The sequence below is a fragment of the Lutjanus erythropterus genome, chromosome 2, assembly GCF_056507025.1.
Source record: "Lutjanus erythropterus isolate fLutEry1 chromosome 2, fLutEry1.hap2, whole genome shotgun sequence".
Lineage (NCBI taxonomy): Eukaryota > Metazoa > Chordata > Actinopteri > Lutjaniformes > Lutjanidae > Lutjanus > Lutjanus erythropterus.
In genome coordinates this window covers 20,953,445-21,067,605 of record NC_139318.1, presented here as the reverse complement: position 1 = coordinate 21,067,605, position 114,161 = coordinate 20,953,445, and the positions used below count along the sequence as shown (strand labels likewise).

Below are 114,161 nucleotides of genomic sequence, written 5' to 3'. Positions count from 1 at the left end.
TGTGAAGACAAAAAACATTCAATAAGTCCAAACTACGACGTTCTGCTTTGCTTAAGTTTAAACTTCCCCAGTTTTTTCTAACGCAAACTTTAACTTCTCAAACTTTAGATTTTTCTGCTCCATGATGGACATCCTGTGAAAGAAACGTTTTAAAGAGTAACTGATCATTTAGTTTGTAATAACAATAATATGAACAGCCACTGATTCATACCAAAACCTTTAGGAGTACCTGACAGGCTAAACGCAGGGCACACAACAACAAAGATCGTTACGCATTGACCAATCAGAGCCGTCTCGTATTATTGCACATGCGCATCGTGTTTTGAACTTAGAGTTGACATGGAATGATACGACTTTACCGGAATTTAGCTTGATAACGTGCTACTTAACCCACCTACCTTCAGATTTACATAGATGGCGTCAGTTTGAAAGTAGGTTTAATCGTCAAAACACAACCTGCAACTTTACCCTCCCGTAACCTGTATCAAGGTAAGGACGTTTTCATACTTTGATAAGGCTAACGTTAGCACATTCAATCAGACAGCTAATGGAAACTTGTTAGCTTCATCATACACAGTAACAGTCCACCGACAGTGTAGGTGTGAGCACACTGGGCTTTGTGTCATCGGGTTTGTTGAAGGGTTTTGAAGGTAACGGTTAAGGCTGCACATATCTACTGTATTAATTAGCGGGCAATCATGGTTTATTTCTTAGTATTAGTATTTCTGGTTCAAGTGCAGCAACATCACCATGTAGCTAACTTATCAGGACAAGAGGTCAAATGTTTTAAGTTCTGCTTTGCTCCTTAACGTTACTTCTGTTCACTCTTGGAGGTTTGATTGCTCTCAAACTGCTTTTTGACAATACGTCGGCGGTGTGTTGCACTTAAAGGCACAATCCAGTCTTCAACAGAATGTACTCTCTGTACTTTAGTAAGGAATCAACGTGTTGATTCACGTGTCAAAGCTCAATGATAGTCATCAGGTGAATCTGTCATTCAGCCAGGTGACTCTGGATTTGACCCATTAACAATTATAGTTATATCATCATCGTCATAACAGTTGTTCACATTCATCATGAAAAATTATGCTGTACAGTATTTTAGACATCACATGTTAATTAGATTATTAGGCCTTCAGGATATAGACGTTTTGAGACTGATACCGATATTATGGAGTAATTTAGTTCTGGTATAGGTATATCAACTGATATTTTTTACATAGAATATAGTATACAGATAGGATATAAAATATATACACATATGGACACTTAGGATATACACTTGTGACATATTACTGTTTAACAATAAACTTTACGGTCCAAAACTATAACAAGGCACTAAAACAGTAACTTTTCACCAGTATTTTTAATAATTATAAAGAACTATACATAAAAACAAACCAACAAATAGAGATAAATATATGAATATTTTAAACTTGAATTAAGAAAAATGATCACTGATACATAAAATGCTGCCTATAAAGGGAAAGATTAAAACCATCAGCATTATGTTCTGTAAAGTTGTAAGTTTTCATGTCAGTGCACATCATACAACATACATGCCAATATTAGTCGATCAACATTATCTGCTGATTGTTAGATAATTAGATATTCTGTGAAATTTTCTTTACAGTTTAGCAGCCAAGTGTGTGTGTGTGTGCTCTACATATGCATTTCTCTTTTATTTAGATAAGGTTTCAGCCTTCAGTTTCAAGATCAACATTGATCTTGAAGAAGGCCTGAGGGATAACATTGTCTAAATAAAAGAGAAATGTATATGGAGCTAGACTTCCTACTTTCAAGAGAGAGTTCCTGGCACAACCTCACCTAGTTGCTAAGTGCCTGGAAAAGGAAAGGCATCCATATTGTTCTAAATATTAATACTATTTCAAGTGTTGCTGTGGTTTTGTCCCATTATTAACAATTTAACAAAAGTGTATAACAAATAATCAAAATGTTATCGAAATCGCAACATGACCTACTGCAATTTTCAAATAACAGGAGGCACAGTGTTGCACTAGCAGTATGTGATGTGATGTTGCACAAGAAAACAAATATCATTTTTCACATGGATATCAGTTTTGGTTGCAAAATGTAACATAACTTAATTACATTTAATGTAGAATTGATCATTCTGTCCTCACTCAGAATACATGGGAGCACAATTGCATTCCTTAAGTGCTATGTTGTTTTCATGCATAACTGTGTATTACACATTTATTGATGGCTACCTCTAAAATGCCTTGAAACAGCCAGAGGCCTGCGTGTTAAGTTTCTCATGGCCCTCTCTTGTCACACTGTAAGTGAAGTCAGAAGTTAACAAAAGAATAGCTATGATTAATATGCCACTGTGAAATTCCTGCTCCATTAGGAGAGAAAAGTTCCATAAATGTTTGACAAACAGGATAGATGCAACCCTAAATACATAATGAATTTTATGGTACATAATTTATAAGCCTCCTTATGGCTTATATTATTTGTGGTTTGACCTTTGAAACTAATCACTTATGTCAAGCTGGGCAATACAGAACAAAAATAGACGTTAATGGTTCAATTGGTAATACTGTGTATGAGCTGTGGTCTTAATGGACCAGTTTTTGTGAGTGTCAAGTTCTTGAATATTTGATTTCCTTGTTACACAGAGCCACAGATGGCTCTTCTTCTAACCTTCATAGCAGCTCAATGTCCACTGTGTTTGACAGAGCTGTGCTGGATGCTGATATTGTGGTGCTGCTGAGTCTTAATTTGAAAATAGTAAGAATCATTTGCATTGCTAGTTTTTCAGATGTGGTGTTAGAAATTGTTGCTGCATTATCATTTATCTGGGAAGAGATTTTTGTTTTTCATGTGGGACTTTTGTTTTAGCATTTAGAATCAGTCTTCTCTGATGTTTACTTTGGCATTACCATGTTGAGGGTTTTTTTTTTGCACATGTTGTAAAAGCCTGCAAGGACCATAATTCGAGGGGTGTAGCATGAGAGATCCTTTGTCAGTTTGGGAGTTGTCGTAGATTGTAAAAGCTGTTGTGTGGAGATTAGGCCTCTGGTGTTCGTTGACTTTGAGGGAAGTCAGATGAATGGTTGACTAAATGATGTGGTTTCTTACCAGGCTTACTGCTGTTTGATTTAGACGTATAAGTTTGGCAAATCCAACCTTACAACATTTGGTAAAGTCAAAATGAATCATGTAGTTGATTGCACAAGTTGATATTTCCTGTATGACCAGCATGCCTTTATTAAATAATGTTAAGAAACAGAGCTGCAGCTAAGGATTATTTTCATTTTTGATTAATCTGTCCACAATTTTTTCGATTAATCATTTAATTGTTTGGTCTATAAAATGTCAGAAAATGGTGAAAAATGTTTATCACTGTTTCCCAAAGCCCAAGATAATGCCCCTTGTTTTGTCCATTACCCAAAGATACTCAGTTAACTGTTACAGAGGAAAGAAACCAGAAAATATTTATATTTGAGAAGCTGAAAGGAGAGAATTTTGACTTTTTTGTGTCCCAAAATGATTTATTCATTCAAAATAGTTGTCAATTAATTTAATAACTGACAACTAATCAACACAGCTTTATTTATAATATTATATGAATTACAATTGACCTAATTCTAAGCTACTGGGAAACTTTATCTGAGTCAAATTTGATTTTATCAGCACATACACGTGGTTGTCCATGGAATTTGACAAGATTGGTGCTGACACAGTAAGAGACAGTTACACAATCCAGGACTGGAATCCAGGTCACACTAGGAAAAAACATAGTAGTGTGTCAGATGTAGTCTAAATGAGCATGATTATACTCTAAATGTAAATAAAGCCAAAAAATTGTTCCTGTGTTGATATATTTGTACTTGTTGTTAATACTAGTGTGGTGGTTGGTGTATGTGAGGAGGTGTAATAGTGTAGTGTCACACGGTGTACAGTAGAGGAGCAACCTGCGAATGTCTTGAGATTAACAATATGACAAGGGTCTGTAACAGCAGTGTCTAGTACAGAGATTATAGTTTGATGAAAAGCAGAACAGGACCAACTTGACAGATTGCTGGTTGTCTGTTTCTGTATTTAAAAAAAAGAGAAATAATGCAGATATACAACTTCCTGTATGACAATAGCAGTCAACAGACAAACAGTAAATCTCTGTAGCACTGTATTGTTCTGGACGCAGATCTTCATCAGGCATATACACTGATTTTCAAAGAAAGATCACTTCCACCCTCATCCGCCGAAAGGATGTTATGATTCTTTTATGCCCGGTTAGTGAGATTATACAAGCGGGAAGTGAACCTGCAGGGAAAGATGAAATGCCTCTTGATGTTGAACCCTGCAACAAGGAAGGAGGCTGACTGAATAAACTCTTATTAATAGAATGGTATGTTCAACATGGATGAGGTGGTTAGTCAGTTCACAGTGGTGTGTGAGACCACAAGTTCGCATGGAGATTTATGAGAGTTGTATGGACTGGATTGAATTAAGTGAAAATTATTTGAGCAAAGCGATGCACCTGAAGGGCTGCAGGGCATCATGTGTCCCTGTAAATATGATGGTGTCAATGATATTATGGTATGAAAATGTGGGATAATAAGTATTGGTTTATGATTATAGCTGGTTTGTTGTTGATCATATTTTTATTAGCATACACAATAATGCATTAAGTGTCATCATAAATAATTTGAAACCTCAGTTTGCGCCCTAACAGATCGTGACTGCTGACTGTGGTCACATGAGAACACATGACAAAAAACTGAAGCGTCCTGTGGCCAAGTAACAAGTAACTGCCAGGCCGCTGGCTGGTGGCCAGATCTGGTCCCCAGGACAATTTCAGAGGGCTCCCCCACATACTTAAAATCGACTGTTAAATTAATGACTGTGTTCACATGCACACACATATCTTAGTAAGGATATGATGTTTACATGGAAATGAGAAACCTGGTTATTGATATCTGTGTATGATTCTAGTAGTAACCTATCCCTGCTTCTGATCATCTGTGTACAGTTGTGTCTTGATCTTTCACCATATCAAGCACCTTTTTCTATACTAACATGTAATGTTCAGAAACCAGGATAACATGCTACGTGCCATGCCACTGGTGATTATCAGAGTACTGCAAGTAGCATATCCTTGTTTCTCAAAACCAGGTATAAGGCTTTATATGTGCAAAACACAACTAGGATACTCCAAAAACCCGATCATAACCAGGATACATAGCCTGTATGTAAACTCATCTGTTTTATTTTGTTTTTCTCTGTTATTCCTACACATTTTTCTGGGCAATCAACAAGGCTGCAAAATTGGAGCAGCAGTTGTTAGCAACTTTCTGCTAACTGTGCATCTTGTTAACCTGTTAATTTTAGCTATAACAAATAACATTCTCTTACCTGAGACTGAAAGGTTGGTTTGTCTGTGGTCCTTCTTTTGGGTTTAGACACAGTTTCAAGAGATAACTGATCATTTTTTGGTGTCGTTAAATGCGATTGCCTCATCTCTTCTGCAGTATGAAAGCTGCCTTTTTCCAGGAATCTAAGTGGTAAGCGGAATTGCTCTGCTAACCATTGAGGAGAGGGAAAGGCCAGGTGCTCAGTTTCAGAGTTAGGATATATATTTAAATGCAAGTAAAAAGTTGAACAAAACTCCACCACACTCAAAGGCGGTTCACCTTGTTGCCATCTGGCAAGAGATGTAGAAATAACTGCTGGCATACCACCAGACTACAGAGCAGCCTCTTTCCCCAGACTGCGACACTTGTCACTTGACACTTTAAATTTGTTGGCTTCACTCCATCAAAATTCATAGTTTTCATGTTTTCTTCTGTGTTGTGTGTGGAGCATAAAGGGACGCCAAGCACAACTTGAGTTATCCAACCTTGTGTTGTAAAATGATCATTGAATGAACCCAAGACCTTTGAATGTATTGTTTAAAAAAAAAACACACACATGCTTTAACCACCTGTCATCTTCCAAACACGTAAACCTCATGTTATGTGGAAAGGTTGATTCATTTTGACATTTTTTTTTGGATTATTTATACAAGAAACAAGAGAACTCTCATTTTATTGGCAACTAATATTATTACTCAGTAGCTAATGTTGAAATGATTTGTTGCTACTGATCAAAGTACCAAGGACCTTTATCACTTCGATAATGATAATTACTCCCAGCACATGTTCAGCGGGAGGAAGTGGAAACCTTGACTACGGCTCAGTGTGCTGCCTCAGCTCTCCTTTTGCCTCATGATCCCATGGTCATGTGATTTCAGAGCTACACTCTGTGTCAGAACATGGTGTCCTAAAATACATTGGTTTGGCAGGACTGAAGTTTTTGTATTTCCTCTTTTGGATGGTACATTAAAGGGGCAGTTCACCCTAAAATCAGAAACCTGTTTTTCCTCTAGCCTGTAGTGCTATTTATCCATCTAGATTGTTTTTGGTATGAGTTGCAGAGTTTTGGAGATATCGGTCAAAGAGATGTCTGTTTCATAGAGGAACTACATTCTTTCTGCCACAGAAAGAAAGTAGTTCCTCATCAACCTGCTCACAACAAGGTCTGTGGATTATCTTGACAAACCAAGTCATGATTTCTGGAAAGAGACATTGTTGTTGAGTCGGGTTGCAGCTATTATTATTATTTTAATTATCAGTTCATGTTTTGATTAGTATCTCGATCCTTAGTTTGATCCTTAAAATGTCAGAAAATTACTCTTGTCCTAACCCTAACAAAACATCTTTGTTTTGAACAGATTCCCCACAAAAATCACACTATTATCAATACACTTTTCAGTGAAAATGAGATGAGAATAAAGATATACAAGTAATATATATCAATATTTATAATATTGCAGATCATATCACAATTGCAACATTAGTCAAAATAATCACAATTAGATATCTGTTTTAAATCATTAAGTTCTACCATCTAGTTGGATGAATAGCACTATAGACCATAGGAAAAATATGTATTTTTGAATCTGGGCTGAACTGTCCCTTTAAGAAATAGGCTGTTTTACAGTATGAAACTGAGAAATTAGAAAAAGGATGCGTGTAGTGGGAAGTGAGACTCTGGCTCCAGTGGTCAGCTTAAGGTTTTCTGTTGAAGGTTCTCAGTGTAGTGACCTTTCACATGCTGCTAATGTTGCTTAGTCATTTTTATGACTTGTGACTTTTAATGTTGATTTTTCTTAAATGGGAAACAAAATTTTGCACAGTCATGTCACATGTTCTTATTGTAACAAAGCATGAAGTTAGTGTCTTTGGCAGCCCAATAAAGGAACACAAAACTAATCTCTTTAGCCCAGTGCTTACTTTATAATGCATGATAATTACTGTTTCGTCCTCAACAGTTATGTCTCTCATGTTCTTTCAGATTATATAACTGTTGTTTTTCTTCCAGGGAGGCTGATATTCATCCCTCAAGTTCCCAGGGATCCCTCAGCTTGCCCTGATGAAAGCCGAGCAGGACGGAGACCTCCTCGAAGGTAACTGCTTAAGATAACAGAAAACCTGACTGTCACGTGACAGACGCACCCACCATGTTCTCCAACATTAAACACTCGGGGCATTAAGTGAAGGCTGCAATTCACCTTCTCTGTCAGTGTGCATGTTGATGGAGACGCTTAAAATAATATTTTAGTAAAGTATATTTTGACTTGCAGCACATAGCAACAGCAGATTAAACTTTTCCAGCTGATTACATATTTCCAAAAAGGAAGATGTATTTCCTTTATTCCTGATCCTGGATCTTTGCTCCAAGTAGGATAAATTTTTGAATCCAGTTAAATCAGGATTTAACATTTAATTTAAACTTCTCTTTAAACCACAGTTTCATTTTTACTCTAAACGTAGATTGCACTAATACTTTAAACTCCAATTTAAAATGTGATCCAGTATAAACTTTAAACTTACACTTGAGGAGGTAAAACTTTTAAAATTGCTGCCTTTTAGAGATGGATTAAGCAAAATAATCAAATTCCTTGAAGACAGCTAAGGGATAGACTCAACGCAATTGAGTTTCATCATGGTCTCTTTTTTTTTGCCATATTGCTCCATTAATTTGGCCATGTTTTTCCTCAAAGGAGGAGAAATAAGAGCTTCTCTGCTGAGCCTTCATGAGTAGGCTAACCATTGTTATAGTTAGCTAGCAAATAATGTAACATTTTGTTAACTTTTTAGCTAGCGAGCAGACAATGTAGCATTTTGTTGGAGAATACAGAGCAACGTACTTGGTTCCAACATCCCACAGTTTTTTTAATCTATTTATTTATTTTGATTTGGGTAAGCAAGCATGTCCATATTGCTCTAATTATAAGCTCTAATTATGTTTGGTTTAAATGACTAAACTTGGGTTTACTAAACAGAGACTGTGTTTAGTTGTTCAGCAGAGCTCTATCAATTCTAATCAATCAATCAATTTAAATCTGGATTTAGTCAGTTTAAACCTACTTTTGCTAAACTCTGATTAGAACTAATCTTAGAATAAATTAATCTTTGTTGGTGTGGTCCAGTCTTAGAATCTAAAAGTTGATCATTCTCATTGCTTCCTCTGTGGACTTTAATACAGCTTGTGTGATGTTGTATGACTATTTGAAGGGTAAAGGGCAGGTCACTTAGTACATTATTTGTGTTTACTGGCAACCCCGAGCACAAGTTTGGCCAGTGTGTGTGTGAGGTGTGTGTGTTTTTTACTTCTCTCTCTCTTCGCGGGTCATTTTTAGAGCTATGATGTCAGAATGTCGTTGTGACATCGAGTGACAAAAAAGGGATGGTAAAGGTTGAGTCATATAAAGCAGAGTCCTGGTTAGGGAACAGTGGACTTTAGGACCAGCAGTGAGTTGGAGATGAAGGGAGGAACTGAAAAGTCCAAACTCAGTGAGTAGTACATGTCATTTACTGGTATAGATGAATTCTTTGTCAGAAATGTTAAGTACAAGTGTTGGAACCATTTTAGTAGTTTTAGGTTTGTTTATATTGACCGGTCTTTGTATGCAATCCCTTTTCTTTCACTGTGTTTTCATTAAGGATCCTGATGAAGTCAAAAGGTTTAGGATTTGAATGACAATGCTCTAATTACAGGTTATTACCAGTTCAGTAAGTACTTGTCATTTTAAGTCTTAAACTTGATGACTTGACTGTATTTGTTGAAGTTGAGGTTGAGTTCCTTTTTTCTTACCAGCTGCGAGGTTTGTACAGTTTTTGCTTCTGGTCATTAAGCTTGCAGAAACGGCTAAATCTTTAAGTTTATGCAGTTTCTTTAATTAAGCTCCTGTAACCCAGACAAGTCTTAGACATTTTTCCAAATAAAGAATGTGTTTCGTGCTCTGCAGAAATTTGCAAACAAGCTGGAATGTCTGGTTTGCTTTATTATAGACCGGCAGAGAAGTAAAACCTCACTCGTCTCCGTTTAGAGGGTAACTTATACTATGTCCTGTTTAGCCTGACCCCACATGCACTTTGATTCTGAAGTAAATTTTGCAGTTGCTGTAAAATGATTTTAATGGGGCAAATGATACATTTATTTTGTGTCTGGCTTAGGGGTGTTGTAATGTACTAGTATTTTAAAAACGAAATATTGATATCATTTTGCTATTACACACATGACAATATTGTGTAAATAATCCAACACTTCTTAAACATATTGTTTGCGCTTCAGTAATTTCAGTTTCTTTCCATTCTCCCTTTGTCTTTAAATGAGTTGCATTGCTGACCGCACATTTTCATGATTACAGCACATCCCCAAATATCAGCAACTGAAGTAGTGAGTGCAAAGGTTATCAAAGCCAATCACACTTATCTTCAAAGCTCCAAAAATGAGGATGGATAAAAAGAAATCCTGTAATGGCACATGGGCTGCTGAGATGCTGTATGTTTGGTTGGCAGAAAGCATGGAAGTGTGTTAACAACTGATGGAAAGATGTCTCTGTGTTACAGCAACAGATATCTTCCTGTTTGTCTATGTTAGTCGTGCTCTTGGCTCATAACTAATTCACACCGTTTTTGTTCTCCATGGTTTTGTTAGAGGACTCCCCTCAGGAGAATGGAGTCCAGACAAACCAGTACAGCTCAATCTCTCCTCCTGCATCACCTGTGGCCCAGGATGAACCATTCTCCACATACTTTGAGGAGAGGGTGGCGATTCCAGAGACTGTCAACCAGGTACATTACCAGGGTCACGTAAAATAAACTGTACTGAATGTAGTAGCTGTCATTATCAATATGAAAGCTTGTGCTTTTTTTTTTTTAATAAAATGCCCTACCCTTGGACATATTTTAGAAAGCAAAACATTTTAATTGAAATAATTATCTGTTAATCAAACTACAACATCAGTAATAATTATAAAATTCTGCTGTCGTTCTATTCAGGCATTTAGTTTCCGTAAACTCTGGGCCTTCACGGGACCTGGGTTTTTGATGAGCATTGCTTACTTGGATCCAGGGAACATCGAGTCTGACCTGCAGTCTGGAGCTAAAGCTGGCTTTAAGGTGGTATATTAAAACACGTTAATCTAGCTAATCTGTTTTGCCATTTACTTTTTGGCAGTTTACTTTGCTGACTAATGGATGTGGGCTTTATGTCAAAACATGAACCATAATACAGTATCAGTATGACTGGCATGTGTTTTGGCTTTTTCTGTTTATTCACTCCATATTTGAGGAAGTGATTTTGCAGGATTGTTGTACCCAGATACAGATCTTCTCCTCCTTTTTTCCTAAACACATCATTATTTTATATTGAAGGAAAAAGACATCTACTACATCATGGGTCCAACGAGTTATGGTTATTTCAGTAATCATTACTTTCATCGTATTGTTAAAAAGATATTCTAGTTTGGATTGTTAATTTCATGTCCAAAATGAACATGAACACTGGTAGTTATTTGAATTTGGCAGAAAAACTCCTACAAACTAAGTACCAACATGTGCTGATTTTGACTTTTCTTCCCAGCTCCTGTGGGTGCTCCTTGGAGCCACCATCATCGGGCTGCTGTTGCAGAGGTTAGCTGCTCGCCTCGGGGTCGTCACTGGGATGCACCTGGCTGAAGTCTGCAACCGCCAATATCCTACAGTGAGCACCCCCCCCCTCCCCCCCGCCCCCCATTACTTATCTCAACTGCCATTTCTTACATAACTTATGCAAAACTACAGGTACTGTGTGGTTGAAGATAAGAGGCAATAAAGAGAGTGTCAATAAATGTATTTAATTCTGCTCTACTCTCTGATTATATCATTAATTCTTTTCTTTTTCAGGTTCCTCGGATCATCCTTTGGCTGATGGTGGAACTGGCGATCATTGGCTCAGATATGCAGGAAGTCATTGGCTGTGCCATAGCTCTCAACCTTCTCTCTGTGGGCAGGTACCGTCTTTACTGCTTTTCCCTCAGAAGTGATCCTAAACATTTTTACAAATATGTCTGTAATTGTGAGGAATTCTTTACAAAAAAAAAACAAAACAATTTCTTGCCGTTCTCCTCCAGGATTCCACTGTGGGCAGGAGTCCTCATCACCATCACAGACACATTTGTGTTCCTTTTTCTAGATAAATACGGTATGCATCCAAATACAATCAATTACTTATCAATCAGTATCATAAGAAGCAGTGTATCCCAGTGTTGATACAGTCTGTGTCTCCATGTAGGCCTGAGGAAACTTGAAGCGTTCTTTGGCTTTCTTATCACCGTAATGGCTCTTAGCTTTGGCTACGAGGTAAATTCAATTTGCGTACAATTTCAGTTTGATTCAGGTGTTTGTAGAGTTTCAGTTTTAGCCAGGAGCTTCACAGCATCATGTCATGTTGGACTCTGTCTGTAGTATGTGCTGGTCAAACCAAACCAAGGGGAGCTGCTGAAGGGGATGTTCCTACCTTACTGCGAGGGCTGTGGGCCTTTGCAGCTGGAGCAGGCGGTGGGAATCGTTGGTGCCGTCATCATGCCTCACAACATCTACCTTCACTCAGCGCTGGTCAAGGTTAGCAGCATATTTGATGTTGCATATGGACTAAAAAGTAAAGCCAATTTTTAGCAAGAGTAATGTGTATTTTTCTTGTTCAAAGTTCAAAGTCACAGTCATCTTTTTTATACGGTTTTGAAAAGTCACAGTTAATTGTTGCATATTTGTCAGTGTTTGGTTCACAGTACAAAATATACTGTAAATTCTGTAGTATAATATAGTATTAAGTTCATTTTAAAATATTCATACAGCAGATTTTGGCGTTTGGTGAGAGTTTACTGTTTATTTACTGCCTTTTTAGCCTGGCTTTTAATTGAACTTTATCTCTTTATTTATTTTGTGTTTATTATTATTATTGTGTATTTATCCATTCATTTACTTTTATTAATCTGTTTTCTACCTGGAATATTCTTCTATTTTCTTACTTATTTATTTGATCTTATTTTAACTTATTTATTGATTGATTTAAAATTGTTTTCTATTGAGTTTTTATCCTGCCTCTGGTGTTTCCTCACTTATGATAGCGTTTCCCCAGTGCCCGTCTTTTTTTTTTTTTTATGAGTGCTGTTCTTATTTTAGTCTTTACCATTACAAAGTATTTGTTTTATGTGTGTGTGTGTGTGTGTGTGTGTTTTATTGTTTTTAATTATGTGAAGCACTTTGTGTGGCACTCTGTTTGCATGAAAAGTGCTATATAAATAAAGTTTGATTGATTGATTATTTCCTCATGTTCAAGTCTCGGGAGGTTGATCGCAAAAATAAGAAGGAAGTGAAGGAAGCCAACAAGTACTTCTTCATTGAGTCCAGTGTCGCTCTCTTTGTCTCCTTCCTCATCAACGTCTTTGTCGTAGCAGTCTTTGCTGAGGCCTTCTACAACAAAACCAATATGGAAGTGGTGGGTATATACGTTCTTCTTTACAGATTGTTGCTGAAGAATGTGTTGTCCATTGTAAAACACAGAGGAATGATAATAACACAGAGTCTTTAGTTGTGGCTCATCATGTGTTTGCGTCTCTGCTGCAGAATGATTTCTGCAATAAAAGCGGCAGCCCTCACACTGACCTCTTCCCTCTCAACAACGGCACACTGGAGGTGGACATCTACAAAGGGGTATGTCTGGTCATGATTACGACAGTTAATTCTTCACTGTGAAATTGTCATTAAGGCATTAGAAAAGCATTTATAATGGCGAAGGAGAAGATTCAGTTGATCGGGCAGACAGACACTGTGTATTATTACCAGATAACTGCACTGGTCTGGTGTAGCACCTACACACCTGCATGAGTGTGTAGGTGTTTTAAAGCCCTCATTGCCCCAAAATATGAATAAACAAGCACTACAGTAGTAAATAATCATGTTTTGGATGAATGTTGGATAATTAATTTCTCTGTTGGTGTGTTTTTTTATTCAGGGAGTGGTCCTGGGCTGTTTCTTCGGCCCTGCAGCCCTCTACATCTGGGCAATAGGGATCCTGGCAGCTGGACAGAGCTCCACCATGACAGGCACTTACTCTGGCCAGTTTGTCATGGAGGTAAGAATACTGTTTGGTTATATATTTGGGAATGGGATTAAAAAAAAACAAGAGTGTATGCTCATGTCTCATGTTTGTTTAGGGTTTCTTGAACCTCCGGTGGTCCAGATTTGCACGGGTGCTGCTGACCCGCTCCATCGCCATCACACCTACTCTGCTGGTCGCCATTTTTCAGGATGTTCATCATCTGACGGGGATGAATGACTTCCTGAATGTGCTTCAAAGCATGCAGGTCAGAACGAGTCACTCAAGAAAGTCCTCAAAACTAATTCTGTCAAAAAACTTCCCCTCTATTACATAAGCTGCAGCCCGATCTTTAATACATACCTTTATTTTACTGTAATCTTGTAGACTATTCAACATGACTTCTCTTTCTGTTCCACAGCTGCCATTTGCTTTAATCCCAATTCTGACCTTCACCAGTCTGACGTCCATAATGAACGACTTTGCAAACGGATTGTGAGTGAAGTTTCTACATTTTTTTAAAATAATCGTAACTGACTTAGTAGTGCCTCTGGAAAACATACTGTATTTGTTAGTTGTGTTCTCTGAACAGTAAGTATTATACTGTTTATTGACAGAGTAATGGAGTGATGCAGGGATGACGTTTTTGTAGGCCAACCCAAAAGTTAGCATCACATTGGTTCCCTCCACAAAAGGCCAGTGGGATTTTTCCATTTTGGATTAATGCAGGAAATAAGCTCTGTGAAGAATAAAAGTTTGTGATACTGACACATTTTGTTCAGCAAGATTATGTTCACAAATTAACACCACTACTATGATTTTTGAAGCCAGAAGTACAAAGCTAACATTCGGTTATAAACAAACACCATCAGAGTGGTGACCTTTAATTTCCCCAGTAACCACTGTAGTCTCATTTAGCCATTTGCAACTACCATTTTAAGACACATACAAGGTTCAGAATTCACAAGTGGGGTATTTACTGACATATTTTATGTCCTAGAACAAAATCCGAAAATCTTTGTGTTAACTACAGACTTTATATCAGGCAAATAATGAAAAATCCATTAAAAAAAACAACTTACTTGACTTTGAGATGAGTGAACTAGAAGTGCTAATCTGCTAACTCATTGCCAGGATTTAGAAGTTGTTTATGCAGCACCTTATTACCTACATCAGTGAGACTTTCACCCTGGTCTGTTTTTGTCCTCACCAGTTCGTGTCAAACAAAAAGGGGAAAAAAAATGCTTTCATTAGCAGCGCAGTGATCAAACCCACAACCTCTGCTTCCACCACATCTCTGAACTCTAACAGATAAGACAGAAGCCAAGGAACAACTGATTAAATTTCCACCATCAGACAGTCTTTTGCTCTTTTTAGCTGAATATAAAACAGACAGAATCATGACTTTGTACTTTCAAGATATGTTTTGGGATTAATGTCATTGCAAATTATAAGTGAGGAAGTGAAGGCGATGATCTGTTTGTGTGTTGAGTTAGTTGATGAATTTGCTGAGGCCTGTGTTTAGTTATTCATTGATAATGTTACTTATCTGCTTAAGGTCATCTGAGCGACCCTGTTCCAGATGAGTTTATTTAAAACTATGCTTACTGAACATTCCTCCTTTTTTCCGACATACAGACAGATAATTTACTTCAACTAAGGCAGATTGTTTGTTTTTAGACAGGCTGAGATAGGGTTACGCAAACTAGGAATTTCACACAGTACTATAACTGACAGGCAAATGTATTTCCAAGCGACTGTTCATTTCAGAAAAAAACATTATTTCTCAATGGTCTAATAAACTGCTTGTTTATTCAGGGTGTGGAAGATATCTGGAGGAATCGTCATCCTGGTGGTTTGTGCAATCAACATGTACTTCGTGGTGGTTTATGTGACGTCACTGAACAGCGTGCTGCTCTACGTTCTCTCTGCCCTGCTGTCCGTAGCCTATCTGTGCTTTGTAGGCTACCTGGTAAGTTTGTTTACTGCAAAATTTTTACATGTACTTCTCAAACACTGTTTGACTTTAGTGAAATAACCTTTGTTAATACAGACCATGACTCTGTGACAAACTTGTTACTAAGTTTAAATTAAAAGTATGTGGTTATATTACACTACCTGCTGAGGTGCTGTCTACCTAGTTTGCTTTTTGCCTTATTTGCACCAAAATGACAAAAGAACTTGTAGGAATTAAACCCCTGTTTTAAATATCAGAGTTTTCTACTAACCTGCTGAAATTTTGTGCCTCTTTGTACCTGAATTTCTAATTATTATAACACATACAGCACGGTGTGCACACAAGTCTGAGCACATAAAAAGCAGTTGATGTAAATCAAAATCAAACTGATAAACTGGTTTCACAGCTCTTTTCAAGGTGTTTGAACTTAATGTTTAACAAAGATCCAGTCTAAAGGCATATACTGTATTCAAATGCAGCGGCCTAAATATTTTTTGGTTTGATTTCAAACTTGTTAGCCAAGTAGGGTTTCATAAACAAAGCGTTTGCCTCGGTAGTTCTGTACATAAGGATCACAATAAACATAGAAAGAGAGAATAGAAGACAGGTATTGAATCATAACAGGAATCATAAATATAACATTTACTATAAAAGGTGTGGAAAATATATCTGTTTTTAAAATGAAAAGAGCTCTGCAGCATTTAAAAACTTGGTTTGAATTATTTAAAGTGGTGCTGTATGAGGTACTTATCCACAGTCATTATTACCGACAGTAGATAGCAGTTTGGAGAAGCAGAGAGGATAGCATCAGCAGCAAAACATGTTTTAGCCATTTACAAAAGGTCCACCTAAAAATCAATATCAGTGTAAGTGTGTGCTATGTTTAGAATATTTTGACTGCTTTAACTTGCTGTCAGACAGCTGATGGGAAACCGCCATTATAAAAGCCAAATATCGCTCTCTCTCGCCCAACCCGACTCCTTTGGGAAATCAGTCATTTTAACTCAAAGAACACGGGAGTTTCTGGTCTATTGCTGCCTCAATCTTGTAGTTTGTTCATGTTATTGTGTGACTTCGGTGACAGTCACACAATAACACAAGCGAACAGATCAAGGCAACGGTAAACCAGTCACTCCTATATTCTGCGAGGTAAAATGACTCATTTCACCAATGGAGGCTGGTTGCACAAGAAAGAGTGATATTTCTCAGGTAAAACAGTGGTTTCCCATTGAAAAAGGCTGTCTGACAGCAAGGTAAAGTAGTGATTATAATCTTAATATAGTGTAGTATCTCACCATAGCTTCTGTGCTCCTCTGTGCTCTTCTCTGCTTCTCCAAACTGGGGGCATGTTGACCGCCATCTGCTGTAGGTCTTTTGTCTCACCATTGTTCAAGTACAGAAGGACATATTCCATGGATAAGTGTGCCCATGTGTGTCTTGACTTGTCTCTCTCCTCTGTCGTTTCCTGCAGGCATGGCACTGTTTGGTTGCCTTGGGAGTTTCCTGCCTGGACTTTGGCAGCAGGGTAAGCAATCGACCTGCTGTGTTCATAGAGGAGCCGTCTGAGTATGACTCCTAGAGCTGAACAGGACATTAACCACCAGCATTCCTCTTTCCTCTCGGAGACACTGAGCCCTGTGCACAGCCAGGACCTTTCTAGATTATGTAGCATCTTGAACGCACATCTTATGCTAATGTCTCATGTTTATGTTATGTTGGGCTGGGTCTCAGAATTTGGTGCTTTTTAGGTACTTGGATGAGCATAATTAATATGACACCAGCACAGTGCTGAATGCTTGAGGAGACTTCTGAGGAAATATATACATATATACATAGCTGACAAATTAATTGTTACAATTGTCCTCAAAGGATTCAGCTGTTTTCACCATTGCTTGTAGCTGACATACTGTGACATGAGTAGTTTATATAATATGTAACTCTATTGATAACTAACCCAAGTATCTGTATGTTGAGATAAGATTTGTCCTTTACATGTAATGTTATTGAGACTGTTGAGCTTGTATTTTTTGTTGGTTTATGTAAGCTACAGTAGTAGCCACAATGTTTGGGGCCACACTGCTGCAAATTCGGTTAAAGAAGCTTGACATTTTTCTTTTGATTAGGATTAAATAACCTCAAAATCACAGAATTCCCACAATTTAAACAATTATTTTCAATCTATCAGTATTTTTAATAATAATATTTTTTTAATATTTTTTTAATAATAAAACATCCAGCAAGTACAGCAACAGGGGTTGTTGTATTTCTTCCCAATGTACTGTTAAAGTTGTACTGGTTCAATTAAAATGATACAATTCCATGGTACAATTATTATTTTATTTTGTTATTTACAAAAGCTAAAACAGTATCAGCTTGGCTGGTGAAGCCCATTCATTCTCCTTATTTGTGTATACCCTTGCTTCCGTTATGCAAGAAATTCATTAATCTTTTATTTGGTCAATTCCCATGTTCTCTATGGCCTCTCTTAAAACTGGCTGGATCACACACTTACCTTGATAATATAAACTTCCCAGTGTCCCTGTGGAAGGAGGCACTGCTCATTCTGTCACTCAGACTACCTCAACAACCTCTACTATCTTGTCTCTGCAGCAGTTGGATTCATCTATTCATTCATTCATTTTTGCATCTAACAATTCAACAACAATTTATATTTTTAAGAGAATATAATTGTGATATATTGCACAAAAAACGTATCTTAACGCTACTATCTGTACCAAAAAATCACCAAATGATATCCAGCCCCAATTCTGTGTATTCAGGGTTTTGTCTTTGTGAGCTGATTTTTGTCGAACATGTCTACAAGCTACAGTGAGTATCTGTATCATGCATACATGATGTTGCAGATACTTCATTTGTCATCACTTCTCTTGTGTGGAGGCCCTGTCGTCTCTTTGGCTTTGTTCAGACTGCAGGTCAATGAGATTTATTTCTCTAATGAGATATGTAAGACTGTCAGTGCTGTTATTTACAAGTGATCAGATCAGACTTCACAAATCTATCTGCATGGGTTGCCATAGTAACAACTTAGGCATCAGTAATTGCATATGCTGGTGCCATAACTTTCCAATGCAGAAGCATGAGAAACTGGGAGAGCCTGTGCAGAAACCTCCTCCTAAAGTGCCAGCGGGCAATTTATTTCAGCGTCTGTGTACAAGTTTTCTCTGTGGTGTTGTCCATTGCTCTGCTATTAGCAGCATGGATTCTGCTCAGCTGCTCTGATTCACTCCCGTTACTCTGCATTTGACATCATTTTGTGTGTCACATTTTGAATGACACAAAAGACACTTTAAGATCAGATTTGAGCCGTCACAATGTCCAGACTGAGATGCATTTGTAGAAATTCAATTATAGTTGCATTGTAAACCACCTTCATATGCGGCTTGGTTCTAATTTGCAAAAATGGGATTTAATATAATTTTTTTGGAATCCACACTTAATAAAATCGATCTGGATATAATTTTGATATGCCAAAAACAGATTTGGGCCATCAGTCTGAACAAGGCCTTTGTTGTCCAGAGTGGACTTCTGCTCAACACAAAAAAAGTGAATGAAGGACGGTTTTCTCAATATGAGCTTGGTGTAAAGTCAGATTTGAATGAAAATGGTCTTGAATGGAGGATAATTATTGTCTGACAAAGTCTGTTAGAGAGCCTGTCTGGTCATTTATAAAAGTGGTGTCATGCTGCCTAAAGGAACGTCATGTTTTAATGTGATCAAAACCCGAAGGGTTTGTAAAATTAATTCTGGATTGCACTTTGACCTGAAAATATTAGTTCACAGTTGTCGTACAGCATCATTAATATCTTACTCATTATGTATGCGATGTAATGTGTGTGCAGCCTGAACCAAACTGCTCCTTCATTCAAGTGAAGCTTCATACAACTGCAGCTTCATCCTCAGAGCCTCTTTTAGTGCCTAAGTAAGAAGGTTACCAGTGACTAAGGTTAATGAACATGCTTAAGTATGAAAAGAAAGGTTTGTAGCACTGTGCAGGAGTTGTTTCATTCCTTCTGGACTGTGAGAGCTTAGGTTTTGTGGATAAAGGAATATTTTTTTGTTTGTTTGTTTGTTTTTTGGTTTAGTGATACCAGGATAAACATCTACTCCATGTTTTTATTCAGCATTGTTTGTTTGTGGCTTCAGGAGCTTAAGGAGATAAAGATGATAAAAAATGTATTGTAATGCAGATACGTAGTATTAGAGTTATTACAATACATATCAATTCTGTAAGAAAGCATTATGATTATGACTATACTGCTGTGCAGAGAAGGAAAGGAACCGCTCATGTAGCAGCTTAAAGATAATGGTATAGTTATAGCATATTGTAATTGTCAGGACAAAGCTGTGTTTAAAGGAGACCTCGAAACAAAAGTACAAAAAAGTCAAAACAAGTACAGAGGAAGTCAAGTATATTTATATATTCCAGAGCCACAGATTTGTCTGAGAGGGATTTGCAGTCTGTAATCTATGTTTAGACTCCTGAAAGCAGTCATTTCGTGAATTAAAGTCCAAGAATGCCACAGCTTAAAATAAAATTCAGACTAGTCAGATTCATTCAAATGTAGATCATGTTTATACCAATTTTTGTGCTCTACATCTGTTAATTAAGCTGGTGTGTCCAGCACTCTGCACTGAATTGTATAAGACCCCTGAATGAGAATGAAAATATTAGTTCTCTTTCAGATATATTTGTTTGTTCTCCCCTCTTAACAGTGTTAGTTTATTTTTATATGTAAGTCGGTTTCCAGAAATAAAACTACTATTAATGGTACTGTAGGTTTTTAACACGTCTGCTGGGCTGCAGTCCTGCTTGCAGGTAAAAATAAAGATTAAAGGGATAGTTTGCATTATTTGAAGTAAGGTTGAATGTGCTACTTATCCATAGTCAGTGTATTACCCACAGTAGATGGCAGACCAGTGTAGGAAGCTAAACAATGTCCTGCTGTGGACAGGATCTGCAGTAAAACATATTTTAGCCACCTAAAAAAAACACTATTAGTTTAACTGTATGTTATATTTAGAATATTTTCACAGCTTTACCTTGTTATCAGACAGCCTTTTCTCATGGGAAACTGCTGTTATACAAGCTGAATATTACTCCCTCCAAAACAACCAGACTCCCTTGGCAAAAAAAAGCAATTTTACATCACAGAACAGGGGAGTTGTTGGTCTACCACCGCCTCCATCTGTTAGTTGGTTTTATTATGTGACTTCAGTGAATCCAAAGAAACCCTTTAAAACACTGAAGTCACACAATAACACAAACAAACTGTAACAGCACCTTCCTATAAAAAACAGGCCGTCTGGCAGCAAAGCAAAGTGGTAAAAGTATTCTAAATATAATGTAGACTTTCACTGATACTGAGTTTGGGGTTTTGTTTTAGGTTAGTCTTTTTTAGGCAGGTTAAATATGCTTGGTTGCTGACCCTGTCCACAGCAGTCCGTTCTATAGCTCCAATGTTAATAGTCCTGCTGCTTCTCCAAACTGGGGGTGTGTCTACTGCCATTTACTGTAGGTAAGACACTGACTATGGATAAGTACCTCACACAACCCTTCTTCAGAAAATCTGAACAATCCCTTTAATACACAGCCTGTTTTGCTAAAAAAACAAATGTTTATAATAAACCAATGCAACAGGAAGTAAAACTTAAGGAACTTAGGAAAAATTAATTATTCACCTTAATGTAAACCAAGTGCCATCATTTCCTCCTTCACACTCTAACGTGGCTAATTACAGGATAACTGCAGCTGCAGTTTGACGTGAACAACAGCACAACATTTTTTCCTGTTAGTCCTGTAAAAGGCAGCATAGCTAACATGTCCAAATGAAGAAGATCAGTGAAGGCAAATCTGCAAGTTTAAAGTTAAGACTGTACTAAAGCAGCTAACTGAGCAATATCCAAGTCAGGTGTACGTATTAACCAGTAAGAGCATATAGTTCATTCAGTGATCACAGTAAAGATCTCAGGTTCTTTCAGAAGTTATTGTTCACTTTATCATGGAGGATCAGGTACAATTACAGGTTTCTGGTTCGTAGTTCTCAAAATCTTTCATAAAGTTTCTTAAGGTTTTCATACAGGTGATACAAATGTAACTTGACATTTTTCAGGCTACTGTGAGTTCATACAGTAATGTTATATTAATAACTCTCTGGCAAAAAAAAAAAAACATGGCTCATGCACATTTGAACTGTTACAGAGCACTGTGTACTCGTGTGTACACTGAAGTTCTCACTCATTTCTGCTCTTTGGGATTGAATGAATAAGTGTCTGTTGCCACTGGTTATAAAGCACACCATGTATACAAAATAAATGGGAAATAATGTATATATGGACATTTGTTGGTGTCTTCTGTCTGAAAGGATTTACATATTGTTCATGTGTTTATAGTTCGCCCCAAAATTAAAAATACATATTTTCTCCCAGGTCTGTAGTGGTATTTATCTATCTGGATATTTTTGGTGTGAGTTGCTGAGTTTTAGAGGTATCGGCCATCGAGATGTCTGCCTCTCTTGAACATAACAAGAAAAATTCAGCAAAAACGGCAACGTCTCTTTCCAGAAATCATGATCTGGTGCATCTAGTCATGGATGAGAGACTTGTGCTAGTGACACGCTCCCTCTGCATGGTGATACCATTTTCAGGTGTAGTTCACTAGAAAGAAAACAGTTCCTACATGAAACTGCTCACAACAAGGTCTGTGGATTATCTTGGGTAACTGGGTCATGATTTCTGTAAAGAGATGTTGCTGTTGAGTTTTTCAAATGCATTTTGTTTGGTGCTTTGAGCACCACAAGCTGAGTGTCATCTAGTCCCATTATATTCAAGAGAAGGCAGACATCTCAATGCCCGATATCTCCAAACCTCAGCATCTCACACCAAAATGATCTAGATAGATAAATGGCACAACAGGCAAGAGGGGAAAATGTTTGATTTTGGTGTGAGCAATCCCTTTAATTAAGTCTATTTTAAATAGAGACAAAATGGTCTGAATAATCAAACTTCATATTTGGAAAAACAACCAAAAAAAGAAGAAAGACTAAAGAATTATCTTAAGCTGGAGGTTTTCGTAAGATGTTATCTCAAGTCAAGATGCTATTGCAGAAGATAAGGTTCTAAACATGATAAATTTCCTTACTGAACACCTTGGTAATTGTTTTCACTGACTATACAGCATATCAGTATAAACTGTTAAATTGACCAGTGAGAATAATATATAATATACAAGTTGTGCTAGACTTTCACACTCTTTAAAATAGGAAACTGCACACACATCTTCTTAGATGAAAGGGTCAAAGGGCCACATTTTATTTTATTTTTTCAAATGACCAGGGTAGGTATGTAGGCAATAGAAATGCTCTTTTGCAGGATTTTCCAGGATTAAATGAGGAAAAATGAGTGTGAACCAAGGTGAGCACCCTTAATTAATCTGTAATCATATCATCATATAATCATTCAAATTGTTAACTGATTGGACCCTATTAAGCACTGTTCAAAACACAGCATTGATTGGGATGTTTTCCCCTTGTTATTTAATATTAGGTTTTATTTAAAATCATTTTCTCAGTTAGAACACCCCTAACATTTGACACTTGTGTAGCTGCAGTTTCAAGGTTTATATTGCCTGAAAAAAAAAAGAATAAAGCTACAATATGTAGAGTAAAATATGAGCTGCAGTAATACAGATGCTTTCACAGGTCATAATGAAAACAAAGTGTGTACCTCGCCAATAGTTGTGTGTTTTTTTTCCCACATAATCAGACAAGGGTATTTTCTTAATGATATAACTGATGATTTTTTTCATGAAAATGTGAAAACAAATCATGGCAAAATCATATGAAAAATTATTTTATAATTCAAGTTGTTTCCATGAATGATAAAATAATATAAATAATAAAACCTCCATCTGTTCTCTCTCTTTCAGGCACCAATGGGACTGTCTCGACACACAGACATTTACTTACTGAATGACATGGACACTGATACTCTGGTTGAGAGATAAGGAGGACACATGTTGGAGCGTGGGACCACTCTTGGCCAGTATGTGTTCGTCCTCACCTCTCTGTGCCTTAACACATTTTTAAAGTGTCCTTACACCACACAGCACCGATGTTCCATCCTGTTTGAAACAATGCTGGATGTTTTCCATCTCAAATCTCAACAACCTCAGTGAAATATTGTTCATGCAAATAATGGTTAAATAATTTGACTTCAAAGAGAGACATTTCTGAAAGATTTAGGTCCCCGTGACTGCGGCTTTTCCAAATCACTCATTACTGAATCACTATACATGAATAAAACCATAACTTCAGTTAAAGACAAAACAGTGATCGTTGCCGTCCAGACACTACAGTGATAAATATAATCGATAATTGTTACTTTCCATTCATAATAAACTCACTATTCCACATCTTTGAGACACCAGAGTCATGAGATCAGAGACACAGTTGACTGTTTTCACCTGGTGTTGGACTAGATGCTGTGGCTGCAAAACTGCAAATTAGACAATCTGATGTTTCTTTTAGGCTCTTTTTTTTTCTTTAACCTCAAAGTTCTCACTGGATTAGCTGACATGACATTAAATCTGATTTTGTTATTGTCACACATCCATATATAGAGAGAATAAGATGGCAAAAAGTCTGAGGCAAAGTCTGATGTGACCGCTGTGTGATTTATTCATAACAAATCAAACACCAAAGCTGCAGCCTGTTAATTTTTATTCATTTGGTGCTTTGACTTTATTAAATTTTATATTCAGATAAAAACTTGAGTAATTTAAAATCTAGATGTTAATATTAGACTAATAAAGTGTTACAATTAATATACTGAATATGAACATAACACTTGAAAAATATACAATGTATTTATGTGTGGTTAGTCACACAATGACAGGTTTATGTAATTTTATGTACAGTTATGCAGTCTGTTTTACATTCTGGGCATTTCTGTTTTAGAGATGAGGTCTGTATGTCCTTTATATTTCCAAATCTTTTGGTCATAAAAAAAAGGTTTGCTAATTGTGAATAATCAAATGAAAGCCACCATGTGTGGGATTTGAAAATCCCTTATATCAGTGATGCTTGGTGGTACAGCAGTGTCAAAAAGGACAGACACAAACTTTAAGCTACATGATAATACATGTGTACATTTTTCAACACATGTATACATTCCCATTTAATTAATTTATGAATTTTAAGTAATACATTTCCAGTGGAGGAAATGTATTACTTCTATTATTGTTTTATTTTATTTTAGCTTTAAACTTTGACTCTTTCCTTCTCTGTTACACTTTGGTCAGTTTATTTTATAAGTATTATTTATGTGTAGTTTATATTTTTTATAAATGCTACTTTGGCTTGTAGTTTCAGTGGATGTTTAGTTTTGTTTAAAGTTTTTAAATTTTGTTTAGCTTCAACTTTTGGGGGATGCCAAATCTGTGCAGAGGTGTGATGTGTGCAAAAGTGCTCTCTGTTACAGAAAATAAAGCATTTAATTTCTGAATTAATATGGAGGAAAAAGTTCAATACAATAAATGGTAATTATGGGAAGTGATGTCTTGGCAGAAGATAGTTTTGGTAACTAGACTCCACTGTGTCAAGGCGTTCATAATTTTACAAAACATTAACTAATTTCATTGTTTCAAAGTGTTAATATGGCAAATACCTCTGATCTTCTTGTGCACTTCTTTAACATGATTAGTGTTAAAGCCTTGCAATTTTTTTGTTTTACAGAAAATAAAACAAGTAAAAATGAGTATAGACAAGATAAGAAATCAGAAAACAATAAGAGATAATAACAACAAATAAAAAACACTTAGAGGTGTGGTTGTGTGCTGCTTGTTTGGGCTGAAAATAAACCTTCACCTTAACCAAATGTTGAGCTGCACTTATGTTAGAATTACTGTGCAGTCAACCACAGGTGCCTCTGTTCACCACTGTGCCTTACAAACTAATCCAAAAAAAAAAATCCACATTGTTGTAGGTGGAACAACACAATTTTAATACACTGAATAAAACAGTCTAATAAGAGTCATTGTTTGAATATGTGTTATGGGGATGAGGCATAGAGAGGCCAGCGGTAGTTTTAGTAAAATATTTTGAAAGTTCTTTTCTTTGTGTGTTCTGCGTTTGCCACCATAGTTTATGGAGATGGAAAATGTTTTTCTTTCCAATGGGAGATGCATACAATTATTAATTAATGATGTGACAAATTCCAACTTTAATGTTCTGATATTTAAAACTGAAATGCCAAATAAAAAAAAAACCCAACTATTTGTGCAAAGGACCTTTTAAGTCATTTCACTCCTGCAAAAAAGAGTTTTTAAAATAAACAATGAGCACTTGATTCCAAAAGAAATGGGCCAAAATGTTATTGAAAGCACACTGTAAACTATATGGTAAACTATTTTTACAACTTTAAGGACTGTTGATGGGATGAGGACAGAAAATGAATGCTTAACAGTTATCTAATGATTCTGGGTGGCTTTGCTATAAACTGCAGCTAGTGAAATCACAGAAAAAACATGGTAATCACATCAGTTATACCATATTTTTTTTTATTGATTATTGAATTTGGTAGCTCCTGTTGGGATTGTCAGACACCATTTCCATGGCCGGAAAGGAAATTAGTACTGTACTGTAATGTAAATTAGATTAAATCTCTTGCTTCTGATTTAATGAAATTGTACAGTATGATACAGTACTGAAACCTTACTAAAAAGTGTTGTTTCTTTTTTTGTCACCAGATCTGTTATTTTAAATTATCTGCCATTTCTGTTATATTTTTGAATATTGTTGAATAAAAAAACAAAAATACCTCAGAACACTGTGCCTCAAACGTCTTTATTGTTTCTGAATCTTTACTATTTCTTCTTTTAGTGAAAATGACAAGATGGAAATGTATCCTGGGGTGTATATTACATTGTTAGCGTAAATATTTTATTTATAAAAAAAACACTAGAAATATTCAAATTCAGCTGCTCCTTCCTCTGTAAACCCCCATATCCTGTTGTTTATGTTGCTGTCTTTTTCTTACTAGACATTGTTTAGTACATCAGTGAAGTCCAAACACCATGTCATTCTCTAAAAGCAGGGAAATATATTTTTGCAAACCCAAATCTGAAAATAAAACTGAAATTTATTATTATAGTGTGCATTATTATAAAATATAATTGATAATGTATATATATTTTGTCTTTTCTTAAATTGCCGTAGTATTGTTAGTGTGTTTTTGAAGACACTGTGCAAAAGAGGTGCTGTGGCCATAAGCTAAAATAAATAAAATAATAAATAAATAAAATGAATAAGATTTGTATCGTATCAAAGTTGTACTGAGTGAGTAGATGTGTTCGCCTAACTCAGGAATACAATTTATGAATATATTTTTAATATACTGTAATGCTTAGTGTATTTAAACACCAGCCCAGATTCTGTCCAAAGCCCAAGTTCATTTTAACCCGCACAAAGTCACCGAAAATTGCCCGATCTGACAACACTGCCCAGAACATGGCATAAATATTATAAACAACAAAGTGAGGAACCCCGCACTCTGCTGTGCTGAGAGGTTGCCGAGGTAACGGGTTTGGAGCATCTTCCTGACCACACGAGGGCGCTGCCTCGAGCGCGGCTCCATCCTGTCAGCGGCTCTTCTGTCTACGTCACCACATTTCACCGAATGCGATGGAACAGCGTGGAAAAGCGTAACGTTAAGGTGGTCCAGAAAGCACTGCCAGAAACTTGTAAGTTGAATGAAAAGTTGACTGTATGTGTGTTTTCGTGTCTGAATCTTTCTCTGGTTTGTGGTAGTCAGACAGACAGTTTATTGTGGTTAGCGGAAAGAGGTTAGCGAGTTACTACTTGAACTATTTGTCACCTGAATGTTTGGTTTGCCAGGGGTCGGTGTGTCAGCCCGTGTTGAGGTAAATCTGTGTTTAAGGTGCAAGATGAGGGAAGCGGTTCTCCTGCTCACGTCGTGTGTGGTTCTGTCTCTCCTCCTGAGCTGCAGCCAGGCAGCCAGACAAGGGCAGGACATCAGATGTGGAGGTATGTGTCCGTATCTCAGTCTGTGTTCAGCACGCAGACATATAGAAACGTCCTAATGTGTGTTTCTTATCTGGTCCTCTCAGCCTGCAGGGCTCTGGTAGATGAGATGGAGTGGGCCATCTCACAGATAGACCCGAAGAAAATGATCCAGACTGGATCCTTCAGGATCAACCCTGACGGCAGCCAGTCCATCCGAGAGGTGAGGAGGCTTCAGCAGCCACGTAGTAATCTGTGTCCAGCCCACTGCAGGCTGCAGCACATTACACACACTGCTACTGTACACAAGGATGCAGTGCTGCACATGTAGTTTTTAAAGCTGGACCTTATCAACTATTGTGTTGAGATGCTACTTATCTAACTACTAACTGATTACATGTGCAGCTGTTGGCACATCAACTGTTTTGGTGCATGATTAATCGCGATTAATTGGGATTTTTCAAGAAAAAAATGCCAAACTTCTTCTGGTTGCAGCTTCTCAAATTTTAGGATTTGCTGCCTCTTTTTATCTTATATAATGTTTTGATTTTGGACTGATGGTTGGACAAAACAAGACATCAAACAAGGTAGTTTATCACAGTGATTATGTCACATAAAGATGTATTGAGTTTGATGTTATAGAAGAAGTCAGAGTTGAGTAATATAATGAGATCTACTGTGAGGTGATATTTTTATCTAATGTTAAAGTTTTGCTTTACATTTAATACAGAAGAAGGTATTGATTTAATATCTCTGGTTGTGTTTGATAATTGTAGACAAAGTTGCAAGTAATTGAAAATAACTTGTTAATGACAGTACTGGATTTTTGTATGACTTTGCATCAATAATATTCATTCAATCATATATATATACTGAAAGAGGATGGACAAAGGATTTTATCCATTGTAATTATCAAAATGTACACAACAGATATTCATTGTTTGAGTAAGATTTAATATTTGGGCTGAGTTGTAAATATGGTTGGTTTTATTTAACTGTAAGATGAAGGTAGAGAAACAAAAATCAGGCAATTGTACTCATATTGTCAGCTGAGAGTTAAACATCAAAACTGGACTGCACTTTAACATTTTATGTATTGTTACTACATTTGGTAACAATTGAAGGCACTGTTAACGAGTACAAAGAAGGGATATAATTGGATTGAGTCAGAATGGTCATTGTAAAGATGTGATACTACCCTTAGTGCACAACAGGGTGTAGCTTCAATCAAACATAAATTTAAGAGGTAGTTTTATTTTTCAGCTGGTTAGTATAAAGAGAAAGCTCACAGTCTTTTCATTTAGAGTTTTTCGTGACCTTTGTTGTCACCAGGTTCCTCTGGCTCGCTCAGAGGGAAACCTCCTCGAGCTGATGGAGGCCGTGTGTGAGAGGATGGAGGACTATGGAGAGTACACAGATTCTTCCACGAACAGGAAGTCCTACAAGAGGATAAAATCTCGGAGCGGCGAGGCCATGGACCTCTCAGAAGCCACGCTGGATTCAAGAGTTACAGCCGCTTTAAAATTTGCAGTGAGTACAATCTTCATTGCAGCCCTTCAAGAAATTCCACCAATAATTATTCATTGCATCGTTATATGTTTTAATAGCTGTTTTATCTGTCTTATCATCAACAATAACAGCAGTGTAATGCAAAGCTGTCTCAACAAGAGTAATTTGTATCAATATGCTGCTCACTTACAAAATATATAAAACTTCACAGAGCACATGGCCTTAAAGAAATTGTTACAATGTAAAATATACAGTTTTACTTAAACTTTTATTGACTAAGAAAACACACCCACCTCACAGCCTGCAACCTTCTTATTTATGAATTGATTGTATTGTCTTCACTTGCTGTTATGTTGTTGTTTTTCTTTATCTTATGATGTGTTAAGTGTTATACTAGAGGACAGCAATTCTAAATAAGTCTTTGACCTTTATTGTGTTTTCATCCTCTATAATTTTTAATGCATGTAATGACTGCAGTGTTATTTATGTTTTATCATCAAATAAAATCAGTCAGTGTTTTATGCAACCCACACCTTCAAATCCTTGTGGCTTATACTGTGAATTGTGCAGCTTGTAACTATGTTTTGACTTTTTTCTCCAGTGTGAAACAATTGTTGAGCAGAATGAAGATGAAGTTATTGAATTCTTTGCTCACGAGACAGATAATGTCAAAGACAAACTCTGCAGCAAGAGGACAGGTATGTTTTTCACTCAACAGTTTAACATCCTATTAAACATTTCTGTCATATTGTTCCATTACATCAACTGTATTTTAATTCATTGTCTTCATGTCCGCTGTGCTCTGCAGACCTCTGTGACCACGCTCTGAAAATGCCGCATGATGAACTTTGATCCCACCTCACCATCGCTGCTGTCTCTGCTCAGCTAGAATGGAGACATTAGGTGCTGTAATGTTTTTAGTTGTCACTTATCACCGGGCTACGCCATGGTAATGGTGGAGGATGTACACAAATTATGTAAAATATTAGAAAATCCACCTGAAAACAAAAGTGTTATTATGATCTGTGACAATTTAAGGACCAGTTTGACATTTTTTGCCACATCTCTTTGGATGATCTTGTCACTTCTTTACATGCAGTACTGTAAATTATTATAATATCTGTGTTTCATATGAAGGCTCTTGTCCTGCCTTCAAAGGCTCTTCACCAGGTAAAACTGAAACTGTGAAACTGCAAAAGTGAAGTTAGACTCCAGTAGATCCATGATTCCTTACAGGATTCATGGTGTATATACATTAAACATATTAATTTAAGACAAGTGCACAGAGATTGGACTTGAATTTGGTCAACTGGTCCTTAAGTCATTATTCATGCACATTGAAAACATCTCTCCCAAAGCTACGTAGACGTGCATTGTTGTTATTAGTTATTATTATTCACAGTAAATGGACTTCCATACTGCCCTCTGACCAAAATTACTTTTTCGATTCCAGCTATAGTACAGACTTTTTAATGCTCACCAAAACGTCTTGAATTGTCCAAGATCACAGGAATAACTGATGTCAGTGCTGTTTTTTTTTTTTTTTTTTTTTTTGGTTGAATATTCCTTTTGGTAAAAAAGTTAAAGAACACAATTTGAAGATACATTATGTAAAATCAGAAATTAAGAAGATTTTAGATTTGATTGAAGTTAGTTCACTATCGTCCAATTCACTGTTGTCTTTGAACAAACGTCTCCCATGTAATATCACACTTTTCAAAGATTGACTCCCCTTCACCACCAGCCTTGGTATTGTTACTGTTGGTGTGAAGTTTAATACCCTTAATAAGAAAACTAGTTGACAGATTAAATGATGCTGCTTAGGTGGACGGGTTGATACTGGAAATGTCTTGATGAACTGATGATGTGTTTTAGAGAAATTGGCAACTGAACAAAAAGTCAAAAAAAAAAGAAAAAAAAAGAAAGAAAATGTAAGGAAGAAAACTTCTAAAAAAAAAACCTTGAACCACTGCTTTGTGTGAAATTGTGAATTCAAACTTAATGGTATAGCTCCCAGTGGCTTATACACTTAAAACACTACCAAGAACTTTCACACTTGTCTGTTAATTTACACACAATGGGACAATAATACATAAACTTTTGGAAAATATCTTTATACCAAACAAGTGTACAGGTATAAAATGTTTGGTTAGTTGTAGCCTCAGGAGCATTTAAACAACACTTTTTTCCCCATTAAACACTACAAAAACAGCTTAAATCCCCATGAATTATATTTGAAGAGTTTGTTTTTACTTTTGAGCATCAAGAGTAGGGAAAAGTTGTGTTTTCTTTGCAGCCTTATCAAACTGATGTGTAATGTAACCCCACTAGGGTGTGCTGTTGTCCACAAGCTGATACTTGAGTCCATACTAAAGAATCACACTCTGTTGGAAAGTCCTCACGCTGTACTGTCAATGTAGAAAGGTCAGGAAGTATTTTTAGTAATTTTTCAATGTGTGAAAAAAAATGACCTTGCTGTCTCATGTGAACATTCTCCTGATATTTCCTTTTTTATATATATGTATACATAAATTTTGTACATTTTCTGCTTCTGTCTTGTCTTTAATCAATAGAAATATATTTGTACAACATCAACACAAGTTTACCTTCTAATTTCTAAATCAGAAGTCATGGAGCCTCAGACATGTATCAGGTAAATCATTAATTGATATTTCACACCAGTATATTTTAATGTTTGCATATAAAACTGACATAATTATAACCAGCAGTGAGCTTAAATATTTTGCTATGACATTTCTGACCCATCGTTTTTTATTAATTCAACAGTTTTTATTTATGTATATTTTTATTTATGTGTATTTGTTTTACTGCATGATACAGATTTCAAAGCACTTTATTTCATTCAGTTGGCTGAGGAAAGTCGGGCTCAAAAAGTCACTCTGTCTCTCCATAGATTGGTTCAAGTGGCTTTGTTGCCTGTATTTATCACATCCAAGATTTAAGATCTGCAACACTCAGTTTTTCACCTCTACTTGTAGGCAGTGTCAGATTTTTCCCAGAATCTTTGCCTGTTTAAATAACTTTTCAACTGTATTCTTGGATAATACAGAGGAGAGGACACCACTCATTTACTGTACTTAGAATAAGAGACTGCTGACAAAAATCAAAACACTAAAATGTAGACAAGAAGAACAAATTAAATATTCACCTAAGAGGTATTTTCCAGTTTAAGTTATTTCTCAACATTTACCATTATAGTATAAAAATACACATTTATAAACTTTTTTGACTCATTTTTCAGGGTTCATAAAAAGCCTTAAAAGTTCTGGAAAATGCTTCAGTTATGTTTTCAAGATAAGATATGTGCTTCTTTATTTTTAATTTAATTAATTTGGTGTTTCATTTTCATAATCTCCTATGGGAACCCAAAATCTTTTAATATTTGAAATTAAACAATCCCGTAGGTATGTTTGTCATTCATAGCTAGATGGGTCCTCTGTTGATCCCTTACTCTAGAAATTAACAAGCATTAAATAATCACGATAAAATCATGCAAGTTAATAAGAACTAACTACAATTAAATGTTGATATCATGTTAATATTACACAGATGATAATATTTTGTAAATAATCCAGTGCCTCCTAAACACACTGTGTCTTCTGAAATCAGACGCTTCTCTCTACACATATTTTGAGTGTAATTCATTTGCCAAAAAGGAGACAAAACACACAATTAACAGTTAATGGTGAATTTAACTGATAGCATATGTTTTTATTTTTCTAATTTTCTATAGATATCATAATATCATCATGAATTCTTTTGGACACAATAATTGTGTAGAAAAATCAGATATTGTGACAGCCATAATATGAACAGCTTGTAAAATAAAGTGAAAATATATATGGATTGCTCTGGGTGTGAAAGAATTCGCAACTGCATTTATAGCAACAAAATAGATGTGATTATAAAGGCTTCAAGAGTCTGGAAATTTTTGGTTTGTGTCCCTTGAATTGTGTTTGAATTTTACTCTGAAAAAGCTGCATGAACCCTGCTTTTTGGTTTATAAGGTACATTTAGTAGCTGTTGTAGCTGTGTTCATTTGTATCCCTCTTCCTCAGCAGTTTGTCCAGATGTCATGAAGTTTTTGAATTTCCATTTTTCTGAATCTTTTGAAGGACCAATGTCCATGTTGGTATAAATGTTTAGATCAAAAGTTCACTCGACCTTGGACACAGCATCTAACAAACCAGACTCACCATAAGATGAGGTGTTAAAGCACTCCATTATTTTATTTACTTATAACACAGAACAATGATTTAATTTAGCTATAAATCACTCCTAAATAATCATATATTTAATTATATCCACTTTAACGATTTCACATCAATATATTACCTTAAACACTCTAGAAACAGCAAATAAATATTAAAATTAATATTTGGAGAATAAGATCTGCTGTACAGTAATAGATTGTCAAATAAATAGTTGATTCGGATATTCTAGATTTCCCTAGTGTCAAATTCCTACATTTCTATAACAGTAAAGGCATCACCGCTTATCTTAAGATTACACTTAAACTAAAAATACATCAGCCTTTGTGAAAATATCTGCTACAAAATGTTATTGAGTAATTGACTTCCAGTCCTTGTTTATCCAGTTATTTAACAGACTCACTTTCAGTCACCCCTTCATCTGAGACCTCTGAGGGAATGAAAACCACCTCCTCATTTTCCTTTTGCTCTTTTTCTGTCATTTCCACTGCCGTGGTCATTGTATTCACCACCTGAACTGGGCACTTCTCACTTTGACGAGACTCATCCTCATCTCCTTCAACTTCCTCTTCTTCCCTAGCTGCAGTCTCGTGTCCTACTTCACCAGAACAGCATTGCTCTCCCTCAGCTGTTTCGAACCCCTTGTCACTGTCTATCTTGCTTTCTGTCCCGGCATCCTCAACCTCGTCCTCATCTGCTATAATAACAGTGTCCCCAGAGCCATGGCTGCTGACACTGCTGCAGGACAGTGTGTCTTCTTCAGCGTGTCCACTCAGCTCTTCATGACATGGATCCTGCTGGATTTGTCCTGCCTCTACATCCTCAACACCTCCTTCTGTTGAAACCTCCTGTTGCCCTGCTTCATCAAAGACTGCATTCTCAGAATTCATGTTCTCTACCACATCTGGACAGCCCAAGTCCTCCCCTATGCTCTCTCGATCCCACGGCTCACTTACTTCTTCCTCCTCATTCTCAGAGTCAGGTGCTGTATGTTTCCTTATGCGATTCACCGCATCCCACAGGGACTTTGGATACTGGGGCTCTTCTTTGAGGGATAAGTCATGGCAAAAACTTCCACATTGCTCCAGCAGAGGAAGAGTTGAAGAGCTGGGAAGCATGACAGAGGATGAATCAGAAGAAGAAGATAATGGGAACTGAATAGATTCTTCACAAGAGTCCAGATGAAGAGGTGGAGGGACAGTTTCTGGGATGCCAGCAGCAGGATTTGGAATTGAGGGACAGACTGAATCCATTTCCAAATGAGAGTCAAGCTCTGTGTCTGATACATGTGGTGGAGAAGGAAGCTCGGTGGGTGAGAGCATATCCAGAGGGGATTGAGATGTCTCACACATAGAGTCTAAAGGTAAGGCTTGACAAGAGTTCGAATGATCGGTCTGCAAAATTTCGATCTCTATTTCATTTTGAGAGTCTGCAGCATTTTCTTCAGATATCGTCTGCTCCAAAAGACACGTAGGATCATTATCGGCTTCCTCCTCTTGGCCATTATCAAGTTGTTGCTGCAAAGTGTTGGCCTCTCTTTGAGTTTGACTTTCAGTCATGTTTTCTTGGGATATTGTCTGTTCCAAAAGACCTGTAGGATCATCACTGACTTCTTTTGGTGGTTCAGACATACAACTTTCAAGCTGTTGCTCCAAATTGTTGACCTCTAGGGCATTTGCTTTGGATATGTCAAGTGTCTCCTCCATGGTATGGTCTGTAAGATCCTCATTGATTTGGTTTGGTAGTTGCTCTTCAGACTCTTTCACACAAACAACATCCTCTGCTTCAACACTTTCAAGTTGTTGCTGTAAAATGTTGACGTCTGTAGTGTTTTCTTGGGATATTTTAAGCTTCTGTTCAATAATATGGTCTGTAAGATCCTCATTGGCTTCTTTTGTTTCTTGCTCATCAGTGATGTTGCTCTCTTTCACAGAAGCAGTATTGTCTGGTTGGCCACTTCCAAACTGCTGCTGTGACACCAGATCTTTATCAATATCCTCGATGGCATCACTGATCTCACTGTTTGTTAGCTGTGATGTTTCACCCTTTGCATCATGGTCCTCAATGCTGGACACTGCCTCTGCAGATTGATCTATTAAATCAAGAGGAGAAGGGCTTGGGGAATGGTCTCTATGAGGAGTGGAGCCTGGTGAAAGGTCATCTGATCCAGGGGGAAGAGCAGATGGCAGTTGCTGTGATGGGGTGTCAGGGAGAAGTGAGGTTTCAGGGTAAAGAGGCGGGTTTTCTGTGGACTTGAGGGCAATCAACCCAGGATCTGGACCTTCCTCTATGTGTGATTCTGAGATATAGAGACTGGAGGGTGAGAGCATGAGAGGAAGAGCATGGTTGGGTGCTTCACAGTATAGAGAGGGTGAAAGGGAAGAGGGATTAGAGAGTTTGGTGGGTGGACTGAGACACTGAGAAGAAAGTTGAGAAGAGGTATCGTGATTTTCTTCCTGACTCTGCTCAGTTATATCCTCTTCACTAGTAGATTTAAGATTAAGATCCTCAGTCATTTCAATTTCAAGTGAAGCTTTGGTGTGTATTTCAAGTTGTGGGTCAGTGTCAATCACTTCAGACACAGTAGACGACTGCTTCTGAAGTCCTTCAACATCCTCACCACCTTTTGCCACCTGATCTTTGGCATCATCACTCTCTTGCGAACACACTGTTCCCTCAGTTTGGCCAACCTCTATCTCTGTTGTGTCCTCCGGGACTTGTTCAGTTGCATCATCAATGTCATTATCTTTAATTTGGGGAGGTTCACCTTCTTGTACCTCCACACATGAGTTAAGAAGTGAAGTTGCATCCTCAGGGTGCTGCTCAGCAATGCAGTCATGTAGAGCGATTCCTAGGATCCTTTCAGCACGCTCCTCCAAGGTTTCCCTTTCAGGAACTGAAGATGAGGACATGCAGGGTAAAGAAAATTCGCTTTCTCCCTCTGCTGCGTTTTTCTCCCCAAGATCTGAGTTTAGTTCAGTCTCAGGCCTTTCATTAACATGCAAGGGGTCTATTTCTGCATTTTGGTCAGTTGTCACATCCTGATTTAGCTTATTGTTTGACTGGACACATTCAGGAGGGACAGGTGATTGAATATCAGGTGGACTTTGGTCAGTATATGGTGTGGAATCTAAAATGTGAACATGCTCTTTCTTGGGCGATGGAATCAGCTCCATTTTAACAACAACACAGGTTGTGTCAATAACCAGTAGACCCTTACTCTCTTCAGATTCGGTGTCCTTGATGTCCAGTTTCCGTACTTCACTGTCAACTGGAAGAACTTCAGCAGAGACTTCTTGGTTGTGCAGAACATCTGATTGTCCATCCTCACTGTCAGCTTTCAAGCATGTGGATGAATTCTCAGTTTCAGCTCTGTTTGTGAAACTAGGCTCCCTCCATAAAGGATATTTGACTGATGGCTGATGGCTGGCTGGCTGAGAAATTTGTTCCCCAGATGCAGAATCAGTCTCATTTGTACTCACTTTTTCTGGGACCACAACATCTGTCTCAGATTTGTTGAGATTATCCTCAAGGATCTCACTTTCTACGCAGGTTGGTGTCTCCTTTGATTCGATATTGAGATCACTCACATCTGACTGCTCTGTGAGTGCTGGCGGCGTTCTGAAGTCTACCTCATCTGCAAGTTTGTTGGTTTGATTAATATCACCACCTCTAGGACCCCTTCCTAATTCTGTATCTTGAATGTTTGTTGGCGTGGTACAAATTGGCAAAGATGGTGTTTCTGTGGTGCCTGCTATTCGAGACACCAAGCAAAATATGGTCAGCCCACCTGTCTTTTTGTTCAATCTGAACTTCCTTCCTTCAATGACCTTGGAGGATGGTTCCTCATTTATCTTTTTGTTCTGAACTTCTTGTAACACTTGTGGCTGCTGCACAGACAACAGACCCTCACATGATATGTGTGGTTTCTGTGTACTAACAGGACTGCTTGCCTTTAAAGCATCTGTTTCCTGTCTTTGGTTCTTCAGTCCTTCAAGCTCTGGGTAGGTATATTGATTCACATCTGGTTTTGTAAAGTCTTCTTTCTCTCCTTTTCTGTGATCTACAGATACATCCTGCTTTCTGAGTGTGGGCTGTGACCAGTAGCTTTGTCTCTTACCATCCTGCTCCCAACTGCTGTCACTGTGGTGCAACACAGGTGAACTTTTATGTTGGACATTATAAGGAGGAGGAGCAATATAACCAGGGGGTTGGCTGAACATCCTTCTTTGATAGCTGCTGGTCTTGTCTTTCATGTCCAACATGTGGCTTGTGTCAGAAGTGGCAGGAGTTTGTGGTGGATAATAGGTTGGAGCTTGCTGTCTGCCCCCTCTATCCCACAGTCCTAAGTCTCTGATGTTCGCAGATTGTAAGACTTGTTGAAGTGCAGCCAGTCGAGGATCAGTCCCACTCCTGCTGTCCCTCTCTGGAGCCCTGCTGCTTTCCAACAGCCCCTGAGAGGCGCCCCTCAACTCTGCTTCTATACGTCTCCTCCTTGGAAGAGAATGGCTGTATCGAGCGGCCCAAGCTTCCAGCTCTCGATAGCTGCTGTCACTCCTCTTAGTAGAAACTTCCCTGTTGTAGCGGACAGGAGCGCAGGGTTCCCACCTCCTCTGCCACCCCTCCCTCAGAAATCCTCTCTCATAGTCCCTCGCTGCTCTTTGAGCTGTCGTCCACTCTCTGTCTCTGGCTTCATGCGAATGATATTCTCCCAGGTCGTGGTGCTGCTGAGGGTGGCGGTCCAGAATAAAAGGGAAGTGAGAAGAAGCAGGGGCAGTCAGGTCTTGGTCTGTCCAGCTAGTGTACTCCTGTGGAGCTCCTCCTGTTCTTGATCCTGGTACAGTCCAGTAACTGGACTCCCTGTTTTGATCCTGTTGCTCACTGTAGTACAATGGATAATGGGTGGCCTGATGTCTGTCATGGTAGCTGTGGGTAAAATGGTGGAAAAATGTGAGTAAAAATCAAATAATTTCAGCAAAGCCACGTTCTACAATTTCTTGATATGCTGTGTTGGATCATCTTTTCATGACACCTTTTGTGAGCAGTGTTGGAGGTAATGTGCTACAAGTTAACTTGTTAGTGCACTTAGATTACTTTTTTGTTGTAACCAGTAGCATAATGCATTAGTTTTGCAATTTAAACACTCAGTTATTTTTGCTTTTTCAAATGAGCAATCTGTTACTGTTACAATTTTACCATATTTCCACCACTGCAAGAATTGCCTGCACTGGAAGAAACTCTGAGGGAGGCATGGTTAAAACCAAAGTCTCCACATATTAAGGCTATTTTGGAGTAACCAGTCAATGCTGAAGTTAGTCAAGGGTTACATAGCGCTGCAGAAATGCAGACTGTGCTGTTAAAGAATTACTTTTTGTCACCTAGTTGTTAGTTATTGATACACTCAAGTTTAAGCTTGTCTAACAAGCATAGACTAATGGCAACACACACTATAATCCAAAGATTATACTGATTGAAAAGATAATCATAGCACTGCACTTACTTGTGTGTACAGTTTCTCCCAGGCATAGTACCAAATTTGGAGTATAAAGACGATTGTCCCTGATTCTCAGGCCAGAACTCCATCTTTTGGTTTGATACACAAATCTGAAATAGAAAAATGGATTATATACAGTATCATCATATATTTAACTGTTTTGATATGCTAAACAGGGTTTCCAGAGGTCCCTAAAAAGTCTGAAATCCAGTAATATGAAATTTATGCCTTAAAAGGTCTTAAACGTGATTTTGACAGATCTTACAAATTGATTGGATTTTGACAGTAACATTGAATTCAGTCCTGTAACAGCTACAAAACAAAGCCAACATGTAATCAATAACTTCTAATGCAAACTATACAGTGTGGATGGAATTTGTCTGAACACATCCAGCTAACTTCATACTCCACCAAATGTAGAAAGAAGTCTTACATTACGCAATTGGGAAAGGCAGATTTAATTAATTACTTCATATTAATCGATTTAACACTTTTAACATACTTTCTTGACAGTATGGATGTGAAATAGGGATGAAATTGCATCCAGTCATAATGGTCTTAAAAGGTCTTAAAACGTCTTAAAATTAACTTGAAGAAATCCTGATAAAAAATATTTAAAAACAGACTTTAACAGTATATCTATATTCTGAAGTATTTATATTCTAATTGTAAAAAGAGTCAACTGCAATATAGATATTGATACATAAATGGAGAGACAGCTACACACATTCAACACTTACCTTAAATGGCTATTTTCAGATTGTCCTTCCTGCTCATGAGGTGATAACAGGTCTAATGAAGTCCAAACAGGACAACTTGTTTTAAAAGGACGGTGGTTTTCAGTCCCCCTCCCACTCTATACACACACACACACACACACACACACACACACACACACACACACACATACACACACTCCCCTATCACACTGTCACAGTAAGCCCATCCTCCTCTCATCCAGCCAGCAGTTCAAATACCACTGAGGAATTTTTTAATCAGACGGTTTTTAGAAGTACTATCTTCGGTTGCATCATTCCTCTGTTTAAGGTCATACAAAATTAGGGTGAAGGCAAAATCACAATCTGAAATTTTTTTTTTTTACAACATGTACAAACTAACATGGATTTAATTCAGGCGCAGTCAAATATAAAAATGCAGATAGTGGTTTGCACTATACAGAGTTTTATGCAAACAACAGCTTCAGGTGAGAAAGGGAAAATGCTATTGACATGATTGTGTTGGAATTAATCGTAATTTTTAGTAATTTTGTCAACTGATTATTAGAACAAAATTGCAGCTAAATTACAAGTATTCAGAGTGCTGTACATAGAAATTTTCATAAAATATAATATTTAACACAATTTTAAAACTAGACACCCTTTTAAAGTGAAAAATGTTTGATTTTTCCCTAATTGAATGTTTTCCTATCATCTCAAGTGGCACTCAACATCACCACTTCCTAGCAACACACCGTTTTCATAACTTTGCCCAAATTAATCATGAATAACAACAAAACCAGTGATCTGCACTGTGCATGACACTCGCGTGGGAGGTGCTCGCTTGGCGTGATGGAGAGCAGACTCTGCATGGAGATAGGGATCTGTTGTTTTGTCGGCTGATTGTAGCAGAGGGAGAGACGGGCAGCGGACGGGTTGTCTCCCTTTCTTTGAAACTCTCCAGCGTAACAAACAGGCTTTCCTTCTCTGAACAGAAAGTCTGTACATCAGCAGAGAGCAGGAGAGAGGGGATGAAGTATGGACAGACAGCAGGCTGCAGGGAGGGCAATCTGTTGATGTTGACAGAATAGTTGGGGATCGGATGAACTTTGTTGTGGGTTTTATACAGTATCTCAATAAAAACAACATTGTGTTGGATATCAAGAGCCAAAAGGTAGATGTTTCCATATCCAGTTAAGGCCTGTAGTGCACTAGAAACAAAGGATTGTTTTTTATTTTATGGTTAAAGTCTATTATAATAATGTATTTGGGTTCTTGAGGATATTTTGGCAGTTTGCAGTTATATTTTGGCATATTGGACCGAGCTTTCCAATTGATTTCTGTCCAAACTGAGCTGATGTAACTGTACAGGAGACAGAGGTGTGAATACTAATCACAATGACAGCTATATTTAAGTATCCATTATTACTGAGAGAATGAATCAGTTTTCTCATCTTACTGAGCTTTCCTCTGGACTTACATGCTGCTTTTTGCAAAAAGTTGTATCCCATCAAATGATGATAATGAAGATGTTTAGTGAGTGACAGACTCAATCACTTGGTATCATCCTTTGGTATTAAGTTTAACCCTCAAACCAATGAATCTGCTTCATCAGGACTGTGTGGATGTAGTTTGATCTGATTTGATTGACAGTGGCTGATCAACATAAGCAACAATAATATGGCTGAACTGTGATTGGTGCATGCATTTGACCTATTTCCAACAGAGCCCCGCCCACTTCAAACCAGTCAAAAATAAAATTAATAAATTATATTTATTATATTTATTATTTTAACAAGTTGGTATTCCTGCAGGACCCAATCAAGCATATAAATGAATATGTATTGCATTTGGTATTAAGTAAATTAGTTTCCAAGGCCTGTGATCATGAAACTTGTTTTCAATCTAGGTAATGCAGTTCAGACAGCCTTGTAATATGCTCAACGCTCTTGCAGAAACCAAACAGGTGATTGAGCATGTACAAACAAGCCGCTGTGTTGTCTGTACAGAAAAAATGAACTTGGTGAGACACTAAGTGTTTTTATTGAGAAGACAATCAGATGTAGAAAAATAAACATCAGATTTTATCTTTAGAGGTAGGGCAGGAGATGCCTGAGAGGAGCTTGTGACCCTTTTTCTCATAACATTGAGTGTGATTATCCTGGTTATGTTTTATGCCTGTGAATGGCTTATTGTGGTTTTAATAATCCTTAATACACTACCTGGAGTACACGGATAGAAGCCAGGATACTGTGACATGTGAACACCTTATCCTGGTCCCCAAATCATCTGATAGTGGGTGAGATTGTGAGAAATCAAGACACACCTGTTATGATCATGTAGCCTATACATGAATAACCAGGTTTTTCATGTTTAATGTAAACGCCATATCCCAAATATAATCAAAACCAGGATACCAGTGCACATGTAAACTGAGTCACTGTCGAGCTTTTCTCTGAAACTTCACTGTGCATAACAGTGGAAAAAATCATAAAATTGATAAAAGGAAGAACCTGAAATCTCCAATCGGGTAATCATGAGATCTGCACTGCAGCTTGAAGCTGTAACGTCAGAGCTGATCCCTGTCTCACAGAAAACAGGTTGAGACATGAGAAGCTGAGAGCAAATCTCTCTGGACTGCTGACTGACAATCAGATTTTATTAACAAAACATAAGAATTGTTTATATAAAATTACAAGGAGAGCTTATGACCGGGTGCAAACTGTATTTAAAAGTGTTGTCACAACAAGTGAAAAAACATCTACCATATCTAATTGATTATATTTAAATATTAGTTTTGGATCATTTCTTCCAACTCATTTATTCATTTGGAGGAGAGGAAGGTGGAACTGGTTATTTCCACCGAAAACAAGGCATCCACCTAACTAGTGGCCCAGGTAACGTGTGGTCAAAATGAACAAAAAAAGCTTAAGATTTTGTACAACCCCCCCAAAATCACACATTTTTAAGACAACTGTCGAATCATTAGAATACTTAATATAAGGCAAATGACACATTTTATTTTTTCCACTTGTAATAACATTAAAACATGTACTGTAAAAACATAATCTCTGTTGTAACAAGGGAAATATTAATAGGATATCTCAAGTGATTGAAAATGGCCAATATAATAGCCAAATAAATACTGTACATAAATAAAAGTGCACAGAAAATTACAGATTTATGTAGAAAAAAGATCTGACATTCTTTTCAAACTTTAGTAACAAACTGCTGTCACTGAAAGAGGGTTAACATCAACACTGGATTATACAGGAATAACGCCGAGCTGTTGTTTCTTAAAGCTTTTGCATTTTGCATAATACTTTTACTGCTTTGTTGTTTTTTAAAATGTTTTAAAAAGGCTACCAAGAAACCAGAGTTATAACTGGTCTCAGGACAGAAACTAGTCCAAGTCCCAGTCATGTAGCAAGTTTTCCCTGCTGTCACTGCTCTTTCTTCAGAGATGCCTTGTAGATATTAATGTTTTGTTTGTCATCACGGCTCACAAGCTCCATATTAAATCTGCTAGGCAGAAATTCCTCATAGAAACTTGGAGTCCTGTGCTCTTCTCGCATTTTGGACGAGAGGTACACCACGGCTCCGTTCCTGCACAAATGAGCTAGTGTCTCCACCAGCAGTGGGTAAGTCTCTGGGAGGTAAATTATATCGGCACAAAGCACCAGATCCCAGTCAGAAGGGAAGTTCATGTGGTCCTCACCCCAGGACAGAGGGAGGACGGTGGGAAGGCTGGTAGGCCAACCACTGGATGGTATGTTAGCAGAGACATTAGCCTGGAGTTGTGGGACAGCCAAAGGGAGGTCTGTGAGGGTCACAACGGCACCTGAAAAGACATAAAAATTTGATTTCATTGTGTTGTTGAGGAAACTCGCAACTCAAGATGCTTTACACACTACAAGTGGGTTCAACATTACTTACATATAGATGCAGAGGTGGAAGTAACTAAGTACAACTACTTACATTACTGCAATGAAATCATTAGGTTCTTGTTCTTTTTCATTATTGTAGACAAAAAGGCTAAGCACGTGCAAAATGCTGCAGCAGGCCAGGTTTGGAGAAGTTCGGAGTAATTTAGTTTAATTTAATTTAGTTTTGAGAAACTGAAACCCCTTTCAAGTGAATGCCTGCTATTGATAATGCATTAAACATCAACAGTTAAAAAGTACCTAACACTTTATTTTTGAGAGGAATACGTTTACTTAAGTATTTGTGACACCAGAACTGTAATTGAGTAATATGTCAGTAATGTAACAGCACTTGTATTTGAGCACATATTTTCAGTATTCCACCACTCCATAGATGTCTTCAAGTACTGTTAAGTCTGTAAAAAAAAAGCTCAAGATATTTTGACAGTGCTGAGTAAGGTCATTTTTCAACATTGACACTACAGCAGCAGCACCTTGCTGTGGAGGCTGCTGCAGGTTTGCAGCGCCTCTGGTGGAAGTTAACTGTCAGCTGCATGTATCTGCATGACAGATGGAGCCACTGACAGTTGAGCATGAGAGTTAACTGACCTCTCAGATGGACAAGGAAAGATCATGGCATCAGAAAATAACTTTACATTTGCATATACAACCAACCAGTAAAGGTTCAGGAGTCTATACTGCCATTCATAATGAATGAAAAGGTATTTCAGTGTATGGTTTATTATTCTTATCTTTTTTTAATTTCACATTTAGTATTTACTGTATATTATATTGTATGTATTGTCTATAATGTAACTTTTTACTTTGGAAGCATGTTTGATCTAAACCGTCATGCCAGTAAAGCTGGAAAAACTGAAAACTGTATCAGACAAATTTAAAGGAGAAACAACATACCGAGGCGAGCTGCCAGGATCCCGACCACACCAGTCCCTGCTCCCAGCTCTATGATGCGCTTTCCTCTCAACTCCACTGACTGCTGCTCGAAGTAACAACACAGGTGTAACGCCTGCGTAGATGCACAAATACACACACTTATTGTCTGATAAAATCCACACTCAATTAGCAGTTATATTCTTTCATAAAGTCAAGTGTGCTCTTACTGCTTCCCAGACCGGTGCAGCCACGCCGAGGTTGGCACCGAACACCTGTCTTATCTTCAGCTCCTGACCCAATAAATTATATACAGTATCCTGACAAAATGTTTCGGCAAACAGACCGTCGTCAACAGGGAACGGGTCGTCTTCATCTTCAGAGCAAATCATGGTTGGTAAATTAAATCGGTTAACTCGATGTAGAGGCAGATAGTGGACCGTGAGCACCACCGGTTGGTTATCTTCCAGGTCAAGTGTGCTAATTAGAGCTAGCTGTTAGCTAGCTAGCTAATGCTAGCTCGTCTCAGTTAACGTTAGGTAGAGAAATAGCTTTAAGTTAGATAAGGGACGTAGAAAGCTGCTGTGAGGCCGTCGCGAAATGAGCAGAAAATAAGAATAGTTAACGAGCAACTTAATCCAATTTAACTGTTTCTAAGTTAGCTAGGCTAGCTAACAGGTTTTATCCACTGACTGTGAGTTAGCTAGCTAGCTGGGCTTCTGCTTCGGATTCTTTATTTTATCCCTGACTTTCAGAGGGAGAGTTATGAATTATACTATTCATACATTTGATCACAGTGCATTACTTGTCCGTTAGCTTAAATGAACGTTTAGTTACAACTATCTCAGTACTGAATGTAGGGGCTCTTATTTTGAAATGCAAAATAAAACAACAGTAGTTTCCGGGTTAGAGGACTTGACAGAAACCCTAAAATAACTTCCCAAGGAGCACTGTGCACCACACACGTTAACATTACAGTGCAGTCTTCACTGTGTTGCCTTGAAATATTTAGGCATGGTGGAGAGTAATTTATTAATGCTAAGAGTATTAGAGCCGGGCATAAGGTGAAAAAATAGAGGACAAAGAATTTCGAGAATAAGGACGAAATGTGGTTGAACTAAAGTTGAAATACCATTGACTTTATTCTCAACAATTAAAATTAATCCTCCTCCTCTAATGATTTCTTATACCTGGAAAATAAAAGTAATCTTGCTCCTCTCTATTCCCTCCTTAATGTGTCCCTAATACTTTATTGTGTAATGCTCTGATTGAATATTATACTGCATCCCATGTTGCAGATGATAATGTGATTCTATTATGTGGTGACTTCAGGTGCCTCCTGCATTGAAATCTGTGACAATTATAGCAAGACAGACATCTCTCATTTTCTGCATCACAAAAATCATCTCCTTCTCTTCATTGCCAACATTTTCAGCTAGACAAGTGTCTGCCCTTAAAACAATGCTAGATCCCATGTTCAGTGTTTACTCTGCTGTGAGTAAGCTTGCACCAGTTATTTTCATAGTGAATCTGCCCATTGTTTGCTTGACTAGTTGTTTGGCATATACTGTTCAAGCTGGGAAAAATGCCAATCACAAGAATTGCTTATTTTGTCCAAACCAACCAAGTTGAAAACCCACCATTTAAATTACAATGCCAACAGAGAAAAGCAGAAACAATGAAATGTTTGCTTGAAAAGTGATTTACATGAATAAATTATCAATAGTCTATATAATTTATTCTCAATCAAGTAATTGCTCTGTATTTATGCATCAAACACACAAAACGCAATCGTGTTCCAGGTTTATTTAAAAAAGCAAGTTGCTGTCTCCTCCCTGTTTTGTTTGGAAAACAAAACTTAAGTAGAGTACCACTAGGACATAACCATTTTTCACACACAACTTCACATCAATGACAGAGATGATTTCAACAGGTGTATAAAGTGTAGAGTACAGATATGTCAAATAAAGCTCTTCATCATTTCAGCTTATCAGTCCATAGAGAACACAAGCACATGTAAAGAATTAAATTTATGTGTCCAATCTGAAAAAGAAAAAAAACAAAACAAAAAAAACCCATCATAATAATGCTGTCTTCATATGTCTGCTTGTGTTGAACTAATCACAGTTTTCTCAGTGGAGAGGACAATAACTATTGGATTTAGACTACAGACACTCTTTACTCAACATACAGTAATTCTGCCTGAGACAGAACACCTCCAAACCTCTCTGATTATTTGAAGTTACTTAAAAAATAAATAATTATTTTCATCATACAGATGACAGTAGTATTACATCCATAACACAACCACCCTCCCCCCTCAGGCCTCAATATGTGCAAACTGCAAGAGTTTAAAAAAGGTAGCACTTTCTGCAAGGACCATGAAAAACAAAAACATGCACTTCATGAAAAGTGCAGCGACTGTGACACGGCAGGTATGATTTTAAAATTACAGGATGAAGTGGAGGAAGCTCATGGCTGTCAACACCTTCCTCAGGCAAACAGTGGAGTAACAATCTTACTATTATTAAAGTGGGGAATAAAGTAATAAAGAAACATGTGGTCCTTAAACCAGAGGAATATATTTGGTACTGAATGGCTACTCTAATCATATCTGGTGCTGTCCTAATACAAAACATCTTCTTTTAGTCTTTCAAGGTAAAATACTGAGCCTGGACATAAATGCAACATTAGGATGAACATGAACTTGCAGTAAAATGAGATCTACTGCATATTTCTCTTTTGCAAACATTCGTTCTTGTCACATCTTCCTCACAGAAACAAAACGTTTGCAATGATACTGGACAGAAATGATGCATTGTCACACAACAAATGTCACAATTCGTGCTTTGAGTTCAAGCAGAGGACGCTCTGCTTTAGGTTTTAAACATTGGTAGTCCGTTTTTATACACCACAACATGTTTGCTATTGTTAAGACACATATGTCGACATAGCCAGGTTCGACAAACCTCTGTCACAGAGTCATGGTGACTTGGGTGAGAGTCAATTGATAAAACAGCCACGGCTCAAACCTGTTGATTGTTACTTTCATTAAAATCAACCAGAAAACATGTCCACACTGCCCAAAGTGCACCTGCAAAGAGACGTGGAATTCTTGTTTTTCTTTGTTTCCTGGTGGGTATGAAAGGCAGTCAGCTTTGTTTTGAGTAGAACCGAGACAGAGTCCAAGTCCACACAGATGCACAACAAACACCCACACAGAAAAACAAAAGCCAGAGGAATGCATAATTAAAACTTTGTTCCAAAAAGAATAATAATTAGAACAATGACTATGATGAAGAGGATCAAAATGACCAGCATCTTTCTGTTTTTCTTCTGATACTGTTCCGCCTGTAAAGAAAATAAGAAAAAATGTCAAATACTATATTTTACTTGCCTTTAATGAATATTTAATGACTAATGGCAAAACATTCAGTAGCTCATGCTGCCTTCAAATGGGTTCATGTTTAATAATTTCACAAGAGGAGTCAATATTCACAATCTACAAACTTTTTTTTATGTCCAACCTTGAGTATCTGCTGATGCCAGTACCAATCTAATAATGTCTTTTCCCCCTCTTTAAATCTAAGTTGTTAATAATACATGTTCCATGTGAAGGCAACATTAACATCATGTGATGAGTTTAAACTGATTTTGTTAGCTGTAAAGCTTTGTGGATCCTGTTTGTTATCAATAAGGTAAATTTTTGTATCATAACCATGTCATCAGCCTGCTGAAAGTTGCCTTTTTTTCCTTGGTGGTTGTTAAGGTTCATTAGCTCTTTAATCTTTAATGATCAATTTGAACTGATATGTCAAAACTGATTAAAATGGTGACTGTCACCTATCAAAAAAGTGAAAATGTGTATGTAGACAGGAGCATTTTTTATTTACCTTTTGTAACTGCTTCAAGCCATCTTCTGTTTTAACACAAGCCTGCTCCACATTGAAGTCAATTCTGTCTAGAACGGTGCCCTTGAGAAAGAAAAAGAAGAAGAACAGGGAATTTGTTAACAGGAAAGTAATTTTAGTTGTAGATTCTTTATTTTAAACAAAGGTAATATTGTTATTGTATTGTAATAAGAACATTATGAGGTATATATTGTTAGCTGTTTGATGAAGCTCTGCTTGGGTTTGCTTTGACATAATTTTCATTCAATCTTTGCTGATAAAAAAAAAAACATAAAATGTCTATCTGTCATGATGCTTCACATTTTGGAAATCATTAGTGCACACGCTTGTATGTGGACGAAGTTTGAAGCCTATTATTTAATTGTGTGTGTGTGTGTGTGTGTGTGTGAGCATGTCAGGACTGCTTCAAATACCTGTTCCACCACCATTCCAGCCAAGTCCCGGAAAATCTCATTCAGATCTGAGATGGACTGCACTATTTGTCGGATCTCCCGCTCTCGCTCTTCAACCATGACCGTGTTCTGCTCCACCAGCATCAGCTGGTCATCTGTGAACCCCTGAAACGAGAGAATAAAAGCAGGTGATTTCACAGTAACACAATTGTTACTCCACACAGGTAGCCTCAGCAGACAGTACTTGTAGCAAATTTCAGACAAATTTTCAATTCTTGACAAAACTGAAAAGAAAAAAAAGTAGTAAATAACAAGGTCCTGACATTTTTAAGCGTTAAAACATATTTTAAATGGCCTCATTATCTAGTGCTTGAAAAGTTGCTCATTGAATTTCTTTGTCAAGTTCACTGGTTTGTGACAGTTAAGAGGAATTTTTACTGTTTTACTTCCCCAGACATACTTTACTATAAGCAATATGAATAAGTGACAAAACTGATGTGGAAATGTGACGTACGATGCTTTATTTAAATTTGCACAACACAGTGGTGAGTATGCATCCAGACTTTTAATGGATGGTTGTCTTTCTGTACTGTATATAGTATACCTGAGCAAAACAAACTGTGGTGGACCTCATTAGAATATCCTGATGAATTTTAAAAAGCCAGTCACCTTGTCATATACAGCTAACTCTTCATCTTCTTCCATCAGGGGTCCGGAGTCAAAAAAGTGCTTCGATCTCTCCTCACGATTCTTCATACCTGGAATATAGACAAATGACATTAGGTTTAGATGGCATGAAAAACAAAACAACTTGAGGATAAAAGACATATCATACCCACAATAATGGTACAAACACATGAGAGGCAACAGTTGCAGCTCAACTGCAGTTCTTACGTTTTAGGTAGCTGGACTGTGTGTGCCTGAAATTGGTGGACAGCTCCTGCAGGCTCTGTGCCAGGGACGAGACCACATTTCTCAGCAACCTCTCCTCCTGCTCCGTGCAGTGGCCGCAACGAGACTGCAAACCTGTCACAGCTCGCTGACATCGATGAAACATCTGCAATGAACACAAAAACAAACCCCATTTTTTATTTTAAACTCTTAAAGTATGACTGTGTGCTAAAAATTCAAGCAGTGTTTTCTATTTTAAAAAGCTTTTGAGGATTTACTTTTTATCTATTACTACACTGGTGAATTACTGTACCTGTGTGATCTCCTGTGTAGTGATTTCTATGGCATGCTCTTCCTCACTACTGTCATCAAGTGTGGGGCGATTCATGTGCTTGTCATGAAGTAAGGCCAAGTCCTTCATCTTCTGCCGAACCCGTGTGATTTCATACTGGATCTGAAAGGAAGCACTTGATCATTAAAAGCCATGAGACTAAACTAAACCTGTGCACAAATTGTTGAACAGATTCATTTGATTTGATTTTTAGTTTAAATGGGGATCATGTGTTTGTATGTGTCAGATAGGTCTCTATACCTCATCAACCCCCTCTATCCATTTGGGCGGCAGTTTCTTGGTGACTCCGATGGCAGCTTCCGGGTCCAGACTAATTCCTGACACCAGAGCCATCCGATCATCAGCCAGCTTAAAAAAATAACACACAAAAAACAAATTATTATATATATTATATATATCAAAACCTTCCTACAATAATTTAGCATGATGGTGATGGTGGTGTAGTGTTTTTATGCATATAAAGTAGTTCTGCCATGAAGGGAAACAACAATACCTCATCAAGCTCCTAATGTGATTGGCAGATAGCAGAGTGGTCCCGTCCAATAGAGAACAAAGAAAAGGAGAGAGACAGACAGAAGGAACAGAAAGTAAGCCCCAGAAAATCGGCACGTAAAATCATCCACCCCCACCAACAACTAATTACTTTGAAATGAGAACAACAATCACCGTACAGCAGAGCTACATTAAGTCATTTCTATTTATTCGCATTTGAGTTTATGTGTGTGAGGGTAAAAGGTGTAAAACTAGAGTGTGAATGCAAAAATAAATCAGACATATCCAGAAACTAGTTGCACAATAAATCCACTTTAAACAAATCATTACAAGTAAGAAACAGTGAGAATAAAGAAAGAGCAGAATGGTTGAGCCTCAAGATCACCTGAGATGAGTTTCACAAAAGGAAAAAAATAAAATAAAATAAAATATTTTTATTTATATATTTGTAATTTTAGTTGACTCAGTACAAATATTTTTCATCCTGTGAATATGTAAAGTGTCATAACTGTACTACTTTAAAATGAAACCGAAGTGCTGTTAGTACAGTGGGACAATGTTTGCAAAAGTATGAGATTTTGATAGTATGAGAACCATCTCAGAAAATATGATGTTTGACAGCATCATAGCATTATACAAATATAATTATCACCAGTTACAAGGACGCTTTGAGGAATGAAAACAGAAGTGGTTTTATTTGGTCGAATCAATGCATAATTATGATTCCACAACACATTGTGTTGTGCATTTTCTAATAAAACTTACATGGTAGAATTCAATCTTTTTTTCATAACACTAATATGGTAGAATTCAATACTGACTGCACATGTACATGGTGTTATAACTATGGATTTTCATACCATGGTGTACTGTGAAATCTTCCTGCTGGATTACACTGCAAGTGTATACATACACGTGTGTGTGTGTGTGTGTGTGTGTGTGTGTGTGTGTGTGTGTGTGTGTGTGTGTGTGTGTGTGTGTGTGTATAAAATACTAATATACAAACACAGTGCAAGTGGCTTAGAGTAAAAAAACCCACCTGTATAACAAATTTTCTCAGTTTTCACTTAATTAGCTTGACTGCTCTAAAATACTAATTCATTTCCAATTCAGACAGAATCTAACCACCAATTAATGTACCAACATTTTCTCTGTGACACTGAGGGAGAGTGTAGAGACATTTAAAATGACATTACAACATATACGGATGAAACTTGATACAAGGACAACAAGACCAAACATATACTGAATAGACATATATATGAATATAATCATAATTTTTAATATTAACATTTTACATTTATATTTGACACATAACATGTTTGGAACAGTGTAATAAGTGTCCAGTAGGGGGTTGAAGGAGGGCTGTTTACTACTCATAAAAACTAGAAATGGAACATTTAGAGCTACCACAGCTAAAGTTAATTTCCATGACAGAATATATATGATAATGATGTACAACACAGAGCTGAAGTTAAAAAACAGGATCCCAAAGGTTCAAAAACATCAAACCATACGCTAGGAAGATCTAATGATCCACGATGACTGCATTAACTACTGACAGAGTAATAAATGGGTGACATTTTTTACTTAAAGTAGGAGAAATGAGTGTATGAGTAGTTCATTTGCTGCACTATCAGCCATGAATCACTTTTCTGAAGATGATCTCAGCATGGAGTACAAGGCTGCAGCATCGTCATAATTTTTTACACTGAGCATACTCGCTGGTATCCCTGATGTTCGTGAAGTAAACCCCAGCACACCACTCTACACTGCGTCACTCACACAGATGCACCAACAGACAGAGACCATCCAGGAGCCACAGCCATTTAAAGGTGTCCACTGTGTAGGTTCTGCTGTGTTGATTTGTCTGTGTCATTCAAAGATCAGCTATTCCAAGCTGCTGGGAACAGCAGACAACACCAAGTTTATCAGAGAAAAAACTGTTCACCCTGCTCAGCAGCTGAGGTCCAGCAGCATATTTTTGAGAAATATAGCACAGACATCCTCAGCTGGATGAGGATATCCTCACATGTTCAATCCCTCTGGGTATACAGGCTGGCAGAAATTAATCCACCTCAGCGAGCATTAACTGGTTAAAATGTTCACCACTGAGTGTGAATGGTAACACACACGCTACAGCTGCTTGCTTTCCTGTGTATCCAGCACCTGCTCTCCTCTACCAAATAAAAGGTGAACTCCAGAGCAAACAGGAAGACAAATTTTTCACACTCAAGCCTCCGAAAAACAGTCTACCTTGCAGACTATCTTGTGCTTTGCAATAATGCAAACTGCTACGGATTTTAACTCACAGTTTGCAAGTAGATAACAACAGGATTTTGAAATAACATGCAGCACTCCTTTAAAAATGACAGAATGACAATTGTTTAGAGAGAACAATGAGACATTTTGGCCTTGATCCTGGATTGATACTGACCCTGATAATGACATGTGGACTGGGTATTGGCCAGATGTGCATGGTCAACATTTAAGAGTTTATGCATCAGTGTCAGAATAAAATATCAGTACTCAATACCTTTAAGATGTCGACCAAAATGATCCTAATATAAAGATAATAATAATAATAATAATAAAAAAAAAGATTTAGAAAAAGACTGGATTTGTTTGTATCACTTTGCTCACAGGAAATCACTATAAAAGCCCATACAGAGATGTGGTGAAACTGAGTGCAGTGTATTTGACTGACTTGGCAATTCATCATGCTGAAAAGCCACCAAAACATTAAAAAGTGTGGCCTTACTACCCGCCTGTGGCATCTCACAAACATAAATGCATAAAATGTAGAGGCATTATTTCAGGAAGCAAATGAAGTCCTGTTCTCTATTGGTATCCGTTTCACTTTAAAGGTACCAGTATTGGTACTAGTATTAGTGCTGGTATCATACTTTGTAAAATGATACCCAGCCCTGCATGACAGGCTGCTGGCACAATTTTAAGCAGCACAACAAGCCTCTAATGCAGAATTTAGTCTTATTCATCTCACTGATTCCACACAATATGGTATCAGATTAGTATTCAGCACACTGAGTTGAAATATTAAAATTGGTATTGGGAGAGAAAGTAAGAAGAGTAAATTCCTAATTTATTTTAAAGAAGAATTGGTGAGTGGGAGCACTTGAAGTCTGTTGTGATGTGGAAACTATAAGTTTCACCTGAAAAATGACAAAGGTCTTTCATGGTTCTCATCATGGCTCCTCTAGAGATAAATGCAATTCAAAAGGGCTTTACACACTGCACTTAGCACAGGGCTAAAAGCTTAGACCCTTCTTAGCTCCAGGCTAAAAAAAAACTGAAGCTAGCAAGACTTTAGCCCAGGGCTTGTTAGCCCTGCTCTGGAGCAGGGTTAACCCTGAGTTTGTGAGGTTAACCCCTGAAAAGCAGGGCTAAAAGGTGGCAGTGTGAAACTGTAGGCTGTTTAAGAGTAGTCCCACGTCAGAATGTAAACATTAGTGGCTTGTTTCAGCAAACATTAATCCAGGGCTAGTAGAAGAGCAGTGTGAATCCAGGGTTCCCCGCAGGATACTGCAAGTCCAGTGGCCCAGTGGGCTTAAGGTGACCCTCCACCAGGCTGAAGCATTGGGAATTTTATTTTTGTGCCATGAATTACACATATGATCTTTTTCAGTTTAAAAGAACATTTTTGTAAAATTCTATACTAACTATAGTTATTGTTGTATATATATATAGTATTAATTTTTTAAATGATTGCTGAATAAACGACTTATTTATAACAACACATTCCATAGTAATATTTTTAAAAGGTACTTGACCAGGCCTTACAGCATTGCTGGGGCAAACCCTGGTACAGTATAGCCCTGTTCTTAAGTTAACTCTGGGTTAAGAGTGTGTGTGTGAAAAGGAGCTGAATTATCCCAGGGGTTAACTCTTAGGGCTAAGGATAGCACTAGGCTAAGAATATGCAGTGTGAAAAGTCCTTTGGGTTATTAGTATTTCTAAACGACAAGTAGGTTTTTTTCAGGAATGTTATACAGCAATTTTCCTCAGTTTGTCACACATTTTTTAGTACAGAGAAAAACCAGCTACATCCTAGTGGAACAATCAATTACAGGTTATAGGCACAATTTGATCCAGACCAAACCAAATTGGCCACAGCACACTTTTTTTTTTACTAGAGGAGTACAATCTACATTAAAAACATGCTTAACTTTCAAAATATTCCACCCAATATTCACCATTTTATTTAACATTTTTTATCTTAGAAATGAAGCAACACAGGCTATTTAGCAAAAATGTTTCTACTTTATACGTGTACACTAAACAATTAGCTATTAAGAGGTGAAATGTATACTACACACCCCTCTTCATCCTCCATCACTTGAGCCATATCAATGAGTCCTGAGGTGAAACTACAGGGCACAGAAACACTACCGGTGTACAAATCTCCCTGACTAATAATTAGCAGCTACTAACACACACTTGTATCTAAGCTAACACAGCTCAGTGACTGGCTACATGCAAACACACACAGTAAAATGTCAAAACGATGCAGACCACTCACCGCAGCATTGCTACGTGTACTCAGACGGGGGTCGTATGTACTCACTTGCTCAGCCAATATCTGCCGGTTTTGGATTGCATTGTTCCGCATTAACAAGAAGGCATCGGTCAGACGCCTAGTGGCCATGACTGCCTTGTTTGAAATCTAAATTAACACTGGACAAAGTGCGGATCGGCAGATGATTTATTAAATTATGTCCACTGCCGCTGACCCGCTGCTAACACCGCTAGCTTTAGCTTTAGCAGCTGCGATGGATGAGGAGAAAAACTCGCGATACAGCGCCTACAGTGGACAAAAATCGACCTTAATAATATTCATCTGTCAAGCATCTCTAATACTTTTGTCAAAAATGAGACACATGGCCGAGATCTTCTTCTCTAATGTCGGACTTTGCGTTAGATTAGAAACGTTATTCTGCTGTAGACAACTACGGAAGTAGATAAACGTAAACACCTGCGTAACTGTTTCTTCTTCTACTACACATTTACTGCAGCTGTGACGTGCAACTGAGGGCAATTATCGCCTCCTACTGCCTCGGCGAAGAGACCGTAGTCTACATACTGATATGGTGACTCCAAATGTACAATATAGTACAATACAGCCAGAAAATGGGCCCAAATACATCAAGAAGTATATTGTTACAAATAACAAATACTTGTTCATCAAATGTATTTTTACAAAATACTGGTTTGGTAAATGTAGTTAATTAAATACAAGTAATTTCTAAATTAAAAAATACAAAAATAAATTCTACTCAAACTAATATTACCACATTTTATGCAGCATCAGTATGGGTCAGACCTTAACCCCCCGACAATGAAAAGATGAACTCTTCTAATTTCCCACATCAAAGATTTGAAGAGGCCAATCAGGATACATCAGACTAGCACATGCGGGTACTTCACCAAAATGTCAGGCAAGGTTGATTACTCAGTTGTCATATTCATATGGATTAATGAGCCACAGAGTGGCCTCACACTGGTAATATTGAATTACCAGGTATTGTTCCTCATTCTCAGTGTTGTCTGTAAATAAAATAAACGTGTCAATAGACAACTGTCGATCTAGGCCAGGCACAGATATAGTTAGAGATGACAGCCTGATGCTGCTGTACTTCAACATTATGACTGAACCCCAGCAGCCTTAGCTCTCCATCAGTAGTAACAATTACTGTTCTCTAAGGGCTTATAAATTCTTACTGCTCTCCTACTAGGATCCTTTCCTTTCAAGAATGGATGGGGAACCAGAGATCATGATGGATTTGTGTGTTTATTTGTTTTACAACCTGCTACACTGCAGATTTTCTGCTGTTTCCCATCTTTCCCATTATATGAAACCACAAGTCTTCCCCCAGAAGGAGATGTGTCCTCAGGCTGCATGTTGTTTTGCCTGTCTGATATGTATCTCAGAGCTAGGAGGCTGCAAATTAAGTAGTGCATGCTGGGTGGTTTCGGCCAATCCCCACCAGGAAAACAGCTAGTCTTGTTTCATAACCTAACCATTAGATTATGAAACAAAACTACTTGGTTAGATTAAGGCAACAAAACTGCTCGGTCAGGTTATGAAACAAATCTACTTGGTTATGCATAGGCAACAAAATCACTTGGTTCAGGTCTGGTAACAAAACTAAGTTTAGGCAACAAATCCACTCAGTTAGGCCTAGGCAATTAAACTTGCTTAGGTTTACACAACAAAACTACTTGGTTAGGTTTAGGTAAGGATCATTCTTTGTGTCTGCCATGTGGGTGTAAATAGCCAGTGTGCCTATTTATTGCACCCCAGATACAGACAGCATAGTTGACAGATACCTGGATGCTTGTCTCTGTCATGCTGGGCAATACACCTGGGTGCCACATTGCCTATTCAACCCCGAGTTTGAATATCCTCATTGGTTATTACAACCCAAGTGCAAATAGCTTGTGCCTTTCTTCTCTTCAGTTTAAATGAAAATCTTGAGGAATACATAAATAAATAAGACCATAAAACAAACAAAAGTATAATTAAAAGCCATTTAATGAAAATAGCTATTAATGTTGAAAGAATGTATGAATGTAATATCTCATTCATTCACTCTGTTGGCATCGAGAGAGCCTGGACTCCATTTTGGTTTTTAGGGCTTAAAGATGCAGTATTTAGGAAATGTGACTTGTTGGGAGGGTACAATAAATCAAACAAGTGCGTGTGCTTGTTGCGTGTTGTATGTGTGTGTGCGTGTACGCACGAGGCGGTGCCACTATGTGTAATTATGTGGCTAAAAGCTCCTCCTCCGCCCAGCATTAATCCCTTATATCCGCTAATACCACGGAAGACTTTTACCCACAAGCACCAGCTGCTGTCAACCAGCATATCAAAGTTCCGTGTTGTGGCGCTCCGTGTTTGGGAGGACAGCTTTTTTTTATTTACCTGCTGAAGCCTGAGGAGAGGACAGCGAGGCAGGTAAGGAACCTGCTGGGTTCAGTGGTTCTCCTGCCTGGATGACAGAACACCTGTGCAGCACGTAGAGAGCAGGATGAATGAAAAAGTGGCGCCTGTCACTCAGCCAGGCACAATGACTTCAAATTATAATCCTGTCTGATGGATGTTCCTGTCAAAGGGCTGGTTTTAATTGATTGTTTCTGATTTGCTTCACTGGTACATACAGGACACGCTGCTGATTAAGCTGATTGGATATTACAAAAGGTGTTTATTCTGGCAAAGGACACTTATGCAGAAAATATTGCAGGCGACATTTACCATTTACTGTACAATGGTGGAAAGTATTATAAGTACATTTACTGAAGTATTGTACTATAGTACGAATTTGAGGTACTTTTAAGATAACATAGGACGTTAATAATCCTCTAGGAAATTTTTGTGCAAGAGATTGCTCAGCAACAATAGAATATTAGATATTAAATATTAAATGAAGTATAAAATAGGAGTACATTTTAAAAAATAGTGCCTAATAGAATAGAAGTAAGATGAATAAAAAAGTAGTATGGGCACTTACATTGAAAGTAATCCTGTATTGGCAGTGATTTTGAATGCTATAAAAGTTTTACTTCAGCCAGATAACGACTGTAAAACAGCAACTTTACAACTTTATGCTTCCACTCCACAACACCTAAGAGGTGAATAATGTACCTTTTATTCCATTACTGTTACTTTTCAGATAACAGTTTTCCATCTCCTCCTTGTCCAGTGACTGTGGACGTGGAGGAGATGGAATTTATTGAGTTTGAACCTGAAGTGTTTCTTTAAAGGTTGAGGAAATTCTCCTACTTCTTAAGCTAAATAAACTGAAAGCCCTCTTGGATTAGCTGGAAAATGCATTGTCATAAATCTGTGCCCATGAAAAGTTGACTTTTTAGTAGAACTGCAACAATAGATTGATTAGGAATCAATTATCAAGTTAATTGACAACTATTTTGATAATCCATTAATTGGTTTGAATAATTTTTAAAGAAAAAAATAGATTCAGGCACCTTAAATGTGAATATTTTCTGGTTTCTTAAATCCATTATGACTGTAAACAGAACATTCTTGGGGATTTTGGTAAAACAAGACATTTGAGGACATTATATAATATTATTTTTCACAATTTTCTGACAATTTATGGACCAAACAAATAATCGGGTAATTAAGAAAATAAATGACAGATTAATCGACAATGTAAATAAGAAATACATGGTTCTCGCAGGACAGCAATGCTACAAATATATGATGATCTAATAGAATAAGATGCATGGCTGTAGATTTTGCTGCACAATGAGTACTTTTAATTTTGATACTTAATAGTTACATACTTGAATATATACATTAATACTTGCTTTCAAATGCAAAACTTTTACTTGTAGTGAAGTATTTCCACAGCATGGTATTAATCGTTTTACCTGAGTAAAGGATCTGAATACTTCCTCTGTTAGTGTAACTCGAGAGCCTGGTGTTGAGTTTTAATATTAATTTTCTGCTGGTAACAGTTATTGTCTATCATTGGAGGCTGAAACTCTGCACCACATATGTTATGTGTTTATTATGGGCAGCTCCTCGTCATGTCAGATCTTGTTCCAAGCCTTTAGCACATTTACACCTTTCTGAAAGTGTGAACTAATATCCACATGATAAAAAAAATGTCTTAAACTCATTGAGTGTGGGACAGTAGGTCAGATTTTCACCAGTGATTCCAGGGATTCCTCGTGCAGCCCCAGACTGTTGAAAAACAGAAACCAGACGCTGTGGTTGATCAGTGTTCATTAAGAGAGGTGTGTATTTGACGCACTGCTGGTGTGAGCAGAAGGAATGGAGGCAAACCAGTTCATGTGAGTCACTGCTAAACAGAACACGGCCTAAGACATCTCTTCTTCATGCTGAGGTTGGTCTCCTCCCTGTTGTCTCCGTCACTGTCCTCTCATGGTCTTCTCTTTGCTCACCCAGCTCGTCAGCATGGCTTCGTCTGACGACACAGAAGGGTCTCTGACTCCTGTGGATTTCATCCAGCTGCAGCAGTACATGGAATGTAAGTCTCACCTTCTCATCTTATTTTATTTTAACTGTTATTAATATTAATGGCATATCGGTACTGAACATTTCATAAAGCTACCTGCTGAAGAGGTGGTTTTCTGGAGCTGAGGCTTTCCTTGAAAGCAATAGATCATTATTATAATGTACAACTGCCTTTATATCTACTTATGACTGAATACATGTATGAATAATTTGCAGTGGTGGAATAAAACTTTGTCAGCTTTGTCAAAAAAGACAGAGAGAGGCAGTTGTAGAAGCAGCATAAAATGAAAAAATAAATACAAAAGTCCATATTTTATAAAAATACACACTCTGAATTTATGCACAGTGAATTATTGCACAAAACAGTGGTTTGGGGGAAAGACTAAGTGTGTTAAACAAAGTACATTAACTCAAGTACTGTACTTCAGTAGAGTTTTGATGTACTTGTACTTCACTTCAGTGATTTATTTTATATCACATTTATTTATTACATTTATATGACAGCTGCTAATGACTTTTCTGATTAATTATTTATTTTATTTTCATAAAATGTACTTGAAATTAATCCTGAACAGATTAACTGCATTAGCAGAATACTCCTACCACATTAATGCATCTCTGACAACAGTTAAATAATTTACTGTACTAATATATCCAGAGGCTGTTTGTCCACATAATAGATAGAGGTCTTTTACTTTTGATATAAAAATATTTTATGGTTTTGAAAGCATGACATTCACTTCTCACAAAATTTTACACAGTTGTATGCTACATTTACTTAAGTAAAAAGGTCTGAATATTTCTTTCTGCTCTGCTGATTTGGACTGATAACGAAGTCACAGGAAAGTGAACACATAGTGGTTGGATCACTAATTTTTCAGGGTAGATGATAAAAAAAGACAGGTGGAGACAAGTCAAACAAGAAAAGTTCACACGCTTTTATAAATCAGAATACTCTTAGTAAAATACTGAAACATCAGTGCATTTTGCTCCTGTGGAGAAGAAATTTCCCTCCTTCAGGTTAAAGGTAATATGACCAGGTCAAGTTTGGGGTCAATTACAAATCCTTCATGCTGTCCTGATAACAGTGACTCTGTCTCATAGACAGACCAAGGCTGTAGGAGGTTACATTTGTGCTTGAGTTTCCTTTCTACAATAGAAAGAGAGAAGCTTGGTCATTCACACCAAAATTTTGTATTTTGGTGTGAATGACCAAGGGATGATTAGCGCTGCAGTTGTGTAGCACTGCAAACATGTATTTTTGATTTTGGGGTGAACTGTCCCTTTAACATCTTAACCAGCAAAGTAACTGTAGAGGAGTAAAACTGTACAGTGCCATAAAATGTAAGCACATCACAAATGTAAGTACATTACTTGAGTTAATGTACTTAATGTACACTGCAAATCACGATTCTTACACAAATTCAGTCATGAGTGTTCAAACTATTCCTGTACTGTACCTGATGGGTCACTGATCATTTATTTCCAGTCACTTTCAAACTTTAGAATCCCTCCTTTGGGATTTCAACCACTTTTCACATAAATGCATACATGAAAGCAGAAGTAGTCACCAAACACTGGACGTCAGCATCGTAAAAATAAATGACTGCGGAAGTTCTTCATATTCACGCACCATCAACACAAAGCAACACCCCGTGATGTCTCTCTGGAGAGTCATTCAGCATCGACGCAAAAACACAAACAACATCTTCAAAATGTAATTGCATGCTTTTCAGACAGGGTTTGAGCTGATAACAGAATTTGATAGACCCGTTGACAGGAAACAAAAAGTGCTACCGGGCTAAAAATATTCTGCTGTACACTCAGAGGCTTTGAAAGAAATGAAACAGGTCTGTAGGCTTTTAGTGTCGGGGAGGGGAGGGGGGTATTTGCACTGTTGGATAATGGATGAATGGATAATTACACCCGCTCCTCTCTGGACCTGAGAAAAGCACGGCTGTGTGTTACCTCTGACAGCAGCAGGGCCCAGATTTAATGTAGGATACGCACAGTACGTCCATGTCCACAATTAGTGATGATGATCTCACATTTGTTCCCTGTTTTAGCACTCAGGAACCATGTAATTAATGTGCGGGACAAATGTTCTCAGTTTTTACTTGAGAGCTTTTCTCCCTTTTTAATCAGTCAGTTTCACATCAGGCAGTTATACATTTTATGTTTTTCTTGAGTACTTTTGGATTTGTTCATTTTTAATGTTTCTTTTTTTTCCTCTTTGCAGACAGCACTTTGAAAGTGAAAGATGTGATTAAGGAGTTTCACCCTGGGGGTCGGCTGGCCCAGCACAGCTTTGGAGAGGTAAGTCATGTCGTACATCTTGTTTGGACACAGAATTAGAAATACTTTATTGATGCCCGGGGGTGGAATTCATCACATTACAGGTGCTGCCATTCAAGAATAGAAAAACAGAAAAGCATAGAGAAATTATAAGAAAAATAAAGGATAAATAGAGAATAAGGAGTATGTAAAATAAAATAAAAAAAGCTCAGTTTGACAGTTATAAACATCTATGTCTTCTACAAGATTAGTAATGATTTCTTATGACTCATAAACAGACGCTTACTTATTTGGAGAAAATTCAGCATTAATTTGAACTCTGATAAATGTGAAATGGGCATACAAGAACAGTTATTCTGGCCCATAATAGAAATTTCATAGGGGAACACATGATTACAGTGTTGATGTTGGTGTAGTGAGTATTTCAACTTAACATATTCCTTTGATCTCTGATGATATACTACAGATGTCTCCTTTATATAGAAAAGATTTATCAAAAGAAAATTTTCCCAAGTTAATGTGAATGTATTATTCATTTAATATTGGAAACTGGGTTGTACTCTGTTCTTATTCTTATTCTTCTTATTCTGCATGCTCAGTCACACTAGCCTTTACATCGAATTTATCCATTTGAAGTTAACTAATTTACCATTGTCTCTTTTTCTTGTAATTAGTTCCAAATCATGTTTTTTATTTCTAGGAAATCATTAGGAAATTATCCAGAGGATGCAATAGAAATGTGGGAAATCTGGTGCATTATATAAATTGTGACTAAACAGCCAATTAGTGTTGCAACTATTTTGACTATTTTGATTAATCATTTCAGTAATTGTTCAAGCGAAGATGTAAAAAAAAATGCTGGTTATATTTTCTGAAATGTAAGAATTTGCTTCATGTCTTTGTTAATTGTTTCAGTAGATGAAGAGTCTCTGGGTTTTGGACTGTTGGGTGGACAAAAGAAACAAGATGTCACTTTGGGCTCTGCAGAACTATGATGATCATTTTTCTTTTTTTTTTGTTGACATTTTATAGAATAAACGATTAATCATTAATTGTGCAAATAATGAGCAGATTATGAAAATTGTTGTTAGTTGCAGCCCTACAGACAACATGTGTGGTGACGTAATTTATTTCTTGAATAAGATATTTGGAATACACTTGATCAAAAATCCCACTCTGTGTCTTGGGTTTACTACCAGACAATGTTGAAATGTCAAACGCCAAGAATCATGATGCTGTTTAGCTTTGATAACATGGTGTAGTATAACACTACACCACTGGAAATCTGCCACCTTATCAATTTTTAAAGAATGGATGGAGGTATTAAGTACAATGGTAAGTTATGAGCAGGTTACTTCAGAGTGGCAGGGAGCTACAATATATTTAATGAAGTATGGGGCCTATTTTTTGCCCAGTTGTTGGATATAAATGTTTGGTTCTGGCAACCTGAACAGACTCTGTATTTAAACCAGATACATGATGATTGTGCTATGTAGACTTCCTAAAATGTTGTGTTGATTGTGGCTAGATTTGAATTTTGTTGCTGGACTGTGGACAATTTCCTTTCAGTTACTAAAAAAAAGAAAAGAAAAAGACTGGACAGACCCTGAAAGACGTGTCCTTCACGTCATTCATGTAATTGTAATGATGTAACTGGTATTTCAATGTGAATGTCTGACTAAAAACATTGATTTTAAATAGAAAATGATCCAGACAGGACATTCCTGCTAACATGAAAGCATGATCGTTTTGACCCAGAGTCTGCTGACAGTGAGTTTCATCTCTCTCCTCAGTGTGTCGATGCAGTTGGCTTCTGCCTCTTTCTCAAGACCTACCTAGAGGTTGATGACTTCCCTGCAGATTTCTGCCAACGCCTTTTTCGCTACTTTCAACACGTGGAGCAGGATGGGTCCACAAAAAGCACTCTGCCCAAAGCAGGTACATTATTTTTAAAGTCACGTCTTATTTTATGTACCAGCATGGAGCTCTACAGTCATGCTCTGATGCTCTGATTGTTGTGGGGAATTCACCACAAAACTTTCCAAAAGTGATCAAAGAAAGAAGGAATGCTGTTTTCCCTAGTGGAAACTTTGTCCAACACCCACCTGTTTGTTCCTCTGTTATTTTATCTTTTAGAGCTGTGTCTCAGGAATGAGGATGTAGGCGAAGTTTTGGAGATTAGTGTGCCTGTTCCAGTGATTGACCTATGATAATATATTTACAGAACTAAAAGCAAATCCTGCTGTTTGAGACCCTGATCATGTAAAAAAAAGGTTTCCAGTTTGGTCAAAAGCTTCTGTCCATGTCTTTATTTTCAGGTGGTGTCTTTCTTCGTGATGTGTCCTGTTACTTTTCAGTGCTGGAGGAGGGACAGCCACGGGAGAAGCTTGAATGTTAGTTTCACCCACTGTTTGAACATTTTGTGATATTTTTACTGCAGTGCAACTGCATTTAATGTACATTCATCAGTGATAAATAATTACAACTGATGTAAGAAAGGTCTGAGAAAGTAAAAAAAAAAAAACAGTGGTTGATTCACTGACTGACTTTGTTTTGTTTCCAGTTACTTTCAAACTTTACGATAAAGACTGCAACGGACTCCTGGACAGCTCTGTAAGTTACTCACAATCACTAATCTTAGTTTAGTTTCAGGGACGTTTTTTAATTTTTTGGAGTTGTGTACCTGCTTAGATTGAGTGGGTCATTTTGGATGTACAGCACACAACAAAATGATCATAGTGTACAGAACATTGAACATTGATTGAGATGCATATGGCTGCACCTGTATTCACTGTGTTCAATGTAAACTGTGACGTCTCTCCATCAGGAGGTGGATCGTATCATCACTCAGATGATGCGAGCTGCTGACTACCTTGGCTGGGACGTGACTGAACTCCGGCCGGTATGAGTCTCTTTTTGATGTATTTTTCATTTTTGAGGTGGTACAGTATGTTTCAAATATGTTTTATTGAGCCAATGGAAATTATGCACATAGTAAATTGTTTAGTCAATGCTTATTGTTATTTATATGAGATAATTACAAAATTAAAGTCACGTACATTCACAGTAATAAAACAGATGATACAAAGGCACAAGGACTGTATTTGAGATTGGAGCAGTTTCAAAAATAAGCACTAAAAATAAAGGAAATGTGTTCAAAATGAAGGAAATAAATTATTTAGTCAAATTAAAATTAACAAAGATAAAAGCAATGTGTATCCTAAATAAATAAAAGAGGAGAAAATATTTTTGACAAATATGAGTGTTAAAGTATAAGTGTGTTTTACATCAGACAGACATCATGGAAAAGTTTAAGTCTACACAGCAGTGAGATGACGAGCAGATGTTTTTATAATTGGACAGGTGCTCAAAGACATGATGACAGCGATCGATGTGGACGACAGTGAGACTGTCACCCTGGAGGAGTGGGTGAAGGGAGGCATGAACAACGTGCCTTTACTCGTTCTGCTTGGACTGAAGGTGACAGAACAAACATTTGACTCCAAATACAACAGTTAAATTTTACTTCAGCAATCCCCTCTTTTGTTAATGTTGCTGGGAATAACCCAAGATCAGCTGTGTTTCCTGTTTTTCTTTTCCCACGCTATTTTTAACATCTCTTTGTCTCCCCCTCACCCACAGATGACAGAGAGGGACGGGCAGCATATTTGGAGAATGAAGCACTTTAACAAGCCGACTTACTGTAGTGTGTGTCAGGGCATGCTGCTCGGCCTCGGGAAGCAGGGACTCTGCTGCACCTGTAAGAGCTCACAGCTGCCAGCAGGGGCCAGACATGCACCTCATAAACACAGTACTGATGAAGTGCAGGAGTTACAGCTTCAGTTCACTTGAACTGTCTGTTATTTGTCATTACGTGTCACTAATAGTATGGAACTATAGTATGATTTTAATTTTAGCGGAGAAATCTTTATTTTGATTTAATTCTCCTCTGTAATGATTGTTTTTCTTCTTCAGGTTGCAAGTACACTGTCCACAGTCAGTGCGCCAACAAGAACCCTGAAGCCTGTGCTCGTACCTTCGTCAAATCTAAAAAGGAGATTGGTGTAAGGAGAACAACAAGAACAGCCACTTTATTTCCTTTTCCTTACTTTGATTTTATTTGTTTTCACATGTGTACGTAGTTACAAGAGCAATTGCTTTTTAAGTGAAAGGATAAGTCGGATATTCTAAATTTTTGTTATTTCTGACTTCCCTTCTCTGTCTGTGGGAGCCAACCCCCAGCCCATCTGTTTCCACTGAAGATGTCAATCTTTAAAAACAAGCCACAAATGTTTAATTTTTAGTGACGACTGACTGAATGAAGTTTTCATAAACCAGTGGGACGCAGTAGTTTTTAGTAAACGCTACTCAAACAGGAGGAAGTAGTGCATTTGCTGGGGGCTATTTTCAGCTGCGGATTAATACACATTTGGTGCTTTAGTGAGTTTGTACTGCAGCAGAGCATTGTATGTGGGATTGACTTAAAGGTGCAATATGTAAGTAAGGATCTCAGTTTAAAACATTGAAAGTTAGCTGCAGTTAGCAGTTACTCTGGTGATATGTAGCCTCCATTTGTTTGTGTATGAATTCGACAGGTTCCTATATATTGCACCTTTAAAATAAACTTTGCATGCAGTACCTAGTATGCATGTAAATTGTTCTAATAATGATAAATATAGAATATAAGCAGGCTTACCTTTTAAAAACTTTTTGTCACATTTAAACCAGATCTATGGGAAAAAGAGCACCTTAAGTTGTTTTTTATATTGTCAAACTACAGTCTTCAAGGTCAAGAGTGAATTGAGGGCTGATATTTGTCATGTGAATATATTCACATCAGGTCTCTTATTACTGACCAAAAGCCCAAATGGCTGCACCAGTAAACACATTAACTACAGGGAACAGGGTACAGTGCATTAGTCAGTAATAAGTGCAACCCATCAGTGTTTTTTTAAGTGCGGATTACAGTCAGCACAGTCTGCTCTGTACATCTGTTAGATGTCCTGATTCTGCACAAGTGCAGACAATGATCTGTCCACTGTTGCTTTCTGGTGAAGAGTCACAGCCACAACTCACTGATTCACGCTACCTTTAATGGATCATAACAGGGAACTGAACTGGCCAAATTTCCCCAGCTGCGATGGGAGCTTTGAGTGTGCTTTAGGGATATTTGATCTGGTGATGCACATCTTCCTGTCAGTGGTTATCCAAAAAGTCATATATCTGAAGCCGACTTTAACATCCACAACTGCTCTGTAGACGGTGCGGTGTGTGCTGATTCTGTTAAAGTCGACTATAACAACATTTTTCCTGCAGTCATTCAGGGCTGGATTGTTGTTTGGTACCACTGTAGAGAACATGAAACTGTTCATATCATCTTCAGACTGGTCTAGACATTATGTATGTGAAAACAACTCTGGGTAATTATTATAAATGGACATAACGTATGAGTCATGATCCTGTGATCACTTCTACTTGTATTTGTGAAAAACTGTTCACCCCCAAATCCAAAAATATGTATTTTCCCTCTTACCTGTAGTAATGATTATCCATCTAGCAGAGGTTTGTAGATATTGTTTACTTTCTCTCAAATATAATTCAGCTAGATGGCACTGACCATGCAGTGCTCAAAGTGCCAAAAAAACAAAAACAAAAACAAAAAAACTCAGTAACAATGTCTCTGTCCAGAAGTCATGATCCAGTTACTCAAGATAATCCACAGACCTTGTTGTGAGTAGTTTCATGTAGGAACTATTTTCTCATGGAAGAGCAGTTATAGTCCTTAATGTTTACATTTTGCACTGTCATAAGTATGGTAATAAGGTTGGCAGGTACAGGTTGGAAGTAATTAAGTACAATTCCTTAGTTACTGTACTTCAGTAGAGTTTTCTCAGGTATCTGTACTGAATATTTATTTTTCCTGGCAACTTTTAACTTGTATTCCCTACAATTGAACATCAGTATCTGCACTTTCTACTCCGTACATTTTCCAAAAAGCATTGTTACTTAATGCACATCAGAGGATGATTAGGAGGATTATTGATTATTCTCATTTTGCATCATTGTGCTCCACCTTTCCAACATCAGGACCAATTTCAACCTAAATGGATGAGACAGTAACAGACAATTCCTTGGTTTATCCATCTGTGCATATATGCAAAACAGACATAACAAGATGAAAATAACATTACAGATGTAAAAGACGAAAACAGACAAGAGAGGGAGACTTAACTGCAGAGAAAAAGTGATATTTGGTTAGCTTTTCACAGAAAAGGCCACTTTTTACTTTTATTATTTAAGTACATTTCAGAGCCTGTACTTTTTCAAAAATGTTGGGTAGGAGGATTCAAAATTAGTTTGTTTAAGGTGCTCTTTGGATAGGGATGTGTGTGCACAGAAATCACAAAAAAATCTAAGGCACTCTCTTTTGAAATTATTTATTTATTTATTTATTGTTGTGATATGGACATATTAGACCTTAAAGGGATAGTTCACCCAAAAATGAAAATTCAAACATTATCTACTCACCCTTATGTTGATTAAAAGTCAGGTTTAGTTTTTAAGTCTACAAAACACAGCTGGATTTTCCATACTGCTCATCTGGTGTAATCCAAGTGTCCTAAAGCCCCGACATGCCCTTCACTTGCCTGTGCATTCCGTCACACCACACACACCCAGTTCAGACAGTGTGCATGTGAAGATTTAAACTAAAACATGGTGTAAAGGACATCTCTCAGGTCCGCTTGTTATATTGGAGCTTTAGGAGACAAGGTGAATTTTGATATAAAGAAAATAGTTCCCACATGAAACTAATCACAACAAGGTCCGTAGATTATACAGTATATATTATAATTGAGATGGCCAATATCTCCAAAAGTCTGCAACTCACACCAAAACCATCTAGATGGATAAATATCAATAATAAAAATATATATTTCTGATTCTGGTGTGTCCCTTTAAATAAACTGAAATAAGATAAGTGGTAGTAGTGAATTATACCTTTTCCTCAACCTCTTCTTTTGCTCGTGTCTCAGATCGCGGCTCACGACTGGATCCGAGCTGACTGTAACTCCAACAAGTGTCAGGTCTGCCACAAGAAGATCAAAACTTTAGCAGGGAGGTGTTGTGTGTGGTGCCAGGAGATGGTGAGAACAGTGACATTAATGAAATAATTAGAAAGGAGATTTTAAAGGGATGCTGACTGAGTTTTGTCTTTCCTGAAGCGCCATGATGAGTGCATTCTCTGTGGCTTGTCATCCTGTGATTGTGGACCACTGAAAGATCATATACTGCCTCCATGGGCCATACATGCTGTCTCAAAGGTAAAAAACAAAAACAAAAACAGACCAACACCATACATATGGCTTCAGCAGATTTTTAGATTTTTAGGATTATTATTGGTTAATTGTCTGCTTGTTAGTTAAAAGCCTGTTGTTTCCTGCAGGAGGAGGACACCAGCTTGTTAAATGTCACTCCTGATGGCCACGTCCTGCAGGTCTCTTATCAAATCTTCCTACACACTTTTATTCCTTTTCCAACTGTACACCCATGTGTTTTCTCTCCGTGAGGTCCATCTCAAGTTGTCTACTCAAACTACCATCTGCATATCATTGCTTTTGGGAGAATCTCCAATTTTAGTGATTCGTCATGTTGATTTTCATGTTTCAAAGTCTTTACCAGTGTGTTTGTAGCCTGTTCTGTTCTGCTCAGTGTGTTGGATGAAGTCATGGACAAATACATCTGTCATGGTTTAGTCCGTTTCTGTAGGGGCAAGCCCACTGATCCAGTATTTAATTATTAAAGTAGCAGACACCCAGCTCCTGTGAGCATGAAAAGTGGCTGTCAGGAGCTTAAAATCAGGTTGATTTCAATCTATTCCCATGGTGACAAGTTTTCAAAGCCAAGAGAAAGTACCAAAACTTACAGAGAAACCTACTCCTGCAGGATAATCCACTTCTCTTGAAAATATAACTGAATGCACGGCCACTAATAGCTCAGCATTCACTGCCAACATTTTTCAGTTGAATCTTCCTAAAATCTCAAACTATCTGCCATGACAGTTATAGTATATCATAATAATGTTTGATGAATGAAAGAAAGCAAAGGGTTTTTGTGTGAAACAGGACAAAAGCCTATGTCTTTGGTGTAGAAGTCATGTTGCGTGGTTGTCACAGCTATAACCTTTAAAAAACATTGAATCTTTATTAAACATCAGCAGAAGTTTGAATGATGCTGCCTGAACACACATATACTACATATGTGATTTTATAAGGCACTTTTCAAGCTTAAGCATAAAGTGCTCTCCAGATTAAAGGATTTACAGCATAAAAAATTAAAAAAATCATAAATGCATGTGAGTAATATATGTACAATAACAGATGGAAGTGCAAGTTCAAAATGGAGTTATATATATATAGATAAGTAAAATGTGGGTAAAATAATTAAACTCACATAAAGCAGTAGAAATAACCACATCACAGAACAAACTGTAATTTAAAGCACATAGAAGTGCAAAATATGTGGAAGTGCAAATACTAAAATGCTGATCTTTAAATAAACTTTACAGTAGCGTGGCTCACAGCATATCTTCTATACATCATGTATGTGTTTTTCAGATCCATCAGACACTAATCTGTCAATTATTTTTCTTCAGATTGTTCCAATTCCAGACACTCACCCTCTGCTGGTGTTTGTAAACCCAAAGAGTGGAGGAAAGCAGGGTGAACGGTAAAAACAGCTTAATATTAATATATTACAGTTGTACCAGTCTATAAAAGTAATTCATGGAATTTCCAGCGTATGAATACGGTCCCTCTGATGTTGATTTCTCTGGGGTTTTTTTTACAGAGTGCTCAGGAAGTTTCAGTACATGTTGAACCCTCGTCAAGTGTACAACCTGTCCAACGGAGGTCCTGCACCAGGGTACAGCACACATTCATCACTGCGAGACTTACAGCTGGATTGTACTCTTCATTTGTTTCTTCATCTTGTTGTTTCTTTGTTTCAGACTGCACTTCTTCCGCAATCTGCGTGAGTACAGGATCTTGGCGTGTGGAGGAGACGGCACCGTTGGGTGGCTCCTGGATGCTATAGGTACTGTAGGTCCTTTTGGGTGTCAGAAAGATTTAAAAGAGACTACAGGTAAAAACGTTTTTCATGCACTGGTCAGTGTGAGATTTTGGTCTATTTTACATCCATAACATGTCTTCTTTCAGACTAGTGGAAAAAAAAACATGCAAATCATATCTAGTTGTTTATTTTACTACACTTTGTTTATTTGTGTCTGTAGATTTCTCTTAAAGCCATCTAAGGATAACCTTAGTTAATGCCTCATTTGCATATTTAAAGAGAATATTTTTTGAAAAACTTTATACAAAAAATAAATATCTTAATGTAAGTAATCAACAGGGATTCATCATGATATTAGTTAATTTTATTTTATCCTAATCACCTGTAGTGTCTTGCAAAATATATGGAATTTTATAATACTTATAAAATCTTGAAAAACAGGTTTCTCAAAATGAGATTTTTCTCACACTTTGAGCGACAAATCTCCACTTCAGTAGCAATAACATAGACCAAACTTTAAAGTTTTATTCCTGTTAATATTTTGAATTGTTTATGTTTGTTCTTTCACTGTTTGATTTGCAACATATATAACATTTTATTCCTAAATACATGGCAAAAATGTTTTTTTTTTATGGCTGTTGACAGTATTTTAAAATTAGCTGCTGTAACAGACAAAATCATTAATAATAGCATAAAATAAATATTAATGAATCACTTTTGGGCTACTGGAGGCATTTACATTAGCATAACTTCATCTAGAATAGCTAGCTAATGTGAGTTAGCACGCATTTAAATAGTTCAGTAAGTATTTATGTTAGTAAGACAATTGTTACAATGTAAGATGTTGCTCCTCACTGCAATGAATTTTTTAATTAATATAACTGCAATATAAATGTCTGTCTCAAAGTTTTACGGGTGTAATCAGTGTAACATTAGCTAGCAAGTTAGCTAAAATACCTGCTTACTTTAGTGTGAATTACTTCAAAAATGGAGCTTCTATGAAATATTATTAAATATTATAAAATGATTAAATATTATTAAATTAAGATATAATTTACATTTTCAAGTTGAAGGGGACCCCCCTCAGTATCTGTGCCCAGGTTTGACTCTAATGTCAACAAAATGAAACAAGAATTTTGAACTTAGCTTTATCCAGTGTTCAGATTTGGTGCATATTTAATTTGATACTGCCTTATTTGCATATCAAATTTAGAAACAAGTTTAATGGTGAAATCTATTAGTTAATTTTTACGATAAGATAATCATCTCTAAGGCTAAAAAACCTCAAACCTGCGATTTCAGACAAAGAAGACCTCCAGGTGCGTCCTCCTGTAGCTGTCTTGCCTCTGGGCACCGGTAATGACCTGGCTCGCTGTCTGCGCTGGGGCGGAGGTAAAACCACCAACACATTCATTCTAAAATCCAGGCGACCATCTCTGAAGCATTGGAACTGAACTTTTTCTGCTTCACCTGCAATCTCACAAAAGGCTACGAGGGGTCCGACCTGAGAGAAATCCTGAAGGAGATCGAAGCCAGCGAGCTGGTTCCCATGGACCGCTGGAGCATCCAGGTGATACCAGATGACCCCCAAGAGGCAGGAGACCCTGTGCCCTACGAGATCATCAACAACTACTTCTCTGTTGGAGTGGTGAGCCACACTTTATTATAGATTGATTTCTGATAAAAGAAAACATGACTGCATTGCCTGAATTATGACTTCATGTGATTGAGTTTGTACCTGTGTGAGCAGGACGCCTCTATTGCTCACCGTTTCCACTCCATGAGAGAGAAATACCCCCAGAGGTTCAACAGCAGGTGAGGATTCACACCGACTGGATGAACAAAAAGTGTTTTCTAGTCTAACAGAGATGTTTTTTTAATCTGATAAGTTTTTGTTCTCTGTTATTTCAAAGAATGAAGAACAAACTTTGGTATTTTGAGTTTGCCACTTCTGAAACCATCTCCTCCTCTTGCAAGAACCTGACAGACTGTTTCATGATTGAGGTGAGAATTTAGAACACCAAAACAAATCATTTGTAATACTTTAAACACCAAAATTAATAATTTGTAATTTACATGATTACTTATGTTTTAAGTCTTGCTTTTGTTCAGTTGCATACACAGAAAACAACCTGTTGTTTTGCTTCTACCAGTGTTGTGGGAAGCCTCTGGAGCTGAGCAACATGTCTCTGGAGGGCATAGCTGTTCTCAACATACCCAGCATGCACGGAGGCTCCAACCTCTGGGGCGAGTCCAAGAAGCCTGACAGCATGCCAGAGGTGGAGCACAGTGAGGTCATCACTGACCCAGAGATTCTTAAAACTATCACACAAGGTGAGACTTGGCTGGTTGTATGATTATTCATCTCTGTACTCTCCTAAATAACCTCATTTTAGTGTCCAAATATTGTCACTAAGCCTGTCATGCAGATGCCATCAACCTGTTTGAGTTGATCTGTGTGTGATGTCACCCTACAGATATGAGCGATAAGCGTTTGGAGGTGGTCGGGCTGGAAGGAGTCATAGAGATGGGACAAATCTACACTGGACTGAAGAGCGCTGGGCACAGACTGGCACAGACTTCTCAAATTACCATCAGGTTGTGTACTTTTACCTACAGGTGTCTGTCATATTTAGCTAGAAAGCATCTTGAAATGGGATCACACCAGCTGTGACACCCGTCAACATGTTGACGATCTGAACCACGAGTACTTAGTAGTAGTTACGACATTATACATGAGTACTCAGTATTCGCTTGTCAGACCACATCCATCTTTGACGTCGGCCTGTGTTTTGATCTCAACTACACGCCTGCAAAGTCCCATGACTGCATCTTGGACGGTTGACACAATATTGCAACCCAGCAAAGTAACTGCGTCTGTGGTACAACACGCTGCATTCGGTGTCCACATTTTACAATGATGACACACACACACACACACACACACACACACACACACACACACACACACACACACACACACACACACACACAAATGAGTTGAAAACAATACCAGACCCGCTGTCAAGGCTGGTAACAAAACCGCCTGACGATATAAGACATCTGTGTACAACAACACCTCATACAACAGGCTCAAAAATAACCACTGAGTGGAATCCAATCAGTTATTAAAATAAAGCATTGTAAGGTTGTATGTGGCTATTGTTTTGGATTGCATTATATTGTCAGGTGTTCCTGGTATTTTATCCAACTCTGTCAGTCTCTCCACAGGTGCACCAGTCAGGATTGTGTTGGAGTATTGACCTGAAGAAAGATTTGATTATAAGGATTTGGTATAAGTTAGGAGTGTAATGATTCACTCATGCATCTGATCTCTCTCTGTCTCTACTGTTACTGGATTTAGTAAAACTATCAGGATTTCCTCTTGCGGCTAATAGTACCCTACAAATATAACATTAATAGAATCAAAATGTCAAGATTCACACGTTTAAATTGCATCATGACAGGGTTGCAGCGTGTCGTACCAAATCATTAACTAAAAATTCTAAGATGCACTGTGTCGTTGATCATTTATCAAGATGTGTATCACATCATCTCAGTCAGTGAGATCCACACCCTTAGTACACGTCCATTATGAGACCCGACTTTAGATATTGTTTGATTTAAATGTCCGTTGAGATTGTAGGTCATGTCTATCCTCTCTCTCAAATGCGAAAGATTCACCCTCAGTCTCCTCTGGCAGCAGGTGCAGGCAGCAGTAGTTCTTGCAGTGGTCAAATTTTAACAGTAATGAATTGTTTATTTGAAAACATAACTAAATAACAGAGCACTTTAATTGGAAAACCAACATATTACGTTGCTTGTTACGACAAAAATACTCTACACAACACTGATGTTCACATACAGTATAAATGGTACAGTATAATTAAATCTGTTTGTCTCCTCTCTGTGTGCAGGACGATCAAAGCTCTGCCCATGCAGATTGATGGGGAGCCCTGGATGCAGCCTCCTTGTACTGTAAGTGTTAATAACCTGAATAACCTAAATAATCTGATTTAGTGTGTCAAGGCTCAGACATGTTATATTCAGGGAAGAGCAACATTTCAGTTAGCAAAACATCCACCACCCAGGTTTATATGCACACTGTAGCACAGATATTTACTCTGACCTCTTTGATCAATATGGGGTAGACATACACCTTCCAGTATGATGCAGTACAATTTAATACCACAAACTGTAGCCTCCAAAATGATTATACAGTTGAATTATCACCACCACAAACAAAGCTGTTTATCTGAACATTATAACCTTCATGAAGGTAGAATTTATTGCCAGTCTGTCATTTTACCCTGGATTAGGTTTCCATAGGTGTACCTAATAAAGTGGCACCTGAGTGTTTGAAACCATTGTACCTTTTTGTACTAATTTAAAGTCAGGTAGGACTTGGTGTTCAAGGCTGAGGGTGGATGCTGGAACTGGGCCAGAGAGTGTTGAAATAACACAGGAAGTAATGTGTCTTCAAAGTAAAAGTTCATTAATACAAATACTTAATTATTAATACAGAATACTTGTTTTAGCAGACAGTTTAGAAAGATTTTTGTATTTTATCATACTTTTTTCATCATATTTCATAATTAAAATGTCATTAACCAAAATTGGTGTTTCTTATTTATTACAGATCCACATAACTCACAAGAACCAAGCTAACATGCTGATGGCTGCACCAGCAAAACCATCCGGTTTCTTTCACCTCAAGTAGATCAACGTTCCCACTGCATCCTCCGACCTGCTGAGAGTCGCAACGACCTGTTTCATGAGGAAAACGATGCAGGATGAGTATTTAAAAGAGATTGTCCGTCACTGAGTGTGTAACCGTGTGTGTTTTTTTTTAAGTATTATTGTGAATGTCTTGCACTTGATCCCTGGCATAATTTTAAATGATTTCAAAGTACAGACACTGCAGGCAGAGACCACACTGACAGAAAAACAAATGTTCAAATTTCACCACTCAGTCTGATCGCTGCTATTGTGTGCCAACTTCAAGGAAGTAATTTTTTGTAAATAGAAGAGCAGAGCGGAGAGAGGAATATATTTGCCTATGTTACGTCATGATAGGATTTTTTGTGGTTAATCAAATTAACAGTAGTGTCTTGCTGTGTTTCATGTGTACGTCTTAATGCAGCTGGTGATGGACTGACTTAGTTCAGCCTTCAGAAACTCACAGCTGCTCATCCTGTTCAATAACACTCTCCTACTGTACCTGTCTGTTCTTGTGTCAGTGTTCACCCAACTGAGAGTAAAATGTATTTATTTCAGTGTTTTACTGTTGATTGATTGAATGTGACTGAAAGTGGTTTTATAAATATTTGCTCTTCAGTTAAAGCTCCTGACTCCTGAGGGGCTTTGTTATTCCACTCCCAAATTGAGCAAGTTTAGTTTAAAGATGCCAACCATTGCATTTAACACATTAAAGTGTACTGGACAAGAGTTACATTAGTTTCTTCAGTGTTGTCATCCTGTAACTGCTGACAATTTACGTCCTCGCATTATCTTTGTAACAAGACTCTTGCATTGATTAGGCTTCTTAAAAACAGCCACAAATTCAATTAAATATTCTTCATTATGAAATCTTGCAAAATATAATGGAAATATTATATGACTGGAAAAGAAAAATCTATGGTTAATATTTTGTTTCAGTGATGTGCATTGTGAGTCAATCTTGTGTTGGATTTTCAGTGTACTTATATATATATATGTAACATGCGTGTATGTTCACCTATTATTTTGTCAAATTGTGTCGTTGTTCTTTGCATGTCTTTCTTGACAGTAATAGATACCCATGATACTCACATAGCATCACATTACTGCAACATTTATTCAATTGTCCTCAGAGTGACTACCTGGTGAACAGGTAAATAACGGAAATAATGATAATCTGTTCCCCCACTCTTTGTTTAAAAAGGAACTGGATTTAACACTTGCCTTTGCCTTTTTGTAATATACTATCTGTCATTTCTGTATTTGTAGGGATCTTACTGTATGTTGCAGCTGCATATTGAGCTCTTAAAGGTTATGCTGGAATGAAACAGTATTTATTATGAGAATACAAAAACCTAATTTTCATCTACATCTAAACTCTTTTAAAGGACAGATGGTAGCTTAAAGTTGACATGATTATATAAATTATAGATCTTAATAACATGCTGCTTAAGCTGTTTTCCTCAATGGCGAAAAAACACAAAGTTGCCTGTTAAAACATCCACTTTATAACACAGTACGAAGTGTATTCCCATCTTTATCTGTTATTAATGTTTATCAGCACTAAACAATGCTTATATTTCAAAGTACTGACTTGTGTATTTATTTGAAGTATTGTGTATATGCAGTGTTACTCTGCATGCAGCCCACTTACTGAAATTCTAAGTTGCTTAAATCTCCTTAATACTAAAGCATGACAGCATACAGTGAGGCAGGCTTTGAGTCAGTGTGGGAGGGGAAGAAGGAGGACTAATCCAGAAGTGGCAACAGCAAAGGTTTAGTTCCGTGTGTGTGTGTGTGTGTGTGTGTGTGTGTGTGTGTGTGTGTGTGTGTGTGTGGCACACTTGCACTTTCTTAGTAGAAAGCATCAAACAAAGAGTGACTGACATTGAGGGTTGGGGATGATGGTGGTGGAAAGAACAGAGAGGGGAGCTGGTGGAAATGAAACATTAAACAAATATATTTTCATGTGCATGCACTGCAAATGGAAATCAAAATGCAAATCTAAAAAGGTAAGTGGAATAATCTTATATTTAGATGTATAAAATTATTATCCAGTGAGGATGAGGCCAGACTGAATTATTATTATTTTTTTTTTATCTTTCTTTGAGTTGTTTATTATTAGACAAATGGGACATGTATTTTTAAATATGTCTGTAAAGTCAGTGAAATTAATTTTACAAGGCAAGTAGTCTGTTTTGAAATCGGAATATTTTTTATTGTAACATACAGTCTATAAAGAAATTTGGCATACAAATTGACTTGTTTCAAGAATATCAAAGACGCAAGATAGAACAAGTCAAATAGATACCAAATAGTGGTATCAGCTGCATAAACACCATAAATTACAGAATGGGGCTTCAGAGCATCCCACCTGTCTGCAGCATGATTATTTGAAATAACAGTGCTTAAGAAACAGAAGTAAAAATTAATTTTACTTGCATTTCACTTTACTGATCTCCAGGGGAGACTGGAAAGTAAAGATATGAAAAGTACAGAATAATTATCAACAAAATATACTTTAAATATACATTAAAGTATCATAATTCATTAGGCGTAATGGACCGTTTCAGAACAATACATATTCTGTTATATATATTACTGGATTATAATTAGGTGGACACTATTAGCATTCAGGTGTCAATAGCAGACTATGCTATGCTATTTGCACTCGGGCTGGAGTAACCCATGTGGCAGCCTCATTATAGAGTGTAAAATAGTGCATAATGAAAACAATATAAGTATAAGTATAAGTGAAACAATATTGTCAACACCTGAGAAAAGACTATATGAATCTGGTAATTTGATATGTTTATTTGATGCCAAATGAAACGTTTTGACTATTAAGATATGGTGATGGTGGTTAAATGCTATTAACTTATTAACAAATATTTGATGAAGCTGACAAATATAAATTCTACTGATGGAGAATAAAAAGTAAGCTCAGTAAACAATGAGATCTGAGGCTTGACAGTAAAAATAAATGTGGGCTCACTATTTGGCAATCAACAGATCACTGTTGTTCATTTTATCTAATATGTTGTAACAGCTAATTAATGAGTTATACAGTGTTTAGAACCAGTTAATCTAATTATTAAGCATTCATAAATCATTTACAATATAAATATTGTCGTAAAGTGTGTTGCACCCACTCATCCACCAAAACCTCCTCCCTAAATGGACTATGCTACTGTGTGCTTTTTAACTAAATAGGGGTCTGTGTGTAAATAGCTGAACAGCTGTAGTGGTACGTCTGTACCAAGGTGCAAACAGACACTGTAATAAGGGTACATTAACATAAGCATAAGCCACCTGTAAAGGTATACTGATGGGTAGTTTAATCTATGGCAAGGCATTGCAATTTATTAGTTGATTTCTATTTTGTATTAATAATCTGAATAATGTGGAGAAAAAAAGTTAAAACAAGGCTGTGTTTACATTTTCTTAGACAAAGTTACAATGAGTTGTGCTTCAGCCAGTTAGACAGAAGTAAGAGATTTTTATTTAGATAATTTTAATTTTGAGATTATATTTTGTGGTTATTACAGATGATATTGCTTTTGTCCACAGTGGCTTCCAAAATCGACAAAATATGAATTTAATTAACAGTTGCAATGTTGTAATAATGTGTGCATGCTTCTTTGTGAATTTACGTGTGTGTGTGCACTGCATGTCAGCAGGTGCATGTTCTTACATGTCTAAATGGAACAGACCTGCAGAAAGAACATGTCCAGTCTAGTCTGGTATTTTATATTCACACTGTACTCGAACACAACACAGCGTCATACTCCAACCCCTGTAATTAGCTCCATTAATTCTCTTCCGGTCTGTGCAGTAACATCAGCTGCAGCCTCTTCCCTCGAGCTCTTCTAAGAAAATCTGGACCGCTTGTCACCCTGAATGACCTCCTCTTTCTCCAAATGTAAAAAAAGAACCAGATCACGCTGAAAAATCCCCAGAGAGGTTTCAGGTGTTAGTGTATGGTGGTTCTCCTTGTTGGTTGATGCTTAGATTGATACTGACAAACAGATACCTACAGCTGCAGCTGTGACATGCATAGTGCAAATCGCTTCACAGTGACATTACAATGTGACATGATCTGTGATATCACACCCCTTGAATTCAAAGTGTAGACTGTTGTAATTGTCATATTTTGTGGGTCAGAATAAAGATTTTTGTTCCCAGTGCTTGGAGAATTAATTATGTGGAAAGACAAATGAAATGCAGTCTGTCTGGACAGGAGGAATGCGGGTTCAATCATAATAATCATACAAAAAGTCTTAACCTTGTCTAATCGGAGCTACAATAATTCCACATCAAAATGTCTAAAACGCTAGACATATGTTAGAAATTTTCTTAAATTGTGTGCCTACATTATCCCAAATGTTTTAGACAATGTTCAAATGCAGAGAAATCTGTTTATTCAAGGTAACAGTGTGTGTCCTGCTAGTATTAGTTGCTATAACTTCCATGAAAACACGAGATATGCCCGGATACATCAGAAAGAGGAAGATGTTGGCGCACAATGCAACGAAAATGTAACGTGAATAAAATTTTAATATTACTGCATCCATGAACATGATTTCTGCCTGAGGCATGTCAGATAGTGAAGAAAATAACTCCCATGATCCCACGCTGCTTCAGTTTGTCATCAGACTATGTCTTTTGTTATTGTTTTAATGTGAGAGACCCCTTGTGACAGAATTTGCACACTGTGGCTGACAAAATGTGGCAAAACGTTTACTTAAATGTATTCTTTTGTGTATCCAGACACACTGTGCTGCACTGACTTTTTTGATACAGCAGTGTTTATATAAACATGGCTGCTAATTTGTAACACCTGTGGTGCACTCATCAAATGAGAGAAACCATGTCTCAAAACTTGTTGTACACCATTTTGGTGTCATTCAAGTTGGAAACTGTAGCAAAAAATGGTGCGCAAGGTTTTCAGATTGAACATGCCCCAGAGTCATTCATCCTTAATTGCTTAAACTGGATCATGTGATCATCTAACAAATTTTAGAAGTCAAAATAATTGTCAAACATCTCAAAGTACCCACATCAATCATTCATTACAATTGGTAGTGCAACATTAAAATAAAAACACAATAAAATACAAGGTACTTGATGAAAATAAACCCCACTGGTACAACACATCACATTAATAAACACATTAATGGAAGATAGGCTTTATAGTCTTTGGAGAGCCAGTGTTCAATATCAAGCAAATAATAAAATATTGTGGAAAAAAATAAATAAAAGTAGAAAAACTATAATATAACTGCAAAAATGTGAAATAATGATTTTAAAAAACTAAGCTCAAATTTGTGTCAACTTTTTATAAAATAGTTTAATGTAGGTGTTTTTTAAAAAATCATTTCACCATTTTTATTTCAAAATGTCCTTTAAAATAGAAGTTGTAACACTAAACACTTCAGGTCCCCGGAAATTATGAGTAAAAGTATAAAATTATAAAGTGTTTACAATCTAGATGCTCAATATGTGTACCCATGTTACCTTCTCCTCAAAGAGTTTAGCTGAGAGCTGGCAGAGGGTAGGCCTGTGAGTTTCTAACTATTCTATGAAAAGAAACCCCATTTTATGAAAACAAACATACAGGTGTTTCCTGGTGTGTCACGTGATAGCTAAACTTCCTGTTGTAAAAGTGTGTAATATTCACATTTCCAGTCATAAAACGTCCGCACCTCCAAACTGCGGCTATTTTTAGCATTTTTCATCTAGTAATAGCCCCACGTGAGAGCCGTCGCTGTCGTTGTTGGTCTATATTTAGAACGCACGCTCCCCCGACTCTTGCGTCAATGGAATCCCGTGCGTGCGTCACACGGAAGAACGTCTGTGTCGAACGCGGCGCTGATTGGTTTGCGACCCGGAACGTTCCACCGCCCCGTTCACCATGTTTGGGCAATGACCCGCCTTTTTGTCGACGCAGCCAAAATAAAACAAGAGTGTGTGGAGTCTCCTGCGTTGGTCTGACCCAGTGTGTGTGTGTGAATATGTTTGAATGAGTGTGTGTGCTGACAGCAGCTGGCAGAGGTGACATTCATCAGTTTCACTCCTTTGGAATAAATGAAAAGCTTCAAATTCAGGATATTTACATGAACCAGGTAAGTAAAAGTGGACTTTATTTTTTATTTATTTATCTATGTGTTTTGCATGTATTGATTTATTTATTCAGGGGGCACACTGGTGCTGATATGAGATTTATATGCTTTTATACTTCATTATAACTACTTCTATAATAATGTTAGGACTTTGGACAAAACAGTCTGGACTGCTGATAGATCAATTAAATATTTACAGCCTTATACTCAAATACATTTGTAGGTTGGATGGGAAATAATGTTTAAAGACATCAAATGTGCCTCAGCCTCCCTCTCTGTGTAGCAACCAGGCAGATACACTCACTTGTGAGTTTGTTAGGTACTTCTAAACTAATGGAGTCTAACACAGTCATGAAGGTAATAATGTTCAGTTTTGTCGAAACTATTATAGACCAGTGTTGATCCAACTACACTGCCCTCACTGGTATAAATGATGTGGACAAAATATTAGAAACAACACCATTCTGTACTTGCAAAACAAACTACAGTCATCTGGACACAAGCTTTAGATTGGTGTACTTGATAAACTTGGCAGCTGAGTGTACATAGCATTTCAACAGTTCTTAAAGTACAGTATATTTTGTCATTACTGAAAAAACGTCCCAGAGTTTGATTGATTATGTGACTCTTGCTACTGTAGTAATAACACCAGTGCAACTGTACTGTGAGTACTTCCCTGTCAGTTGTCTGGTACACACTCTCAGCAGCAAGTTTGTCATGGTTTTATGTGTTGCATGTTATATGCATGGGTCCATTACTGTTGCTATACAGTACGAGAGGACCTATAGAGTAGGGTGTATTTATAGAACATAAGACACATGTTGGACACATGAGCAGTGTGGCCTCCCCATAAGTCAAACTTGACTGAAAATTTAGAGAAATAAATTAATATTAGTTTGGTTCAAGTTTGAACAATTTTCGAAGAATGCTCAGGTGTAGAGTGAGGAAGTTCGCACTTGTGGATACACGCCCATTGACCTAACCATGCAGACACACGCACATAAACGGGCTTTGCCACCTTTCCCATTTCAGCTGGCATTCAGCCCACCCTGAAATACAATCTGCCACACTCCCTGGTACAGTCCCTGCAAAAGAGGGTTGCCCACTGAAAGAGGTTTTCAGAGCATTAACAGCCTGTAACACAATACCTAACAATATCTGATTGCTCCACTGGACCACCCTCTGCATTTTCTAAAGAGGACTGATTGGCCCTGCAGCTAGAGAAATGGCATGCAGGGGAAATGAGACAGCGAGCATTCAAGGTGTTTATATTGGCTACTGTTTGGATGGATTCAGAGGGAGGATTTAAAAAAATGCTGACCTTAATGATTTAAGCGATATCTAATTTACTTGGACGTCTTGACTTCATTGCACGCATAGCCACTTACATAGTGTATGTTTTAACAGCCAACTCTCTGAGCCATACTTATCCCCAGTGATTTTAAAAATAAAAGCAAGTCATGCTTTTATTTTGAAAAAAAGAAAAAAAAAGAAAAATCACACTTTTTTTGAAAGTTCAACTTTGGAATTTAACGTGTGACAGTTTACAACAGTTTACAATGCATTTACATATATAGAAAGTACTTTTTAATGCAATTTTGCAATTTGAATATGTAACAATTTACAAAAGATTAAAACACATTTACATACATTGAATCTGTTTTACTAGGTGTGTATCCATAAGTGCAAATTTCCTGACCTAAAAAATTTCAGTAATATCTCATTTACTTGGCTGTCTGAACTTCATCACATGCATTATAACATATATACTATATGTTTAAACAGACAACTCTTAATCAGCCCTACTTAGTCCCAGTGATTTTAAAGTTAAAGCAAGTTATGCTTTTATTTAGAAAAAAATAATCATGTCATTTTTGAAAGTACAACTTTTGAATCTGAATGTGTGACAACTACTTCTAACACATTTACATACATAGAAACTCTTCAAGAATTATTAATACATTTATGTAGCTTTAATGATGCACGTTATGTATTTCTCAAGGACAAACAGTGGGGTTTATTTTCACCAAGTAATGCTTTTATTTGGAAGAAATAGGCACAAAAAATCACTTTGTTTGAAAGAAAAACTTTGGGAATCGAATGTGTGACACTTGCTTACACACATTTTTTTTCAGAATTATTAAGAGGATCGCTTAGATTTAATGATGTATTAAAAAGTAATCAATATTTATTTAACATGGACAAAAATCAGGTTTTATTTTCATCAGTAGTAATTGTCGCTGTTCTTTGTCCTAGAGATGCCCTGTGTACAAACCCAGTATGCCTCCTTGCCCCATGACACCTACTTCAGCTCTGAGTTCTTGAATCCTGACCTCAGTGCCAAACTGATGATGGACATCAGTGGCCAAAAGGACCAGCTGTCTACATCTTCATTGCCTAGCATCAACACATTGGTGGGAAACGGCTACATGGGGGAGTTTGATGCGTATTCCTGCAAGATTACCACCTCTCCTCCCGCCTCTACAGTTTCATTCAGCCATGCCGCGGTAGCCGAAAACTCCTGCCCTCAGATGCAAAGCCAAGCCTTCAAGCTGGATGATCTCCAGGTGTATGGTTGTTACCCAGGATCCTTTGCGCTCAGTTGCCTTGATGAAACGCTGTCGTCATGTGGCTCTGATTACTATGGCAGCCCAGTGTATGCTGCTGGTTCTCCTCCAACACCGGGATTTCAGGCCCAGTCTACACCTGTCTGGGATTCCCCTTTCAGCTCCTACCCCTCGGCCCCCCCGCCATCCTCTGTGGCTGATAAGGCCGCCATGGCGCAGCAGCTCTCCTTTTTTACCTTCAGCCCCACACCTGAGCAGCACTCTCCACTGGGGCAGCATCAGGATGTTCAGCCAGGCCAGGAAGACCCTTTCTTCCTGTCTCCCCAGCAGCACGTCTCTCCACTTCATTGTCCTCCCATGTCCATGGAGCATGGACACCTGGAAAGCCCCAGGATAGTGGAGGGGGCCATGACGTCTCCTAAATCCCACATCCCAGGATCCAATGAGGGCCGCTGTGCAGTTTGTGGTGATAATGCATCCTGTCAGCACTATGGAGTCCGCACCTGTGAGGGCTGCAAAGGTTTCTTCAAGGTAAATATGAATAAATAGCTTTTTGTAGGTTTATTCTGTCTCACTTCTATATCACTGTGAGCATATATGATGGAAGACTAGTGACAAAAAGTTGCACTGCAGAAACAGCTAAGATATGTTTGAGGTAGCTTAGAAGCAGTGAAGTGCTCAAAAGTAAATAAAAACATCAAATTAAATACAGAATTTCAGTTACGTGTTTTGTCACAGTTAACTAGCTAACATTCCCTCAGATGCAGTGACACAAAATTTGTCTTTTTCTTTTTTAATATAAGTGTATGTGTAGGCGTAGGAGACAACTCTGTCCAAGTAACAGCTCTAAAGTGTGTGGTAAAGAAATAGGGATATATTTGGATTTATAACAGCATAATTTTTTTATTTCCCTTTTTTCTTTTGTTTGGGAAGGTGGTCCTTGGATTTTTGTTAACAATCAGCCATGGGCCTTAAGTTACAAAAAGTTGAGAACCCCTGGCTTATATTATGTTAGTTTACAATGGTGTCATTATTGGATTGTTTTGGAATCAGTTTTTTAATTGTTCAGTTATAGTTTCAGAAATCTAGTATTGGTCAGACTATACTGCCGAGTTATTCAGATGAAATAAGACAAATGAAATGCTGTTGCAAAATGGGCACGCAAATTAAGTGGATAAAAATCAAACTCAAAATCATAATTTTACTGATTATATAACATAAGATAGTACTGAGATTTATTACAGCACTTTTGTCTCTTGCATTTTTATTTGTATGCAGCTTTGTAAACCTATAGTAATCTATTTTTTTCCCTTATTTGACAGCGAACTGTACAGAAAAATGCAAAGTATGTCTGCCTCGCCAATAAAGACTGTCCAGTGGACAAGAGGAGGAGAAACCGCTGCCAGTTCTGCCGTTTCCAGAAATGTCTCGCAGTGGGAATGGTCAAAGAAGGTAATGCAATGTCAAACGCTCTTAAAGCTTTCGGTGACAAATGTATGACGACAAGAAACTGGGGGTTTGTAATGACAGTCTTGTGAAACCAAAGCTAGGAATGACAGACATACTGTATGTAACTAGAGCCCTACAGTGCCAGCTGCAGAAAAAGGGAAACTGAAACTGATACGGCAGTTGTTTTTCAAATTGCGGGGTGCAGCGACAGCCATGTGACAGTCGAAAAACGTGGGCTTTAAGTGTTCCTATCCTCTTTTCTGTCCCTCTTAGTCGTCCGCACAGACAGCCTCAAAGGTCGCCGGGGTCGTCTGCCCTCCAAACCCAAGACTCTGGCTGAGCCTTCATCCACAACCCCCAGTGTCAACATCATAGCTTCTCTTGTGAGGGCTCACTTAGACTCAAATCCATCCATTGGAAAGCTGGACTACTCAAAGGTAAATCTCAAGACTTGCAGAGCTCTTTTGTACTAATAAGATAAGTTTCAATCACTTTAATACACAACATATAGTGAAACAAGAGACAGCAAATAGCTCATTGATGGTATTTGTAGGTGTTTTTCACTTGCACTGATCCTTCTCCTCCTCTTCCTCCTTAGTACCAGGAGACAGTGGACAACCTGAAAGAAAAGGAGGATGCTGGTGATATCCAGCAGTTTTATGACCTGCTGACTGGATCTTTGGATGTAATAAGAAGCTGGGCTGAAACCATCCCTGGATTCACAGATTTTTGCACTGAGGACCAGGAGCTGCTCCTTGAATCTGCCTTTGTTGAGCTCTTCATTCTGCGACTCGCATACAGGTTGGCCTCTTCTAATGTCATGTTAACTAATGTTTCACAAGACTAATGTGCCCTTTTATATATGCTGATTGTATCTTGATTTAAAACTACGCAGGTCAAATCCTGAGAAGAACAAGCTGATCTTCTGTAATGGCATGGTCCTCCACCGGCTGCAGTGTGTTCGCAGTTTTGGTGACTGGATCGACTCCATCATGGATTTTTCCCAAAGCCTGCACCGCATGAACTTAGACATCTCCTTGTTTGCTTGCCTTGCAGCACTAGTTATCATCACAGGTGAGAGCTTCTGTTTTCTTCTCATAACTTTGAATCTGCCATGCAATTTTATGCTTACAAATCACTATTATTCGTAAGTTGAAGTAAGACTGGTACACAATTGGTTTATTTCACTCAAATTTTGTTCACAAATTCTTTTAAAATCTGTCTTAGTGAGCACTTCTTCTTTGCCAAAATGGTCCATCCACCTGACAAGTGCGCTATGGACTGGTCACAATTAAAGGCTTTAAGGCTCTAAAATGTGCAGTTTGATCTTGAAAAAAGAGATTTATTAGTATTTCACATCATGCTAAAAATACCTTTTTTTCCAAGGAGGGCAAAGTCATGACCTGGCCTGCTCTGGCTCTGGTCAGTCTTACTCTAACTCTAACCAATCACTGCTCATGCCTAAATGAGCAGTGATTGGTAAGAGTTACCTCATGATTTTGCCCTCCTGGGAAGAAAAAATGGTATCTGTAGCCCTATTATGAAAAAAAAACACATAGTTAAGTGCCTCATGAATGTCTTTTTTCAAGATAAACTGCACATTTTTGAGAGAACTTCACAAATTTTAATAACTTTGCAAACAGAATTTTAGAGAAATCAACCTTTTGTCTTGATAGAAGAAGGCTGAGATCTTTTACTTCAGCTCCTGAAAAATAGGAGCAAAATCATAAGTATTAGATGTTCATGACTGTTTCTCATGAGAACATCTTTTTGCATTTAGATCGCCACGGGCTCAAAGAGCCCAAACGGGTCGAGGACTTTCAGAATCATCTCATCACTTGTTTAAGGGAACACGTGAGTGGAAACGGATCAGAAGCAAGCCGGACCCAGCCCAACTACCTTTCTCGTCTTCTGGGCAAACTCCCCGAACTGAGGACTCTATGCACACAGGGCTTACAGCGTATCTTCTACCTGAAACTAGAGGACCTGGTCCCCCCTCCACCAATAGTGGAGAAAATCTTTATGGATACTCTGCCCTTCTGAAAATACATGAACACAACTGTGTTATTTGTAAAAATGTGAGGTTTTATCATTGGACTCTGATGAACCTCTTTCTATCACACTGACTTGTGTGCTGACATTATTCAAGAGACCATTATTTTTCTAACATTAAGTTTTAAAATTGAATATGGAACCTGTGTGAGTACTGGATAAAGATTTATTTCAGTTCAATGAAACTGTCATAGACAGAACTGAAATGGTAATAACTTCATCAGGACACAGTTTATATATATTTTTGTGTGCATTTGTAAAATGACTTTATTGCTGTGCTACATGTGTGAATGTTGTCCTGCTATGCAGCTAGTGGATATTTGGGTAGATGCAATGTTACATACTCAGCCTTTCCTAAAACAACAGAAACACACTAATCTCTTAAAAAGCATGTTTTTAAAGTTGTTTTTGATCCCACTAAGAAGCTGAGGTAGTGGAATATTTTGTAGAAAAAAGGCAAGTCCTGTTTCTTTAAAGAACTGTGCAGTCCTACTTTTCAAAAGGGAAATATTTACTAATCTCTTTGTATCACAAAACATAGTTTGAGTCCTAATTGTGCTCCTGTGGAAGGTCTTGGACCAAAGTTTACTCTTATTTTGATACTACCAGTTACAAACCTTATTGCCTTAAACGAAACAAAATGTTCTGCCATAACTCTTGTGCTGCCATTCTGCAACACCTTGTAAAGGCTGCTGCTGGCAGGGTTCCTGTTGGAACTACTTGTCCCTGTATGAACATATTTCAAGAAATATTTCATATTTCTTGGGCTTTTAAGAACAAAAATGGACTTGCTGAATGAAAGTGCCTTTTATAAAGCCTCAGTCCTCACACTGTAATAAGTGACACTAAGTGAGTTTTCATTCCAGATATCACATGCAGCAAGACCAATTTATTACAGAAATGAAAAAATGTATCTCATAAGAATTCATTTCAAACTCATGAATGATGATTTCAGGTCTTAGCCGGTGTTTGAAGTGAAGTGCCTGGGGGATGCGAGTGTCAGTACAGTTTGACAAAGTGTGTACAATACTTAAGTGCACACTTCACACTGCTCAACTGGAAGGACATCAAGTGATGACAGGTGGTTTAGGATCTACAAGAACTCTAAATCCTGTTCACATGTTCCTCCTGAGCCGGTGAAATTCATAACTACAGCAGAGCCGTCCAGCTTAAGGCACATTTCAGAGTCTCCTTGTATCCACATTTAGATACAGTACAGTATACCCCTTCTATGATTTGTTCTCCAACAACAGTGCTTGGAAATCCACATGCATAAGCAGATGTTTCATGTTCAGTCTTTTTTGTGTCGCTGGTTGCAAATACGTCGCCCTACATGTGTTTTCAACCTCAACTCTGCGTTTGTAAAGCTCTCCTTCTGTCTTCCACATTCTTCTCAATTGTGCAGTTTTTTTTATATGTCAGATTTGTTTTTTATTTTCATCTCAAAATATACTTAAGAACTATCTTAAGGAGTCACAGTGAAATGTGATGAGAAGATGAGCAGCTAAGAACACTTCAGACAGTGTTCAAACAGTATGAAGAATACTGTGTGTGTGTTGTTTGGGACGTGTGTGTGGACTTTGAAAATACTGCCAGGGCTTTCGTAAATAAATGGTGCAGGAGTATTAAAAGAGAATATTTGATATTAAATCTTTTTGAAAATACACCACTGTCTGCCTTTGTTTAAATGTTAAATAGACTGATGTTATTTCTGTAAGTCATGTGGCCTTCGTCAGAGTATAGTTTCTGTCTCTCCAAATATATCTCAAGTTCCTTTAGTGTCTGTTGGAGAGGATTAGTATTCATGTGCAAGTCTTCATATGTTTGAATAACATTTCATTAATTGAATTCAATGGTAAAATTCAATTGTATTCTGTCTTTGGAAGCATTGGCGTACAAAAATGTTTTGGCGATATTCATGTTATATTCAATCACATGAAATGACCAAAATCAACAAATCATTACGCCCTGACTTCCCCTCTATGTTTGTGGCTCTCAACCCAGTTGTTCCTACTGAAGATGTAAATCTTTAAAAACAGATCATTCTTGAAAAATGAAACGGTCAAGAAAACTCAACACTTTAAAGGCAACTTCGGTGGATATTTGAATTCTTAGACCAACTCAGACTCTTAACTTTTGAGTTTTAGGAAACCAGATTGTTTAGTAAACTCAGTGAAATGAAAGTGAATAATAGTTATTTTAATATTTTCATTTACAACCATTTAATTTTCAAGCACCCAAATACTGACAGTGAGCTCTGAACAGTTTCTGAAGAACGATTTTTCTCCACTTCCTCCTTCAGTTTTATCGAAAAATTAAACATCACCAAAACTGGAGATAAGTGGTTTTCACAGGACAGCAGTGATAAGCCAGCAAAGCTTTGATTAGTTTGATTCAAAACTCGAAAATCTAGTTGCCTTCAAATTATGAGTTTTCTCTCTCTCTTTTCTTTTTTTTTTTTTTTTTTTTTTACAGTACACTAATATATATATTCATTTTCTACAAGGAGTAAATAATGTCCAACAGTAATGTTTTTAGCAAATGTTAGTCAAACATGAATACATTGTGTATTTGTTGGGGACTATTTTCAGACAGAGGGTGATCTGGCAGTTTTTAACTGGGGGGATGACCTTAACCCGTAACCTTATTTAAACCTGTATATGTAGACATGTCACCAATAAAATATTTTGAAGCAGCTTGCACTGGGGCTCTATTTTCAGCAGCATAGACAGATGGAGTTTCATGAAATGGGCAAACAATAATGTTTCCTAGTAGCTTCACTACTACTTTTCCTTTGAGGGCCAACATGAAGGTATGCCACCATTTGTGAAATGTCTCAGAAACTATTGGATTGACTGGTGTGAAATTTGAGATGAATTGTAACTTTGGTGATCTTATCTAGCACTATAATCAACTCAAACTTTTTATCCAGAACTTTGATTTGAGACAAATTAACAGAAAAGCTAAAATGGTACAAACATTATACCAGCTAAACATCACCATGTTAGCATCGTTATTGTGAACTTGAGCTGAAAACACCACTGTGGTTCTCACACAAACTGTTATATAATAAGCTTTGGATATAGGCACAACTTGTTAGGTAGATAAACTGATTGTTGTTTTTTGGAATTTTCATGAGATTTGTTAAAAAAAAAAAAAACATCATGGAAAAAATTTGACTTGTAAACGTGTACATTTGCTAGCTAGCCACAGTAACATCAACCAGTGTTTGCAGACGTTTGAATTTCAGTCAATAAGAGAAGCTGGCAAGGCTATGTGGTGTTTCTTAGGTGACAGGGTGACAAAGTGTTCATTAGCAGAGTTATAGCACTTTTGGTGTCTCCCTCAGGAATTGCTCTTGAGAAAATTTAATGTAATTGGCCCCTCCAACCAGATCAGATTTTGGCCCCTGGTTACAATGGCATCCAGGAAACACAGGATACGTCAGAGAGTGACAGCCGGGCTACATCGAACACGTAATGGTTGCGGACTGTTCGTGGAGCAGATGCTGCAACAGTACTCTTCCACTTTTATCAGTGAAACTTACACCAGGCGTGAGAGCAGCACATGAGTGGTCCATATGTGCTCCAGATATCCGCTTTACAAATGTAAATATAGGCCAGTCATCTGTTTATATTCTCCTTCTTCTTCAATGAACATGACTATAAGTAACAGGAATAAACCTTTAGTATGTTAAACTGTCCATTAACATGATTTCTGCCTAAATCAGCTCAGATAGTCTTTGATTGGTAAGGGTGTTTTTTTTTTTTTTGCAATGAAGACAACCACTCCCATGATCCCATGCTTCTTCTAGACATCATCAGCTGATGTTTCTTGTTATTGTCCCCAAAATTACAATTGGCCTACAGTGTCTTTAATGTAAAGTCCTGAAAATAATTTCTCAGTCAATTGGCGCAGTGCAGGAAACAAAGCTTAGGCTTTATTTAACACAGCCGTGCTGCAGCTTGTTACATATTAATGATGTGATGAAAAGTGACCAAAAGTAGTCCTTCATCTCCTTTTCACCAAGTCTGTGTTGTTTTGTCGCACATGGCGTTAATGTTGGCAACATCCCTGACCAAAGGGAAGACGACACCGTGCCACTCTCAACCACAGCAGACTGCAGCACCGACTGCATTCAGCCGCCCGACACCCGATCCTACTGTACACCACGTTCCGGTCATCTGGATTTTGGTGTTGGCAGACAGAGTGGAAAAAACGGGACAAGGGGAACAGCAGACGAGTATAGTTTCATAAGAAGCATTACGATGAATGCAGCAGCTCAGAGGGTTCCTTGGGTTCTTACTAAAAGCATTTTTCATTGACTGTTTTAATCCCTGTTGACTTTGAGTGTGACTCTTCATTCTTTATGGTCATATATCTGTGACACGTCAGACATGTTGCCCCTTCACTTTGCTCATACCCACGCTCAAAATACATTCTCCTGTCAATATATCTCATGTTTGAACTTGTGGTGTTTCTTGACACCATCTTTTTCCAAAAGTGGAACGGTCCCATCTGGAGCTGCCATTGGTTCCTTAACTTTTGACCTGGACCCTGACATGCAACACTCAGGAACAGACTGTAGCCTTCTACCCTGCGCACATGATACATTATGTTCTGACCAGTAATATGTGGCTCACCTGTCATGGTGATTTGTTGCACAAGCATGCTGACCTCCAAGTTTTACACTTTGCTTCTGCCCAAACCATTTTCATGATGACTGTATCTTTATAGCCAATGCTGGAATAACATGAGCACATCATGTTACTTTATACTTCACAGCTTTTTACTCAGTTACATTCATTTGACAGCTGTAGTTCACTGCACAACAACAATTTAACCGCAAAACATTAAGTATGATGTCACTGGTGTCACCTATAGGGGACGGATTTAGTTTTATATAGGGCAACACACCCCCAGTCCTGATGCGAAAAAAGAAAACAGCGGCCGTAAAATTGCTGTAGCCTTATGAATTTCATTGCCATTTGAAATAGTCCAAACTGCTGCGATCTGTGAGCTCGCTCAGTGTGCACGATGTCCAGAGGATCCTCTCTCCCCAATTTCCAGTTCTTTGATTAAAAGACTAAAAAATCCCAAAACATAATGCAAAAATAGTCCAAACTTGTTCATGCAACCTTTTCAATCATTGTCTTTTCTAACACAACTACTCATTCCCTGTACAGGAAAGAATTTTCCCTCCTTCACAAGCTGCCAGTTTGTGAGTTAGTGATATCATTTGATAAACACAAGCTTCTTCCTCATAAATCAGACCCCATTACAGTTAGCGACTTCTTTTTCATCTCCATGCGATGGCAGCATGCGGTTGTTAGGTTAGTGGCCTGTTCTGTTTGGTTTCTCCATGCTGTACAGTGTCTATACTGTGTTTTCATTTCTGATGAGAATTTGTTGGGCTTTTTCATCAACCTGCAATAATCATCATGCTGTTTCCTTGGTTGGATATCAGAACAAACCACGTGCACCAGACAGTGTTGATATTAACTTGTTGAAAAAAACCTTCCAGTGCCTGCAGGCGATCACAGTGATAACTGCAAAAACAGCCCAAGCTCAGGTTGGCGCATTGGAGTCCTTTCATAACACGATGTCAAAAATTACTCACATTTTTTTGTCCTCCCAATGTTTGAACCAAGCTGGTGCCAATTCCAGCATTGCAAAGTTGTCAGAATTACGTCCACCCTTACCAACTATGTTGAAATGTTGTTTTGAGGTCCAGTGTGTAAGATTTAGTGGTATATTCTTCAAAACCTGTATGTTGTTCTGGAGCCTCAGTTTAGATCAGAGACAAAATGATCTAATCCTCCCCATCCATTTTTACACACCGCTATCAGTTTCCTTGCCTTTCAGACAGGGACTGGTGATAAGACATGTCCCGCTGCGTTGTCCCAGAATTCTCCATTTAGTACCAAAGTATTACAAATGGCTGCTCAGCAGACCAAATAAATCCATTGTACTCATGCGCATCAAGGCACCATCTCCACATCCGCTGTCCTTCCTCAAAAAGTAAAAATCCATTAAATAAACGTCCAAATAAAATGTGATGCACAGAATCCTGTACGAATGCTGTGGCCCGCATGACTGCACCTACAGCACCCCCAACTGAGAAACCTCCTTTTAAATCACTCCAGCGATGCTTGGCTCCGCTCCACCATGTCTGCTAAAACGTTTATCGCGCTTTGCTGTCCTTCAGTGTCATTTCCCTTCCTTTCTTTTCCTCTTGTTTATGAGTTTAATGTTACCTGTCAAATGTCAGTAGCTTGTTGCTTCGTGGTTTGCGCACAGCACACACTGCTGCCACTAACTGCAAACTTCCAGGCACGTGCATCCAATTTAAGATCCAGTCTGTTTCGTCAACATACTCAGGTGAGTAAGACCAGACTTTGCTTTCAATGCATGTTTCAAATATAAGAGAAAAGTAAGACAACATTAATGCATGAGGCCCATTATGTCACTCTCCTTTTCCAAGCATGTAGGAGAACCCACAGTGGCTACGTAAAATGCTAATGGACATATCTAGAACCACTGTGTGGTTTGTCACATTCAATGCTGCTGTGGAAACATGTTGGTGTGGATATGTAGGGATCATTCTAAGGTTAAAACACATTGCTCCTTATTTTCAGGTCATTTAAAATGAATGAGAACATATTCATGAATTTTATTTTCCATTTCTGCCAATAACTCCCCATAAATCTCACACTGGTCATTTAAATTGACAGCAAATGTGTCAGTAACAACAATACAGATTCTACATCCATGCTGGCAGCTCTGTGAGGCTGTACTTCTGCAAAGGGGTGCTTTGAGCTAAATGCTAATGTTGTTCATGCTAACATGCTCACAGACACAATGGTAAAATGCTGATCTAAAGCAGATAGAATATTTACAGACAAAATCACTTTATAAACTTCAAACTGTTTCAGCAGACTTAAATAGCAACAGCAATAACAACCCTACCCTACGCTATCTGTGATCCATGTTATGTCCACATTAAAGCTCAAAAGGTGGCCTGGTAGCTGAATTTGTACAATATTCGCCTCATGTACTGGGGCTGTGAGTCCTCTACAGTGACCATCAGTTCAACTCCTGCCTACAGCCCTTTGCTGCATGTCATTCCCCCACTCTCTCTCCCTCTCTCCTGTCATATCTTCAGCTGTCCTATGGATTAAAGGCATAAAATCCCCCAAAATATACTTAACAAACAAACAAACATCAAATGTGAACCTGTGGCACTAGAGGGAAAAAGCCAGGGAAAGTCAAAGCCTAATCATAAAAGTCATTAGGATTCAATGAAAGGGAACCATGACTGTTTGCAAAACATCTGGTGTCCCTCCATTTAGTAGATGTTGAGATATTTTATAGGATAAGTGGAAACTTCAACCTGCTGATGGAAGGGGTCAGGGGATCACCAAAGAAAACTTCATCCTCTGAGGTCAATGAATGTCTGAACAAAATTTCATCTGGCCTTGAAAGTAAAATTCTTTACTGCATAACAATATAACATAAACAGGGGACATATGTTCACAAAATGAGAACTTTTACTTCTAATATGTTTGGTATATCTTCCTGTTAATGGTTACCCACTTTTACTGAAGTTAAATTTTTTAATGTCAGACCTTTACTTGCTCTATTTTACCACTGTTTACGCTGATAAACAATGAATGGAGCACATCTGGGAAACCAAAAGCGTGACCTTTTCAGTCTTTTTCTGTAAAATTATTTCAGATAATGCAGCAATTGAATCAGGTTTGACACAAAAGCTTTACATATTGGTCTGTGTTGTTGTTGTTGTTGTTGTTGTGTGTGTGTGTGTGTGTGTATGTGTGTGTGTGTGTGAGAGAGAGAGAGAGAGAGAGAGAGAGAGAGAGAGAGCAGCTGATTGCTAGAGAGGATATTGTTCCAGCGGGAGGAAAGCTAATAGGTTTGTTTGTGAGGATGCTGCACCTGTCGTTTATTGATGGATTGAGCTGTGACTTTGTGAAGCGGTTTATTGCTCGGTGGGGGCTTCTGTGTGTCTTTCTCCAGTCTTCTCTGTATCTGTATCTCTGTATCCACACACACCTACACACAGGTATCAGATATGCAGATACTCATCTTATTTAATCTTAAGAACATCTCAGCACAGAGCAGAATCCCTCACTACGCTGCAGAAAAAGACAAAAATGAAGGTGGCTAAGACGAGTTGTCATGACAATTCAATCCCAGTGATGACCACAGAATCCCCCATGTTCTTCTGCAACAGTCGTGTGTGTGTGTGTGTGTGTGTGTGTGTGTGTGGGTGTGTTGTTGAGTGTGGAAAACCCTCTGTGAGTGTATTTATAGCAGGCCATTGTTGAGCCCATAGAAACCTCTGTAATTGGATCTGGTCTCTCTCACTAAGAGAGTCCGGTGATAAATGAGTTGGCAGACGTCATTGCTCATTCCATCCTTGTGATAACTGTATGCCCCACATCACCGTCTTAAGCTCTTAGTCTCCGCAGGATTAAATTCATAAGTGGATGGTGAGCCGACTGAATTATCATTCTGAGGTGTATGAAAGGAAGGGATGGCAGAAAACTGGTGGCTCTGTAGACATTTAATGGCCGTCTTCTTCGTGTCCTTGGATTTTATGAACTTTATTGCGAGGCCACCCAGACAGTGATGCACAGATGACAGATGTTGTGCTTCAAACGTAATACCCCAAAGACTTTGTTTTCATTTTTAGATTGACAAAAAAGACATCATTACTGCACTAAATTTTAGCTACCTTGCCTTTTTGACTAAAACAGTTTGAAAACTGTATTTGTTTTGTACACAATATGTGAAAAGTCTCTTTTATGCTGTTTCAAGAAAAAATAACCAAAAAGATCACTACCAGAGGTAACACTTCTTTTGCTTGTATTTATACTTATCAGCAGAGGTGAAAAAAGTGAGTACAATCTTTACTCAAGAAAAAGTAGATACTTGGATTCAGAAAAAAAGACTCTAGACTGGCTGTTTCTGTGCAACGCTAACTGAACGTCACCTTTTCTCCACGATCGAGTCTCCCTCTCTCTACGTCTTGTTACTTTGTTTTTGTCTTGTTATGCCTTTTTATGTCTTTATACATTTTTTATCTCCTGTTTTGTTACAACTTTTTAAATCTCATTTTCTGTCTTTTTCCCATCTTGTCATGTCTTTTTCTGTCTTGTTATGTGATTTTACATCTTTTTTATGTCTTATGTTGTTTTTGTCTTGTTACTTCTCATTGTCTTGTCATTGTTTAGTTTTTTTTAATGTCTTTTTAACTTTTTTTTGTCTTTTTTTAAATCTCTCATTACATCATTCTCTTCTAGTTAGGTCTTGTTACATCTTTGTTACACCTTTTTTTTTTTTTACCTTGTTTTTCTCTTGTTATGTCTGTTGTGCGTGATATGGACTGATGGACACAGCAAGGATCATCTTACTGTCCCATCTATTTAGGCTGAAATTGGACTTGATGTTGGGAAGGCAGCACACAATGATGCAAAATAAAAATAATCAATAATTCCCCTCAAACGCATTAAAACTAAAGTGACAAGTCTGTTTTGAAAATGTAAGAAGTAGAAAGTACACTAACCCCCCCTCTGCTATCAGTCATCAAAAGCAAAATGCTGGTGAGAAAAGACTGAAATTGGTTTTAATACTTTTAAGGGCAGCGTATGTGTGTGTATGTTTGATGAACTAAGACTGGACGTGTTTACTGCAATGATGAATATGAACCTGCTCAATACAGAAAAGGTAAAGGAACAAGATTCAAAAAGTGAATAAAAACAGATCACTGACTGTTTTATATTACAAAGCTTAAACTTTATAGATGTACTGCTTTAAAAAACTTGATTAATAAGATGTGAAGACAGTGATGCACAGTAAGCAATAACATAAAAGCTTCCGTGTGTGTGTGTGTGTGTGTGTGTGTGTGTGTGTGTGTGTGTGTGTGTGTGTGTGCGTGTATGTGTGTGTATGTGTGTGTCTCACTATGTTGGAAACTTCTCTCTGCTCAGCCGGAGAATATGAGAATGTTACAATTATAAAACAAGATTGACAGGATGGATAGTGTTGCACTGGCAGATGACAGTTCCTGGCTGTGTGCCTGGAAGTTATTCACAGCAAAGCCCCAACACACACACACACACACACACACACACACACACACACACACACACACACACACACACACACACACACACACACACACACACGCAAACACTTCAGAGAGCCCCAACACAGGGATCAAGTGCAAAGGGATGGCAGTAAAGGAGGGGGTCCAGTGGTGTGTGTGTGTTCGAGTGTGTGTGTGTATGTGTGTGGAGGGAGGGGTTCAAGGTCAGAGCAAACACATGGTGCAAACCAGCAAACACACTAGTGCAGGCGGGTGGTACCGTATACAACATAGGTATAAATAACTGCATCAATTAACAATTCACACTCTGGCTGCTAAAGACAGCTAAAGCCTCTTTAACTGTGATGTGTTTGTTAATCTAATATTACTTAGAATTACTAGAAGTAATATTTTCTTGAACAGTCTTGGACACTTGCTTCATGTTAAGAGCTGTGGAAGTGATCACTCATGTCCTTGGAAACATGAGGAGCTGTTAAAAATAGCATACACACAGGCTTTCATATGCTGTAACGACGAAGAAGAAGAAGGTTATAGAAGAAGAAAAAGAAGAAAAATAAATGTAGTAATAGTTATTTTACAAATACAAGCACAAATAGGATGCAGACAAATGCATCAATGTATAGAGTGATGTCAGAGTGGGGTGGCTGCCACATGGTCAGGCGCCCTGAGCCATTAGGGGTGCAGTGAACTGGCACCTCTCCAGCTACCAGTCCACACTCTACTTGAACCGGCTACCCTCTAATTCCCAAGCCAAGTCTCCACAGACTGAGCTACTGCCGGCCGCATTATTTACTTTAGATGAACGTTTTGTAGTTGTACCATACATTTGTCAGTGTCTATCGTCATCAGATTAATGTGTTTTTCTTTGACATTGTTGACAAACGACAGTTCACTCCATAATCAAAAATGCATATTTTCCTTTGGCCTGTGATACTATTTATGCATCTAGATCTTTTTGGTGTGAGTGGTCAAGTTTTGGAAATATCAGTGGTAGAATCTACAGGAACTACTTTAGACCTACTTTCTTTATACTAGAAAGAAAGTAGTTCATATGTGAAACTGCTCACAACAAGGTCCATGGATTATGTTGAGGAACTAAGTCATGATTTTTCAAAAGAGAGATTGGTTTTGAATTTTTCAAATGTATTTACATATAAAGAGAAGGCAGATATCTCTAAAACTCAGCCCTGCATGTTTTATATGTTTCCCTGCTCCAACACACCTGATTCAAATGATCAGGTTGCTGTCAGGTGTCTGCAAAGGCTTGATGACGAGCTGATCATTTGAATCAGGTGTGTTGGAGCAGGGAAACATAAAACATGCAGGACAGTTGGGGAACACTGCTCTAGAGGTCATTGTAGAGTAGCAGCATCTCAGACCAAAACAAATGTGCACTTCATTATTTTTTCAATAATGTCGGGAGTTGTCAAGGTCAAGGTCAAGTTTATTTATATAGCACATTTAAAACAACCTAGGTTTGCCAAAGTGCTGTACAATCTAGAAAGCACTAAAGTATTAAAATACAACTATAGAAATAGAAAGTACAATATTAGAGTGCACAGTACACAAAAAGTGTAACAATAGAAAATAAACTAAAGTGCACAATAAGCACAAAATTCAATAAAACAGTCCATAAATCGGCAATGTTTGGCTCAACATGAGTCAAAAGCCAACGAGAAGAGATGAGTCTTCAGCAACGACTTAAATATCTCAAGAGTCTGGGCAGATCTAATACACAATGGTAAGCTGTTCCACAATTTAGGGGCAGCCACCACAAAGGCTCGGTCGCCTTTGGTTTTGAGCCTAGATACCTAAAGGCAACTCATTTGATGACCTCAGTGCTCTAGCTGATGTGTGAACATGGATGAGTTCAGCTAAGTACTGGGGGGCCAGACCATTCAGTGTCTTAAAAACAAACATCAAAATCTTAAAATCAATCCTGAAATGAACAGGAAGCCAGTGCAGAGAGGCCAGAACTGGTGTAATGTGGTCTCGTTTTTTTCGTGCAGCAGCATTTTGCACTAGCTGCAGATGCCACAGAGAACGTTTGTCTGAGCCCACATACAGAGAGTTGCAGTAATCAAGCCTAGATGTAATGAAGGCATGGATAACTCTCTCCAAGTCTTTGGGTGAGAGATAGAGCTTTACTCTGGCAAGCAGCCGAAGCTGGAAGAGTGCACCTTTGACTACAGAGCCAATTTGCCTGTCAAATTTAAAAGCACTATCAAGGCCTTTAATAAAAGAACAGTTTTTGGAAGCCAGGGGGCCCAGAGCACCAACAGAGTCATTTACACATTTCGCATGTCCAAACACAATAAGCTCAGTCTTATTATCATTTAGATTCAGGAAACTTAGGTCCATCCAAGTTTTTATGTCATTTAAACAAGCTAGCAGAGGCTGCAGAGATTCCTTACATTTTATTTCTAAAGGAATGTACACTTGGACATTAAAGAACATTATGTTTATGGAGAATGGAACCTAGGGGCAGCATATATAAAGAAAACAATAAAGGGCCCAAAATGGAGTCCTGAGTCCACAGTTAGGACAAGATCATTAAACACTCTTAAAAGACCAGTTTCAGTACTGTGACCAGACCTAAAATCAGACTGAAACTTCTCATAAATATTATTTTGTGCTAAAAATAATTGCAACAGTACAGCAATTACTTTCTCTAACACTTTGGACAGGAGGGTAATTTGGAGATGGGCCTGAAGTTAGAGAGAACAGAGGGGTCCAGGCTGGGCTTTTTCATTAGTGGCTGCACTATAGCATGTTTAAAAGGGGCATGAAAACACCCTGAACTAAAACAGGTATGAATCAAAACAAGAATAAAAGATCCAACTGAATCAAAAACCTCTTTAAAAAGGTAGGAGACAGAGAGGCAGTTAGTGGGCCGCATCCCACGAACTACATCTGACAGTGAGGACAGTGATATAGGCTCAAACTGGTCAAAAACAGCTGGGCACATGGCAGGGTCAGAGGGATCAGGCTCAGCAGGATATGGTACAGAATGAAGAGCAGAGATTTTCTCAACAAAGAAGTTCAGGAAGTCATTACAGGGAGCAGGAGTTGGAACAATGGGAGCAGTATCGCACAGGTTAAGAAGAGAGTCCAAAACACTAAACAGAACCTTGGGTTTATCAATGTTGTTTGAGACAAGTTGCGAGATGTAAGCGGTTTTAGCAGCTTTCACCGCTTTCTGATACTCCGATAAGCAGTAATGCAGAATCCCAAGAGACATGCAACTTGTCCTTTTTCCACCTTCTAGACATGATTGTTTCCTACAGAGACCCGTGAAACTATCAAATAGGCTGTATTGTTCAAAGATGGCTCAATATTCTGTTACTACATCGCTTATTTCTCACCTAACCTTTTACTGACTGTATAGCACTAATATGAGAAAGTTACTCACCAGGCTGCCATGTTGAAAATGGACACAGGGAGGACTGAGAGAGACTCGCATGCACAGGCCTGCATGCACACACGCACAAACAGGAATGAATATACACATGCGGTCATCTCGGTTACACAACGAAGATTAAATAACAACAATAGCAAAGGGAGTGCGATGTTATTCTCTGCTCAGGAAAACATTACTCCGTTATATCTTTGTATTGCCAATAGTTGTTTGCTGACATCTTATGAGGCTGAATGATGTGTTAGGTTTAGGTTATTGTGTAGTGAGTGACAACGTGTTACTGATGGGAGAGAAATGTTAACAGTGTTCTGGTATAAGATTGATCCTGAGATGTGTATAAAGTGTTTTAGTTGCATTTAAGCATTGCAAATGTGAGATTGACTGAGTTGCATGTTGGTAAAGAACTCAGGACAGAGAAATTTGTGAAACCAACTGGATCATCTTGGAGGAGAAGCGACTTGACAAAGATGTGACCCTCTTAAGTATCAGAGAGTAATGAAGGCTGCCCATCCCTCACACAGTGTTACATAAGCAGTCTGAAGTATAGGGAGCTGGCACCTGCCTAAGATCACAAGGTTCTGGCTGTGAACTCAGCTGTCAGGGGTTGACATGGAGGGCAAAAACTGCTGCTCCTCTTGAGAGGGTGGATGGTATGGAAGGAAGTCTGTAACCACCCACAGGACTCTCCTGCCTTAATGTTGGTCTATTTTTAAAACAATATCAGCCCCAGTCGACACATGACTGAACACCCAAAATGCCACACACACATACACACACATAGTGATACTCCCCGAGGAAACAGGACTAAACATGACTAAACATTTTCATGGAGAGATCTCTTCACAGTGGCTCCAGCTCAATGCACCTGTCCCCCCCACCGGTTAAACTGTGTAATGCATGTGATCAAATGATGATGACTGTACACATTTTGCCAGATGGACCAGTGTGGCTGTATGGAGGACACTATGTCAGTCTGTCAACCGCCAATCAATCAGCTGGTTCACCGCTTTGGTCCAGACGGCCATGAAATCTGGTACTGCCAGGAAATATAGTCCCCCATGGACAGTATAATAAATAGTGGACCAAACCTTTGTGACGTCACCTATAGATCTCTGGAGAACCATTTTGAAGCTCACAGTGTGATGGTTCTGGTTTATTTATTTATTTAAGGTTTATTTGTCCAGTCTGAGTTCTACAGGTAAAGAATTCCACATGTTAATTCCACGGACAGAAAAAGCTGTCCAAATGAGGATTTGCACAAGGGAACCTTACAATTCCCATTGGATGCTCCACGTGTTACTGAGCCTGAAGCTCTATGTGGAACCACAAGGTCACTGAGCACCTGAGGAGCCTGATTATGTAGGCATTTATGGATGAGTTTGAGATTAGCGAGATTAATGCAATTATCATAATTTAACATATTTAGTTTCTGAAGAACATGGCAGTGATGTGATCTTATTGGTTTCCTGTATAAAATTTTAATTGCTTGATTGTATATCATCATGAGAGGTTTGGTTATTGTAGATGCTGCTTGTGACCAAGAGGTTACACAGTAACTCAAATGTGAAAAAATCATAGTATGCATGAAACTGTTTGCAACATGAAATGGGAGACAATCTCTGATAAGTCTAAACGTATGCAAGTTTGCTTTTGCAACTCTGTTCACCATCTTAACATGCTTGTCACATGTTAGGTGGGAATCTAATATGAGGCCGAGGTATTTTACCTCTGAGACCTGTTCAATATGTTGTCCATTAATATTCAGATTTAACACATTAGCTTCTGCTGGTGACCAAGCCCTAGAGGAAAAGCAAACTGACACCGCTTTCTTAACATTAAGTGTAAGATGTTTATCTATTATTGCTAGAACTATAGTCTGATTTATTTGTTGTAATGTAAAGATGTTGGCAGATAATTTTTTGGGACAGACAGCTCCACACAAAGTTGCTGGCAAGCTCCTCGACAGAGGTGTGTGGTGGGACTCCTCCAGCAGTGCAGAACAGTGAGTAGGTTGAATGCAGCCTCGGCCAGACTCCTCCCTTGTTCCAACCTCCTAATCAGAGCCAGGCAATATAAGGCACCTGTGGACCTTTCCTCTCCCTCTTTTCCTGCCTCATGCCCTGTACCTGCTGTTAGCTGGGAATGTTTGCTCACACCAAGTATGTGCCTACAAAAGCTTGCTTTGCCCTACTGTGTTTCTTTTGCTTTACTTTGCTGACTGGGGTACATATTTGTTTGTTGTTTTCTTAATTATTTTCTTGGAGTTTTCTTATTGGTGAGCCATATTGGTGAGAGGCTAGGCAGTCGTGGTGAGGTCCCTTCATGTTTGTGTGGGAGTAGTTGCACTGGGACACCATAGACTGCACCATTTTTCTGTTTGAGGATTGCTGCGTTGTTTGCTGTGCCCACTTGCGGTGAATAGTGGTAGCACCCCTAGATGCTCCTCTGAGTAATCTGCCTCTCCCAAGTGGCCTCAGCTCAGTTTTCTTAGTTCCATTAGTTTTGCTTAGGTTGGGCCAAGTTTTTAACTATTGTACTGTTCACTCTTTTTTAGAATTTATATCAAGGCCTCTTAACATATTGTAATAAAGTAATTTTATCTAGTTATTTTTGTTAACGCTTGTTTATTATTAATCATTTTCTTCTTTTTCAGCAGCTCCAGCCCCTGCTATTGTTTTTTGTTATCAATAAAAGTTTGTTTTACTTGAGCACGTCTCAGCCTGTTTATCAGTCACGAACCTGTGTGCCTTACATCTACCCTATACACAATATTCAAGGTGCTTTAAATATTTCCTGGGGTGAAACTCCCCAGGTGGCGTTGTCTAGCATATTCTCCATTCTTCCCATATGTCATAATTCCATACCTACCAATACACTCGACACCCCTTGCCTACAATCTTGGGGCAGTAGCTTGAACATGGTGACACTGCTGGAGAGCCTGTTGAATTGGGGTGGAGGCCTGCAACACAGAGGGCAAGTTAAACAGAGCAGGTCCATGCTGTACCAACAACTCCCAATAACATTCCTTGATGGTGTTCATTCCTAGCACACCAGGGCACACTGTGTGGGGGATCCTTGACCACTAAAAACCCTCGCTTTACAATGACTTTACCACAAAGCTGCACATCCAACTCAAAATAGCCTACATATGGTATTGCTAGCCCCTTAGCAGCACTTAGCCTCAACCAGTGACAAGAGCGGAGCTTTTCTGAGCCCCAAGGTTCAAAATGCTGTACAAAGAAACTCAGTTATGTTTGACACCAAACTGGCACCTCAACCACACCCATTAATACATTAATTTGTGGGCAAGCTACAACCAAATTTTCAGAACTATCATTAGCAGAATCTGAGCCTGAGGAGCCCCCACCTGAACCTTGGCACAACAGTTCAGTGGGTGGAAGTTTCCCTGATTTGGGGGGCACTGCCTAAGATTAGAGCTACTGGGCACAGTTACAGGGGCTGACTGGGCCTGTAGAGCTACATACTCACCAGTACACTCCCTAGCAAAGTGGCATCTCCTGCAAATGAGTTTTCTTGCTCTGATTGAACTTAGGTTTAGGGGCATGGTTAAGGGCTGCAAGACTCTTACTGAGCTGATTCAGCTGCTCTTGTTGGTTCCTGAGAATTTCCTTTAACTCACCCAGCTCAGAGCTGAAGGAGAAGCTGCCTGCCCTGCTGTGGCTGTGATGGCTTCCCTGAACAGTGTGTTGGAAACCAAATACTGAGGGGACAGAGTGACTTCTACCCCTCCCACCCCCTGGCATCCCTTCTTGTTCCCACCTAATGGCCTCACTGCAGACATCGATCAAGGTGGCAGTAGGGTGAGCCTGGACAAATTGCTAAGTTCTCTGCGTAGGGAACAATCAAATCAAATCAAACACATGTTCAACAAATTGATCATGGAGTAACACATCCTTATTTAGTAGGCCATTGGGAGTCTTTTTGACAACTTTAGCTATTAAACACATTAATGCATGAGAAAATTCTTGGAGTGTTTCCCCCTCTTGTTGCTTTCTTGAATAAAAATCCTCCTGCAGAGATACATAGGACCTAGTACACCCATACAGTTCCTGCAATATACCCAAAATCCTTTCTGGACAAGGGCAGAAAATACAATTAGCCGGGCTCACCACACCTCATATTAAAACTGGTGATGAACCACCCTACTCACCACCTTAAGGTCTGGGCTCTAATACACAGCAGGGCAGGAGGGAAGTCAATGGTACCTGGCCAGAGGCAGGAAAAGAGGGAGAGGAAAGGTCCACAGGTGCATTATATTGCCTGGCTCTGATTAGGAGGTTGGAACAAGGGAGGAGTCTGGCCGAGGCTGCATTCAACCTACTCACTGTTCTGCACTGCTGGAGGAGTCCCACCACAAATGCATGAGTAATTTGTTTTTGGTCAGAAACCAGCTGGTTCCCAATTTTGAGTTCACATATTGTTGATTTGCCCAGTGGCTTTATTAAACTATTTATTTGTTTCCATATTGCAGAACAATTCCCTCTGGCCAATGTGATTGCTGAGATGTAATATTCAGCTTTTGCATTTCTCAATTCTTTACTAACACGATTTCTTAGACCTTTATATATAACCATATTATTTGAGCAGCTTTTCATTGCAGTTTGTAGATTGGTTAATGCCATCTTGGCAATGCCTGACTAACTCCCAGCTAATTCAAAAATGGGTACCACCTCTTATGGTACCCACCTGTCACTCAAAGCAGCCACACCCTTAATTAGGCATAACTTTAAGCCTTAAAGGCACAGTTCATCCTAAAATCAAAAATAAATGGTTGTCCTCCAGCCTGTAGCCCTATTTATCCATCTAGATAGTTTTGGTGTGAGTTGCTGACTTTTGGAGATAGGGTTAGGGTTGTTAGGGTCAGCTTGTGCTGCTCAAGGAGCAAAAAAATACTTTTGAAAAACTCGACAGCAATGTGTCTTTCCAAAAATTATGACTCAGTTGTTCAAGATAATCCACAGACCTTGTTGTGAGCAGTTTCATGTAGGAACTACTTTCTTTTAACTAGAAAGGAGAAAGGCAACTCTCACAAAAACAATTTAGATAAATAAATAGCACTACAGGCCAGAAGAAAAATATGTATGTCTGATTTTGGAGCTGTTCCTTAAATGCAAGGTTATTATTATTATGATTATTTTTGCCTTTTGTTGATAGATGACAGCTGAAGATATGACAGGAAAGATATACTTGTGTGTATACCCTGAGTTAACATGTCACAACAACAACAACAAAAAATGTGAGGACCTGATTTTTAATCTCAAAATGTTACAAACTTTGGTTGTTATGATTTCTTTTGGTGATTTATCCTACTGTCTCTATGATGCTTTGCCAGTCTTACATTTTCATGCCACCAACTGTCAGTCTAAAGGCCTTCCTGAACAATTCATAAAAGGATGTCTTTTATTTTGAAGGTGGCCTTGTGAAGCAGGAAGTATTTTGGCAGGTGTATCAGGGTTTGACGCAGGTGAATTCAGGTTGGGATAGTGACGTCGTGATAGTAAAATGCGGATGTTGTCCAGTCCGGCTAGAGGAGGGACGATTATTATCCGCAACGTCATCATCGTCATCATCATCAGCTGCTGCCGTGTCTGCACTTCCTGCTGGGAATGAAAGGATCACATTGAGTGTGAGTAAACTTTATTTTTTATATGATTCACAGTGGAAAACTGTGCTCACATGATTTTTGAAGCAGAAAACAAAATGAATTTCGGTCGAAGTTCCGCATTTTTTAGTGAAACCGAGGATTCAAGAAGTGAAGTAAGCATGAGTCTTCGTTTCCACTTTACAGAGTGCTATTACACAAGTATGGTTGATGTGAGGTCGGAGAGAGGATACGAAGCTAAACTGATAGTAACTGCAGGGTTATTACACCACACAAGACCGATGACACTGGAACACATGACATACGTACGTGACCAGAAAATTAAATGAGATCATTTAAACTATTGATCCCACACCGGGGAAAGCAAGTACAGCAGCTCAAGGATCGAAAGTAAAGGTAAAAAAAACAAAACAAAACAAAAAAAAAAACAAAACAGGAATGAGTGATTAAAAAAAATCCCAAAAAACAAATAAAGTAAAAAACAAAATAAAAAACACTTTATACTCTAGCCTCCACACCTTTCATATATGTTGGGCTGCAACCAAAAATTATTTTCATTATTGATTAAACTGTTGATCATTCTTTCAATTATTTGATTAGCTGTCTGGTCCATGAAGTATCAGAAAATTGTAAAAATGATAATAAAAAAAAAAAGTGATAGATAAGAAAGATGACGCCCTCAAATATCTTGTTCTTGATAAAAAATGAATCAGATAATATTCTAATATAAGAGGTTGAAATCAGAGAATTTGGAAGTTTTTTCCTAGAATAAAAGTGACTTATCAATTATCAGAATAGTTGGCAATTGATTTAATAGTTGACAATTAATCAATTAATTGACTAAACTCCAGATATTTGGATGAATTATTCCAGTATTGTTTGTAAGGTACTTGTTCAGTTTTACTTTTCTTATGTATATCACTTATTATGTATATTTTACATTTTTACAGCAAACCCTATGGTCCAAAATGACATCAGGTCACTAAAACAGTAAACGTTCGCTGGAATGTTTGATAGTTATAAGTAAGTCTAAATTAAAAAACCCACAAAAGTAACACAGACACACATAGGTGTGTAATAGACAAAGATCGGTCAACCAATGTATGTCTGATTCTAGATTAAATTGCGCAAAACTATCATTAAAATTTGCTTCATGCAAACCACAGCTACTACAATAAAATGCTGCTTATGCACCAAAACATCAATAATAATATAATTACACTCAATCCTCTACTTTTGCTGTTGAATTTGGCTCCTAATAAATATTGTATTCGTAGGAATGTGTGACTCTTAATTTTAGCTTTACATTACTACATAAACATACTACAAGGAGTTTCTAACTGGTTATGAAACAGTCAGTGTAGTGCTGATGCCTCCATATGGCCTACATAAGCAAATAAGACCATCATCGAGAAGACTGGCTGTTTCTATATAATCATTTTTAATGTCTGCCATCAGCTCAGATTCTATGTGAAATCAGATGAAACAATATATGAAGACCAGAAGAGCCCATATTTATATTTGCCTTGAAAAAAGTTTTTTAGCCAGTTAAAATTAAGCAGGAGGATCTGATTAAGGAAGTGAATAATGCTTCCACTGCTGATGTTGAGGCATCATGCATCTAATATACAATTTATATAGTTTATATAATCAGTCATATATCTTTAATTTACAAGGTAGCAGTGCTGAAATGTTAGGGTGCAGCTACACTGAATGGAGAGCTTTGCTGGTGAGTTTTTTGAGATATTGTTACAGTTTATGTCAATGGATAGCAAACAGGAAACACTGTCTTTGTTCTGTTAACACATGCTGACAATGATTTGACAGCAAAACTTTCTATTATTGTGTCTCCTATCCTTTTCTGACTTTATAACATATGTCAAATCATATGAGCAGCCGAAACCCTTTAAAAACAAAGATCAAGAGATGCTGTGGAAGAGTCAGTAGATTTAAAATAGAGCCAGACTCTTTCCTCTTGTGAGTCCATGCTAAAAAAATACTCCCTCGTAAAACAGTAACTGAGTGAGGACGAGGTTCCTTTTTAAACTAAAGGTTTCACTTCCCTTTTTTCAAGAGCCACTTCCTTATGTTCAGCATTTTCCAACGCAAGAATACTTTAAGTGTTGTATGAGTAAAGCATAATTTCAGTTAACCAATTTAGGAAGAAACAGACTGTGGCTGGTAAGGTCTCATTTGAAGAATGGATTTCACTGTCACAAATTTGATGTTGTGGTGCTCAGTAAATGGGATTTAAGTCTGGATTTTTACGTACCGAGACAGTGTCTGATTACAGGAAGCTTGTTCAAGAAGGAGGAGAAAAACAGTGAAACCAGCAGTGAGGATTGATTGATTGATTGATGAGGAGTCCTCAATTATTGGAGCAGCGACACATGAGCTTATAAGAGGTAAGCAAATCATTGTTGATACACAACATACATTATTGTATGGGTTTAAAATCACTTTTACACAGCCAGAAAATAAGAGGCTGAGACAAATGCATTAGGGTTTTAACAGGCCTGAAAAAAAGTTAGGTATGTCTTGATTGTCAGAGATGGAGTTGCGCCTAATGGCTTACATGTCTGGAAAATGTAAATTTACTTAAATACTTACTTTAAGTAATTTCAAAGCAAAATAATAAAGAAATAAAGGCTGAAAAAAATCAAGGAAAGACATGAATAAGTGTAGACACACACTGAATGGTGGGCATGAGACGTCACTAAATGGTTTGAGGGGCAGGAAAATGGTGTTAGTCATGTGCTATAACCAGATCTCATTTAACACTCTCCACTGCCTTCAACAAAACATCACAGCTTTGGATGGCAGTATTGGTCTGTTGGTTGGTCAGTTGGTGAGTTCAGACTTAAATATATCAACAACTGTCGGATAGATTGTGGCAAAAGTTTGCACAGATGTTCACAGTTCCTCGTAGATAAAATGAGTCGATAATCCCTGTACTTTTCCTCTGGCATCACCATGAGGCTGACATTTGTGGTTCAGTGGGGGATATCTTGACTACTATTGGATGGATTGCTGGGAAATTTTCTACAGAAATTCAAGGTGCCTTCAAGATAAAATCTTATAACTTTGGAGAGCCTTTAACTTTTCATCTAGCACCACCATCAGGTCAAAATCTCAATTTGTCTAACCTTATTTTGTGGTTAGTTCTAACTAGCAAACATGCTCACAGGCTAAATTAAGATGATGAACCTGGAAAATATTTCCTTGGCTCTGTAATTTCTGGCATGTTAGCAGGCTGATGTTAGCATTTAGCTCAAAGCATTACTGTGTCTTTACAGTCTCACAGAGCCACTAGCATGGCTGTTTTGTTCTGAATGCACCAGTCTGTGTCTACTGTTTGTATATTAGATAAGTGTACTGTACAGCTCTGTGTAATTTCCTCTGTTTGCTGCAGGTCCGTGAGCTGGTGAGATGGAGGAAGCATACAGTGAACTGTACCAGCAGTTTCTTCGCCTGAGGACACTTTGTCTGAGACAGGCGGCTCTGTTACATCAACTCACCACAGCTCTGCAGAAACAGCAAGGTTCATGTAAAACCTATTGTATTTCTAATGCTCATAAAGAGTCATGCTGTGTCAGTCATGATTCACCTCAGAGGAGTACCATATAAGTAATGTACGTCTGTGGACAGTGTCAGCAACAAAATGTATTTTCGCCACTCAAAAATTAAAGGGCCGCAGGTTGATGGCAATATAAAGTAGTGAAAATCTTGTAGGTGTAGTTTTTTTTAAGTGAATTAAAAAAAAACCCACAGCAGTTTATTGCTTAGCTTCCATGCTGGTGCCCCTCTCTGCTTCTCCATGTTCTGGTTGTGTGCTGACAAGCATCTACTGTAGGTAGAACACTGACTATAGATAAATACCTTATACAACCCCACATCAAATAATTTGAACTATCCCTTTAACACATCTGGAACTCTCTGTCTGCAGGTGGCACTCTCTCTAATGGAGAGCTGAGTGACATGATGTCCATCCCTATACAATGTACCCAAGAAATCCTCGCATGTCTCCATGAAAATCCTCAGCCACTAACAGTCACGGCACACAAACCTGCAGCTCAGTGTGGCGTCTCTAGAAATGTGGGGACCTTCTCTGATCTCCTCGCTGAAGACATGTCCACGCTCTGTGTGGATGGGCCTTGTCAGAGAAAGGAAAATCAGGAGGTGGTGCAAAATGTTGCACCCCTGCTAAGCACTGACTCTTTGAGGTGGCAAGGAGCCTCTTCCAAGGTCTCAAAAAATCAGCTGCAAGCAGATCATTCTTGTGGGGACAGGACGATGCACACAGTGAGGGTAGGTGGCGTCTTTACTGTGGGCAGAGGCTCTCCAATCTGTGCTTGGATTTTACCCTGTTGCTCCTCCAAAACTCCATGTCTTGTCTACTCTGTTTGTGTCAGATGCCTGCGACAGATAGTCCATCTCTGGCTGGTGACCTCCTGAGTCAGTGTGACGGTGTGCTGATGTCGGACGTGGCGCTGCAGTCTCATGTTTGTGAGTTCTGCCAGGCGATTTTCCCCGGAGACACAACAACCAGAGGAGAGTTCCTGCGACACCTTCACACTCACGTCACCTAGACTGATCTGTCTTTTCCTCCTGATGTATGAGTTATGTGTTCACATGATATGCTGTAATGGAGCAGGTATAACTTTAAAGACCTGCTGAAGAAGACCTGCTCTTCATGGTCAGCTGTTATGGATGAACCATGTAGATGTGGACACTGGCATAATTTTCTGTCTCTGAGGTATAAATGAAGTATAGAAATTGGCTTCCTATGCTTCAATTAACTCTTCACTAAACCCTTCCTCCGACCAGCAACTGTACAATCATAGATTATCAACTGTAACTAGGCTCCACAGGCCTGTGAAGCTGTGCGTTTCTTTTCACGTTGAAGTAGTGTGCATGGGGCTCTTAGAAGAGCAATACTCAATGTCTGGCGTGTTTGGCGTCTTTTTTGTAGGCTTTCAAAACTGTGAAACACAAGAGCAAAGGTGTGAGAAATGGATTAAACTTTTCCTGCTCTAATGTAAACTGCAAGCACTGGTGTGGCCGGCTAACTTGCTTTCTAACTGCAGTAATGTTACCTCCAGCCAACCTACCTCCAGTAACTTTACATATTTAACAACCTTTTACAGGGTTCTTGTTTTAAGATGTGTCAAACGGAAACATTAAAAAAGTCTACTTCAGACAGATTTTAGCTGACTCACCTGAGTTTAAGGATTTAGCATTAATTTACATTACGTTTAATTACATTTACATTTATAATAACATTTACATTAGCCTGCTACACTTAATGAAATTGTTGTCAGCTAGAAGAGAAGCTGCTTATATATATATGTGTGTGTAAGTTTCTTATAAAGATAATTGTTTATAGAGGTAATTGTTAAATAACATGTTGTCACTCTGGCTGTTGCAAAGGTAGCACAGCATCTGGTGCCATATTTTTATCATTACATCATCAACCTGTTATGAAATGATTGAAATGGCTTCATTAGTACTAACAAGTGAATATTGCACCTTTATGTAACTATAACTTTGTTGCTTTGGTTTTATATGCAGACATTAATGTTTGTATGTTACAATGAAAATCTTAACTGGGGAGAGAAATTGCTGTTTCTGAATTAATGTATATAAAATATTCTGATCTTCACAGTATGGCTCATGGCTTATCTCCACATTTCACTGTGAACAAAGTGACATATCAAGTCTACTTTAATTATGGCACTATTTAAATGATCTTTTTCAAGTTTGGATAATCAAAACACGTTAATTAATAAAATCTGATTATGTTTATTATTGCATTTGAATGTTCATCTGGACGATCCTACAAAATATTTCAAAGGTTTGAATGCAGATAATTAGATTTATTAATATCATTAATACTGTCCTTGTGCTTTTTAAATGCTTGCAGTGGAGTAATAAACCGATCAGCTGTCTGCTGCTCGGTACTGTGTTACTGAGGAAAGATCATGAGCTAATAATAGACCCAAAGATTTAACTCCCTAATTAGTGGTTATGACAGATGATTGACAATGACGGCTCCCTTCATCTGTTTCCACATTGACTGTCGCTCTCATAATCACAGAAAAGAAAACCAACTTGGATATAATTGCTCCAGTATAATCAAGTCAGTAAGTAGCTTTAGTTATGTAGCACCTCTCAAGAGGCACAAAGTGCATCACAAATGAAATAGAGAATATAAAGCTTCCATACATGTAGACATAAAAAAAAACATCAAATAGAATAAAAAGAACAAAAGAAAGCTAGCACAAAGGCAAGTCTGTGTGTGACTAACAGTCTCACTTATAGGTACTATGTGAAACAATTTACATGTGTTAATTGCTTTGTATTGCCAATGTGTGAATGCACTGTAACAGCCTGTGGACTGATTTATATGTATATGTATACTCAGGACACAGGATGTCACATTTCTGCACACCCACAGTGTGCACTAACATCAGCAAACGACCCACAGCCACCACAGCACAAGTCTAACTTTGCTTACCTCATCTATCAACATGTCTTGTGTATGTCACTGTCACTGTCTTGGCTGAAGCTCAGGACGCTCATTTGTGCCTACGAACACACAACCCAGTACAAACAACAGGATGCTAACTGCAGTTCACTTCGTGGCCACACGTGCTGTTAATAACAAGGATTTTCTGAAAATTACCTTTACCTTTAAGAGGTGGTAAAGACAACTTTTTTATTTTAAAAAATTGTGTTTAAGATCTGGCCAGGTTTCTTTGGAAGTGGTTTAGTGCTGGAGGGAGTGTAATTAAATAACAAGACAAGAGTCTGCAGGATGCTAGCAGGGGTTTGAGCTTAAGTCAGCATACTAATATACTCATTATTTTGGCATGCTGATGTTTAGTAGAGCTGGGTATTGGTACTCAATACTTTTAAGGTATCACCTGAAATAACATAGTACCAAGTAACAACAAAACTTCTCTAGTCACACAATACCAACAAACTGATCCTTTTGTGCCCAGATCTAGAAAAAAAGAATTGTATGGTTTTGCTTACCACAAGTGTTCTGTGATTAACTACGCTATTTATTACACTACTGCAGGGATGGTAGTGACAGGGCTGGCAGTTCAGTGCACTGAGATGCCACCAAAACGTTGTACAGTATTGCTTCACTACACGCCTGTGGCATCTGACAAAAATAAATGCATAAAATGCGGAAGGATTATTTCAGGAATGCTTCCACTCACTTGAAGGGTACTGATATTGGTACTGTGATTTTTATAAACGATACCCATCTCTAATGTTTGTCAGGTATAATATTAAAGGGATAGTTTGGGTTTTTTTGAAGTGGGGTTGTATGAATTACACATCAGACCTACCTACAGTAGATGACACATCCCCATTTTAGAGAAGCAGCAGGAGGCTCGGTGTAGGAAGCTAAGCATGTGCTGCTGACATGTTTTAATGACCTAAAAAAAA

At 38.0% G+C, this 114,161-nt stretch overlaps 8 protein-coding genes across 15 annotated transcripts; 5 read left to right on the top strand and 3 right to left on the bottom strand.

The window, feature by feature from the left end:
* Nucleotides 1-7,331: 7,331 nt before the first annotated feature.
* Nucleotides 7,332-24,515, top strand: LOC146331493 (natural resistance-associated macrophage protein 2-like). 4 transcript variants are annotated; one of them, XM_084731770.1, is made up of 16 exons: nt 7,332-7,474; nt 10,012-10,148; nt 10,356-10,475; nt 10,939-11,058; nt 11,241-11,347; nt 11,468-11,538; nt 11,629-11,696; nt 11,802-11,957; nt 12,676-12,834; nt 12,963-13,049; nt 13,351-13,470; nt 13,553-13,702; nt 13,856-13,929; nt 15,253-15,406; nt 16,863-16,916; nt 23,337-24,515. In XM_084731770.1, the coding sequence occupies exons 1-16, from the start codon at nt 7,441-7,443 to the stop codon at nt 23,412-23,414; spliced, it is 1,689 nt and encodes a 562-aa protein (XP_084587896.1). In that variant the 5' UTR covers nt 7,332-7,440; the 3' UTR covers nt 23,415-24,515. The 4 variants fall into 4 exon arrangements, with proteins under 4 accessions (XP_084587896.1, XP_084587915.1, XP_084587904.1 ...); XM_084731778.1 differs by lacking the exon at nt 7,332-7,474 and adding an exon at nt 8,666-8,864; XM_084731789.1 differs by lacking the exon at nt 23,337-24,515 and having other exon boundaries at nt 16,863-17,713.
* A 2,543-nt stretch (nt 24,516-27,058) lies between these two features.
* Nucleotides 27,059-31,484, top strand: cnpy2 (canopy FGF signaling regulator 2). Of its 2 annotated transcripts, none has more exons than XM_084731757.1 (6): nt 27,059-27,149; nt 27,347-27,453; nt 27,537-27,652; nt 28,762-28,959; nt 29,540-29,636; nt 29,747-31,484. In XM_084731757.1, the coding sequence occupies exons 2-6, from the start codon at nt 27,354-27,356 to the stop codon at nt 29,788-29,790; spliced, it is 555 nt and encodes a 184-aa protein (XP_084587883.1). In that variant the 5' UTR covers nt 27,059-27,149; nt 27,347-27,353; the 3' UTR covers nt 29,791-31,484. The 2 variants fall into 2 exon arrangements, with proteins under 2 accessions (XP_084587883.1, XP_084587872.1); XM_084731746.1 differs by having other exon boundaries at nt 27,071-27,149; nt 27,304-27,453.
* A 1,872-nt stretch (nt 31,485-33,356) lies between these two features.
* LOC146331491 (uncharacterized) lies at nt 33,357-38,422 on the bottom strand. The gene is made up of 2 exons (XM_084743023.1): nt 38,367-38,422; nt 33,357-38,096 (listed from the first exon to the last, which is right to left on the bottom strand). The coding sequence occupies exons 1-2, from the start codon at nt 38,420-38,422 to the stop codon at nt 33,557-33,559; spliced, it is 4,596 nt and encodes a 1,531-aa protein (XP_084599149.1). The 3' UTR covers nt 33,357-33,556.
* Nucleotides 38,423-42,380: 3,958 nt separating this feature from the next.
* LOC146331490 (EEF1A lysine methyltransferase 3-like) lies at nt 42,381-44,676 on the bottom strand. The gene is made up of 3 exons (XM_084744606.1): nt 44,425-44,676; nt 44,219-44,330; nt 42,381-43,221 (listed from the first exon to the last, which is right to left on the bottom strand). The coding sequence occupies exons 1-3, from the start codon at nt 44,584-44,586 to the stop codon at nt 42,824-42,826; spliced, it is 672 nt and encodes a 223-aa protein (XP_084600732.1). The 5' UTR covers nt 44,587-44,676; the 3' UTR covers nt 42,381-42,823.
* Nucleotides 44,677-45,985: 1,309 nt separating this feature from the next.
* Nucleotides 45,986-55,233, bottom strand: stx16 (syntaxin 16). 3 transcript variants are annotated; one of them, XM_084731717.1, is made up of 8 exons: nt 54,773-55,233; nt 49,981-50,088; nt 49,702-49,842; nt 49,392-49,554; nt 49,167-49,255; nt 48,519-48,662; nt 48,088-48,168; nt 45,986-47,545 (listed from the first exon to the last, which is right to left on the bottom strand). In XM_084731717.1, exons 1-8 carry the CDS (start codon nt 54,896-54,898, stop codon nt 47,444-47,446), a joined length of 954 nt encoding a protein of 317 aa, XP_084587843.1. In that variant the 5' UTR covers nt 54,899-55,233; the 3' UTR covers nt 45,986-47,443. The 3 variants fall into 3 exon arrangements, with proteins under 3 accessions (XP_084587843.1, XP_084587852.1, XP_084587859.1); XM_084731726.1 differs by having other exon boundaries at nt 54,818-55,233; XM_084731733.1 differs by lacking the exon at nt 54,773-55,233 and adding an exon at nt 50,234-51,310.
* A 3,286-nt stretch (nt 55,234-58,519) lies between these two features.
* dgkab (diacylglycerol kinase, alpha b) lies at nt 58,520-75,961 on the top strand. Its single transcript, XM_084731706.1, has 23 exons — nt 58,520-59,267; nt 61,494-61,570; nt 63,343-63,487; nt 63,868-63,942; nt 64,113-64,162; nt 64,377-64,451; nt 64,913-65,029; nt 65,192-65,309; nt 65,525-65,613; nt 68,584-68,694; nt 68,773-68,871; nt 68,994-69,044; nt 70,203-70,276; nt 70,397-70,471; nt 70,557-70,642; nt 71,921-72,010; nt 72,106-72,266; nt 72,369-72,433; nt 72,532-72,622; nt 72,772-72,952; nt 73,096-73,216; nt 74,536-74,596; nt 75,258-75,961. The coding sequence occupies exons 1-23, from the start codon at nt 59,162-59,164 to the stop codon at nt 75,336-75,338; spliced, it is 2,199 nt and encodes a 732-aa protein (XP_084587832.1). The 5' UTR covers nt 58,520-59,161; the 3' UTR covers nt 75,339-75,961.
* Nucleotides 75,962-81,313: 5,352 nt separating this feature from the next.
* LOC146331487 (putative nuclear hormone receptor HR38) lies at nt 81,314-89,193 on the top strand. Its single transcript, XM_084731694.1, has 7 exons — nt 81,314-81,462; nt 83,718-84,557; nt 85,349-85,478; nt 85,749-85,912; nt 86,074-86,276; nt 86,371-86,549; nt 87,256-89,193. Exons 1-7 carry the CDS (start codon nt 81,454-81,456, stop codon nt 87,516-87,518), a joined length of 1,788 nt encoding a protein of 595 aa, XP_084587820.1. The 5' UTR covers nt 81,314-81,453; the 3' UTR covers nt 87,519-89,193.
* Nucleotides 89,194-109,052: 19,859 nt separating this feature from the next.
* On the top strand, nt 109,053-111,803 carry LOC146331486 (uncharacterized). 2 transcript variants are annotated; one of them, XM_084744585.1, is made up of 4 exons: nt 109,053-109,105; nt 110,107-110,241; nt 110,647-111,008; nt 111,113-111,803. In XM_084744585.1, exons 2-4 carry the CDS (start codon nt 110,130-110,132, stop codon nt 111,287-111,289), a joined length of 651 nt encoding a protein of 216 aa, XP_084600711.1. In that variant the 5' UTR covers nt 109,053-109,105; nt 110,107-110,129; the 3' UTR covers nt 111,290-111,803. The 2 variants fall into 2 exon arrangements, with proteins under 2 accessions (XP_084600711.1, XP_084600718.1); XM_084744592.1 differs by having other exon boundaries at nt 109,062-109,105; nt 110,113-110,241.
* Nucleotides 111,804-114,161: the final 2,358 nt, after the last annotated feature.

What these genes read in the sequence shown, in the direction of transcription:
- LOC146331491 (XM_084743023.1), bottom strand. Translation starts at nt 38,422, where the DNA reads ATGCCTCCCTCAGAGTTTCTTCCAGTGCAGGCAATTCTTGCAGTGGTG. An exon ending in CTTGCAGTGGTGGAAATATG is followed by an intron (nt 38,097 to 38,366) that starts GTAAAATTGTAA and finishes TTTTACCCACAG; the next exon opens with CTACCATGACAGACATCAGG.
- cnpy2 (XM_084731746.1), top strand. Translation starts at nt 27,086, where the DNA reads ATGCGATGGAACAGCGTGGAAAAGCGTAACGTTAAGGTGGTCCAGAAA. An exon ending in GAAAGCACTGCCAGAAACTT is followed by an intron (nt 27,150 to 27,303) that starts GTAAGTTGAATG and finishes TTGGTTTGCCAG; the next exon opens with GGGTCGGTGTGTCAGCCCGT. An exon ending in GCAGGACATCAGATGTGGAG is followed by an intron (nt 27,454 to 27,536) that starts GTATGTGTCCGT and finishes TGGTCCTCTCAG; the next exon opens with CCTGCAGGGCTCTGGTAGAT.
- LOC146331486 (XM_084744585.1), top strand. Translation starts at nt 110,130, where the DNA reads ATGGAGGAAGCATACAGTGAACTGTACCAGCAGTTTCTTCGCCTGAGG. An exon ending in AGCTCTGCAGAAACAGCAAG is followed by an intron (nt 110,242 to 110,646) that starts GTTCATGTAAAA and finishes CTCTGTCTGCAG; the next exon opens with GTGGCACTCTCTCTAATGGA. An exon ending in GGACGATGCACACAGTGAGG is followed by an intron (nt 111,009 to 111,112) that starts GTAGGTGGCGTC and finishes TGTTTGTGTCAG; the next exon opens with ATGCCTGCGACAGATAGTCC.
- LOC146331490 (XM_084744606.1), bottom strand. Translation starts at nt 44,586, where the DNA reads ATGATTTGCTCTGAAGATGAAGACGACCCGTTCCCTGTTGACGACGGT. An exon ending in CTGCACCGGTCTGGGAAGCA is followed by an intron (nt 44,331 to 44,424) that starts GTAAGAGCACAC and finishes GCATCTACGCAG; the next exon opens with GCGTTACACCTGTGTTGTTA. An exon ending in GATCCTGGCAGCTCGCCTCG is followed by an intron (nt 43,222 to 44,218) that starts GTATGTTGTTTC and finishes ATGTCTTTTCAG; the next exon opens with GTGCCGTTGTGACCCTCACA.
- dgkab (XM_084731706.1), top strand. Translation starts at nt 59,162, where the DNA reads ATGGTCTTCTCTTTGCTCACCCAGCTCGTCAGCATGGCTTCGTCTGAC. An exon ending in AACGGAGGTCCTGCACCAGG is followed by an intron (nt 70,472 to 70,556) that starts GTACAGCACACA and finishes TCTTTGTTTCAG; the next exon opens with ACTGCACTTCTTCCGCAATC. An exon ending in GGATGCAGCCTCCTTGTACT is followed by an intron (nt 74,597 to 75,257) that starts GTAAGTGTTAAT and finishes TATTTATTACAG; the next exon opens with ATCCACATAACTCACAAGAA.
- LOC146331493 (XM_084731770.1), top strand. Translation starts at nt 7,441, where the DNA reads ATGAAAGCCGAGCAGGACGGAGACCTCCTCGAAG. An exon ending in CTGGCCAGTTTGTCATGGAG is followed by an intron (nt 13,471 to 13,552) that starts GTAAGAATACTG and finishes ATGTTTGTTTAG; the next exon opens with GGTTTCTTGAACCTCCGGTG. An exon ending in ATGTGCTTCAAAGCATGCAG is followed by an intron (nt 13,703 to 13,855) that starts GTCAGAACGAGT and finishes TCTGTTCCACAG; the next exon opens with CTGCCATTTGCTTTAATCCC.
- LOC146331487 (XM_084731694.1), top strand. An exon ending in AGTGGGAATGGTCAAAGAAG is followed by an intron (nt 85,479 to 85,748) that starts GTAATGCAATGT and finishes TGTCCCTCTTAG; the next exon opens with TCGTCCGCACAGACAGCCTC. An exon ending in GAAAGCTGGACTACTCAAAG is followed by an intron (nt 85,913 to 86,073) that starts GTAAATCTCAAG and finishes CTTCCTCCTTAG; the next exon opens with TACCAGGAGACAGTGGACAA.
- stx16 (XM_084731717.1), bottom strand. Translation starts at nt 54,898, where the DNA reads ATGGCCACTAGGCGTCTGACCGATGCCTTCTTGTTAATGCGGAACAAT. An exon ending in GGATAGAGGGGGTTGATGAG is followed by an intron (nt 49,843 to 49,980) that starts GTATAGAGACCT and finishes GCTTCCTTTCAG; the next exon opens with ATCCAGTATGAAATCACACG. An exon ending in CTGGAATGGTGGTGGAACAG is followed by an intron (nt 48,169 to 48,518) that starts GTATTTGAAGCA and finishes TTCTTTCTCAAG; the next exon opens with GGCACCGTTCTAGACAGAAT.